We start from the raw sequence: 144,179 nt of genomic DNA, 5'->3' as shown, positions 1-144,179 counted from the left end.
TAATGAACTTACTTGTTTAAGTAAAGTCAAAACCTTTAGCTAAAGTGGAAATACGCCCGTAGTATTGCATAAGTAGAGATGATGATGACAGTGGCAACAAGGAACCAAGATAAAGCTACTATAACATGTTGAGATGCAGCCGAGAGGTAGACTTTGTAGGATTTGTTGGAATTGGTGTCTAAGACCATAACTATAATTAGTATGTACTTGATTTCATTGTAGCATGGTCCTTTTGGGTTGCCTTCACTCATGCAACTTGACAGGATGACTATTGGAGAGAGAGTAGAATTTATTATTTGAAATAATAAATTGGTACTCAAAATGATTTTATTAATATATTACAAGATTAATATATAAATTAGAAATCATAATATTAATTAGTAATTAATCAGAAATTAATCTGGGATTAATTTTGGGATTAAAGGAACTAATTAATAGTGGAGGGTTTGTTTTGACAATCATTCATAGTTGCAAAACTGGGCTAATGGACTTATTAAGTAGGAGTGGAAGAAATCCTATAGGCAGGCCCTATAGATTTCGTCCAAGGCCTACTGGTAAGAGGTCCATAGGCTGCTTAAGCCTTAAGCAGGAATTTAGGGTTTCCTCCAGAAACCCTAGCAGCCCACAGCTATATAAAGAACCACACCATCTTGGAATTTTCGCCCTATGTCTAAGAAACCCTAGTGTAGCCGATTTTCCTTGTCTCTCCTCTCATACTCTTGCATAGAGTGTTTGTGACTCCATTAGAAGTGCAACATTTGAGGCACTAAGCTTTCAAGAGTCAAGGATCTTCAAAGTGTTCTTGTTATTGCTATATAACAAGTGAGGTAATCTTTTAACCCTAATTTATACATGAGTTTCAAAATTGTATGCTAGATCTAGGGTTATTGCTTTGGTATTCAATTTTCATGTACAATTAGTGAAAAATTTAGATCCAAAGCAATTAGCGTTGCATGATCACATAGGATGTTGTTATGCTCATAATCCAACAGTGGTATCAGAGCTTAGGATGTTTTTCAATTGAATTGATGCAATAGTGAACTGTCCAAAGAAGAAAAAATCGTTTTTTAGTTGTCTGATCTTGGAACTCGACGAGTTCATGTATGAACTCGACGAGTTCATTGACCAACTAGACGGGTTGACTCGTCGGTTCCCTAATTTTTCGATTTTCACATCTTATTTATATTAGGATAATTGCCTTATTTCGTTTTTACTGCCTAAAATCGAATTGTTTGAATGGTAATATGATATCCTTATCATAATTAAAGGATTTGGTTAATTTTGGATAATGATAAGATTATTTTGATTTAAAATTTAACCTAGTATTTTGAAAGATTTTAAAATACACTCTTTTTCTTTTATAATTTAAATTTAAAATTAAAAGTTTAATTTTGGAAATTTAAATGTAAAAACCTAGAAGATATCATTGTGGATTTTATTAATAATTTAATTAACAGATTAATTAAAATACAATTAATAAATCCATATATGGTTTAAATTTAACAAAATTAAAAAGTTTAATTTATTAAAGGATTAAACCACTTATAATTTTAAAAGTTTAAAATACACCCTTATACAATATAAAATTAAAAGTTTAATTTATATATATATATATATATATATATATATATATATATATATATATATATATATATATATATATATATATATAAGAAAGTCAGTCTTACCGTTAGTAGGCCTCATTCACGAAGCTGGTCTATAAGGGGTGTTTATGGAAGCGTTATGTAAAATGACCGTCATTGGGTATCCATTCTTACCCACCGCACTCTTGACTAGTGGAGGGTCGTTAGCCGAACGGGTAGGATAGGACATTAATACCTCATTAATAAGTATAATGAAAAAAATATAAAGTAACTAAATGTTTTTTTTATGAATTCCCAATCTTAGTTACTTTAGGAAAATGTGAATTTGATGCTAATCCATGAAATTGCACATTGCACATTGTCAAGTCGTTAATGGAGTGTGTGTGGTTAACCAGCACACTAACTTGGACTAACAAAGGGAGGCAATGGGTAGCTCGTAAATTATAATTGATCAATGCAGCGTGTATGGTTAACCGGCACATTGATTAGGTGGTAAATGACATCGAGAGTACCAAGCTAATTTGCATGGTTATTCACATCTCGTTTGTGATCCTCGACATCCTAGTCACAAAGTGAGAGCATAATTAAGATTAAGCATGCCATTGAATAGTTCAATGAATCTCAAAAGATCTAGGAATTTCATTTACAACCTAATTTATTTTTTTAAATTTTGTTTTCATGGTGGAATTGGTAAATCGTCATTTACCTACCTTCAAATAATTTACAATTGGATTACGGCATCCCTCTTCTGAATTGTGAATTATTGTGTTGGGTCCTAGTCTCAATATTTCATTTGGGTGTTATATTAAGGATCTAAATCAACTAACTTGAATTTTCTCCCTTTATAGATGTCGAGTTTAGACAACAATGGTCTTCCTCATCCTTTTGGAAATGCTTCTAAAGATGATCTTCTACGTGTCGATCAAGGTGAAAGATCATTCCCTTCTTCGTGCATTGGTGGAACTACAAACCATGCTCTTCCTCCACCTCCTCCAGTGATTCTCCCTGACCCACAATTTCGTCAACTTGAAAAGTTCAAGATTACTCAAGCCCTATTGGCATGCAAACACCAAGATGGAAATTCTGTATGTGCACATGTTCTAAACATAAAGTCGCACATTGACAAATTGGGAATGTTGGGTGTCATTTTCCCAGAGGAGCTGGCTGTTGACTTGGTTCTTCGTTTGCTTCCTGAGTCATATAGTCAGTTTGTTAAAGACTACTATATAACTGACAACGGCGTATCCCTTATTGATCTAACATATTTGTTAGTTGCTGCTGAAGCAGAAATGCTAAAGTACAATGGTAAAGAAAATGTGTTTGAAGGATCAATCTCCCAAGTTTCCATGGACGTTGGTAATAGCAACGATGATAGTCCATAAATGGTTTCCCCTCCTAAAGGAGAGAAATCGACCAAGGTCAAAAAGTTTGACCATAAGAGAAAGGCCAGTTTTGAGATAGTTCCATGTGCCGATGCTAAAGAATCCATCTGTTTCTAGTGCCAATTGAAGAGACATTGGAAACGAAGCTGCCCAGACTACCTAAGAGATCTTAGAGATGGTGAATTCAAGTTGTATGAATCTACTTCAGGTACATCCACTATCTAACTCTATTAAGTTCCTATTTATAGATTCTTATTACATGACTTGATAATCACATTTTGATGTTTTGTAGGATCGAAGAGAAAGAATGAAGGTTAAAAGAGGAGTAAGTTGAATCTGATCGTGAGAGACGCATTTCGGTCGCACAGCTCGATGATCAGATTTTTGAGCTGATGCTTAGGAGTTATGATAGATTGATAGATTGCTTAGGAATATCTAGAAACATAGTTTTCATATGTATTTGCATTGTAAGAACAAGTTTTCCGCACATTATCAATAAAATAAATTTTGGTTTTGTCTTATTTGCTTTATGATTACTTACAATGGCATTTATGAAAATGGGTGTTTGTATTTCTATTATTAGCAATGTTAGAAATGGATTTGATTATTAGTTATATCACTTGTGGTAGTGTCATAATTTACCAAGTGAGGAAGGATTCTCATCACCCAAGTTTCAATTGGACAGAAACTTGGAGTCATGCGATTTGAATTGTGTGATGTATGAGAATCTTGATCCTTGATAAATTACGGCTAATTCCTTATTCACATGTATATGTGAGTCAAGTGAAGGACTAAAGGATCTAGTACACATTAATGTAGACTGGTCAGATCCACCAAAAAGGACAATAAAGTTTATTCGTCATGATTTACTGTTGGTTCAGTAAATATGGTTATTCTTACAAGATTAAGTGTAATTCTAATACCTTGAAAAGTTTCAAAGTATAGCAGAACGAATAAGAAGAATCCATTGGGCAGAAAGATAAAAGTTTCTCCAATCTAAAAGGAAAGGAGAGTACTTTAGTATCATGTTTTATGATCATCTTAATGATCATGGAACCATGTCACAATTGATCCTCTAAGAACACCTTAGTACATTTATATGGCTAGGAAGAGGAATCAGGTATTGTTGAAATGGTTAAATCAAGAAGATGAGTCATACTTCATTCCAAAATCGAGTTTTAGAGTCATACTCTAGTTACTCCAAGTCGTACATTGAGTAACATGTTCTAAGTAGGTTTGCAACACCTCGTGAAATATAGAGTATAAATGTTTTCTTGTTCTAGCACATTTGAAATTGGTAGTTGTGATGTTTTGGTTAAAACAAAGACCAACTAAGACCAATTATATGAAGTGTTTTCTTGATAAGAACCCACACTAACTCTTGAATATTTTTTTGTCAAGGAATGTTCCTTGACAGAGAATCTTATATGTCAAGAAGTCAGTGGGAGTCTTGTTAATCTTGAAAACGTTTTAGGAGTCATTCAAGAATGAACCTTTTAGTAATCACTAGCACACGAACTGAGGTTGATAACCTATCGTGTTGATACATTCTTGTTTTTGTGCCCATTCCAATTGAGTTGGAAATGCTTATGAGTTCTATGGTTTTCATTTGATTGCATAGGGCATATCACCTTGATTAGTGAAAGTACATTGATCTATATGGGTGAGCTACTCAATAACTTGGAAGCACTGGTAGACCCTTGTGCTACCTGATGGCAAGAAATTAAGATTAAGCAAGTTCAGTCCATATGAGTTTGAATTTTCCATAAACCTTGTCTTATGATAATGGTTGGAAATGACAAATTAACACGGATAGGAACACATACACCATAAAATCTAAGTGGTAATAAGCTTCTCTCTACTTCATGAAAATGATCGTGAGGAAACGCTTTCACTAGTAGATTTTAAAGAATTGATTAAAATCATTAGAGTTAGCAGTTGTGCTAATTTCGTTCTCAAAATTCGAGTATGATTACGGCATCCCTTTTCATAGTTCGAATTGTGAGAAATGGCAAATAGTTTGAACATTTGGAACTTATTGTTATAAGTTCTGGAAGGGTTTAGACACACACATAAGCTATCTAATGAAAGGTATATGAGCTTGAGAAGTCTAGATAAAGACTTATCAAAGTACCACATATCAGAAATCTGAACTTTGGTAAGAAAGTCAATAGGTATTGTTTTCTACAAGTCCAGCTGATTTCTGGGTACATGTTAAAGCTAGTAGGAGCATAATTGTTATGATAGTAAGAACATAATTGGTATGATAGTGGGAGCATAATTATTATGATGAGTGTTACGAGTTAGCAACACTATTTATAGGAAACAAAGGTTACAAATTTGAAAGTTGAAATGTTTGGAAGTTGTTTCGCTATAGAAAGTTATATGGGAGAGGACACTAATACTTTATTTCAAATCTAAATGGTTTAGATTGAAATGTTAATCAAACTTAGTCATGCAGATATATGAATATCATGTTGAAATGATTCAACATCGGAATTTCGATATATGGAAATATTATAGCAAGAGACTGATAAGATATCAGATCTTTATGTAAGACATTGTGAGTCGAATCCCATATGCTTCGGATATAGGATCGATTCCATATGCTATAATATTCACTTGTTCTGATTTTTCCAAATGCCTGGGGAATTAAGAGGGAAAAGGGACTAGAACCTGATATGGCTAAAATTGTTAAACAACTGTCAAGGACAATCTAAGGTTTGCCAAAGACCGGTTGCTTGTGGACAGTTGGAAGTATAGTATAATCTAGGAAGGACCATATTGACATGGTCTGAGTAGAGGTAACTCTTGTTCAGAATTAATAGTCATATGAGAATATGGAAATGTTTCCATAGTGGGATTTGGTTATTGAGATTTGTATGTGAGATTAGTAACTTTAATGCAAGAAGGATGTTCAAGGAATGCTCTTTGAATGTGAGGCTTCATTTCCATGGAATTGTTTTTGTAACTAACCTCCAATAGAATGCTTTGTAATATCATTGGCAAAGTCTCTATGACTTTGGTGCCTTCACATTACAAAAGGATCATTGCATGTAAGTTTAGACTCTAACAGATTCTAAAAGTGGCAAGAATTTGGTATTCTTAAACTTGTGAAAAGGATTTGGAATTGTGAAATGAGTATCACTGGAAATGTGTTCAATTGATATCTTTCACAAAGGAAGGACCATAGATAAACATAGTGTGCGTGCTTGGAGCATGACATGACTGTTGTGTCAAGTATTAAGTTGATTACTCGAAACATTATACAATGAATAAAGTCTGATTAATATGGTGATTAAATAATAAGTCTTTTATTTATATTCAATAGTTTTTAGACCATATTTAATTAGGTTATTATTGTGTTTCACTTCGCATGTTTTACTTCCCGAATAACTGGGTTATTCAAATACCCACAGTCAATCATACTTTTGGAAGTAAGTAGTGAATTAAGACTGTCATGAATCTGACTGTAGATTGTCTAAGAGATTAGACATGACACAGGTTTTCTGCAGTGTTCATGAGTACTCCTGAAATAGGAATTTGATTATTGGATTAACCCATGCTGAGAGAAATACTTCATGGATTTTATCACGAGTAATTCTGAGACGATAATATCTTATATTCTTCAAATGGAGATATATGATTTGTTGTTTACAAGTCAGTTGTGCATTGATAATACGTAAACGCATCAGTAACTTGATGTTATAAAACGTATTGTTGTGTATGATTTGATGAGTGAATAGTGCAAGCATATGATTCAAACTTTATCCGTTCCTTTTACCCCAAATGGGATAAAAGCGATATATGTGGGCCCCTCGATGATTTAGTGATGACATCTTAAGCGCTTGGCCAAGGCTGGACTAATTTGATTTGTTCTATTCGTCGGTCGTCATAAATCGGAAATCTGGAAACAAACCTTGAACAGAGAGAATTATTATAATCCATGTCTCATGTTCATAAGATATCTTGTAGAATGGAGAAATATTTGATCCATTATCTAAGGACACGTCATTGACTAGGTCAGAGTTCGACAACGGTTTTTGAAAGCTACGATTGCTAGTCAAATTTTGAGGTCATACTTGAAATCATAGTTATTAGACTTATCCAAGTGGGAGACTGTTGGATTTGGTGTCTAAGCCCATAACTATAATTGGTATGTACTTGATTTGATTGTAGCATGGTCCTTTTGGGCTGCCTTCACTCATGCAACTTGACAGGATGACTATTGGAGAGAGAGTAGAATTTATTATTTGAAATAATAAATTGGTACTCAAAATGATTTTATTAATATATTACAAGATTAATATATTAATTAGAAATCATATTATTAATTAGTAATTAATCAGAAATTAATCTGGGAATAATTTTGGGATTAATGGAACTGATTAATAATGGAGGAGTTGTTTTGCAAATCATTGATAGTTTCAAAAATTTGCTAGTGGACTTATTAATTAGGAGTGGACGAAATCCTATATGGAGGCCCTATAGATTTCGTCCAAGGCCTACTAGTAAGAGGTCCATTGGTTGCTTAAGCCTTAAGCAGGAATTTAGGGTTTCCTCCAGAAACCCTAGCAGTCCACAGCTATATAAAGAACCTCACCACCTTGGAATTTCGGCCTTATGCCTAAGAAACCCTAGTGTAGCCGATTTTCCTTGTCTCTCCTCTCATCCTCTTGCATATAGTGTTTGTGACTACATTAGAGGTGCAACATTTGAGGCACTAAGCTTTCAAGAGTCAGTGATCTTCAAAGTGTTCTTGTTATTTCTATATAACAAGTGAGGTAATCTTCCAACCCTAATTTATACATGAATTTCGAAATTGTATGCTAGATCTAGGTTTATTGCTTTGGTATTCAATTTGCATGTTCAATTAGTGAAAAACTTAGATCCAAAGCAATTAGGGTTGCATGATCACATAGGATGTTGTTATGCTTATAACCCAACAGGATTGACTCCTATAAAGTAAATAATGATGAAGTGAAGAGATAGAATGATATTCAATGTGACTTGTAGATATCAAAAAGGTGGTACAAGTAATTAGAGAACGTTTGTCTATATACCACCAGAGTAAATTCAAATAAAGTATACCTTACCGACTAGGGACTATACTATAAAGAATGAAGAGTTTAGAAGTAGAGTTCCTAGAGAACTAAGAAAAAAAGTTAGGAAATGCTAGATCGAGCATATGCGTGAAAAGAATCCTTGAAGAGTATTCTAGTATATTTTAGTACATGATTGATAAAGCACATTGTTGTTATTAGAGTGCCTAATAAAGGCACGAAAATCCTAGTGGCTTCTAGGAATGTTTGTTTCATGTGTTCGTCTGGACACATACATATATGCTAAATTGTTTTGTGGTTTTCATGTGTAGTGACTTAGGAACTACGAGATAATTCTTGGGACGGGTGTGGGTAGAGCTGAAAAGTTGTATATGAATGTACTATCATAAGCACAAGATTCGTACTTTGATCAGGAGGATTCACAAGGTTACTAAGGCACAAGTAGTTAAGTTTGTTTTCTTTGTTTCCGTTATTACATGCATTATGGTAATGACTAGGAAAGTAGTTTTAGTTCAGACCCAGGTAGTCATGAAGGATCGATTCCGATTAATATAAATTTGCGAAGTAAGTTAACTGGTTCAGAGAGTAATGTCTTGTGTAGTGAGCGACTTTAGTCGAGAGATTGAAGAAGGAGGTGGCCGAGGTGATTGACAGAAGTATTACAGCCTATGTTGGGGCTGAGCAGCCACTAGCTAGAGATATTAACTGCAATGATGTGGTTGTAGGTCGTTCTTCCTTAACCAGAGGAGGAAATAGCGGGTTGTTAACACATGATGGAAGGTATCTTCCATGTTAATGTCTTTTTGTACACACAAGAGTTTAGTTTGTTATATATACATAGCATCATGCAATGGAAGGTCATTAGAATGTGGCCATTTAGTCTGTTGCTTTAGCCAAAGTAAAAACCGTATCATGGGTTGAGGCTACGACCCAATGTAGAAAGGAGTAGTAGTCTCTGATGAAATTTAAGTTGTGATTCAATAGTTAGGATTGAAGGTCCATCAGTGGATGAAAGAACAAGTACAGGTTCAAGCACCACCATCAACAGATATGTTCAAACCTATTTGCGTTCAGGAAGCTAGAGGAGTTGCAGTCATTGTAGTTAGTAAATGAGGCGCAAGCAAGTGTATTTTGTACGTTTCTACCCAATTGCTTCAAGAGATGATCGGAAGGATCATTACAAGAAGATCAAATGGAGCGCGACAAGGCTAGTTGTCCCAGAAAAGAGGGAACAATAATTTTGAGTTCATTAACCATCATTGTTACTAATATTTCCATTACATTAGGAAAATCAACACACGCTTATACCTTTTGCATTTGATACTTTGGGCTTCCTTGCCCCAGATATTGTGGTGCTCCTCACTAGAGTCCAACGAGTCATGCATAGTAATGTTATGACCCCAAGATCGATGGATGTTGTTTTTAAAAGAATTAGTTTTGCAGTTCAAAAAGAGTTTGCGGCACATCTTCTTTCTTTTTTACCCGCTACGTGTATGTAAAACTTTTCTTCAATATCTATAATTGATTAGTAAAATCCTCTTATACCATTTTGCATATATGTGCATTGTTAACGACTTTGTGCTTATAATCTTGATCAAACTGTGGTCATGTTATGCGAGAAGAATCACTCATTGTAGACACAAGTAGTGATACTATGTTGGGAATGTTAAGGTCATTAATATGACAATCAGGATTTTCTTCCATTAAGAAAATGAGTTACAAATCACATAAGTCGAGCCAGTTAGGCTTTAATTAGTTTTGAGTAGCAGTAGGTAAGGGTTCAAACCCAAGTAGGGGAGACCAAAACCGTTAAGGAAAAAGTGTGAAAGGCAAATCGACTTCGGATTCGACATCAAGATCCAGGAAAGTTATAGCATAATAAGCTAGGAGAAGCGTTATTAGCTTCGATTGTTGTTATGTAGATGATAGAATAAATGCTTTCGTTGGAAAGTGAGAAAACGACATCAAATATCGTGAGGTAACTTAATACCTTTAACTATGCCTATGGGTAAATGGAATGATCTTATCATCAAGTATCCTAGTAATGTGTAGAATCATGATATGTTATAGATCAGAATTGACTAAGCAATAAAAGTATAGATTCCTAGGTATCACATATGTAGTGAATTGGTCTATAGATAATGTTTTTGTAGATTCGTTATCAACAATAAGTAAATGTTTTTTTTGTCTAAGACCATTCTATAATCTTCTTAAAAATACTTATGTTGGTGATAACGTGAAAACTGTTGTAGTCCGAAAAGTCAAAACCCGAAAGGGGCACAAAACAGTTATGTTCATGAACTTTGTCAATTTTGGATAAGGAAAAATGCAGAGTGATTTAGAGACAACCTGCAATAGTGTTCAGGACCATTAGGTCTTTATGTTGTAAAAATGTTATGTATTGATTATGACATCCTTAGAGTTTTTGTATTTTGAAACAACGTCTTTATTCAAAGATATTTTAATAAAACAAGACAGTTTCCGCAAAATGTTTAATTTTACTGGAATTTTCCGCAAACAAAGATATTGTGATTTTTAAAACGTAAAAAAAGTTTTTTTATGGTTCTGAAAAATGGGGAATGTCACATATTTTATCCAAGATTCATCCTCCAACTTCTAACCTTCATAACTTCTTCGTTATATACTTGTTTTCTATGATCTTTATATCCATGCGAATATGCGAAAATACTCTACAACTTTGTTTAGTCATTTTTCACTGACTTAATACGTGTATTAATCTATTAAGTCACAAACTTGACCCAAAAACCATAAAATTTCTCATTTTACCCTTTTGGCCAAAATACATCTTCTCATGCATTATTTCTATTGAACTTACCCATCTTACCTCATCTAAGCAGCTTAAACTTATCTTGGCCATTTTCATGAAGGAACAACTTCATTATCTCACTAAATTCTCATTAATGACCATTTTTTCTTGTTGGTTTATATTTAACTAAAAGTCAACTTTCTGTAAATTTCGGGTTCTTACATTACACCATCAAGCTAAATCCAAAACTCAAACCCTAATTCTTATATTAACCCAAAACGACCATTAAGACAAGCATGCCACTCAAATGGAGATAAAGTGAAGATCTTAGCACCACAATGGGTCTGGAATACTTAAAGATCCAACCTTTAACCCCAGAGTTGTCTAAACCGCAACTCAAATCCATCGAAAGGGACCAAAACATGCATATAAACCAAGATCTATAAAACTATTAGCATAAAGGTGTAATCTTGAAGACTTACAGAGGTCCAAAATGAAACAAGAAGACTGATGAAGCTTGGATCAGAGCTGAGAACACCAACAACTCTTGAATCTTCACACCAAAGGCTTCTCGTGACATCAAAATCACCAAAGAAGGAAAAAGGGAGTGTGGAGAGGCTAGGGTTTCATGGTTAGGGTTTTATGAAGGTGGAGGTTGGAGGAAATGAGAAAAACTTGAACAAACATTCCTTAAATAGGGCCCAAGGCCCGAGACCTAGGGTTTTGTACTGTGGCGGCCAGTGCGCCGCAGACATCAAGCAATGTGATCTTCATTTAATTGATGTTGTGGCGCTGCGAACACCAAGCAACCATACCACGACTTAAGGTTTTACCCCAAAACCCCATTCTCGAAATCTCAAAGTCTTTAGTTCATCAAACCAGGAAACCGTTGTTACACTCTTTCCATTTTTACATCATTTTCTTTACCTTTTACTTTAACATCTACATCCACCACATCAATGTCATCAGATTCTTCTTCAACTTAAACCTCCTATGATACAAATGCAAGCAAAAATTTAAAAACTTAGAAACATAACAAGAAATCAGAAAAAAAAGTGTGTAACCAGAAGGAAAAGTGTGTAATCAGTAGCCCAATCCTTTACAATCAGAAAGAATAGAAAAAAAAACACATAACTCGATGTGTAGTCAGATTCAGAAGGAAAACTATTTAAAATAGAACAAATAATCAAATTCCAGTCAGAAAATGTGAACCATTCATTTATACAGACGAAGATATATAACTTTAGTTTTACATAGACCAAGTAACTCAAATGTGTAATAGACTAGTTAATTAACTTGTTGATGAATTTCGATTTACTTAACCCGTTTTAAACTTGATGCTATAAAATTATGTTAACTTGTAGAAATTTGGAAAACATTGTTATAAAAGATCAATACATAGTTTTAAAATTCAATAACCGAAGGTAATCAGTAAAGAGCATAACGCATCATCAACAGTAGTAGATTCCTAGAAATGTAATGATGTGAATTAATTAACACTAATAAATCATAGCCAAACAAAGCACGGTTATAGCCTTAAACGGATTCTAAAAATCAACCAAACAACAGAATAAAGCATTATAGCAAATGCACTCATCTGAAATGAGATCACTCATGGAAGTTTGATTAAAATGCAAGAAAGTAGGGACTTATTTACTCAATAGCGACCTTGAATTAGTTCTTTTTTCATTTAATAAAAACACCAGGTATTTCTAAGGAATCGATTTTTAATTTCTCTGATATTTGGCTTCATATTGTTTCAAGAATCGGTTTCTACATGTCTTAATAATCGATTAAGAGCAAAAATTGATAAATATAAGTTCTACACTTGCTAGAACATATTACAGGCTTTGAAAATTGAGAATCGATTAAGAGGAAAAATTGAAGAAGCTATTCTCAATTTAAGAGCATACGAAAAAATACATTGAATAAGCTATTAGCAATTGAACTGTTCAACAATGGCGATGCACATATACATTCAAGCCCTAGTGCTTCACGTCTTCACCTATGTCGATCAATAATGGTGGATTAGCTGTTCCGCTATGGTGATTCATGTGTTATCAAATACAACTGCGAATCTGCGATCGAGTGAGTAAGAACCGAAAAAGGATTGGAAAATTAGGGTTGGTAGTTAAGAAGGGAGAGCATAAATCCTTTAATACAATCGATTTAGCATGCTCTGCAATTAACACGACCATCAATACAAGTATAGGGAAGGAAAAATGTCGATTAGTTTCTGGCGTATGTTCAATTTCCAGAGGAACTGGTTTAAGCGTTTTTTTATTTCAATAGTTCTATTTTTAAAATTTAAAACTTATTACTTAAATTATTGCAAAAACAAATTATCTTGTCAATATCATGGTATTCTCGTTTTAAAATTGTGTCATATTCGTATTTAATTTTGTGTAATGTCATGTTGTTATCGTTTCAAATTACAGACATAAACACAACACAACACGATATTGCGTTTCTTTTAAACGAACACGAACACGAATTTGATTTTTTTATTTAGTCTCAACTTCGTTTCATGTCGTGTATTCCTGTCGTGTCGTGTCGACTTTTGCCACCTCTAAATTTTCTGTTAGAAATTATAGTAGAAACAGAATAGGTAATTAGTGGATTCTTCAAAGATCATGTAGGTTCACTTTCGGAATCGATATTTCTCTCATAAGTCTCGGTTATGAGAAATTCGATATTGAATAATCCTTAAAGGAACAATCAATATTTTAGGCACAGAAAAATTGATCAAAACGAGAGATAATATGATGTGTATTAATTTCGATATGCTTCAAAAGAACCAGAGAGAAAATTTGATCTCTCACAATTCAAATTGTTTTTGGATAAGACAATTAAGGAGTTGATAAACCATATTAAATTACATTGGAACCCCTGAAAACTCATTAATTTCTATAATTGTCCTTCTAACACTGGAAATAATCTAAACTAATACAAATGTGTACTCTCATGGCCGTTCCAAACATATTTTGGAATAGTACGAGAAAGGAAAAAAGTTCCTTACACTACAAGAAATGTTAGCAATAGCGGCGACATCTTTAGCGGCGACGCCAAACAATAGCGGCGACATGTAATTGACGCGTTACATGTCGCCGCTATTGCTTGGCGTCGCCGCTAAAGGTGTCGCCGCTATTGATGACACAGTGGCGATCCGCGTGAAATAATCCCTGGCCGTTCGATTTGTATTCAATCTGACGGTCGTGAATTCCAAAAAAACGCGCTGCCTTTTCCCTCCAGGTGTGTCGCCGCTAAAACCCTCGTGCCGCCGGTATTGCCTGTCGCCGCTATTGAGTTGCGTCAAATAACCCCCCAAGTCGACCCTTCTTTCCTTCTATCGATGTATCTCTCAAAGAACTCCGACTACCTTCACCATCTGCACCCCATTACGATTCCGACCACCGGGAGCCACTTTACCGGCGACGAGCCTTGTTTACCGGCGACCCACCCTCATTACCGGCGGCCATCGAGTTTATTGAGGGCAATTCCGACCACAACAACATTTCAGTGAAATTGAGCAATCTAAGGTCGAATTTCTTTCCCTAATTTCTATTCTTCTTGTGTTTTGATGTTAGTTTTATCATTTAAACCTGATTGTATCATTGATTTCTATGTTTTGTAAGATTTTTTTGGTTAGTGATTTTGATTGTCGACCAAGCCTGTTGCTGGTAATACTCCAATTTTTTGTAGTGTTAAAATACATAAATTTCTTTAACGTTTTTATAACAACCAAATAATTGAAAGAAAATTATTTATAATAGCTTCTAAATATAATATTTTCGATTACAAAAATTCATATATTTAAAGAAAAAAAATACTTCTTTTAGATTTTTGAGATTCAAAATTATTAATGATATCTTCAAGACCGATCTTGTCTAACATTTAATTAATAAAGTCCATAAAAATTTTGAGCCCATTTAAAAGATGGGTCCCGGACGGTTTCCTCTATCACTCACTCTCGGGACCAACACTCTTCATCTCCAACCTTGTATTAAAACTATGATATAATCCCCTTTGAAACATATAAAAATATCATTACATAATATAAACCATAAACACTAAAATCACCAACATTCTATCGATGAAAACCTTATTTCTTAGTAGTGATCGTAATACGTTGGATCGTTGTATGTTAGCTTTGTATTCCTAGCACATAGTTAGGTTTTTTGGTTTAATGGTATCCCTCTCTTAAAAAAAAATCCAGATGATAATTAAGCTATCACTTGTGCATCGTCGATTAGGAAACTAATTGAAGGGGTAGAAGTCGCGTGGACCTTGGCATTTACGAAATTCCACACCCTTCTCAGGAACATGAACAACCGTACGTGTAATATAAGAGAGATATAGAAGATCGTCGACGAAGAGAGTATCTCCAATTCTCCACTTTGATATCCAGCCACCAAAAAAGAGAAGCTGAGAACTCCGCGACGTTTGGACATAAATGAAAATCATGACGCTACCTTAGTTTTTGGTATTATTTAATAAACTATTTCACGCCTTTTGTAACATTTAATTCATTTCTAATATACATCATAACTGGTTAGATATGTCACTAAATTTTATTTGATTTGGAAAATAAAAACTACAAACATTCAAAATAAAACAAAATGAAACTTAAATCTTGAAAAAGGTTTTAATTTTCAAAAACATATCAAATATCATATATATTTAATATATTAATAAAATCTTTGATATGACTCCCCTTCCCCTCTTCCTCTATATAATGTCATTATCCCATCCCTCAACTTCACCAAACCAACTTCCAGTTCCTCTAACTTAAAGCTCGACCCCCATCATTTATTTCCGAATTTAAACTTCGTTCTCCGGCCACCGTAAAACAACCATGCTTCCTTCGCCCACCTCAATCGTATCACTGCCTACCAATACTCACCCTCCACCGCCACAACCTCTTTTTGCACTTCTACCGTTGCTTTTCTTGCTGATAATAGTATATAAGGTCATACGGAGGAGCCACCACCGGACCCAACCGGAGAAACTCCGGCTGCCGCCAGGTTCAATGGGTTGGCCTTATATAGGTGAAACTCTCAAGCTCTTCACTGAAAACCCGAATTCCTTCTTCTCCAACCGTGAAAAAAGGTTTAGTATTTTATTGACTTCTGTTCGTTCAAAATCATTTCTTTCTTTCTAAATCACGGAAAACGTTTATGTATTTTCATGTAAAATATATTTGTCATTTTTATCCGCGTATTATGAAAAAAAAAAAAAAAAGGCCGTCGGTTTTGGTGTCAATTTTGACAGATGACACATGTAACCTGTTCAAACGATGTTGTTTTTAAAGCCATACATATGAGCAAATAAACACATGATATCGATAAGGAATAAAGTTTAGTATAGGTATTTGATAATTTTACATTAATATTTAATCACTTAGCTAGAGAATAAAAACGATTGATATTTAAACTTGTTGCATATATATAGGTATGGGAAAATATTCAAGACGCACATATTGGGATGCCCTTGTGTGATGATATCGAGTCCTAAAGTAGCAAAGATCGTGTTGGTGACTCAGTCTCATATGTTCAAACCCACGTATCCTCCAAGCAAAGAGAAGATGATAGGCCCAGAAGCCATCTTCTTTCACCAAGGTCCATACCATTCGCATCTCAAGAAGTTGATCCAGTCGTCGTTTCTTCCATCTACTATCAAAGGCTCTGTTTCCCAGATCGAAGATATCGTCCTTGGGTTTCTCCCCACTTGGGAACATAATAACACCATCAACACCTTGCATGAGATGAAAAAGGTATATATCTATATATGTTAAATTGGTTTTATGTACACAAGAAAAAAAAAAAGAAAAAAAAAACAATCATTTCGATCGGAAAATTGAAAATGTGACACTTCTGGCGCTGTCAATAATGAGTTTTTATGAAGTTATTTGTTTAATACATTTTCTTGTATTCTAGTTTTACATGCCAAGTAATTAATTAAATATGACCTGTAATCACACTTTTACAAAATTATTTGGTTAAAACATATTGTTGATTTTAGTTTTTGTCAAGTAAATGTTCACACATGTATTCTTGAATTCGACAATACAGGAAGAAAACATAGATAGCGCTAGAAACTAAGAGTCTACGTCGAACGTATCTAACTATATAATTAAGATACACAAATAGTTATTGTTGACATAACAAAGACCATTTGTTTGTTTTGATAGTATGCTTTTGAAGTGGCAATGATATCAGTTTTTGGAAACAAATCTGAGGCAGAGATGGAAGGAATAAAGCCTTTGTATCAATGTCTAGAGAAAGGATACAACTCCATGCCTTTGAATCTCCCTGGAACCCCATTCAACAAAGCAATGAAGGTACCCCACTTTCTAAAAGAATAAATAAATAACAATTTTTCATACTCCTACATTACCCTTGATCCCTAGCTAAAGGATTACTAAAACTTTTACATAAAACCCTAGAAATTAACGATTTCGAATTGAAACCCTAGACATATTATTAATCTTTGCTGTTAACCAAGGATGTCCATGGTTGTTTGAATTTACAGGCAAGAAAGGCGCTGAATGAGAAATTAAAGAGGATGATAGAGAAAAGAAAGGGGAGTGGGGAGAAGGGAGAAGGACTGTTAGGGGCATTATTGTCAAATGAAGAAGATGAAGGGAAGAAGAAGATGACGATGAAGTTGAGTGAATCAGAGATCGCAGATAACATAATAGGGGTGATATTTGCAGCCCATGATACAACTGCAAGTGTTCTAACATGGCTCCTCAAATATTTGCATGATAATCCTCATGTTCTCCACGCTGTCAGGGTATCTCTTTTATTTTTGGACCCTTTTCGCTCTTTTGTAATTGTGTTAAATCAAATTATTAGAAGTTCCATAAAAAAAATTTATAATTTTATTATGTATTGTATATAAACAAATAATGTATACGTATTCAGAGGGAACAAGAAGAAATACGGTGCAAAATACTTGAAGCCAATCGTAGAATTACGTGGGATGATACAAGACGCATGCCTTTCACTACTCGGGTATATTATAAATTTTCCAGTTTGCATCGAAGCTATTAATTTATAAAACACACCTCAATTAAAACACGCTTAAGGATTTAGTTTTTACTGTTAAATGTACGTAAAACACATTTAATCAAGTCAAAAATTCATATTGAACCAAAATTCTGCACTCTTCACCCGATAAATATTTCGACTTAATAGGTACGTAGCTCAATAAAAACTATGTCCAACTATTTATTAAATGTCTAAATTAATAATCCTTTTCAATTAAGATGATTAAAATGCATCCGAAACAACACCATCTATATATATAACAACGACAATAATCTATATATATATATATATATATATATATATATATATATATATATATATATATATATATATATATATATATATATATATATATATATATATATATATATATGGGAAGATAACACGAAACCACCCAAGAGAAATTGCAAATTTAATGAAAGATATATAGATACATATATATAGTTCTTGAATTGATATGTAATTTAGAAATTAACAATGGCGGCAGGTAATACAAGAGACCCTGAGAACAGCCAGTATACTGTCGTTTACATACAGAGAAGCAGTGGAAGACGTAGAGATGGAAGGCTACTTGATACCAAAGGGTTGGAAAGTCCTGCCACTCTTCAGAAGCATCCATTACTCCTCTGAGTTCTTCCCTCAACCTCACAAATTCGACCCTTCAAGATTCGAGGTGATTTTTAAATAATTTCAAAAAATAAAAAACTCCAATTACACTGTATAAACATCCATATATGCCCGTATGTATATCAGTATGTGTAATATGAGGACATACATATGAATGATTGCATAGCAGAAAGATGAAAGAATGAAATCTTTTCCAGTATCATATCACGTGAGCTGGTGTTTTTGTATTGTACGTAGTAGAGTATAGTATGTGTTTGAGCTGCATGCAATTAAGTGCGTGTAAGGTGGTGGTTTCTGCTGGATTTTGGCCTGTTACATGTGTCTCTTCGTACGTAGGATCCACCTTAAGTATTCAAAAAAGGACAAGTTATTTATATATGAATCTGTATCTGGATCGATTTTAAATATAATACTATGTACGATTCTGATATTGGTTATGTGTAGGTTGCACCTCAGCCAAACACGTATATGCCATTCGGGAATGGCGCCCACTCCTGTCCCGGAAGCGATCTCGCTAAGCTCGAGATGCTCATCCTCCTCCACCATCTCACCACCACTCTCAGGCGAGTATATAATTTAGGATATAATTATAAGATAATAAGTTAGTAATTTTATGTTAACTACACAAATTTAAAGAAAATGAAGGTAATTAGTAGCCTTCTAGCTCCATCACTAGTTTTGACATCTGATCCATATAGACGTGGCATCCATGCATGCACACACACATGTCACCTACCTCTTATATATAACTCTGAAACGTGATTTGTTTTTGACCTATTCCCAGTCACATGGGTTCCACGTAGGTAGTAAGTGGTACTCTGCGCATTAATAACAGTTTCTTTCATTATTGTAGATGGGAAGTGATAGGAGAAGATGGAATACAATACGGCCCATTCCCTGTACCCCGAGACGGCTTACCCATCAAAGTCTATGCCATCAACAACATCTAGCTAGCTAATTAATTAACAACGTCGATGATGATGATGATGATGATGATGATGATGATAGTGTTGTTTTCAAGGGTCATGAAGTTGCACCCTGTTACGTTACACTTGTTAATTTATTAAAAGTATTACAGAGATAACTTGTAAAATGTGTAATTAGAACAAAAGAAAATGAGTAAAAAGGGTCACTTTTGTATGGTTCGATGTTAATTTTACTTGTGAATATAATGAGAACAAAGAAAATAAAAGGCCATAAATCGTATTCAAGAACGTACATGTAGCCTTCTCTTTTGGGATTCAATCTCTAACAGTGTATTCTTTCTTGATCAAAATCGTTTGTGCATGTCATATGTACATCCCTTTATGCATGAGGTACTTACATTCAATCCAAAATTGCAATAATAATTACCCTGATTTCATATTTTCGAAGTTATCAGATAAAAAGACCAGTAAATTAAAGTGATATAAATGTATAGGGTAGGAGGGATTGTAATGAGGACGAATGATGGACCATGGGATCCGTACATTTGATCTGGTGTAGAGAATCTGGGTGGGGTGCATTGCAAATTTGTACACTAATAGGTGCAGAGGATGACAGAGTAGTGCCCACAAGGTTGCCACGTTCCTCTCTCTTCTTGCACAATTTTAGTATTTGGTTTTAGGATGATCAGATTAGCTGGCGATGGAGACCAGTTCTATGAACCCTTCACATGTGACAAAACCCTATATGATATTTTCTCCAAATGTTTTAATTAAGGATATACATAACGGTCGTGACATATAATATCAGGTTTATATATATCGGTCCATGATTTGATAATGCAATACATTAAGCCATTAAGGATTAATAATATAATTAAATAAATATGTAGTTTGTAAGTTTTTGTATATGTGGACCATGAAGTAAAAATAGTTAATTCTATGTAGAGACAATGGACTATATATGTAATCTATCTAATTACTTTAATTAAGTCACTAACTTTTTTTTCGGCTATCTAGGTCCTTATATACTCATTTTTTTATGAAACCTTACAAGTTTGGGGGTTTCACAAAGATTCACAAAATTTAAATAACTTGAAATATTTAGACGACGGTTCCAGACGATGAAAGAATTATTACTACGTATAGTTGATGATGTGAAGAATCGATTTCAATATTTTCCACTAAAGTGGGATACGTGAGGCAAACGGGGTTTATATCCAATTAAAAAATATACAACGAGAATTTGTCAACAAGCATTCTGCATGAGAGCGGACTAATATGATGCGTATTTGAGGATGTCAGAACGAACGACACAGAAATGTATTTACTAGTTTGCAAAAGTTGTGATGATCCTCTACCACGAGCGATATTAGCTAACCTACAATTAACAACATCCACTAATTTTATATAACACATGAAAACAAGTATGTGTTCACTGCAATGTTTGGTAGCATTGATTGTACGCACTGAGGGTGGGCAATGTGGGCTAGTGCGTGGCGCGATCATTTCATGCGAGGTGATTAAAAACAATTGACGTTAAATTTAGAAGCAGTGGCTTCAAATGATCTTTGGATATGACATACATTTTTTGATGCATCGGATGCCAACAATGATATCAATGTTCTAGACCAATTAACGATATTCAACATCTACCATGAGAAATTTTATGATGTGCCGTTTCAAGTAAATGGATCGTCATACAAGCATGGGTACTAGTTACCTTAATAACATGATATATCCATAGTTAGCTTCTTCTTTTTGAACGGCAGTGCACAAAAAACAGTACAACAACAAAGAAAGAAACAACAAAAGCACAAACAACTCCAAACCAACAAATAAAACAACTAACAAGAAAACAACACATAAACGCTCACTAAAAGAAGCATTGAAGGCAGAAGATCAAATTCTCAGCAGTAAGAGAGCCAAAAAAGCAATGCACAAAGGGGAAGAAAACACCCAATCAACATAGTCCCAAAACACCAGCAGGCAAAACGAGCTAAACATAGGGGCAAAATGGTCCGGCACCAAAACCACTTAGAACAAGAGACAAATCTATAGTTAACTACATTTGTGAAATAATTCTCGTGTCCAAACGATGAAAAATGATTAAAGTTTAAAGCGGCCCAAGAATTAGCTCGAAAGGATTTCAAACAAGCTTTTGGTGTTCTAAAAAGATGTTGGCAAATACTCAAAGTCCTAGCATGGTCATACTAGCATACAAGAATACATAGTCTATTGTACGCATGGACCTTTTGTATAATATGATTGTAAAAGATGAAAGAAAAGCGATTTGTTGCTGCAATGAAAATGAAAATTTACCACTATTCGAAGGATTAGATATCGATACACTGGAATACATGGCAAACAAAGGGGGATTATGATAGTGTGTTAGACATTACAACCTTCACACTAATTTGGTGGAACATATTTCCAATATTTAAATCCTGTCAGCGATAATTCGTACGACGATTTGTTCAATAATACAGACTAAAATTCGACCATGTTTGAAGGTGATTCACATGACGATTTAGATGATGATATGATGTGGCATACTATTTTAATATGCTTTAGTTTCGTATGAATTTTAATTATGTAATTATATTTCGATTATGTAATTTTATTTGGATTATGTATTTTTATAATGAGTAAATTACACGAATTGTCCGTTGTGTAAGCGTCAAAAAACATGTTTAGTCCATATTTTCAAAAGTTAACTCGGATCGTCCCTCGTTTGTTTAAAACTTGCATTTTTTGTCCTTAATAGACATTGATAACCATATTACCCTTTTCTATTTTTTTCATTTATTTTGTATTTATTAAGTATTTATTTATTATGAAAAATATTTATTTATTACCTTTAAGAAAGAAATAGGATTGTTCATAACTCGTCTCCCCCCCCCCTCTTCTTCTTCTTCTTCTTCTCTAGGATATTTCCTCTCCACCACCACCACCGACATTAGCCACCTATAGCACCGATGTCTCTCGTACTCTGGCAACTCCAAGATACCTTCGACGATGCCATCAAACCCTCAACCTACACCAATTTATCTCTAGTCTCCAACAACCCTTCTTTTCCTTTTTCTCTCTCTCTCTCTCTCTCTCATACTCCTCTCTCTTTCTCAAGACTCTAACTTCTGTAAAACCTAGACGGAAGGAAGAATAGATCAGCGAGCTTGGATGGAGAAGAGGTTCGAGGAGAGGAAGGAAATGGTAAGAAAAGGATATGGGTAGCCCCCAAACCCTAAATCATCGTCGGCATTTGAAGTGTCAAAATCCAAACCCTTGATAGACATTATATCACTTAATCTTTTCTGTAAGACCCCAAAGTTTAGAGAGATTTGACTTTGAGTCAAATATTGTCCAAAAGGGTAATTTGGTCATTTATAAGAATTTTATAAGTTTATGAAGTTGTGAGTTCATGAAATTAGCCAAGATAAGCTTAATTCGCTTAGATGAGATAAGATAAGTGAGTTCATAGAAGAAATGCAAGAGAATATGCATTTAGGGCAAAATGGTAAAATGAGAATTTTTATGCTTTTTGGGCAAAGTTTGTGACTTAATAGATTAACAACCGTTAATTCAGTAAGAAGTGACTAAATGGACTTGTAGAACTCATCCCCAGCTTCAGGTGGATATAAAGATCATAGGAAATGGGTTTAAGATGAAGAAGTTATGCAGATTAGAAGATTAGATGAAAATCGTCCCAACAATGGAATGGAATCAGCCATGAAGGTTACTAATATGCAGCTACCATGACATGGTGAGGCTCTTTCCAGGAAACAATGAGGTGAGATGGTGATTCGGTAGAAAGTCTTGTCATAAGTACAAGGCAACGTACTTTCCTGTGGCGTGGTAATATGGGGTACCGCGGCATGGTGGCAAAAGTAGGTTGCTATTGAGAGAAGGAAACAATGGCTCGGGAAGAGGAAACGGCGGGCTAATAGGATGCACTGCGGCGTGGTAGCCATATGTCCGCGATGCGGTTTCGAGGACAGAGAACAAATTTAATAGATTTAAGAGCTCATCTCCGAACCATTTCTCTTGAAATTGATTGGAGAGCTTGAATATTGCGACTTTGATGCCAAACCAATGCTAAGACAAACTAGAGATGGTGGATTGCTTGAAGATCGACTTTGTTGCTGGAATTTATTCCGTTTGTAGCTATTGTTGCTAAAATCCGTTCCGTTTATGGATTTCAAGGGAGTAAGGAGGATGTATTCATTATATCCATAATGAGAAGTAATGGCAGAGGGTTTTTGGTTTTCTTTCAAATCATTGAAGAACAAATATGGCGTTAATTCGAACCAGGTAACAAACAAATTAATTGATCTGATTTGAATTTGTTTGTTCTTTTCTGTTTTTGAACCTTGCGAGATCAAACATGAGTTTTCATACCACCTTCTACCTCTGACTTTTGAACCTTACGAGATCAAACGTGAGTTTTCGATTTGATTATTATATGTTGCACCAGTAAGTTGATTGATATTTTCTTCCATCATAAGTGAAAAGTTTATATGAAAACATTCTCTTTATGTCAGCTTGATATTCTATATTGTAATATAATAGGGTGTAGCATATCCTAATAGATATGTATACCCTTCCTATATACCGAACCTTCCTATATACCGAACCAGGCATATATACCAAACTTAATATGTCTCAAAGTAAGATTAAAGTACGATTAAAGTACGATACGACGTCACAACAGTAATATAACACATAGGAACTCTAAATATACATCTTGTACAAGGATATGTGACTAATAGGTCCTCGGGCCAACAAAGAACAGCCGGCTAACGGATAACAAGTACCATAGTATGTACCTTCGAGCATACAGTCATAAATTTGACAAGATGGTAAGCATTATCGGTACATGAATAGGTCGACATCCCTCTCCATCTCCACTATAAATAGGTGACCTGATTCACCCACCACCAGGTATGAAAACCATCCTTCATACATTCTAAATCGATTCGATCACTATTATTCGGAGTCTTCACTAACTTTATCATCAGAGCGTTGGCCTTAATATCCTCGCGGTCAATCAGCTTACGAGTTGTTTGTATTTTCCAGGTCAATTGAAGTGCTTGAGCGAACACATCTAAAGTAACCAATGGAAGATGGATCCAGTGGTGCATCAAGTGGCGCCATCCATGGGACCTCGCTAAAAATGGCCGAAATAAATACACTAGTGGCTAACGCGAGTCCTGTCACAAGAATGCAGAACCTCGAAGTACCTGGAGAAAAACCACATGTCACTACTATGGTAAGGAACTAAAACGTAACAATAGAGGGTGTAGTTGAAGATGGAAGGACGAGTCATCAAAATAAAATGGCAGAAGAATGGGATCTAGAGGAGTTCGAAGCGTTAAAAACCTTTACATCTATCAATAACATGAGAAGGTTAGAGAAAGAAAAGCAACTCTACAAAGAAAAAGAGTGGGATCGGATTTCTATTCACATATATCAAACGAAGGACTCAGACAAAGAAGAAGAGGAAGTAAGGGAACATGAGAAAAGGTCAAGCAAAAAGGAGGAAAGCTCTAGCCATACAAAAGTCAGAAAATACACTCAAAAATACCAAAGAAAACTCGTGGAAGTGGTAGAGGCAAAACGATACAATTAGGCTTTTAAGAATTTGAACTTCCGTTCACCCTTTACGGACGACATTAACGAGACACCCATCCCAAAAGGGTTGAAAGGACCAAGAGTAACACCCTATGATGGGACGGGATATCCAGACGACCATATCTCGAACTTCTAGTGGGCCATAAAGATGATCCCAATAGACCCAAAGTTGTGGAGCATGTACTTTGTAGGTACCTTAGACGGATCCACTCGATACTAGCTAGCAAGTCTTCCACCTTGGAGCATAAGAAGCTTCAAAGAGCTATGTCAGAAGTTTTGCAACAGCTTCATCCAGCAAAGGAGGTTCCAAAGCAAGCGCATGCGGTATTCGCTTGCTGCCAACGTGAAGGGGAAATGAATAAATCATACTTTAAACGGTTTAATGAAATTAGCGGAAGGATGTCGATGAGAGACGACCCCATGATCATAGCAGCGTTCACTTATGGTCTCTTGGAAGGAGAGTGGTTTCGGAAACTAGTAGGAAGGAAATGGGTCAATGTCGAAGAGATGATACGCAAAGTCAATCGATTCTTAAGGCAAGAAGCAGAAAGTGTAGAAAAATAAAGGATGGAAGGAAAAGCCATGATGGGAAAAGGATTAAGCCATATTCACTTTCATATAGCAATCAACCTTTTTATAATAATCGAAGGTTTTTCCATAGGGGAAGAGGTGGACAAAAGGACCGCTTCCATCCATATCGACAGGAGGCATACGAGGTGTAAACTTCATGAAGCCCGAACAAGGGGAATACAAATAGAAGTAGAAAATCCCCCCGGGACCCAAACAAATACTGCAACTTTCAAAAGAAGTTGGGTCATGCTACCGAAGACTGTGAGAGCCTCGAGAGGGAGAAGGAGAGAAACCAATCACTTAAAATGGGGGACCGACTCACAAAAAAGGAGAAACACAGACACACGATGTTGAAATTATCATGATACAAGGAGGTGGTGGAAACGACGTGAAGCCAATAAAAAACGGAAGATAGTCAATATCGAGTTCAAATCTCACGATCTGATACCCTTCGATCATCAGGTAACTGAGCCCCTGATCATTAAAGCAGCGGTGGGAAAAACTTTGATTCAAAGAATTTATGTGGATAATGGGAGTTCTGTCAATATCATGTACGAACACTGTCTAAAAGGCTTGCCCACTAATATCCAGAAATACTTCCGACTAGCTACGTCGGCAGTGGTATGCTTCGATGGGCAATCTGTATGGCCAATGGGGAAAATCTCGCTACCTTTCACATTAAGAGATTATAGAGGTAATATTCAAAAAGCTATCCTAGCTGAATTCATCGTCATAAGGGTGCCATCTCCTTATAATATGCTCCTAAGAAGAACCAGCCTATGGAAATTACAAGCAGTCCCTTCCGTGGTCCATGGCTTACTCAAATTTCCCACTGAGGAGGGAATAGCAATAATCCAAAGCACGACGTCTCCCCCCCCCCAAATAAAGTTACGCAGTCCATCCTGATTTAATTGAGCCAATGTCCGAAGAAAGAAGCTCTTTAGTAGATGTCAAAGAAGTGGTTGTATATGAAAAACATAAAGATCAGAAATTCAAAGTCGGTATTGAACTTCCCAAAGCTTTATGAAAAGTTCTGGTTGCAGTATTGAAGGAATATGTAGACACATTCATGTGGAATTTGGAGAACATAAACATGAAATGGATTCCAAGATCATTGATAGAGCACCGCTTGAACATTAACCCATCGCATACTCCCATCAAACAAAAGAAGCGAATCATGGCCAAAGAAAGTAATGAAATATTCAAAAAAGAAGTTAAAGCACTAGTAAAAGTTGGAGTCCTAAGAGCTACATAATTCCCAAAATGGATTGCCAACCTAGTACTAGTAGAAGAAGCAAATAGTACGATACGAATGCGCGTTGCTTTCATGGATCTTAACAAAGCAAGCCCAAAAGACAGTTACCCCCTCCCAGAAATTGAGCAGAAGATCGAGCGTTGGGAGGGTTTAAATCAAAACCTTCTTAGACACATACAAGGGTTACCATGAGCTAAAGATGGTAGTGATTGATGAAGATAAGACAACTTTTCATACTGAGAAGGGTACATTTTGTTATACGAAAATGCCCTTCAAATAGCGAAATGCAGGAGCAACGTACCATAGGTTAGTGGATAGAGTGTTCGAGTAGAAAATAGGAAGAAACGTCGAGGTATACATAGATGATATGGTAATCAAAAGCCAAAATGACAATAATTTTCTGGCAGACGTTGAGGAAACTTTGAAACGGCTTTGGAAAACCAACATGAATCGGGAATAGAGGCAAACCTAGAAAAAATTGAAAATCTACTAAAGATGGAGACACCCCTGATGTGAATATTTAACGCACTAGTTTTTTATTTATAATTCCTAATTTATCGCATCTAAACCACACCTTACAGGCAGTGAACCTGATTGAGTATAGTATAGTTTTGATAAGCAAGGGTGTCGAACACAAGGGGAACGATAGTGAATTAATTTAAAATATTTGATTATAGGTTACAAAGCACACGAAAGGAATAAAGAAATGTATTATTAAATCTCAAACGAATAACTAAATAGCAAATCTCGATAGACTGACAGGAAGACAAATCTCTTTAGGTACTTTGGTTTAGACAAATTACACCTTAAAATCATAGACAATTGCACGCACAGATTTATTTATTCATGTTCACCGATTTCTAAAATGATTAGATTCACGTTCGCTATTACTAATCCTTTAGCAAACAAGTCAATTCAAGCAGTGATCAGTTGATTAAACTAACATGTTTCCTAGTGTTCAGTTCGTATCAAGCAAGACTTGTAATAATAGTTAATTAAATTTGTCAATTCAATCAACTTATATGTGATTAGTCATCACATATACTCACACATTAATTTACTTATTTTCTAGTTAACCCTAGTTTCATGTTCACTATTCCTAGGCATATAATCTTGATGGTTATCAAAATCATAAGAGGCAAGCAATCAAGTAGATGTCCATACAACTCGATATACTTAATAATTAACAGAAAATAATTGTCATTAACACATAAGGATCTTTTAACAAGCTTAACAAGATAAATTAAACATGAATAAAACAATCAAATATAGCAATTAATCCAATAATCAAGGTTTCATCTAATCATAAACTCAAAGCAAATGGTTTTGACACCAAAATCAGAAAGTAAAAACATAATAGTATCACAGTGGAATGCTAAACATGGTCACGATAACAAACCACATGATTACCGACACGAATCCGCTCTCTAATCCTTCAGATCTTCGCTCCTGTCAGCTTAACGGCCTTCCGGCCGCCTTCTAGACCCTCAAAACGGCAGCTATGAAGTTTTCTTGTTGCACAAGTCGAAGTGGAATATCATAGATGATGAAAAATGGTGGAATGATATGGGGGATTTATAGTTGAATGGAGATGGAACTAATATGGAATATTAGAATTGGATTAGAATAAGGAAACTAATGGTGGCTTAGGGATTAAGCAAGTAAAAATAAGGTAAGTGGTGCTTGGGGAATAAGTAACTTGGAGGGAATTTCCATCCAGCTTTTATGCTTAATCTTCAAGGGCGATTTTGGATAAGATAAATGCAGAATTAGCAAAAAGGCCCTCTCTCATAAATCGTAGGAAATTTCGTCTAGTTTTCAGAACATTTTGAATCTCATCAATTGGTGTCTTAATACCTTTATGCAAGACTAATTGTGTGTAACGTACGTGAATTTGGGCTAGACGTTTTAATGATTTTAAATTATAAATATTTGTTTTATCGAATAATTAAATCCTCGAATAGTATAATCGTAAATAAATAAGAATCATCCGTACGCAATACGATTTATATAAATGATATTTATATACTGCGTACATGTTTTATGGACAAATATTATGAGCTTATAATACTTTTATAAAATAGTATTTATAAATTTAACAAATTACGATTAGAGTTGTTCATTATTTGGATAAAACCGAATTGTCAATTGGACAATTTGGTTCGGATATTCGGATTTTTGGATTGGTTTTCAACAAAACCGAATTATTATTTTGGATTTCGGATTGGTTTTGGTTTATAAAATAAGAACCGAATAGTCCAAAAAACCGAATAAAAAATTTATTGTTTATTTTTTTTTAATATATCTATAATTATTTATTAATTCTATAATTTACTTTTTCAAATAAGTTAAAAAAGTTTCACCTAATAAAAAACATTAATATGTATTTTATCTCAAAAGTTTTTTATCTATTAAATATTAAACTACAATATACTTTTTTCGTAGTTTATAAATTTTAAATCACAACTAAATAACTTGTTTTTGCTTTGTCTATAAAAATTGGATAATATTATAATTATATGTCGTTTTAAAATGTTCTGCTTTCTGAAAACCGAATTATAAAAACCGATCCAATCGAATTGTAATTCGATCGGATCAGATCGGGTTTGAATTTAGTTTGGACTATTTGGATCCATATTTTAAAAACCGAAATCAATTTGGATTTACTTAATTTGATCGGATCGAACCGATTCATCCAAACGAACACCCTAATTACGATAAATAAACGTTTAAAAATAAAATATTATTTAGGATAAATGGTCTTGATGAAAGTTGTAGTAGTCGTGATGACGATTCTGTGGGTATAAAGAACGCCCAAATATGACTTTGTATGAAGAAGTTATGATTTTTCAAAGTTTCGCATCCAGCCTTATACGGCAGTGTGTATCATAAAAGATGAATTGGATATAGGTTACTTATTAGCCTAGATAATCTAAATGAAATTCTTAGTAATCAAAATTACAAAAGTTTGCATATAAAGGACGTCTAAATCTAAATCTAACTTCGGAGCGACATAGTACAGTCGTGTGTGACATAGAAATCGAAATTAAAATCGGTTGATTGTTAGCTAAAACAATGTAAATGAGAGTTGAAAGATCTCATAAATATGAATTTGTCGATATAGAGACAGTCGAGAACGGAGTTCGTATGAAGGAGTTATGATTTTCGCACGGATTTTAACAGTATAATATCTATAACAATATGAATTTAAAATAGATTAAGAATTAGCTGTTGAGATCTAAGGAAAGTTGTAATACTCGGAAATGCCTACGCATGGATATAAAAAACGTTAAAATGGAGCACTTGTGCAAAAGGTTTGATTTTTCAAAGATTGAGATAAATACACGCAAAAAAGGTAATGTGGCACCAATAGAGGGCACCACATGGCAGCTCCGGAGACCATGTGTCTTTGACGATGTGTCACCACAGAATAGTGACATGTGGCAAGGTTGGAGTGGCTATCGACAAAGAGGCATGACCCAACAGAATTATAACACATGGCACCAGCCAACAAAGATCGTGAAGGGTGCAGCGCGCCTCCAAACATTCTATAAATACTTGACGATTCAACCTACTTTTCACACAATTTCATCTTTAAATTCTCTCAAATTCTTCCCGAAACCTAAGGCCCAATTTTAGGAGTTTTTAAGTGTTAGTAGCGAAGCTCTGGAGCATCAGAAGGTCCGACAGAAAGAAGTGTTCAGAGTCGAACCGATTTTTTGCTAGAAACTCTGTAAGTTAAGCTGCACTTACTACACTTTAAGTCTAACTTATATTTATATTCATAATCGTTATTACGAACCTATAAATAAGATTTATCAATAATTCCAAGTCATAATATTGATTGATCTACTTATGGGAGTGATGTCTAGGCTAGATCTAGTGAGGTGTTTAAAGTGGAGTTTTCCAAACAGTATATTCTGTATACCAAACGGAACCTACCTTAGATAGGATCTTACATGGTTGTTCCATATTTGATAGAACTTGAAGTATTTCTTGGGATTATTGAAAAATCTAGAAATAAACTATAAGCTTATAAATACGAACAAATACTGAAGTATAGTAATATTCATATTTAGGTTGTTTAAAAGGGATAACCTGAAATATTAGACGATGAGCTAGCTTTCTTGTGGATCTTCCACCTCAATCAGGTGAGTGTATAATTACTTTCATGAACATGAGTTTAATACAAGTATTTATTAAAAGTATTAAATATCTATTGAAAGCTTATATGTGAATTATATGCTTATTGACTGGAATATTTGTTAGATGTATATTTGATGACATACATTGTATAAACCAGATATGGTTCTATATGTGTTAAGATGTATAAATGATATTATTACACAATAATAATAATAATAATAATAATAATAATAATAATAATAATAATAATAATAATAATAATAATAATAATAGAATTATTGTTACTGAGAAGATAAATGTATATCAATACCTAATACTTTTTATTAAATGTATACACTAAAATAGGATAGTGTTGCCTAAACAGAGATGGCATTGGAAGTTGATTATAAGCATTGTATTCTTACCAAGTGATGATATAAGACTTATAAATGATGCTTAGTTCGAGTTGAGTTGAAAGAGTGTTAGTTATACCTTGTATTGTAAAGATATTACATAGGTAGGAAATTAGTTTTGATTACTGATGTGACCTCAGTCTGGGACTCCTAGCGGAAGATGCTCTCTGCTCCGATGTAGTGTAACGTCCCAAAAATCATAGGGTAAATAATTCATTTTTAATATATATTCAAACATTCATTTATCCTTTATTCAAACATTTAAAAAGTTTTTCGGAATAAAACAATTATCAGAGTACAATCCCAAAATCACGAATTGTGGAAAACACGGGTGTGTGCACTGCGATCAAGTCGGGCCTTCCCTTTCGAACCGGAAGTACCTGAAACCATAAACCACAAACTGTAAGCACGAAGCTTAGTGAGTTCCCTAAAATACCACATACCATACATAACATACGATCCATACATATCAATCATATAATAGTAGGTGCTATGTGCCAACCATAGTCTTTCCATTATGCCACGAGCCGTATCATGGTCTTTCCTTGCCAGGCCGGGGGCCAAAACCTTGGGTCTTACAGACAAGTTCCAGGAGCCACCTCCTGGTCTTTCATACAAAATGCCAAGGGCTACCCGTGGTCTTCCTATAATACATAAACCAAATGGGCCAGCATTGGTGCCTTCGACCCATAGTACAATGAGGAGACTCACCTCGACGGCTGAACCCACGAATAAATTTCTGACCGCTGATCCGCTAGAATCCCCGAGCTATCAAACGAATAACACCCAATTAACAATTGGGTTCCAAACCAAATCCAATAATCCACATATATGGGGTAAAAAGACCATTTTACCCTTCGCCTAGTTTGGTCCAAGACTATGGCCCAAACTCAAAATCAAAGGCCCACACCCCAAATAATCATCCAAGGTCCATTTATGGCCTAATTTTCCAAATTGGGCCCAAACCCTTACATGGGCCTTACCCTAAAGCCCATTAACTCTTCCCCAATCCAAAACACTTGTTCTCAGATGGCCCAACAATGCCCCAAGCAACCAAGCCCAAAAGATAGCCCAAACCCAAAATGGCACCACAAGCCCAACATACCCAATGGTCAGCCCTGGTCAACTTCTGGTCAAAGGCAAAAGTCAAAGTCAATGCCAACAATCCATGTTAACCCAACACAATGTTGTCCCTTGGCCACGTTGTATTTCTCTTTTATCCTCCTAAGTGGGAAAACCCCATCCAACACGCCGTGTTGCCCCGCAAACACGTCGTGTTTTCCCGAGTTCCAACAGCTTAACACATTAAGTGGTCTTCTTCGATTCCAAGAGCTCCCAAGCTCAGATCTAGACCAAAATGAGACTTAGGAGGGTAAAGTTTCCAACTTTACCCATTGGGACCACCAAAAGGTCCCAAAACCCAAACCACAAGGCTTGATTATGCAAGGGTTTAACCAATAAGCACTTAATCCTTGAAGACATAGCCCCAAAACATAGATCTGACTTTCTTGAGCTAGAAACCACGCAAAGTTGTTAACTTTATGTTAATGCATGTCTAAATGAAGCTCTTAAGCTTAAAAGGAACTTAATATTTGACTAAATGCATGCATGACACCAAGAATCTCATAAAGCTTGCACTTTTACGCTCAAAGGGACCAAAACAAACTTAGATTTGGAATAATAAGCCCTTAAAACGATTTCAATCTCTCATCAACCCAAAAAGGGACCAAAAACATAACAAAGCACAATATGAGGAGATCTAAGCATCTATAAGTCAAGGTTCAAACTTGATACCTTAGAAAGATTTCCTAAAAGGAGATGATTCTGGATCCAAAGCCAGTCCACCAAGCAAGACAACTTCAAGATATCCTCTTCCTTCACAAAGGCCAAAAAGGAGAACCAAGAACTTCTTACTAGCTCACGAACACCACCAAGAGACTTAGGGATCGATTTTAGGGTTTTAATGGAAATGGAGGCTAGTAAGGAGACCAGCCCTTGGGGCTTAAGGAGATTATATAGGGTGCAATTTAGGGTTTCCTTCCCAGCTGCCAACACATCGTGTTTAGACACCAACACGTTGTGTTGGTCTTAATGAAAATTGCGTTGTCCTTAACTAGGCACGCCATGTTGGTTCCTCCAACACGCCGTGTTCCAACCCCAAAATGGGATTCATTCCTTACAATTGCTCCTCAAGATTCTGGATGTTACATGTAGTCTACGAGATCACAACTGGAAACAAGGTCGTCAACCGTTCTCCGGGAGGTGATCCCGGGAAGACGCTCTGACGGTCAAGTCAGTTTCTTATCTGAGAGCGAGTGTAAGAATCTGAGAGAGATAACTTACTTTCTTGGGCAGTAGAGGAGACCTTTTATACTGAGGCCTTCTGCTAGTCCGTACATGAGAAAAGGGTGTCAGACCCGATAGGATTGGGCGCACTGATTGGCTAATCGTGCTCCTCTTTCTGTCGAAGCTAACGATTGGTTCAGGTGATAATGCTCTGAGCTTACTCCTTTTCACCTGAAGTTGTATTGTCGTGGAGCGAAGAGTATTAGGGACTCGACTCCTTTGCGGACGTTCTGCCGGATAGACGCCTACGGGCACGAGACTTTGTTGGGGCGGCTGGCTGGGAAGGTCCCGGTCATGCGACCCACCTGGTGATGTCTCTGTCGTGACTCATGGTTCGTGCCGGGGGCACGTTATCAATTACAGAGATGGAAATCTTGTTATACCTAAAGTGGATGCTTAGTTAAATTAAGTTTGGATATTGGGTAGTATCATATTAAGGGTATGTATGAAACAGGGACAGAGAGTAGAACACTATTTGATGTCATTGATGACTGGTGGGGTATGTTTTACCTATAGGAGTACTATATTAGTATTCCCCTTCCTTTTCCTTTTGGATGAGCTTCGTGAGTTATCGTTTCTATTTACGAAGTGATCAGATGAGCTTCATGAGTCATCTTTTGGACTGCTAGATAGGGTCTGTTTGTATCAGACCACTGCTAGGTATGTTTGTATCATCTTCTGGACAGCCAAATAGGATGCGTCTGAGGGTAGAACTTAGTTTGATCATACTTATGATCAAACCACTGCTAGGTATGTCTAAGTCATCTAGCGGGTTATAGATTACCATCCCCGATTAAACAGTCTTGCAATGTTAATGAATTATATTGATCTAGAGAAAAGGATTGTATGCTCATTCGAGTAATCCATTCCCCTCATTTGTTGTCTTTATTGATCATCGTCTGCTGCCAAGGAACCCCCGAAGCAGTATAGTCAACTCGTTGCTTACAGTGGTCCATTAGGATAGTTCTCATCAAGATCATTGTATAATATCATTATGTGAGGATCGACGGGATGTGGTAGATTGTATTATAGATATGATATATATGTGTTGTTGATAATAGTTAATTTTGCAATATTGAGATATATGATTTATTATTATTAAAACATTGTGGGATTGAAAACCCTATGTATCTCACCACGTTTCCCAACCTAACCCACTCATTTTATATGCATCATAGGTAGCAGTGTTAAGACTGTTGAAGATTTGAATAGGATGCTGAGTGACTGAAGAGAAGACATGCAATAGTATTCAAGACCATTAGTTCTTTACGTTGTAACATATATACTATATTGATTATGACATCCTTTAGTTTAAGACAATCATTTGTACTCAAAATGTTTTAATATACTAGGATTGTTCGCAAACCAAGATATTATTATTTTTATGGCGTAAAGAAATTTTCTTGTTTGGTTCTGGAAAATAAGAGATGTCACATTGTGTGCAATATTGTTTTTTTTAAGTCCTTGTCTTAATCCTTGAAGCATATGGTGATGTTTTTCATTATTAGAAATCTAGATAGATTCGCTGACCTGTCTTGCAAGGGTTGTAGATGTCATTTTGTTCCAAATTAGACAAAATCATCACAAGAACAAAGTTGTAGTAAATCGAATCTAGTTTTCAGAAACTCCGATATCAACCCATTTGGAGTTGTAGATTATGTTCTATGATCAAAACACTAAGCATGGGTCAAGTTGGGAAATTCTAAAACTTTAATAAAAATAAGCATACATCTAGTTATAATACTAACTTTATATGTGTGAAGATAGTGAACATGAAAACACATACTAGTATGATTGTTTGTATTGTATTGTGGGTGGTTGTTATAATCTCAAGTGTTCACGAGACTTGAAGTGGGAAAAATCATTTTCCTAAAACAGGTAAGTCAATCCTTATTGCAATTCTAGTACGTTGTTGGGGAACTCTTATATCCCAAGATAAGTTAATTGATTCTAGGATGATATGTGAAGAGTATGCTCTTATTTGTGTATGATGTGTGTGCTAGAAATGTTCATACTCTATTGTGGAAGGAGTGTTTAGGATGTATTGCATGCTAGATTCTTTGTATGATGATTTGGTGTGAATTGTGTTAATAGGTTCATGCTAGTGTGTGGCATATGAAAGGAATGTGATGTGTGATGTTATATATGCTATATTTTCTGAAATACTGAATTGTCTATGATGATAGGAGAATGCATGTTAGTGGTGTGATATGCTTAAATAGTATAATGATGTATTAAGTATGTTTATATAGTGATGTATTATGTAATATTTAAACGAGGAAAATTATAAATAATAAAAATGAATGGAAATGACCCTTAGTATATAATTAGATTAAGACAAAACTTCAAAAATGGTCCCTGTGGTTTCCGAAAATCTGAAGTTTGCTCCCTAATTTACAAAAACCTCACAGATAGTCTCTGTGGTTTCAAAACTTTTAATGTTTAGTCCTTCCGCCTAACTTCGTCAGCTTTCTACCGTTAAGTGAGGGGCATTTTCGTCATTTCAATACCCAGGGACCATTTATGAGGTTTTCTCTTATTTTAAATAAAAATAAAAAATGAAATTTAATATGTAAATGGTCTCTCTCTCTCTCTCTCTCTCTCTCTCTCTCTCTGTTAAGAAGCATCACCCCAGACACCCTCTATTGTTGTTTTGCTCGACCCCTTCTTTCCCTCGAAGCCACAACTCCGGTGAGATAAGCTAACAGTCGAGGAAAATAGCCCACCGGAAAAGTCAGTTGTCAACCTCTCAACCTCCCCTCGGTTGCTGAGCAAACCCACGAACCCCCACCTGCTGTGTTGTTTTCGATCTGCTCTTTCCCTCCCTTTCTTCTCTGTTTTTCTACCAACCTCTCCACCTCCCTTTCATGGCTTCTTGTGTGATGTTGTAGAGCATCGATATGTACATTTGGGTTTACAATCTGTACAACAAATCCAATCAATGAATCAGTTCGATTCATAGTTATGCAGACAAAATTCATCATCGTTAATGCATTTGAAAACTGTTGGGTATGCTAGATCGCCGGAAAACGAAGCTAATTCGACCGGGTTTATACATAATGGAAGTTACCTGAGCAAAATCGACGAATGCGATCAAGAGAATCAACGATAGGACCAAAAGCAAAGCGGTGTACGGACCTCCTCCTCCTGCTATTTATCTCTCTTTCACTCACTCACTGTAAAAAAATGGAAATCTGATGATATGTGAGTGAGAAAGAACAGATATAATGCTATGGAATGTAGATTGTGAAGAAGAATCGAAATGGGATTTGGAATTGAAGCTCCCTACCTGATGTAGATTGTGAAGAAATGGGATTTGGAATATGTCGATCAGAGAAGAAGAAATGAATGAGGGCATAAAATGGTTCAGGGGTAATTGGGGTGATGCTTCTTATCGAGAGAGAGAGAGAGAGAGAGAGAGAGAGAGAGAGAGAGAGATTAACTTTCTTTCATTTGTTCTTTTTTTTAATAAAAAGATTAAGATAATAAGAGAAAATCTCATAAATGGTCCCTGGGTATTGAAATGATGAAAATGCCCCTCACTTAACGGTAGAAAACTAACGGAGTTAGGCGGAAGGACTAAATATTAAAAGTTTTGAAACCACAGGGACCATCCGTGAGGTTTTTGTAAATTAGGGACCAAACTTCAGATTTTCGGAAACCACAGGGACCATTTTTGAAGTTTTGTCTTAGATTAATTAATAATGTGGGGGAATATACATGTATAGGCAAGGGTAGTGTTGGCTCTACGAGGAAATCCAAGTAGTGTTGGCTCTACGAGGAAAGCCACGTAATGTCGGATCATTGAGGATAGTCAGTTAGTGTTGACTCTATGAGAAAAATTAGTTAATGTTGGATCTGCAAGGAAATCCAGTCGAATGGTTTTTCTAGACGACCAATTCGACACATGGTTCACCACGGATTAGTGAACTGGGGTGATGTTACGAGAAAAGTCGGCGCAAACATATGTTTGAGTGGGAGGTATAATGATGGAAATATTATTGTTACCACTCTCAAACAACAATGTATCGTACTTGTACATGCATTGTCTAAGAAGCGAACGCAGAAAATATATCAAAATGTTTCTAAGTCTATATCGAATTTGTCAATATCATACATTTTTAATTTTGTGTAATTCAGGGACACACTTCTGATGTCTTTTATAAAAATGTCATACTTTTAGCGTGGTTCAAAGATATAAGTATTTATCTTTGATCATATTAGTTTGACAATTTTAGTATATTAAACTCTTTTTTATTATAGTTTTAATGCTAACATTTCAATTTTCACCCTAATATACTTAATTTTTTTATTTAAATTATGTTGCTGGATGTATTAGTGTTATAGCTTTTGAATTATTAAGGTAATATATATAGTTTGCCAATTTACTTTGGTGTTAAATTTATCCATAAAATATATTTTATAATTATGAATGAAAAATTAACTAAAATTGTTCAAAAATTATATTTCATAATCATGAAATTTTTTTAATGATATAGTTTTTAAAAATGATTAACTTTTATAATAGATAAACTTTATAATAAATTAAAAAGTATATTACATTACAATGAAAATAACTTTTGATATATAAATAATTATCGAAATTTTCAAAAAAAAAATCCAAATATTTTATTTTGAAATTACTTAATTATCACAATAGTTAAAGAGTATATATGAATTAAATAATTATAATAATAGTTAAAACTAACAATAAATCAAAAATTTTATATAATTTTTTTCTATATGCAACTCACAGGTAGACGTTATTAAGATGATGTGGTTTTAATGTATGTCTACCATATAATATATTTAAAATATTTCTAATGTTTTATACCAACTGTAACAATTTTATAGTTGATAACGATATACGTTTTTTAAGAGCATGTATTCGTCGATATTCATATTTATATTATGCACAACTTGAACCCATTTGCCTAATAATTAATAAAAAAGGGCATAGATAAGAATATTATATGAACATTTAACACCTCCCATTTGACAACAAACCCTAGCTAGGATGGACCTTTGCACTAACTATTTAAGTACAAGTCTATGTCAATCGTCAAACACAACATCATTCTTTCATGTTAAGAAACGTGTGGATAATTACACATTATCTACTTTCATGACCATAATAACAAACAAGAAAATGATAACTTGATGGCAACATTGGCAACATTGTTGGTTGCTAAAGCTGGCAAATTTAGCTGTGCAAACACATTGAATAATATGTAAAAATAAATCGGGTGAGGATTCCATTGGACCATTTAGACCAACAAAAAGTCCGGTTCTGGTCTGGTGACCAGAACCGGTCCCTTTTGAGATCAAGCAAGACATGCCATGATTCATGAGGCGGGAAGTTAAGCCACCAAAGGACAAAGTTTATGCAAAGATATCAATATCAAATAGGATGCGGGGTCCAGTGAAGATATTTCAATTGTGTGAGGTGGAAAAATCTAATTGATGAGTGGACAACGGAACTCACTTTCCTCCTATTTGGGTGCACATTATTAACTCTTGACAAAGGTTAGCTACTTTGCTATGGTCATGACACATGCCCTAAGTACAATTAATCTATGAACAGATAAATACATCTTATCCAAACACCACAAAAACTAAGATGTGAACTAGAAAGGGAGACTTGGGACTCGTGTCGACATATAAATCATGTTGATGAGGTTTTATTTCCTCTCATAAATATAGTCAATGATTAAAAAAGACTACGACATACGTCGTCTTCTGAGACTTCTAAAACTTAAATGTGTGGACTTGTTGTTACAGTGAATCAGATCTACTCGTTGTATATGAATTCTTACAAATGACAGTCGAGCATGTCCCTACAAAGAGAATTGGTTTAAGTAAGAGTTTTGACTAGTGAGCTATATATGAGTCAAGACAAGATCATCAGAGCCTAAAGATCTTATATGTGTGTGTGTGTAATTAGGCAAGCCAGTTAATAATTATGGACAACACGAAAATAGACCAACAAATATTGTCACGTCTAAAAAATAATGAAGGAAAACAAGCATCTATTCAACCTATGTATTGAAAAATGAATGGTTGCCACAAGAAGCATATCTCAAGTTATCTACAATGTACCATGGACATGCTCTGATATGTAATATGTTCTGTTTCCCAAAAGGGTATTTTGGGTTGCCTTAAGTTTGTGAACCATAGGAATAGTATCATGGGTAAAGCTGTACATTAACTCATTATATTTATGGATGCAGTGCATGTCTATGGGAGATGGATAAAAGGCCCAAACTGATTAGGCCCAAACATGTGCAAGGATTATGTATTATTTAAAATTAAAATAGATTATTCTAGTATTTCTAATCTACAATATCTTTTTATATGATTAATTTTGAACTAGAAAGGTTACCCCCGCTACGCGGGGGCCAGAAGCTTTCAATGTTGTTTCCGAATTGATAAATATCACAGACATAGAAAGTGCAAGGATGAAAAGTCTGGGCTTTGCCCCGGACAAAAAATGTAAAAGTTTTGACTGCAAGGACCAGAAGTGTGAAAATGGCTAAAGAATTAAAGGAATAGGAATTAGCAACTTTTTAGAAAAAGGATCAAAGTTGTCAAACCGTTAAAGTTTTGTGGTCAAACTTTAAATATTAAAAGGTTCCAAAAAAGTATAAAAATATTGATTGCAATGACCAAAAGTGTCAAAATGGGTAAAGAATAATGACCAAAGTTGCCAAAAAACATCCAAATTTAGTATTCCTAACTTCCAACAATAATACAGGGACCAATTCTGCCAAAAAAATGGGAAGTTGAATGGAACACAAACAAAAGGACATGAATAAATTAATTAAAGAATTACAGGGACCGGATATGTAAGTCAAGGGACCAAACTTGGACAAAGTATCCCAAGTTTACTATTCCTTTCTTCCACAACTTTAATATATATATATAATAATTAGACAAATTAATAACCAAAATCAATAATTCTGTTTATTAATATTATTACATTTTAATGTGTTATTTTGATTTTTATAAAGTTGATTATCATTATAATAATCTTTTTAAGCATATTTAACATAATAAGTATCAATACAAAAATCCAAAACCAATTAAAAATTTCAGTGTTTTGACCGCCCTATATTGCCATATCTAGAATGTGACCGTTTTTGATAAATGTGTTATTACTTACTCCTCCCGTTTCATATTTATTATTCACTTTTGATTTTTACAGTTTTTATTCTTTAACTTTGACATTAAATATTTTTATTTGTGTTATAAATTAGTTGATGAAACTTATAACAATGAAAAGACATTTAAAACACAATTCATTCATATATTTTGCATCAAGTATTATCAAGGTTCTAAAAAGCTCGTCACGGCTCCGCCATGGCCCGCCATGACTCCAAGGCTTGTGTCTGCCGCCAAGCGTTGCCAAAACGCCGCTTTAACTCATATATGTGTATAAAATAGAATAATAGTTGAAAATACATATAAAAATATTAAATATATCCAAATATGCCGCATTAAGTCACGCCTTACAAACGACATGGCTCGCCAAGGCTCGGAAAAGCTTGAGGCTTGACATTGCCGCCAAGTCACGCTTTACGTTATTTAGAACCATGAGTATTATATATCAAAATCAAAATATTTAAGATTAGAGTTGAAGAATAAATACTTCAAAAGTTAAAAATGAACAATAAATATGGGACAACGGTAATATTAATTAGTTGACTTTGGAGTTTTTTCTTTTAATCTTCAAACAGTCAAACTTCAATAAAAAGGAAGAAATTGTCAAAAGTATATTCTAGAAGAGAAATTAAATTTTTTCTATCTCTTCTTCTTATTTATCTTTCTATCCATATAAAATGGTGACAAGTATTACATTTTGATAAAAATAATAATAGTTTAAGACATTTGTTATTATTTCATATAAAAAGAAAAATAGGAGGATATTTAATTTCTCATTTTAAAATTACTTTATGTAAATAATTAGATTATTATAGGAGTGATGCTGTTTTTATGCCATTTTAAATTATATGTTTTGTTCATCGTGAATTGTCACGAGTATACTTTTAGGAAGGTTAATTTTTATTAAATAAATTACATAATTTTAATTTGAAATCACCATATACCATTGTTTGACAAAAGAGAAATTGCGAGTGTCTAAACTCTAAACGTTTCCGATTAGTATAACTTATACATACATTTATCTTAATTATCCTTGACATTGTATCTCTTTATTTAATTTCTAGTGTGTGCACTTATATTACCCTATATATTTATTTGTGTTGATGTGCATGGTAATTCGTTTTCTCCTTCTATTCTCATGTGTATGATGTGTTCTTTTTTGCTTTCTCTCAAAATGTGTGTAGAAGTATGATTGTATGGACCAAAACAAAATTATTGTATTTTTCAAGTGTAGGGACTGTTATGCCTAACAAAATTATTGTTTTTGATTCGGATTGGTTTTGGTTAAGGTCCAACTGATTGTATCTATTTATTTTTAATGTTTATTTTTATACATATATTTAATCAATTATTAATTTATTATAATTATACTTGGTTTTTTTCAATTATATTAGAAGGTATGACCCAAATAAGTAAATAAAAAGGCTTTAATCAAAAATTATATTTATAAAAAAATGAATAGATTTTGGAATATCTCAACTTTTAAGACCAGACTGATTCAAATTTCTTTGGTTCAGATCAAATTTCAATTTCGTTTAAACTGAAATCAATTCAAATTCACTAAATTGGATCCAAACGAACCAATTTATTCAAACAAACACTCCTAATTATAACCATTCCGCCTTTGTAAATTGACTAAATTGGATCCAAACGAACCGCCTATAATGTTGCAAGGTTGTAAGTAAGGCATACACGGTGTACTTTGTTAGTAATGAAATTTCTAATAGAATACATCCAAATTAATTTTAAATCATGTTTGATATTAAAATAAAATGTATAGGAAAAAAAAAGTCAAGGGCCAATTAGGATCGACGACAATACATCAATCAATCATGCCTAACTTTAAGGTGAGGTTAAGGATGAGTTGACTGTTGAGTAATAAGTCCAGGTGTATAAGGCCCGGTGTTATTTGTATCTACTAATACTACCTCCCCTTCATCCCTTCCTCTGTCTTTGTGTGGTCCTTCAACTTCCTTTAATATCTTTTTCCTATCTACTAACAATACAAATGCTATATTTCTCAAATCAATATAACTTTACATTAATTAATTAATGAAATAGTTTTCTATAATTATCTATATTCATTTTTTTTATTTTATATATATTCAATAAAATAGATTAACTAATCGTAGAAAATAGAACCTTAAATTTGACCTTAATGCTTATAATGCTTTATGTGAAATTTCAACAACCCTTTCTAACAGCTTTTTATGTGCACATATATATTTCTCTCCACATTTGAACTAAATGGAATTTATGTAGATATTGTATATTAAGTTTGGGTCCATCTGTTACAATAAAATCGAAGTTGAATTTCATTGAGTTGAAAAGTGAGATTTTGGACAAAGAAATATACGGGGAGGAAGAATGTGTCAGTGAGCAAGTCCTTTATATTATGTAGAATTTATATTAAGTGGAATTTCTATATTATGGTATTAATACTATATAGAATAAATATCATAAAAAATCATATAAAAACATAACATAAAGCATATGTAACATTCTAACATGGTAATATGGAAATTAGAAAGTGTCAAAGTGTACAGCTCAATCACCATCAGTGAACAACAGAACCAGTGTTATCGATAGCGATAGCGAGGTTATAGTGATAACCTACCTATATGCTACGTAGCGATAGCGATGGAATAGCGATGGCTATTTCATTTTAGCGATTGCCTAATAAAAAATTAATACTATTTATATATTCACCTATTTAACAATTATAACTAATAAATAAGCTAAAAACCAATACTAGTGGCTCAGATAAGTTCTAAAACATGAATATTAAATAACTGATTCACAATAAGCATTCAAATTATAACTAAGAAGAACAGAAATTGTAAGTACATAGGTGTACAACAAAGAAAGAAACGAAGTGTAAAAGAACCTAGAACAAAAACCTTTGAAGCTGATATGGAGAGAAGGAGCAGTGCAGGAAAACTTTCCATTATCACACTACTTGGCATCATAAATCTCAGAAAACTTTGCTCCTATTTGTTTTAATAACATTTAACATAAAAACAAAAATTCAAGTTTCCTTAGAAATAGAACTTCTAACACTTCAAACCAAATTTCCAGCAACTAATACTTCAAACAACTTCAAACAGGAAGCAGAACTGGAACAAAAGTAGTAACACTGGAATTGTGGTATAGGCAGTTAAAGGAATTGTAGAATAGGAGTACAGAAATATGGAATATATATAATCAATTGAATGTAATAGAAGCATTAATCATAAGAATTCAGAAACTTAATCGAAGAGGTGAAGCACAACTTTTTTTTTTCGATCGATGGTTTACCTGTCAATCTCCAAATCGGTGATCCAAACACCAAATTGGCGATCCCAAATGCAAAATTGGCAATTCCAATCAATAATTAGACCAATTCCGATCAATAAAAACATGTTCCAGCAATCAATTTTGCCATTTTATAAAAAAAAATCAATTTAATTAAAAAAAACATTATATCGCTACGTCGCTATTACCTCGCTATAAGCCCCATAGCGACACACCAACGCCTCGCCTTGCTAAACGCAATAGCGATCGCTATGATCGCTATTGACAACACTGAACAGAACATAATTCAGAATGCATGAATCATAAAAAGCTTTATAAAGGCTTTTATTGCTTAATCAATCAGTGAGCAATATTCAGAATATTGTTTAGAAAATAAAAAGAGAGAAGGAAAAGAGATGTGAGGTTGTGACCTACCAATGGGTAGACCTGGCAAACGTGTCGTGTCGTGTCGGGTTCGTGTCGTGTCAAGGACTTGACCCTAACCCGACCCGTTTAATTACCGTGTCGTGTCGTGTCGTGCCAACCCGTTTATTTTCGTGTCGGTTTCGGGTTAAGGTTTAGACCTTCTAAATATGTTGTGTCATGTCGGGTTGAAATATTTTAAAGGTTGGAAAGTAGGAGTTGTGGAGGCAAAAAGGAAAAAGTGAAACACTGGAGTTATGAGATGGAATGAAAAAATTTATAGTAAGTTTAGAAGGAAAAATAAAAAGAGTTAAAGTTGGGGAGCAAAGGGGATAGGTGGTGAGGATGACTAAAATTAAGTAACTTTGAAATTTTGAATATTACTTCTAATTTTTGAGTTTGGCCCACTACAAGTCTATAACATATAATATATTTATAAAAATATGAAATTTATTATAAATAATATATAATTAAACGGGTCATATTCAATTCATCTTCGAGTTAAAAATCTTGACCCTAACCCTACCCGTTAGATTATCGTGTCGTGTCGTGTCAACCCGTTTACATAAACGTGACGAAATCTCTGACCCTAACCCGCTAATTTCGTGTCGGGTTTTCGTGTCGTATCATGATTTGTCAGGTCTACCAATGGGAAGTCTTCAGTCTTCACAAATATGATAGGCATTTGGGCTTAAAATAAATCCAATTTATTTGGGTTGGGCCCAATCGATGCTAAGGAAGTCTTTTTTCATTAAACTGAAATATCCCAATTTGAGGGGGCAAGAAAGTTTGCATTTATGGAAGATTGTAGCGATTTGGTGTAATGAGTTGGTTATTGCATGTTAAGTACGCTTTATTCATTTAAAGTCTTAGTTGATTTTAGGGTTTTAGTTTTGGACTTTTGGTATATTTACCCAAGAAATCAAATGTTTATGTTTCTTGGGTTTTATTTAGAGCTGGCAAAAATCGACCCAACCCGCCAACCCAACCCAAAATTAGCGGGTTGGGTTGAGATTTCCAACCCATTTAAGTTAAATGGGTCAACCCGTCTAGCCCATTTAATTAAATAGGTTGGGTTGGGTAAAAATTATCAACCCGTTTTCAACCCACCAACCCATTTAACTTTAATATATGCTTAATTTAATATTTATTTGAATATTATCATGTATTAATCGAAGTATTGATTTATAAATTAAAATGTTGTATTATAATTTGTGCTTTAAAAAAATGTAATCTTAATTCCCATTTTTTTTCTTATCCCCAAAAATACTAGCCCCTTTCCAAAATCTCTATGAAATTAAATATTTTTTATGTTATTTGATTAATTTATTCAAAATTCTAAATTGTGATTGTGTTTTTGTTGTACTTTGAAATTTTATTTATGTTTGAAACTGATTTATATAATATAATCTTTAGTTAATGTATTTATTTTTTTGATTTTAAATAAGTAAACCTAAGTTTAACTCATTTATTTAATAGGCTGGATCGAGAACTACATAAATGGGTCAACCCGGTGGCAACCCATTTATCTATAAGGTTGGGTTGGGTTGGAAATATCAATCCATTTAAATAAACAGGTTGGGTTGGGTTGGATTGATATTTTCAACCCAATTAATAAATGAGTCCACCCCGAACCCAACCCAGATCGACCCATTGTCAGCTCTAGTTTTATTGTGTAAATAGCCCTTAGAGCATACTTTAGAGAAATATATTAAAATGTGTTGGTGAAATATTAAACCTAACTTTATACGAAATTTTTGTTGTGATATATTCTATAGTTGCTTTTGCAAGTGTAACTTCTACTATGAATATGAATACATAGACATGTGGGAACACTAAAAGCATCTCCAAAATCCAAACTTCCTAATTCAAATATCACTCAACAAAATCCAATAAAGTCCAGTCTTTCTACTTTATCATATTCCCAGTTTACACAACTAACAGTGTCTAAAGATTTAATGTACATAAAGAACATTTTAATACACAAAAGGGATAAACTTGTACCTAACCTTATTCATGTATTCCGTGTACTCATCTCCAAAAGCCTCCAACATCAAACCCTCTTCTAGTTTCGCCTTCTGCTCATAGTACATCAAGCAAACAGCAACGACAAAAAGTGAGCTCAATGGAGCACGAAGTGCAATGAAGTAACTCAAAAACAGAAGCCCAGTAGATGCATATATCGGGTGTCTGATCCACCTGTAAGGTCCAAACTGCACAACAGCAGTAGGCACCACTACTTTTTCTGAATACTTTGCAAGATACAGTGAAGAATCATACTGTAAAAACACAGTCAACATTATCAATCCCCAAATCCCAAGATTGCTCCAACCTCCAGGAATTAAGTGAAGTTGTGGCGCTTCAAATGCTGCAAACCAGTGCGCAACCATGACTCCGACACAAAATAGAACACGGTGATTAACAGGAGTCTGGATGTCCCATTTAGGATCGTGTTCCCGAGGATAGAAATCGCCATACAGGCGTTTACGGATACTGGTGTTGAGGAAGAAGAAATAATGGTACACGAGAAAGAAGACAAAAGGCCAACCTTCTAGGAAACCATTTGTGAAACCAGGTGGAACTAATGTAAGCCATGTGAAAGATGAAGTTACTATAGCGAGTTGCTCGAGGACACTAGATTCGCCCTTTAGGTGCTTGCTGAAACTGTAAATACCGTATATAGCGAGACCAATTGCAATGTACCATGGCCAGAACAACCAAGTCCAGCTAAAATACATCCAGAAGAAAGGACTAAGTAAAGTACTAACCCCCCATTTTACTGACGCAACTGCAAGATACCCTAGAACCACCCATTTGCAGACCCTAATTGGGTTTAACTCGGAAATGGCCTTTTTCAGTCCGTCGAGAGAGAAATTTTCGAAATTGCTCATTGCGGAGTTACCAAAGCTGGTGGTGTCTGAATATGAGCTCTTGATTGGTTGAACGAAATGGGTTCTGTTCCTTGAAGCGTAAATATTCGTAGCAGTTAACAGTGGGCATTGCAGAGTCGTTTTGAAGGTGTTATCAGTAGTAGATAACCGACCCACCAAGTGTTTGTTGAAATGTCTCAACGAAATTCTGTTGATTGTAGGAGAAAACAAACGACAAGGGTTTGCATTTAAGGAGACTACAACAGGCGATCCCATGGCTACGATATGCAGAATTTGGGAGACCACCGTACTAGTTGAATTCGATCATCGGATAACCTTTTGGGGGTAAACAAAGGAGAAAACTACAAGAAGATTGAGAGACTCTTTATATGCCCTAAGAATCGGGACAAGTTTAACCATTAAGGTTTCGGGCTTCGGACCCAACTTACCAAACGGCCCAAACTTTGGTTATTAAACTTTAGACAAAATTGCAAGAATGGTCCAGTGGTGTTTCAAAACTAACATATTTAGGCCAAAAAAAGTTTGGACTCGCATCAATGATTCAATAGTTTGATTTTGTTGCGAGTTTGATCGTTTTATACTTTTTTATAATGAGGGAGTTGCCCTTGGTATTTTCTTTTTTTTTCATTTTTTTTATTACAGAAATAAAAAATGAAAAATAAAAAAAGAAAATACATCTCTCTCTCTTCATCATAATGTTTCTCCATACCGAACCCAACAACCACCGACGGAGGTGACGATTGAGGAACTCCACCTCTGATTTGATTCCCACACCACCATCTGTTATGAATCTAATTGACAGTAATGGAGTCAAATAAATTTTATTGAATGATTGAGAGAATTTGATGATGGGAAGAACAGAACTGTAAGAATTAAGATGGGAAAATGATCATAGATCTAACAAAATGCTTGCCTATCCAGCTCACACAATACATTATTTAAATATATACGAATAACAAAATCCGTTAGGGTATTGCTGATGTGGCTCCCATGATGTGGTCCTCATACTTTTTGGGTATCTTTCTGTTTCTTTCACTCCTTCTAATTTGCTCTGGTTGCACAATGGCCCCCTGTTGTTGCCTTGGGCTATTTGAACATCTTGAGTCATGACAATACCGCCTCCATTAAAATTAACCTTGTCCGCAAGGTTGAAATTAGGAAATTGATGTTGCAGTTGCTGATCATCTTCCCAAGTAGAAGCATCTGATGGTAAACCTTCCCATTGAATTAAACTTTGAGGAACAAGCTTGTTGCCTTTGTAAACAGAACGTTGTTAGAGAATCTGTTGGGGTTGAAGGATTAAGGTATTTGTAGAATCGACCAAGTGTAATGGAGTGATTTGGTGGTCCAGTTTCCCTACACACCGACGAAGTAAGGAAACATGAAAAACCGGATGAATGTTAGCGGTAACCGGTAGATCCAACTTGTAAGAAACTTCCCCAATGCGAGCCATAATACGGTAATGACCAAAATAACGATGGCCAAGCTTGTGGTGGCGTTGTAAACGGGCTGAATTTTGGCGGTAAGGATGCAATTTCACATAGACCCAGTCATCAACCTGAAATTGCACATCCTGACGGTGTTTATTAGCAGCCAATTGCATCCTGTTTTGAGCTTTGAGCAAGTTGACTTTAAGTTGAGAGAGCACAACATCACGTTCCAAGAATTGTTCCTCCAAATTCCGATTGGTGGTCGAATCTCAGAGATATCGAGCAATAGTAGGTGGTTTGCGACCATATAAGATTTCGAAGGGGGTCAATTGTGATGAAGTTTGGTAGGATGTATTATACCAAAACTCAGCCCAAGGCAAAAATTGAATCCATTTCTTTGGAAAGTCGGCAACAAAACAACGAAGATACATTTCGACACAGCGATTGAGAGCTTCAGATTGCCCATCCGTTTGTGGGTGGTAGGCGGTACTAAACTTAAGAACAGTACCGTGTAAGCGGTGTAATTCCTTCCAGAAATCCGTCATAAACCACGCGTCTCGGTCGGTCACAATCGACAATGGAACCCCATGAAGATGAACTATTTCATTGATAAAAACTGTAGCCACCGACACACTGTTAAATGAAGACGGTAAAGCAACAAAATGGCCATATTTGGACAGCTGGTCCACTACCACCATAATGACAGTTTTTCCCTGTGACAGCGGAAGACAGGTGATAAAATCCATTGCGATATCTTCGAAAACGGATTAGGGAATTAGTAATGGTTGAAGAAGACCCCCCAGTGAAAAAAAGGATGGTTTAGTTTGTTGACAAATTTGACAATTTGCAACAAATTGTTGAACATCAGCTTTCATATATTTCAAGTAAAAATTGGCCGCCAACCGTTGATATGTGCGGGTAATACCGGAGTGACCCCCGATGACCGAAGAATGAAATTCGGTAAGAAGCTGTGTACAAAGGGTTGCATTGTTAGGAACCAATAAACGACCACGGTATAAGATCATGCCATCTTTAACCCTGTAGTCTGGAAAACTCATCGGGTTAGAAGTTATCTGTTGGAATAGTGTGGACCAATCCAAAACTGTTTTGGCTGCCTTCAAAAAATCATGCAAGAAGGTAGGAATTGGTGTTGAGATGGCCATTAAATGCCCTGAAGGAACCCGGGACAGAGCGTCGGCTACATTATTCTAGTGACCGGGCCGGTAGAATATTTCAAAGTCAAACCCCAAAAGTTTACCCAACCATTTTTGTTGCTCAGGAGTCTGAATCACTTGATCTTGAAGACGTTTAAGGGATTGTTGGTCAGTTAAAATGGTGAACTTATGACCGAGTAAATATTGCCGCCACTTAGCAATAGCTTGTGTGATCGCATACATCTCACGGTGATACGTAGAAGCCTGTTGCATGCGTGGACATGGTTTTTTGCTAAAATATGCCAATGAATGCTTATCTTGGGATAAGATAGCACCAATACCTTGACCATAAGCATCAGTTTCAATGGTGAATGGTTTGGTAAAATCCGGTAATTTAAGTACTGGTGTGGAACTTAGGAGTTCTTTGAGTTGAGTAAAAGCTTGCAACGTGGTCGAGTTCCAGGAAAAGGCGTCCTTCCTTAGTAAATCAGTGAGGGGGCCGGCAATGGAGGCATAATGTTTAATGAAGCGGCGATAGTATCCGGTCAGCCCTAGGAAACCCCTAACCGCCTTTACTGTGGTAGGTACCGGCCAGTTTTGAATAGCAAGAATCTTATCCGGGTCCACCGATACTCCTTGTACTGAAATAATATGACCCAAATAAGTGACTTTAGGCTGTCCAAAAGTGCACTTAGACAACTTTGCCACCAATTTGTGATCCTTCAACCGCTGTAAAGTAGTCTGAATATGTTGTAAATGATCAGCCCATGTTTTGCTATAGATCAAAATATCATCAAAAAAAACTAAAATGAAACGACGCAAAAATGGTCGGAAAACATCGTTCATTAGTCTTTGAAAGGTGGAGGGTGCATTAGTTAGCCCAAAGGGCATAACCATAAATTCATAGTGACCATCATGAGTATGAAATGCAGTTTTCATAATATCACCTTGAGCTAGCCGGATTTGATGATACCCAGCCAATAAATCCAATTTAGAAAAGTAGTGAGCATCATGTAATTCATCGAATAACTCATCGATGGAAGGAATAGGAAAGCGATCGCGTATGGTGATAGCATTAAGCGCCTGATAGTCAACACAAAAACGTCATGTGCCGTCTTTTTTGCGGACCAACAAAAACGGTGAAGAAAAAGGGCTAGTGCTTGGCCAAATGAGACCTTGTTGCAACATTTCCTGGACTAAGCGTTCGATTTCCTGCTTTTGGAAGTGCGGGTAGCGATAAGGTCGAACCGAAACGGGTTTACTATTAGGCACAAGCTCAATATGGTGATCCTGGGAGCGACTAGGAGGTAGCCCTCGAGGAGCAGTGAAAACATCAGCAAAACTATCGAGTAAAGCTTGTAAGTCTGGTGTGTATGTAGGCTGGTGTTGTTCTGGTGGTAGTAGAGATAAGTGAAATAATTGAGCTATACCTTCTGAGTGCAACAATTGTCGAAATCCGTGAAACTGAATCGGTTGAGCTACCGGAGTAAGATCACCTTGCCATTTGATTGATTTGCCATTGCATGAAAATTCAAATGTGGAAGAAGAATAATCTGTAATCACCGGACCCAGAGTCGCAAGCCACGAGACACCCAAGACCATATCCCAACCTTGTAACGGAATCACATAAAAATCGACCACAATTGTCTCACCCTGAATAAGTAATTCAACTTGTTTGGCGATGCCCGTACACGGTAGGCGTTCGCCACTGCCGACAAGTACAGAAAATGGGTCAATCGCTTCGATTGTAAGATTGAGGAACTGAGCAATGCGGGTCTGAACAAAACAATGAGTACTTCCCCCGTCTAAGAGTACCTGGACTGACGTGCCATGAACGGAGCCGGTGAAACGTAGAGTTGTAGCTGAAAACCCACCAGATAAGGCGTTATACGATATCACAGAGATGGATTTATCGTCCACAAGTTGTAATTTGTCGGCTAAGGAAGCATCAGTACTCGCTAACGATGGCGAATCAGGGAAACCACCTGGATCTGGAAGATCTTCATCAAAGAACAAGAGTTGTGGGGTGGACTTGCACTTATGATCCCAGGTGTATTTCTCGTCACACTGATAACACAGTCCTTGGGACTTTTTCTGAGCGAGTTCGGTGGGAGAAAGGCGACGGAAAGCCACCTTCGTATTAGCTGTCGGTGTGAAAGAAGGTTTAGTTGTGAACGGTAGCACTGGTGTAGGTGACTTAGGTGTGGGAAGTAAGGGTTTAGAGGAGCCTAACGTAACTCGGCCCAATCCTTTCTCAAATTGAACTCTCTGCTCATGTAATTGGGCCTTATCCATCGCATCCTCCAGTGTAGTGGGCTGATGTATAATGACCGACTGTTTAATGTCGGCACGGAGCCCGGAGATAAAGCAACTGATCAGAAACGGCACCGTCAATGGAATTGTGCGATTGGAGATGGCTTCAAATCGAGCACGGTAATCGGCGACGGTCGATGTTTGTTGGAGTTTGGCCAACAGCCCTTCCGGTTCTTCTAATTCTTTGTATCTGAATCGTTTGCTGAGAGCATCAGTAAACGACGACCATGAATCGATTTGATGATTGCGTTGGAGCCAATCAAACCAGTCGGCAACAGACTCATCCAAATAGAATGAAGAAATTGTCAATCGATCTTTCTCAGGAATGGAGTAAAATTCAAAATACCGAGAAGCTTGGGCAATCCACCTCTCCGGGTTGTCGCCATTGAAACGAGCCAGATAAACCGGTGCCGGCTTATGGCGTCCCAGAATACTGGAGCCTGTGTTAGAAGACTCACCTGTACGTTTAGTCTCCATGGATTTTGGCGAATAAGATGAATCAGTGCGTTTGATGAGTTTGTTAATGGAGTGTTGAAGAGCAGCAATGGCATTTCTCATCTCTGATTGCTCAGCCTGAATGCTTTTAACAGATTCTTCAAGGACTCGAGCCCGTGTACCCTCTGCCATCTGTGCGGGGTAGAATGAAAGCACCAATTTGTTATGAATCTAATTGACAGTAATGGAGTCAAATAAATTTTATTGAATGATTGAGAGAATTTGATGATGGGAAGAACAGAACTGTAACAACTAAGATGGGAAAATGATCATAGATCTAACAAAATGCCTGCCTATCCAGCTCACACAATACATTATTTAAATAGATACGAATAACAAAATCCGTTAGGGTATTGCTGATGTGGCTCCCATGATGTGGTCCTCATACTTTTTAGGTATCTTTCTGTTTCTTTCACTCCTTCTAATTTGCTCTGGTTGCACAATGGCCCCCCTGCTGTTGCCTTGGGCTATTTGAAAATCTTGAGTCATGACATCATCCTTTATCTCTTGCTTTACACATCACCATCTCATATCTGTTTCAAAACCCTAGCGTCGCCACCCTTCTCATTGGTATATTTTCTGAAGGTCAATGGCGACGAAGGGTTATGAAGGCAACGCTAGGATTTGATTTTGGTGAAGAAAGACAATTATGGATCTAGAAACGCAAAGAACTGAAGTTATGTGTTCGTTATAGGTCTAGAAAGATGATTCAAACGTTCGGAGAAGACGAATCGAGAATAGCGGAGCGCGATTCCGACGTCTGTCAGCGATAAGGGTGACGGCGACTCTAGGGTTTTTGTAGATCTTAAACAATTCAAGCGGTTGTGTGTGTATTCGTTTTCAGGTTCATCAGTGTGGTTTACAACTCCATATTTGTGTCAATTTCTGGATTTTATATTATGATAAGGCTAGGGTTTTACAAATATGGTAATTAGTTCTTGTGATTTTACAAATCTTGTAATCAGGTGTTCTTGTAGGTTTACAAATCTGATTGTTATTCTTGCTTTATAAATCTGATTGTCAAAGTGTTCTGGATTGTTTGTGTGTCAGGTTTGATCTTCATATGTTTAAGAAAAACTGAGATTGGTTGTTGTATGTGTGTGTTTGTGTTGAAGTTGGTTCAAATCTTCACTTAGTTCCCAGATCTTCATCTTGAGTTTGAGTTGTAGATCTGGAAAATTTTGTTTGAGTACATCAGATGGTAGTTATCGGTGGTGACTAGTTAAGGTGGTGACCGGTGGTGCGAATTTTCATTGACTGGTGATGGTGGTGATGGTCTTTTAAAGTAATCATTTTGATATATGTATATATATATATATATATATATATATATATATATATATATATATATATATATATATATATATTCATTTTTCTTTTCTGATTTCTATAATAAAATAATTGAAAAAGGAAAAATACCAAGGGCAAATCCATCATTATAAAAAAAGTATAAAACACTTTGGACCAAACTCGCAACAAAATCAAACTATTTGAGCACTGATGCGAGTCCAAACTTTTTTGGCCCAAACATACTAGTTTTGACATACCACGGAGACCATTCTTGCAATTTTGTCTTTAACTTTAACTTTTTTTTGTATTATATCATATATAATTATAAATGACCTTTGTTATGAAAAAAATCATAAAAAATATTTCTTACATGTTAGTAATTATTATTTATTACATAGTAATTCCCCACTTAATTATTAGATATTTATTGCTATCAATGCAACTAATAATTAGGGGTGTTCGTTTGAATGGATCGGTTTGATCCGATCTGATCGAGTAAATACAAATAGATTTCGGTTTTCAAAACATTGATCCGAATAGTCAAAACTAAATTCAAATTCGATCCGATCCAACCAAATTACTATTCGGTTGGATCGGTTTTACAATTCGGTTTTTAAGAGAAAATATATTTTAAAAATATATATATAACTTAAATATTAGACAACTCTATAAAAGTAACTAAAAAAGTTTTTATTTATAAATAATAATTTATAGATAAGTATTAAGAAAAATTGATTAGTTTAATCTTTCATTGACAAAAAAAAATTTGATAAGAAGTAAATAGTAAGACATGATATTGGATGAAAGTTCTTACAATTAAAAAAATAATTTAGTAAATTTATAAATTATGAAAGATATATATTAAAACTAAATAATAAGTTGTTATTCGGTTTTTTGGACTATTCGGTTCTTATTTTATAAACCAATCCAAAATCCAAAATAATAATTTGGTTTGGCTTAAAATCAATCCAAAAATCCGATTATCCGAACCAAATAGTCAAATCCAAATTGTTCAATTGGAAAATTCGGTTTTAACCAAAGGGTTTTGACATAAAAGCCCCCAATTTTACAAAAAAAAAAAAATTCAGTTATGCCCGTAGTCCATTTTTTGTTCGTTAATGCCCAAGCATGCCGGAAAATTTGTTCACTTTTACCCCTTAGCCAGATTTTACCTTATGGGGCCAGTCACCATTGTTATAGAAGCCCTCGTATTTACATATCACCTCCACCACCACACTTTGCCACCTCCACCACCACACTTTGCCACCACCACCGCCTTTTGCCACTAGCATCACCATCTGCCACACACAAACCACCACCACCAATATCCATCACCCAACACCACCCTTATCCCTCCATTACAAAAACCATTCATCACCTCTGTAATCAACCATCGTCTTCTTCACCCCCACAACCCCACCATTATCCCACCATAACAACCCAACCTTAAACCACCGCCAACCCTTAGCTCCTTTCGCAACATTGGCCAAACACCACCCTAAAACCTCCATCACCCACCTTCTACTATCATTAGCCACCATTAACCACCCTTATATCTACATATCAGCCACCAAAACCACCAACCTTCATCTCCATTATCACTACTGTGACCACTGTGACAACGTTCATGGACCTCATGAACCGGGTGTGCAGGCCTATGTTGGATCGATCGGTGATCGTGTTCATCGACGATATCCTGGTGTATTCGAGATCCAGATAGCAACATGAGGAGCATCTTAGAGAGATTCTTGGAGTGTTGAGGACAGAGAGGCTTTATGCCAAATTCTCCAAGTGTGATTTTTGGTTACGAGAGGTCCAGTTCTTCAGGCACTTCGTAAACCAGAATGGGATATTGGTTGATTCAACAAAGATTGAGGCTGTTATGAGATGGGAGGTGCTGAGATCCCCGACTGAGATCAGGAGTTTTCTGGGTTTGGCCGGCTACTATCGGAGATTTATCAGGGATTTCTCCAAGACTTTCGTCCCACTTACCAGATTGACCCGGAAGGGTGTTACTTTTACTTGGGGGCCCGAGCAGCATGCCTCGTTTGAGACACTTCACCAGAAATTATGCGAAGCCCCGGTGTTAGCCCTTCCCGAGGGAGTGGAGGACTTTGTAGTTTATTGTGACGCATCTATATCAGGGTTGGGTGTGGTGTTGATGCAGAGGGGGCACGTGATAGCATATGCATCGAGGCAGCTAAAGCCTCATGAGACGAGGTATCCCACCCATGATTTGGAACTGGGGGCGGTGGTGTTCGCCCTCAAGATCTGGCGTCACTATCTGTATGGGGTCCGATGTACCATATACACTGACCACAAGATCCTGAATTACCTTATGGACCAGCCCAACCTGAATATGAGGTATAGGAGGTGGTTGGATGTAGTGAAAGATTATGACTGCGAGATCTTATATCATCCGGGCAAGGCTAATGTGGTAGCCGACGCCCTGAGCCATAGAGCAGCGAGTGCTTTGATCCGAGATGTGTGCATGAGGATGAAAGTGATGACTCCAGTCTTGGATACCATTCGAGAGGCCTAGGTGGAGGCTGTGAGACCGGAGAACCACAAGAGAGAGCGGGTGATTGGGCAGGTTTCCGAGTTTGTGATGGACAGTCATGGGCTTATGACTTTCCGAGGGCGGATTTGGGTACCCTATACCGGTGGAGCTCGCCGTATTCTGATGGAGGCGGCGCATAGATCGAGGTTCTCGATCCATCCGGGAGCCACTAAGATGTATTTGGATCTGAAGAGGGATTACTGGTGGCCCTGTATGAAAAGAGATGTGGCATGAGTAGTTGAGAGGTGCTTGATCTGTCGTCGGGTTAAGGTCGAGCACCAACATCCTCATGGCAAGTTGCAGCCATTAGAGGTTCCCCAGTGGAAGTGGGAACAGATTTCCATGGATTTTATTACCAAATTACTGAGGACCGCGCGAGGTGTCGACGCGATATGGGTGATTGTGGACCGGCTGACGAAGAGTGCTCACTTCCTTGCTATCAGTGAGAGCTCTTCCGCAGAGAAGTTGGCCGAGATTTATGTGAGAGAGGTGGTGTCACGGCATGGAGTGCCAACATAGATAGTGTCAGATCGGGATGTGCGTTTCACTTCTAGGTTTTGGAAGAAGTTTCATGAGGAGTTGGGTACACGGTTGCACTTCAGTACAGCCTATCACCTACAGACAGACGGGCAGAGTGAACGGACAATTCAGACACTCGAGGACATGATGTGTGCATGTGACAACCCGGAACTTCTTCCTTGTACATCTAGTCGATTCAATCAATGTTAAACTTGTTCTGTTAACTTCTAGCACGGTTTAAGGGTTCATTTAAGCGTTCTAAGCTTGAGTATAGCCGAGATTGAGGTTAGGAATGAGGCAACAAGTTGTATAGTGACAAAACCGGGCCATACACACCTCTAGGAGGAGTGTACGGCCGTACACATGGGTGTGCGGCCGCACACCCCCCTTATGGCATCACACCCACCCTTGTATAAAGGGTATACCCCTTTCCTTTCATTCCTTTCACTCCTTGGCAGCACACCACACCATTTCTCTCAAGCTTCTTCAACCGCGAACCCTCCAAAGCTTCAAGAACGTGAGTAATCCATCCTTTAGCTTGTTGTGCTTGAAGAACCTCTTGAAGTAAGCCTTAAATCATAATGTCCCTTCATGTTCTTCACCCCTTTGAAGGAGTGTGGCCGCACATCCCCATAAGGTGGCCACACACTCCTAAAAGACCCTCCAAAGTGAGAGTTTGACTTCTATCTTCGAGTTGGACATGACCCTAGCCTTGTTGCACCTTAAAGTCGGCATTTTGGACACAAACATGAAGGGTGTACGACCGCACACCCCTGTGTACGGCCGCACACACCTTTGTGCGGCAACACACTCCTTTGTGCGGCAGCACACTCCTTTGTGCGACCATACACACGCACCTTAGGACCGCAAACCCACTTCTATGACCCTTAACTTGCACTACAACTAAGTAAGGACCTAGAACACTTCATGGATGCAAGTATGAAACTTGAAAACACCTCAAAGACACCTTCCCACATGAGTGTATGGCCGCACACACCATGGGCCGCACACTCATGGCCGCACACACCTTTAAGGTGGCCATACACCCTCCTTACTCAATCCTATAAGGTTCCAACACTTAGTGCAAGTGGTTCCAAGTCCCTAGAGTGGTTTCGTATCATATCTAGTAGTGAAATACCTTCATTTGACTCCTATATGTGTTATTACATGTTGAATAGGATCTAGTTGTGTTCGAGGTTTCATTAGATACTTAGCATCTCATACCGACCTTTCATTCAAGCCATCCACTCGAGGTGAGTTCATACCCCTACGTTTTTCCGAGTTTTTCATGTTTTCAGGGGGGGATACAAGCAAAAGCACAAGTAATCTTGGGCTCAAAATATATTATTTTGTTTAAGATAATTATATTTTCAATATACTTTGAACATGGAAAACAGTTTTACCAAATGGGTTAAGAAATCAACTCGCAGAAATAGTTTTCAAAACCAAGGAAATGAACTTATGAATCATAAAATAAAAGATATTATTTTATAAGGATTCATGTTAATAACAAAAAGGGTTTTCCTGTATTATTATTCGTAAAGTCGTTAATCTAATTAGAGACACGTCCTTGGGCGCTTACAAACTTAACTAAGTTGAGGACTACCCCTTATGAACCAGAATCTCCTAGAGGGAGAGCTTGATTTTTGTGTATAGATCTATATGGGATTGACTATCCCGCACCTTGCTGCTAGCTACAGTAGGACCGACAGGTCTATGGGTGACAAAGTCATAAAAGATACTGGTGCCCGATTCGCGCCATGTCAAGTCAAAGTATGGTCATGACACTCGCAATGTAGATAACTACGACATATTTACGAAATAATAGATCGAACGAACGAACTATAAATTTAATAACTAAGTGATCACAGGGGAGTATTAACAATACTTTCAGGATTCAGATCACCATGTTTTCCAGTAGTTTTATTTATGTAATAAGACTAATCTACATCATTGGAAGTAGCCAGGGTTTTTCAAAAGGAACAATGCTTTAACGATATAAGTATGGTAGATACTTGTACTCTCCAATCTAGAACGGATAATCAATAACCTACTTTTAGGGAAAATATAGGATTTTCCCGGGATAACACCGGTATTTTTTTTATAAACAGATGGTTTATTCATCAACTAACGAACATTCATATTTCCTCTATAACTCCTCGGTTTATGCGTGACTAGTATGAACCAAGAGGACATAGAAGAAATGGGTTTAATCACGCTTTTCATAAGAAAATATGGGATTTTATTGGATATCAAGGAATCATTTTACTTAAGGTTTACACGTTTGTTACTCCGGATAGTATGAGGTTTTCTGGTAAAGATATCGCACTTTTCAAAAGAATCGAGAATCGTCTTTCAAAATAACAAAATGCTTATGAACTCACCAGCTTTATGCTTATACTCTTTCAAAACTGCTTGTATCCTCAGGAAATTAGTAGACAGGTACTCCTGGAGTCTGAGAAGTCGGAGCAACAAAGTCATGTCTTCATATTTACTTACACTTATGATGTATTTAAACAAGACTTAAACATATGTAAACCTTTTTCATATATGTATTCAATGTTTGGTTGTGTTTACTATGATTGTTATGATACAATTGTTGTGATACTACGCATGACGTCCTCCACCCCAGAACGTTTCCGTCGTTCCGGTTTTGGGGTGTGACAGTGCATGTGTTATGGACTTCGGTGGAAGTCGGGACACTTATCTGCCCTTGGCTGAGTTTTCATACAACAACAACCACCATTCCAGTATTGGTATGCCTCCATTCGAGCTTCTATACGGTAGGAGGTGTCGGACTCCCATTTGTTGGGGAGAGGTGGGGCAGAGAGTGATGGGTAGCACTGAGATAGTGCTCAAGACGACTGAGCAGATTCAACAGGTCAGACAGAGGTTACTGACAGCCCAGAGTCGCCAGAAGAGTTACGCAGATCGGCGACGATCCGAGCTTGAGTTTCAGGTTGGAGATTTTGTCCTCCTGAAGGTATCCCCATGGAAAGGGGTGATTCGATTCAGGAAACGGGGCAAGCTGGGGCCCCGAGACATTGGTCCTTTCATGGTGACCGCCAGAGTGGGTAAGGTAGCATACCGATTGGAGCTACCCGCAGAGTTGAGCCAGATACATAACACCTTCCATGTGTCTCAGTTGAGGAATTGTGTAGCCGATGAGACGACAGTGGTACCACTAGAGTACATTCAGGTGGATGCGAGCATGAATTACATTGAGAGGCTGATAGCGATTTTAGATCGGAAGGTGAAGCATCTGAGGAACAAGGAGGTGCCCTTGGTTCAGGTCCAATGGCAACATCGGAGGGGATCCGAGTGGACGTGGGAGTTGGAGTTCGAGATGCGCGAGCAATACCCAGAGTTATTTCCAGAGCATGACTTCGAGGGCGAAGTCTGATTCTAGTGGGGGAGAATTGTAACATCCAGACTCCCAGGTATATTATTTATATATTTATTTTTGGGTTTTATTGAGTAACTCGGCGAGTTGATGCCTCAACTCGTTGAGTAGAGTCGTGATTGGCCGCGGGGGTTAAGTGACCAACTTGACGATTCAGAGAGCCGACTCGCCGATTTGGCCGTGGGGGCTAAAAGAGACCGGAGGGTCCAGCTGAGTTGTAGTACCAGAGGGTCCCACTGAGACACATTGACCGGAGGGTCTTATCTGAGTATAGCCATGAGAGGCTAATGAGATATGTGTGGTATTTTGGGGAACTCACTAAGCTTCGTGCTTACCGTGTTATGTGTTATGTGTTATATGTTTCAGGTACTTCTCAGGATCACGGGAGGGCGCCGGCTTGATAGTACACACTGGAGCGAGAGTATTTTATGATTCTGGGATAGTGATTTTATTTTGTGGATTTTGATGACACTTGAGATAATTGTGGTTTTTGAGAAATTGTGATATGAGTTTTATTGTGTTTAAAATGAAAATTTTGGTTTGAAAATTTACGGTGTTACAACATATGTAGCAAAAAAAACGACTTTGGGCATAACCGTTTTTTTTTGTGTAAAATTGGGGGCTTTTATGTCAAAAACCCTTAACAAAATAATGAACAACCCTAGCAATTATGGAGTATGGACTATGGAATAAGTAGACACTAGTATGATGCATTCAAAAATGTCTTATCTCAATACCTTCAGACCCAATAGTATATGTGGGTCATTTGCCCTTATTACTTCTAGCCTTTTCACATCATACATACAACAACATTGGTGTTAGTTTGATAAATTTTAGCATTTTTATTATGCACATGAATCATTATATACATTTGAAAGCTTGCTTTAATTTTATCAAACAATAAAGATCGTACTTCTAAGAAGAAATGTGTGTGTAAACTTACTTTTAAGGTCGTATGGGAGAGAACCTAAAATTGTAAGTTTAGTAGTGGTATAGAATAGGGGTTAGCATTCGGATCGGACCGGTCCGGATTTTGGGTCAGATCGGTTTCGGAGAATATTATGAACCATGGACTGGACCAGATAAGACTTACCGGGTTTAGGTCCAATTTTTCCAGTTCTTGGACACGGTTAGACCAATACAATTTTACATGCATATAGTACAAGTTGTTAAAAACGCGTTTTTGGATTTGATACAACTCGTTAAAACGAATATGTTGTTGGATTTGGTACGTTACAACTCGTTAAAATGAATACGTTTTGGGTTTGATACGATACAACTCGTAAAAATGAATACGTTTTCGTTTCTTGTACCCATTGGACCGGTCAAACTTTGATTGTTTATACCATTTGTTTGAACTTTGAATCAAATAAGTTAATGAATTTATCAATGCACAGGTGGGTCAATGACGGTTCCATGTAGTCTAAAATAGTTGAAATATTTCAACTTTGATATCCCAGATTTGAAGGATTGTAACTCATTGAGTATAACACCAAAAACAACAAAATTATAGTCTAAATTGATCTACAAACTCTAAATTACACGTTGAAAAAAACTGTATGTCAATCCGACTTAAAACGAATGAGATATGCTTGTTTAAAGAATTTCACTGAATACAAAATTTAAATTTCTTGCAGAAAAGTTGAAATATTTCAGTTTTGATATCACAACTTTGAAGGATTGTAACTCATTGAGTATAAGACCAAAAACAACAAAATTATCGTCTAAGTTCATCTACAAAATCTAAATTACATGTTGGAAAACCCCGCATGCCAATCCGACTTAAAACGAATGATATATGTTTGTTTAAAGAATTTCACAGAATACAAAATTATATTTTTTTGCTAAAAAACTGAAATATTTCAGCTTTGATATCCCAAATTTGAAGGATTGTAACTCATTGAATATATTACCAAAAACACCAAAATTATAGTCTAAATTCATCTACAAACTCTAAATTATACGTTGGAAAAAATTGCATGTCAATCTGAATTAAAACGAATGAGATATGTTTGTTTAAAGAATTTCACATAATACAAAAGTTTTTTAAAAAAATCAGGTCCAAAATCGGTTTTTACCAGGAACCGGCCGGGCCGGACCGGTTTTGATCAAATCCTAAAACCGAGAACCGGCACGGGGGTCCAAAAGAAGGTTCAGGTCTACTCCGGTCCACGAGTCCAAATGCTCACCCATAGTATAGAAACCCAGACAATGAGGAACCCAAATCTTAAAGTTTTGAACCAATTAGGATCATTTTCGTTCTCATTATTTTTGAACCGGTACCCATTAGGTACCTGTAAGTTACTAAAAACTAAGTTTTACCACATTTAAAATTTTAAATATACTATCTTGATTATCTTCCATGGGGATTGAAAAAACATTTTAATAACACTTGGTACTCATGAGTAGACACATAATTTGTGATTAAGGGTGTTCGTGGATGGTTAACCAAATCGAAATCATATTTTGGAAGGTTAACCAAAACGTTCGGTTCGTTAATTTCTTAAACCTAAACATAAACCGAAAAACCCGGTTACCCGGCTTTCGAGTAACCTGTTTTTCCGGTTAGGTTATTCGGTTAACCTATTAACCGTCTATGAATTAATAAATATTTTTTGAAACAAAAAAACTCAACCGTTAATATTCAAAACAAGGACAATAATTCGCTACAATCTTTAAGAAAAAACCTAAAACAATGAATATAACTTTAAAGTATATTCAAAGATCATCAAACTTGTTTATTTGTTATGATAATTTTTATAATTTTAGATGGACATTGCAATTTCAGATAAACATGGTTGCTTAAATTGAATCGTAGCATTAGTAACTAAAAATTTGATATGATATTGGTCTAATAGATTGATAATGTCATTTTTTATTTTGAATTTAAATTTTTTTGCAATTATGCTATAATGAACAACAATATGTTATTCTACTGCAAATTGCACATCTTATTTTGAATAAATTATTAAGACAAGAAAATTTCGGTTTTTTGGTTAACCGTCCATGACAAAAAACATAAACTGCAACTAAACCAAAAACCGAAGATTTTAGCGGTTCGGTTAACCAAACAGAAAATGTCAAAATATTTAGTTTGTTTAATCTAAATATCGGCATGGATTTTTGGTTTTCCGACTCGGTTTTTTGGTTTTCGGATATTTTGAACACCCCTATTTGTGATTACAATTCATTATCTTATACGGTATATAGTAACTAAGAGTAAAGAAGACGCTTTTGTTTGTTTTTTTGTGATTGCAAACCATTTCATTATAGAGTTGATTTCAAACTAAGACTCAAGAATCACTTCAATTTTCTTATGTACTAAGGCAATAATTTATGATAAAAGACAAAGAACATTAAGATAAGGGCAATGGCACAAAAGTCACTAAGTTTACACTTTTCTGCGATTTTGACACCGCGTTATTTTTTGTTACATTTAAGTTACTGTGTTTTTAATTTGTTGTAATTACGACTAATTAACTGGGTGGCTTCAGGTTAGACGGTTTCTCTGTTGGTGACTAGGCAAAATGTTTATGTGTCTTCCACTTGTAATACACATTGGCTTGCAATTGTCTATAAGTTAACCCTAACGTAAACATTGCCTCATGGTCGTCTTCTTCTTCTTTCATGCTTGAATGAGTTCCCAACGGACAAATGGTTCATTGTCGCATAGTGTTGTAAGGAAATGAAGGATGATTTCGTTCAGGCGGCGTTACTGTGGACTAGGAGTTCCATTCGAGGTCGCATGGAGTGACAAAAATCCGAGCAGAAGGTATTTTGGGTGCAAATACTTTCCAGATTAGGATGAAGACTATAGTTACTTTGAATGGTATGATGATGAACCTACTTCCTAGTACACGCAAGTTCGAAATGAGTTGAAGGCAAAGAAGAAAAAAACCTAACTCTGATCGTACTGCTTATGGTGATATTGGAAACCCTAATCTATTTGTTAAAGATGAGTGCTCTAATCTGCTGTTTCTTGTTAAGGTTGTGATTCGGTTGCTTGTATGTTTCATTTTCATTGTATGGATTATGTTGTGTTTGTTATTGAATGATTGAGTATGCAAAAGTTGATTAGTTGTTCTTGTTGAAGGGGTAAGTATGTAAGATGTAAGGATGAAGAATGTGGTTATTATTGTATGTATAAAGTAATGTAGAATTGTGTGTATGTGGTAATGTGGTATGTAAAAGGTCCAATGTTGACCAATTTTCAATTATATGACAAGTGTTTATTATATGGGTATATTTGGTTGGATTGTGTGGTTTGTAAGGTCCAAAATTGTAAAAATAATACCAAATGTTCAGGAATTTTAGTTATTAAATATATATTGCCAAGTTGTAACCAATTGTTTAACTTATGTCTAACATGAGTGGAAATGAGTTCAAATGGACCAAAACATACCAAATGTACATTATGTGTAGGTATTCAACAAAGTATGATGGTATTATATATACATAAACATAATTCAACAAAGTATGATGCTATAACATGTACTTAAACATGATTTAACAAAGTATGATGCTATAATATTTACTTAAACATGATTCAACAAAGTATGATGTTATAATATGTACTTAAACATGATTCAACAAAGTATGATGCTATCCATATACCAAATTAGTTAGGGGTCATGAAAATAAATTAAGTGAAGACATAAATACCACAATTTTGAAATCGGTCAAGTGATAATATGCATACCTTCCATCCATGGAGTTTTAATCTGTTTTGGTATTAATTCCTGCATCAGGTTTTCACCCAACGGTTTCCTTTATACATTACCAGCAACTAATGAATGCAATAAACAAACCCCTAACCTTTATCGTTTCCACCTCGATGTATGTAGAGAAGGGTTTCGTATGTGGGGAGAGGGTTTTGTATGTGGATAAGGGAAGTGTATGTGGCGAAGGTGTTAATGACAGTCGATAACATGGCTTGCACTTATAGAGGGTTATCGGGAGGTAACCGGACCATCCAGTTAATTATTCATAATCGCAGCAAATTAAAAACACAGTGATTTATTTGTAACAAAAAATAATGAGCTGTCAAAATCGCATAAAATGTAAAGTTAGTGACTTTTGTTCCATTTTCCTTAAAATTTAATAGGCTGGAATTCATGTTGTGATTTATGCAGAAATTTGCTTCAGTTTGCTTATCACCCACATACACCATTAAGACAATAAAACTAAAATTAAACAAAAATATCATTAAAGGAATAATGTTGTATATTATTAAATAATAATAAAACATTATAATTCTTCAAAATGCTTTTTTAAACTAAAAAATGCTATGGGTTGGTTATCAAAAAAACATTAATACCTTAGTATAAGTAAAAAGTTAAAAATTTCAGTAACCCGGCTCCAATGTAAGAATTGATTATGGGACATGTTCCAACATTTCAAGAAACGTTGGTTCCAATTCCATAAGTTTATGGCGATACATGTATGGCCGTTTATGCTCACCCTATAGACATAGAGTTTTTACACATATCAATATACTTGCAGTTGTGTACCCATAATAACAATGAGGTTACATTTACTAGCAAGTAATAGCAATATGTAAAAAACTAACGACATTGCTTATACTTGTAGAGAAATATATTTCTATTATTTGTGAAGAAATGTAAATAGGTTGTTATTATGTATAAGAAAACAATGCTATTGTGGGTAAAAAAATACATTGAGCATATTGGTAGTGAGACTAAAGTATGTTGTTTTTTTTCCTCTCTCCCGTACCCTTGGCCCAAACCATAAACCATAACTATGAATTTATTTAAAGAAAATATTTAGATAAGTTCTTATATTTAGCCTCATTAATGATTTAATTCATGAATTTATTTTTTTAATTAAAGGACAAAATACTAGCAATTATTATAATAAAAAAACGGTAATCATTTAAACATTTGAGATTTTAATCAGTAATGTTGAATTCTAGCCGGTAATTACAAAAAAAGAGTCTTATATTTTGGGCTCATTAACGATAATACATTGACATTTTTTTAACAGGAAAATACATAAGGTAATAGATTACTACAATTTTATTATATTATCTTTGTCTCACATGATGTGTTATTTTAATGTTATGTTATTGTATTCCTTTTGTCCGTCAGTGAAATTTACTATAAGATTAAAATTTCAATCTAAAAATGACAAAAAAAAACAATTATATGCAAGACTGATATCTTCTTTCATACATATAGAATATCGTAAGATTAGGATAAAATAATATATTCTATTAGACATAGAATATACAATAACATTATAATAATATAATATTATATATTAGGGAAAAAAATACAATATAATTTTAGTAAATCAGTACATATTATAGACAAAGAGAATACATTAAAAGTATATTACGATGTTATCCTCAACCAGAATATACTCAATATAGTAAAATAATATACTTTGTCAGATAAAAATAATAAATTATTATTACAGTAAGATAATATCATGTCTATAGATTACAATATTGTTAGCATAATAAGTTATTTGGGATCTTCTTATATTAAAGCTTATGAATAGCCCATTAGCTAGGTTAACCCTAGATAATTTTTCTATTTATAGTCTTATTTACTTTCTTTTTGTAATACATAGTGTTCTATCAACAATGTAACCTTAGCCGTTTTCTCTCTATATTATTATTAGTTCTCTATAGATTGTTATTAGTTTACATGGTAACAGATCCGTGTTTGATCCGTCTTTTATGATTATTTTATATGTTTTACTGATTCGTTTCTATCACATCCACTCTATACTAGCATTTGCTACGTTTTTCCAAGATCAGTAGAAATCACCCTCACTCTCCTACTATACATCACATGGAGTCTCCACCAATACCAACGTATTGTCTCATGAATGCACAGTCGTATACAATGTAAAACTAGATAGTGATTATGCACCAGAACGGTTGGACTCAAACGAGAGTAGTGCACCAGGCTAAATCATACATTCTGAGTCTATTTAGTTCATATTGTATACAACCTAAAACATTCACTATAGAACCTATCAGTACTAGTACCAATTCCAAATAGCACACATAACATGCATACAACATATCATATGAAAAATCAGGCTATCTAACATAATATAACAATCTTATATCCAAAAATAATAAATAAGATTTGAACACTTTCCCTTTTTCCTCTGACATCGACTAACTGTACACACTGCGCTTGCGAACCTTTTCCAAACCATTTCATTTAGTTTCATAAAGTTTTATTTTAAAAATAACTCTTGAGCCGCGAACTTGAGTTCAGAACTCACCAAAGTGAGGTTGATTCTCTCAGGTTGTGCTCTATTACCAACTTGTAACATCCCAAAATTTGCAATAAATTTGAACTTTTTAAATCAACATCAGTATAATCAAAACCATATATTTTATTCAAAAGAAGTTTCAAAGCAAACACTCAAGATCAAGTAATTTCAAAAATCATTAAATAGTTATAATTTCAAAAATCAGAGAAGACATAATCCAATGTAATATAAAAACTCCAACAAACGATTCGAGCCAGTGTGTACTGTCATGCCCTGCCATCCTGAGTACCATCTGATCCTGAAACAATATTTTTAAGGGGAAAAGGGGGTAAGCACAAAGCTTATTGAATTTCACACATACACATTATCATATCATACAAGCTCTACCCTAATACACATATAGCAACAATATCAACTACATAACACATATGCATGTTGTTGGGTATTTTATGTTGCGTCATGGGATTAGTTTTGTATATCCGGATTGAGCCTGTCCATCCGTGATTATTAATTAGGGTTAAGCTATAAATAGTGCATGCATGTATGCCTTAGATACGGTCGTGATTATTATCATTATTGCTTTGTAACCCTAAACACCTCTACAGTCGAAGTTCTTAATCGAGCTCTTCTGAGGTGTTAAAGTTTAATCATTCGACATCAGTTAAACCATTCATGTGTTCTTTATTACGTAGTTTATTGCTTTTCTGCTAAGAATCAATCGATCCTACAAGAACTTTGTTCTAACAATTGGTATCAGAGCAGGAGACTGTGTGATCAATACACATTCCTTTTGTTTGAAGAATTCTTTAGGGTTTCCGCTTTTATCGAATATAAAGAAGCCGTCTTCATCTTGTTGACGATAACTCTTGTGTTTGATAAAACCCTAATCTCAAGTTTACAGGTCTGATTCTAGCAGCTTTAAGGAAAGGCTCATCATGTCTCATGACGATTCTCAAACTAATCCCATCAACATCTCCAAGAGCATTGGATCCACTACAAGGGTTCCCATTCTTTACACTCAAGACTATGAAGTATGGGCGCATCACTTTGAAGATTACGTAGTTGGATCTGAAGATAATGGTTATTTCATATGGGAAGCTATCACGCTTGGGCCGTTTGTCCACTCTGGAACGAACAAGACAGTGAAGACTCAAAAAGAATATAATCAGCTTGTGGCGGACAAAGATAAGATGCCACAGGATGAAAAGGACAAGGTGCTATGTAATGTGAAAGCCATGAGAATGATCAGATTCGCATTGTAATCTGACACTTTTCGATTAGTCGGTTCATGCACGACGGCTAAAGAAATATGGGATAGGTTAAAAGAACTGTACTCAACCGATGAGGATCTAGAACACTCGATCCAAACCTTGTTGCTCTCAGAATTTGGAGTTTTCGAACAGAAATCTGAAGAGAAACTGATACAAACCTTCGATCGCTTCAATCATCTCCTTAGCAAGATGATCAAGCATGGTATTGAAAGAAAATTGATTGAGCAAAAGGTAACCTTCATGAATGGATTAAGACCAGAATGGATGGCAGTGGTTTCAACAGTAAAAGCTCATGAACAATTTAAATCATACTCGCTAGCGAAACTGGTGGGTATTATTAAATCCCATGAAAGTGTGGTAATCAAGGAGGCAAAGATAGTTTCGGGTGTGGGATCGCTGGCCCTTGGCTCAAAATGCAAAAGTGTTGCAGAAGAAGAAGAGGATTCAGATATGTCTGAATGTGACCTTACAGGCGAAGAATATGCAATGATGGTCTCCAACCCAAAGAAGTTTGCACGAAAGAAGTTCCCTGTCAATAAGAACAGAAACTGGCAAAGAAGTTATAGCTCTGAGAAGGTGAAAGAAGAAACGAAGAACTCCTCTCAAAAGGATGACGACAAGAAAGAAAGCAAGCTTGCAGGAGACTCTGGATTCTACTGCAATTACTATCATGGCAAGAACCACTTTGCCAAAGATTGCATGTTGAGGAAGATGGCTGAGAAAAGGGACGGTGAAGATGATGAGGCGTATTACATGCGAAAGTTGGAAGAAATAAAGAAAAAGAAGGCAACTAATAGTTCAATGAATGCCTTGATTGTGCAGGAAAATGTGGATGAAGATGAGTTCGATGGCGTTGAAGTCTGGTCAACCGATTCTGAGGATGAAGAAGTGAGAAAACCCACACATGGAAGAGCTTACGTGGCGAGAGATACTGATTCGGCTGGAAGATGTTTGATGGTCACTGCTGGAAGACCAACCGAAGGTGAGCTTAAGGAACTGAACCTGACAGAGGACAAGTGCTTTGCAGCCAAGCCCGTGAGTGAGAAGATCAACGACTGTGATCGGCTGATCAAAAAGGTACAATCCATCCTTGAATCACTTAAAGTTCCTGTAACAAATTATGAAGAAGAATTAAATGAACTAAAATTTAAATTTTCTAACTTAAGTGGTAGTCTCATGGAAACTCGCTTAGCGAACTCTAACCTAACTGACCAACTCAGCAGGGTGTCTTCGAAGAGTGAGGAGAGAAGGATGTGGATTGAGCTGAAGGAGACGGAGTTAAATAGGGCTAGGGATGAGATTATTTATTTGCAACGAGACAATTTAAAGTTTTTGAAACAACAGAATGTTTTTTGCTTGATTGCTAAACGCTTATATACGAATATTACTCAGTTGCACTTAAATTGTGAAATAGGGAAAAAGATTCATAAGATGATCTTACCCTTCCTTGAATTTAAGAAGGATGAGGTCATCGCTGAGTGTGAATCCATAATGTCCTCCGAAGAGACTTCCATCACTTATAAAATCGGACTAGATAAGATAGAGACCTTAATTGACTCTAAGGAACATAAATGTATGCTCAAAAATCTTTTAGATGAAAATGATAGGTTGAAAATTAAGTCCGAGACCATTCAAACATTTGAATCATCTAACGCCAAATTAGTTTCAGAACATAAAATGAATACAGATAACACGTCTGAATTTGATGAGGAAAGTGAGATGAGCGAAATCTCGGTGGAAGATGTGGTTGATTGCTCTGAATTTATGAAGAGCGAAACTGAGAATGAAAAACCACTCATATCTGAGAACTCGGTTGAGTATGCTCGCCTGTCAAAGGACAAGCCGCAGAAACTCAAAGAAAAAGCAATGGTCTATCAGAAAGTTCAAACCGTGCCAAATCAGGTATATGCTGTTACAGGGGTCACTGAAAAACAAACAGCAAAATTGAAAATCTTGGTCGACACAGACAATGCTAAAGGATGCGACGATTATTTCTGGTCCGCCCCTATTGATAATGCAGACGAAACCATCGGCTTATCAGAGCGAACCTCGTGGAGGGTAAGAGGTCGATACATTGCTGAACCCATCAACAAACCCTCAAGTTTTGATAAACCAAGCACAAGTGGAACGAAAGAGATACCAGAAGAACCAAAGAAAGCATCAAATGTATCTTCCAAGACAACCGAAACTCCAAAGGAGAAGCCAAAATCAAGCTTCAATATTTATAAATCTCAAAAGCAGTTGGCTGAACAGAAACGCCAAAGAAATCAGAGGTACATGAAGAATCTGAATGAGCGAAAACGGTATTGGCAGTCTCAAAACCCTAACTACGTTCCTTCCAAGAAAGAGTTAAACGTCAAGAAAAATGACAAGCCAAGCCGAAAGGAAAGTTTTAGTCCAAACTCCTATTATTCCAAAGCTCAGAACCGAAAATACAGTTTCGGTTCCAACACCAGAGCTCAGAACCGAACATCCAGTTTCGGTCACAACATCAAAGCTAACAACCGAAAGTCAAGCTTCGGTCCTTCTTGCTGCCAACAAAAGCAGAATTCAGTGAAGGACATCAAAGTAAAGGGAAAGCTTGATTCGGATTCTGATATCAATAATAAGAAAAAGTTAGCTAACACTAGGATTCAAAAGTATATTCCAAAACCATCTAACAACACACCATCAGACACACCACAATTTAAACAGGATAAAAACAAAATCAAGGTGTATACCTTCAAAAGAAAAGACAAAACCACTCTAATAAAAAGAACTTATTTGGTTGATATTTCTGATGCTATTCCTTTTTCTGTAAAAGACTCACTAGGGCCCAAGAGACTTTGGGTTCCTAAATCTGCTTGAATTTGCAGGTTATAAGTGACGAGCAGTTCGATGACGAATGGTACATAGACAGTGGCTGCTCGCGTTACATAACAGGAAGGAGGGAAGAGCTGAGGGAGTTTCGGTCCCTTAATGATGGTGGATGTGTGAAGTATGGAAATAATTCTTTTGGCACAATCAAAGGATATGGAATGATAACCAACGGAAAATTCACGATTCGAAAAGTGGCTTACGTGGAAGGATTGAAGCACAACCTCATCAGTGTATCTCAATTGGTTGTGGGAACCGGGTTGAAAGTTTCATTCAATGATGAGGGATAAGAAATAATTGAGAAGCAATCCAAAAGAGTTATGTTGAAGTATGAACGCAAGGGAGAGATGTATCCTTTAAATCTCAACCCAATTCGAGGAAAACCAGCAATATGCCTGCTATCAAAGGCGAACTCTGATGAAAGCTGGTTATGGCATCGACGCCTATCGCACCTGAACTTCAAAGACATAAATAAGTTGGTGCTTGGTGATCATGTTCGAGGCCTTCCTCTTCTCAAGTTTGATAAGGAACACCTATGTGCAGCGTGTGAGATGGGCAAACAAACCAGAAAGAGCCATCCTACACGTATCAATACAAAGATTGTTGAAGCTCTTGAACTTTTTCATATTGACTTATGTGGACCTTCGGCTATCGAAAGCTTCGGTGGTAGTAAGTTCATACTTGTAATAGTAGATGATTTTTCACGCTTCACCTGGGTTTTCTTTCTTAAACAGAAATCGGACGCGACTCCCAAGTTGAAGGCGTTTGTCAAGCAAGTGGAACTGCAGCTGCGAAAGCTGGTGAGGAATATTAGAAGCGACAATGGGCTTGAATTCAAGAATAAAGATTTTGAGGATTTTCTGGCTGAAAAGGGGATATCTCACAACTTCTCGCCCCCTATACACCACAACAGAATGGAATTGTTGAAAGACGAAACTGTTCCTTGTGTGAGGCAGCCCGGACCATGCTAAGCTTCGCTTCTCTTCCGCTATACTTCTGGGCCGATGCAGTTGCAACAGCGTGCTATACTCAGAACCGATCCTTACTTAACAAACGATTCTCTATCACTCCGTATGAGATTCCGAACAGTAGGAAGCCCAACGTTAAGTTTTTCCACGTGTTCGGTTCAAGATGCTTCATTTTCAACTCCAAAGAGAACCGAAACAAGTTCGATGTTAAAGTCGATGAAGGAATTTTTCTTGGTTATTCACTTACTTCAAAGGCATATAGGGTTTTGAATAAATGTTCCAAACGTATTGAAGAAACCTACTATGTAACCTTTGATGACAACTATATGAAGAAAGTTCAAAGAAGTGAAAGTACATTAGAGGAAATATTTCCTGAATCAGGACAAGTCTCTGTTCCCATTTCCAACTTGTTTGAAGAGTACATAAGGCTATTTGATGAACCAGAAAAGGCTGTACACTCAGAAGCGAAAGCAGCATACAACAAAATTGATAATCTGAAAAATATCATTGATGAAGCTACAAAAGAAATGGAAAATGAACCTCTTAAACCGACTGGTGGTCAACCCTCAACTGACCCTCCAAACAACAGTTCAACGTTCAAGGGGGAGGGTTCATCTGCAACAAAAACAACCCATGATAGTCCAACCAAGGGGGAGAATCCTACTCCAACCGAGGGGGAGCATCCTGAACCTGACATGGAATACGCTTCGCCATTTGAAGGGGAGAATGAGAATACAAATGACGAAGGTGATCAATCAGAATTTGAAGAAGAGGTAAATGCAGAGTTGGATCCTGCCTATGACCCTAATTACCCTCCTCTAGCGAAATGGACTAAGGATCATCCCAAAGCACACATTATTGGTGAATCATCTGAGCGAGTTCTCACACGTTCTCAATTGAAAGCGAAACAAATTGCATTATTTTCTCATGTAGAATTCTATATGTTTAATTCGTTTGTCTCCAAAATCGAACCGAAGATGGTTAATGCTGCACTTGACCACGCTGATTGGGTACAAGCTATGCAAGATGAACTCCATGAGTTTGAACGTACTCGAGTTTGGAGGCTGATTCCCATTCCAAAGGATGCTTCAGTGGTCGGCTTAAAATGGGTCTTTAGGAATATGTTGGATAAAGAGGGCAACGTCATACGCAATAAGGATCGGTTGGTGGTGAAAGGATACTGCCAAGAAGAAGGGATAGACTATGAGGAAACCTTCGCTCATGTAGCAAGGTTGGAATCAGTTAGAATCTTTCTACCATATGCTGCACATAAAAACTTCAAAGTTTTCCAAATGGATGTGAAATGTGCTTTCTTAAATGGAGAACTAGAAGAAACGGTGTATGTTGAACAACCACCTGGGTTCGTGAATGAGAAATACCTTGATTACTGCTATGTGTTGGATAAAGTTGTATATGGTCTGAAGCAAGCACCGAGGGCCTGATATGAAACATTAACTCGCTTTCTTAAAATGTCGAAATTCAAGCAAGGTTCGGTTGACCCAACCTTCTTCCGAAAGAAAGAAGGCGAACATCTAATGATAGTTCAGATTTATGTCGATGACATCATCTTTGGCTCCACGAATCCTAGCTTAACGGTTGAATTCAGGAAGTTGATGGAGAGTAAATTTGAAATGAGCGCAATGGGTCCTATTAACTTTTTCCTTGGATTGAATATAAGACAGGGACCAGAAGGCATTTTTATCAACCAGGAGGCTTACACGAAGAACTTGCTGGCGAAGTTCGGTATGACGGGAGATTCGAAGGTGAAGGTTCCCATGGCGTTTGGCACAAAGTTAACACCATCTCTGGAAAAACCTGCTGTTGACATAACACTCTATCGTCAAATGATAGGGTCTCTTATGTATCTAACTGCTAGTAGACCGGACATTATGTTCTCTGTTTGTTATTGTGCCAGGTTTCAAGCAAATCCAAGAGAACCTCACATGGTGGCAGTGAAAAATATTTTCCGTTATCTAAAGCGAACCTCTTCTCTCGGTCTTTGGTACCCTGCTAGATCTGTTTTTTTTGTTCAAGCTTTTTCTAACGCCGATCTTGGAGGATGCGGTCTGGACTGAAAGAGCACAACTGGAGGATGCCAATTCCTTGACGGTAAACTTGTTAGCTGGCAGTCCAAGAAGCAAACATGCGTGTCTCTTTCAACAGCCGAAGCTGAGTACATAGCTGCAGCATCCCGTACCTCACAAGTGATATGGATACAAAGCCAACTAAGAGACTACGGACTAAGTATGAAGAAAATACTCTATTGTGACTCTGAAAGCGCGATAAGAATATGCACAATCCAGTGCAACACTCAAAGACAAAGCATATTGCACTGAGATACCACTTCATCAAGGACCATGTTGAAGATGGAAATGTGGAAGTACATTTCGTTCGGTCCTCTGATCAGCTAGCTGACATCTTCACTAAAGCCTTACCAGAAGCAAGCTTCAATAAGATTCTACAAGGTTTGGGAATGATGGAAGCAGAGTCGGTACCGAACCCTCAAATCTCTCTCTAAAAATTAAACAAGCGAAATAGAGCGAACGCTCGGTCTATTTCGGTTCCGGATTTTTCGGGAACCGAAATGAACCGAACGCTCGGTCTATTTCGGCTCCATAATTTTCGGGAACCGAAATGAACTGAACGCTCGGTCTATTTCGGCTCCGAAATTTTAGGGAACCGAAATGAACCGAACGCTCGGCTTATTTCGCTTCATTCTTTTAAGGTTTGGTTTCGGCTGTATACTTTGTATACTCTCTTTTAAATCTTTTTTTTGCTCTATTTTCTCTTTTATTTTTATTCCAAGAGTGTTTAGTATTAATTTCATTTTGTTTATTTTTTTTATTATTTTTCAGCAACTTCAAAATATATATATATATATATATATATATATATATATATATATATATATATATATATATATATATTTTCTGTTTTTATTATTTTTCAGAAACTTCAAAAATCCAAAAATATTTTTTTTATTTTGTTATTTTTATTTATTTTTTTGAATATTCAAAATTCCAAAAGATTTTATCTTTTATTTTTCTTTTAATTATTTTTTTGTTTTGTTTGTTCTGCTTGTGTGGTTTGTTTGTTTGCTTATTCTCTTTTCTAGGTACCAAATACATTGCTGCTCAATTCACTCCAGTCATGAGCTACCTTACTCTTCTCACATGAGTTAAGAGTTTTCTGCTTTGTCACTTTTATCTAGCAGGGGTACTTTCGGTTCCTTAACAATCACCTTTACATTCTCCATCAACTTTCGTTTCAACAAGGTAACCCTTGAGACTCTCAGATATTACCATTGAGGTTTATGGTTACACAAAATCTGTGTCTATGATCTTAGATGCGTACACCACGTGCTAAGTGAGACCCAAAATCCAACACCAATAATGAATTGACGGTGAATATTTATATTCAAGATCTCACTTGTTACCTAACGAAATCTCATTTTATTTTTTGAGTGGTCTTTTATGAAATTGTCTAACACCAAGGCATTTCTTCCCAAAAAGATCCAGTATGTTTTTTTGTTTTTGAGATTTTCATAACATCATAAGTCACAACAAATTCTATCCAACCTACTTGTTCAACAGACCACATCGGTCTCACAAGTACTTCATCCAACGTTCGGTCTTATGTTAAGAATCGATGTTCGGTTGAAGATAAGCCACCCTTTAGATTATTATTTAAAAGAAGCCTTTTGGTGTTTCTTTACAAACATTTGATCGTATTTTCTCGGGTAACCACGCAAGCACTTCAAGTCTCTTTTGAATTTGAAGGAAGAGATTCTTTCCCGGAATCATCTGATTTATGTCTTGTTAAAGACATCACTCACATCCTATACACATTTTGCTTTATTTCTATCTTTTTCGCACACTCTTACACGAAAATTCTTTGTGATTTTCCACAATTCTGGTTGATGTTCCTTATGGCTCGTTTAAAGTTTATTTTTGGCGCGAAAATGGTCAGTTTAACATATGAAGCGAAAGTGAATTTGAAACAACGATATGTGGATAAGATTTTGGGCGCGTGAATTTGAACGGTTCCTAAACCCACGCTTGATGACGTCTATCTGGGGTAACCAACCTGTCACATCGCGCTTTTTCAGGCGACGTTTAAGTGACTGTATCATCATCATGAAGATTCTTTCTCTCTCCTGGCAACGGTATAAAAAGGGTTTCTCACACCAATTGTCCCTTCTTACCTTCTTCAACCTCTCTCAAATACACAAGGCAATCTGCAACTATTCATCTTCTTCCTTACATCAACAATGGCGGAATCATCATTTGTTCAAGATCAGACTGATTCATCGTCATTGCTAGTGATCAAACCTAATCTGAACATGATCATTCAGCTGAACCCCTTTTTGTATGATTCGTACATGCTCCAAGTTGTCGAATGTCTCAAATACTCTCCTCTGGTTATCGCCCTCACACAGGTGGAATCTGTTCCAATGTCTTTGCTATCACAGGTGTATTCTACTGCGTCTTATGACAAGAACAAGGAGAGGATCTATTTTCAAATCTTCACTCACAAGGCATCAATTTCGAAAGGGCGATTATGTTCCCTGTTGAGGCTTGCCGTCGATGGTTCTGTTATCTCTCCTGATTTCATCACCACAACCCAGCTGTTTACAATGCTTTATGAGATGGGGTATACTGATGTTCTTACCACAGTGACGAAGGTTAAGAAATCGGGTTTTCCGCCGCAATGGAATGGGTTACATACTCTTATCAACAAGGGTTTGGCGGAAAGGGTTGCTGGGTCAGATGGTACGAGTAAGGGTTTTCTGACCATTCTCTATGGTCTCTACAATGGCATTAACCTCGATTATGGCTCGATTATTTGGTCACAACTGGTGCAAAGTCTCAACACCTCGACGAGACACTCAGAGATTTCTTGTGGTCGTTTCTGGACCATTGTCACCCGAAGGGCCATTGACACTTTACAGATTCCAGTTATGAACGATGCATTGGTCTCCTCTGTGGCTACTTTTCATATGAAGAAGATTATTTTCTCAGATGCCACCAAGTTCTCTCACAGTGGTTCGATACCTGAAACAATGTACATGTGTGTGTCAAGCGCAAGTAAAGTGATGGCTGACTACCGCAAGCTTACTCCCACGAGACCAAGAGAACTGACTCCTGAACAGCAAGCTGCCTTAGATGCTGTGGAGAAGCCAGCCAAGCGAGGGAAGAGGGCAGATACCAAGAAGGTGGCAACCGAAGGTCCTTCGTCTAAGCCTGTCACGTCCAAAAAGCGAAAGGCTGAAAAGGCTGATTCTTCGGCTCCAAAGAAAGTTAAGAAGATGGCAAGGAAATCAAAAAGTCCTTCTCCTTCAAGCTCAGAACATGATGAGGAGCGATCGATAGATGAGGAAGAAGAAGTTCAACATCATGGTTCACCAAGAGGTCATACACCTCCTCGTTCTCCAACTCCTACTGAACAACTTCATGACAAGATTCCAACTCCTCCTCCATCTCCACCGAAAACTACGGTTCCAGTTTCGGTTGCTCCAATTCCACCACCTCCTACATCTCAAACCACCACTTCTGTGCCACCTCCACCACCAGTTAGTATCGTCAAATATCTACACCTCCTTTATCACCTCCTATCTTTTCACAAGTAACTACCACAACTACTCCTATCTTCACCAGTACAACCGAACCTCCAGTAAGCGTCAACGTATCTGATACGGGGGCTAATACTGAAACCGAACCTCCTGTTACATCCAAACCTCTTTCACCCTCACCCTCACCCTCCACTGATTCTGGTGATACTCTCGTGTTGGGTTTTGAGCATTCTAACACTCCTATGGTGTACATGCAACCCTATAAACCTTGGATCTATGTTTTCTCTATTATACATGCAAATATTAACTATTCCAAGGTTTCATCCTAACTAGCATATTATGAAGCACCTATACTACAAAGTTCTAGTTAGATGACATACCTTTTGATATAGCTTGATGTCTTCAAGCTTTAAGAGCTTAGCCCCAATAGTGTGGAAGCCTCAAATGGAATCACAAATCACCAAAACACCTTGGAAGAACTTGAGAGAATATGTATGCACACTAAAATCGGCCCACTCTTATTTTCACACACTTGTGCCAATTTTGTGAGCCAAGGACCCCTTTATATATTATGGAGGATTAGGGTTACATCCATGTAAACCCTAATACCCATGACCTTTCATTTACATAGGATCCATGGGTTAAAAGCTCCATGGACCATCCATGAAAGCTTAACCCAACCTAAATGAACTTGGCCCATTCCATATATATAAGAGTCCATATTTAATTAGTTCTTTTTGATCACTTAATTAATTCTAAATTAATTCTTGATCAATACTAATTAAATAATATGATTCCATATTAATATATTAGAACTTATAATATATTAATATAAATCATAAATATACTATTCTCAAAAGACTATCCATATAAATTGTGTCGGTGAAGTGCAACCCAAATGGACCATGCCGGGTCGGGTCAAGTACATACCAAATATAGTTATGGACTTAGACATTAATCCAACAGTCTCCCACTTGGATAAGTCTAAAACTATTATTGAGTATGACTTCAAAACCTAACTGGCAATCGTAGCTCTTAAAGCCGCTGTCGAACTCTGACCTTGTCAATGACTTGTCCATTAGATAAGGGATCATATATTCCTCCATTCTAGATATCATATGGACTGAGACATGGATTATAATCATTCTCTCTGTCCATTTGTTGTTTCCCGATTTTCGATTTATGATGATTGACTGATTGAACAAATCAAATCAGTCCTGGCTTGGCCAAGCACTCACATGTGTCATCGCTAAATCATCGAGGGGCCCACAGATATCGCTTTTATCCCAAAGGTAAAAGGAATGGATAAACTTCGACTCATATGGCTTGTTCTACTACTTGTTGAATCATACACAAAGGCACGTTTTATAACATCGAGTTACCAATGCGTTTTCGTGCAATCAATGTATAACCAACTCATAGTAACAACTCATATCTCTAGGTTTGAAGAATATAAGATATTATCGTCTCATGATCACTCGTGATAAAATCCATGAAGTGATTCAAATGAGCGCGGGTTGAATCCAATACTCAGAACTTATGAGCACTCATGAGTGTTGTAGCACCACTTTGTCCACCAACTTAGACCTCTACAAACCAACCCATGACAGTCTTGATTCATATCTACTTCCAACATATGACCGACTGTGGATGGTTTGAATAACCTAATCATTCAGGAAGAGCGACTTAGTTATTGTGGAAGTCAAAACATGCAAAGTGAAACACAAGAATAAATGAATCAAATATGGTATCAAACCCTATGAATATAAATAAACACTTTTATTTATCACCATACTGATTACTCATTATTCATTGTTTCGGTTTTATCAACTTTATACTTGAATTAAAAACACTAGTTGTCCCATGCTCCAAGCATGTACACTATGTTTTTCTTAAACAATAGCTTTGCCATACACCAAGTATGCACTCTATGTTTGTCTATGATCCTTACTTTGTGAAATAAACCAATTGAACATAATTTCAATGATTCTAATTTCACACTCCCAAATCCTTATCGAAAAATGTGAGAATTTCAAATTCCTATCATTTATCGAAATCTGTTTAGATTTTAAACTTATATGCACTGACCCTCCTGTAATGAATATGTACAAAGTCACAAAGACTTGTCAACAGTCATTATAAGGTAGTCCAGTGGAGATCAACTCCATGGAAACTAAGTCTCATATTCAAAGTACATTGCTTTGGACATGCTTCTTGCATTAAGTTTTCTAATCTTACACAGATAACTTCCACCTATGGAGACAACTCCATATTCTCATTTTGACTATCACTTCTGAATAAGAGATGCCTCTTTTCAGAATATGTCAATATGGTCCTTCCAAAATTAGCACTATACTTTCAAATGTCCCTGAGCAACCAATCTTTGGTAAACCTCAGATTGTCCTCGATAATTGCTTAATCATTTTAGTCATATCCAATTCTAGACCTTTTCCCTTCTTAATGCCTCTAGGCATTTGGAAAAATTTAGAAATGACAAATATTATAGCACATGCAATCGATCCTGTACCCAAAGCAAATGGTACACGATTCATGATGTCTCACATAAAGACATGATTCTAGACCAGTCTTTTGCTACAATATTTTTATTTGCCATGTTTTCAAAATTTGACTATGAAGAGGGATGCCGTAATCATAATCGAATTTTGAGAACGCAATATAGAATTTCCTTAAGTTGAACCAATCCAACATGAAATTCATATATATATTCTTGACTAAAGATGATTAAGGTCTCAATCTAAGCCTTTAGAACTGAAATGAAGTATATCCTCTCCCTTAATTATAGCAAAACAACTTTTTCAATCCCTGCAGCCTCACGAATTGAAACTTTTGTTTTCTATAATTAACATTGCTAACTTGTAACACTAACAATAATTATCATGCTCCCACTAACATGATGATTATTAGCATAACACTTATGCTCCCACTAGCTTTGACATGTACTCAGAAATCAGCTGGACTTCTAGAAATCAATACTTTATTGACTTTCTTACCAAAGTTCATATTTCTGATACGAGATGCTTTGATAAAACTTTATCAAAATCATACACATTTCCTTAGGTAGCATGCATGTGTGTCTAAACAATTTCAGAACTATGAAAAGGGATGCCGTAATCATAGTCTCAATTGTTTAGACCTTTTGCCATCTGCTTCAAATCTACTTGGTGGAAGTGTTTCCTCACCATCATTTTCATGAATCGGAGAGAAACCTTATGACCCTTAGATTTTATGGTGTATGTGTTCTTATCCATGTGAATCGTCAAAACCATAGTCACAAGACAAGGATAATGACAAATCCAAACTCATATGGACTGAACTTATGTAATCTTAACTTCTTGCCACCTGGCAGTACAGGGCCTGCCATTGCTTCCAAGTTGTTATGCAACCAATTGAGAACTTTTAGAACTCCTATGCAAAGCCAACTTTAACTGGAATGGGCACAGAATATGTCAACACGATAGGTTATAAACCTCAAGTCGTGTGCTAGTGAAGAACCTCAGGTTTTATTCTTGATTAGTTCTTGAAATTCTTTTTAGGATCTTTAAGACTCCCACTGTCCTCTTGACATATAAGACTATCTTGCCAAATATTCAAGAGATAGTGCGGATTCTTTATCAAGACAAACACTTCACACAATTGGCCTTAGTTGGTCTTTGTTTTATCCAAAACATCACAACTTACCAATTTCAAATGTACAAGAGTAGGACACTTTTACTCTTACATTTGACAAGTGTTTTAAACCTTTCTTTAAGATATGTCACTCAAGTTACAATCTTGGAGTATGACTCTAAGAATTGTTTTGGAACGAAGTATGACTCATCTTTCTGATCCAACCATTTCAACAATTCATGACTCCTCTTCTTAGTCATAAGAATGCACTAAGAAGACCTTTAGAGGACTAATTGTGATATGATTTCTAAATCATTAAGATGATCACAAACATGATACTAAAGTACTCTCCCATCTTTTCAGATTTGAGAAACTTTTATCTTTCTGCCTAATTTGATTCTTCCCATTCGTTCTGCCATACATTGAGACTTTTCCAGTGTTTCAGAATTATACTTAAACTTGTAAGTATAACCATATTTACTAAACTTTAGTAAATCAAATAGTCTTAACGAGCTTTGTGGTGGACATGACCAGTGCACAAGAATGTGTACTCGATCCCTTTAGTCCTTCACTTGACTCACACATCCATGTGAGCAAGTAATTAGTCTTGATTTTCCAATGCTTGAAAGTTCTCATTCATCATACTATTCAACTTGCATGATTCCAAGTTTCGGTCCAATTGAAACTTGGGTGATGAGGAACTTTCCTGATTTGGTAAATTTAGACACTACCACAAATGAAAGAATCAAATCCATTTTCCAATTTTGCTATCAGTGGAATCATATAAGCAACAATTTTCCACAAATGCCATTGTAAGGATACTTCAAATAAACAAAATTAAACAATTTTCTTTTATTTTAAAACTTTGCGGAAAAACTTATCCTTACAATCCACATGGAAAATTGTTGTTATCTATTCCTTAGCAATATATCATAACTTCTTAAGCAACTGCTCAAAATTCTGATGCGATCGAAATCCACCTTCGCGATCAGAATCAGCATATACTTCCTTTAAGATTTCTCTCTATTCTTTGATTCTTAAAACATCAACATGTGACCCAGTCACATCATGTAATGAGGATCTCAGAATAGAACTTAACAGAGTTAGATAATGGGATCTACCTGATGTAGAGTCAAACTTATTGACTTTAACATCCTTAGGTAAATTTGGCAGCTTTGCAATCAACGCCCCTTCCTTTGGCAAAATAAACATATGGACCCTTTGGTAATGAGACTATCTCAGACTTAGCCTTTCTCTTTACCCTTTGGTCAACCGGGTTAACTATGGCCAATCCCTTTCCATTGGGAAGAGAATGTTTTTTCTGGATTTCCAGTGTCACCATTGTCACTGTCCATAAAGTTTTTGGGAAGTTGATCTTCTAATCAAATTTGCTTCACTATCGTTCCAAATCATTGTTGATTCAGCAGCACCAAGCAAATAGATATGATCATTAAGGTTCATGTCATAGTCTGTATCATAGTAGTCCCAAAGGAACTCACTATGTGACTTAGAAAGTGATTGAACATCCAACTTTCTCAAGACTTTGAAACCCAACTCTCCCGGCTTGTTAATATGTGACTTCATCTCTAAGATGTGATCACACATATACCTTGCTTGCCATTAGGGCTTGAGTGACCTTGAACTTGTGGGTTAGGAGAATAATTGGAGGAGGTGGAGGAAGTAAAGTTCCAAGAGATTTGGGAAGATCATAGATGTCTGAACTCGACATCTTTTGGGAGATATTCAAGATAGTTGATTTAAAGTCCTTAATATAACACCCAATATGAAATATTAAGGCTAGGATCCAACAACCTATTTATAACTGGAAGACGGATGCCGTAATCCGAGTTATAAAATAGTTGAAGGTAGGTAAATGACGATTTACCAATTTCCACCATGAAAAACGAAATAATTTAATTAGGTTTTTTACTTGGATTTGAAACTCCTAGATCTTTTGAGATTCATTGAACTTTTCAATGGCATGTTTCAATCTCGAGTGTGCCCTTCAGGTTTTGTGACTGGGATGCCGAGGATCACAAAACAAGGTGTGAAGTAACCATGCAAATATACTTGGTACCCTTAATATTTACCCCTCAATCGATGTGCCGGTTAACCACACGAGCTCCACCGATACTATGATAAATATTAAGTTACCCTTTGCCTACTTTGTTAAATCCAGGTTAGTGTGCCGGTTAACCAAACACGCTCCACTAACGGTTTAAACAAAGTGCAAAGTGTAATTTCATGGATTAGCACCTTATTCACATTTTCCTAAGTAACTAAGATTGTGAATTAATAAAAGGTTTAGTTACTTAGTATTTATCATTAATACTTTTAATGAAGGGAGAACTATAGTCCTTGTCCTACTTGTTCGGCTAACGACCCTCCATCGGTCAAGGAAGCGGTGAGTGAGAGTGGACACCCATTAAACTGTCATTTTATAGGCAGTAACCTTATACCCCCTTATAGACCGGCTTCGTGAATGAGGCCTACTAATGGTAAGACGACTTGCTCTTATACATATAATATATTAAACTTTTAATATTATAATAGTATAAGGGTGTATTTTAGACATTTAAAATACTTGGTGGTTTAATCTATTAATTAAACTAGACTTTTAATTTAATTAAACTCAAACCATATATTTATGGATTAATAATACTCTTTTAATTAAACGCTTTAATTAACTATTAATAAAGTCCATAGGAGTTAATTTGAACTATTCAACAAAACATCATAATTCCAATTATTAAACTCAAAATTAAAACCATTTAATTAATTGTTTAAGTTATGAACCCAAGAGTTTTAGAATTCAATTCTTTTTTTCATAAAAAACTTTTCTCAAATTCCAAAACTTGAGGGCAAGTTTTGTAATTCTTGAAAACCTTTGGATTCCATAACTTATGGAATTAATGGTGTTTTATGATGAAACTTTCCATGTTCCATAACTTAAGAACAAGTTATGGAATTCTTTAAAACATTAACACCAAATTTTGTAACTCCATAAAAACTTTGAATCAATTTTTTTTTTAAAAAAAAACTTTCATATCCATAACTTATGGAAGTTTCAAAAACCCTTAAGATTACAACTTTAAAAAAAAACTTTTGAGCTCCAAAATTTTATGACAAAATATGTAACTCCTTAAAACATTTAGATCAAACTTTTAAAACTAATAAAATAATCATATCATTTTATCTTTTACTAAATTTGACCTAATTCAACTCATATAACAAATGATTCAAATTTTACAAATAATTCGTTTTTCATAAAACAAGTAATTATCTTAAAATTTGACAAACGTCATGTTTTTTTTCCTTTTTTTCCAACTTGAAAATAAAACATTTGCATCAATATAACAGAAAACAACCCATGTCTCTGATACCACTGTTGGGTTTTGAGCATTCTAACACTCCTATGGTGTACATGCAACCCTATAAACCTTGGATCTATGTTTTCTCTATTATACATGCAAATATTAACTATTCCAAGGTTTCATCCTAACTAGCATATTATGAAGCACCTATACTACAAAGTTCTAGTTAGATGACATACCTTTTGATATAGCTTGATGTCTTCAAGCTTTAAGAGCTTAGCCCCAATAGTGTGGAAGCCTCAAATGGAATCACAAATCACCAAAACACCTTGGAAGAACATGAGAGAATATGTATGCACACTAAAATCGGCCCACTCTTATTTTCACACACTTGTGCCAATTTTGTGAGCCAAGGACCCCTTTATATATTATGGAGGATTAGGGTTACATCCATGTAAACCCTAATACCCATGACCTTTCATTTACATAGGATCCATGGGTTAAAAGCTCCATGGACCATCCATGAAAGCTTAGCCCAACCTAAATGAACTTGGCCCATTCCATATATATAAGAGTCCATATTTAATTAGTTCTTTTTGATCACTTAATTAATTCTAAATTAATTATTGATCAATACTAATTAAATAATATGATTCCATATTAATATATTAGAACTTATAATATATTAATATAAATCATAAATATACTATTCTCAAAAGACTATCCATATAAATTGTGCTGGTGAAGTGCAACCCAAATGGACCATGCCGGGTCGGGTCAAGTACATACCAAATATAGTTATGGACTTAGACATTAATCCAACATCTCGGTGGTGACAATCTTGAGTTTGACTCAAACTATTGTTGGGTTATGAGCATTCTAACACTCCTAAGTGTACATGCAACCCTAAATACCTTGGATCTATGTTTTCTCTATTATACATACAATTATGAACATCCAAGGTATTATCCTAATCTAGCATACAAAATAATAAATATAACAAGATAGAATACATACCTCTTTGATGTAGAATGTCTTCATGAAGCTTGAGTGCCTAGTGCCCCAAGTGTGACACCTCAAATGGTTCACACAACACCAAATGCACTTGGAATAACTTGAGAGAAACTTGAACACTCCTTGAAATCGTCTAGCCCTCACACTCACACATTAGTGCACGATTTCTGAGCCATGGGATTCTTTTATATGGTGGCTATTAGGGTTACACCATGTAACTCATAACTTTACCCATTCCTTATTCTCCATGGATTTTAACCTCCATGGAGTATCCATGGGTCACCCCATGGACTTAGTCCAACATAAGGAATCTTGGATTACAAGCCCACATATATAAGAATGAATGATTTACACAATCAACCCATATATTTAATTATTCTCCTTTTGATCACTTAATTAATTCCAAATTAATTCTTGATCAATACTAATTAAATAACCTTATTAATATATTAGAACTTATAATATATTAACCAACCTTAAGTGTTATTTCTCTCATTATAGTCTATCCAAATGCATGATGCCATGCAACCCAAATGGACCATGCCGGGTCGGGTCAAGTCTTACCAATTATAGTTATGGACTTAGACATTAATCCAACAGTCTCCCACTTGGATAAGTCTAAAACTATTATTGTGTATGACTTCAGGAACCGATCAGCAATCGTAGCTCTCAAAAGCTTCTGTCGAACTCTGACCTTGTCGATGAACTCTGACCTTTATCAATGACTTGTCCATTAGATAAGGGATCATATATTCCTCCATTCTAGATATCATATGGACTGAGACATGGATTATCAATCATTCTCTCTGTCCATTTGTTGTTTCCCGATTTCCGATTCATGATGACTGACTGATTGAACAAATCAAATCAGTCCTGGCTTGGCCAAGCACTCACATGTATCATCTTTAAATCATCGAGGGGCCCACAGATATCGCTTTTATCCCGAAGGTAAAAGGAATGGATAAACTTCGACTCATATGGCTTGTTCTACTACTTGTTGAATCATACACAAAGGCACGTTTTATAACATCGAGTTACCAATGAGTTTTCGTGCAATCAATGTATAACCAACTCATAGTAACAACTCATATCTCTAGGTTTGAAGAATATAAGATATTATCGTCTCATGATCACTCGTGATAAAATCCATGAAGTGATTCAAATGAGCGCGAGTTGAATCCAATACTCAGAACTTATGAGCACTCATGAGTGTTGTAGCACCACTTTGTCCACCAACTTTGACCTCTACAAACCAACCCATGACAGTCTTGATTCATATCTACTTCCAACATATGACCGACTGTGGATTGTTTGAATAACTTAATCATTCAGGAAGAGCGACTTAGTTATTCTGGAAGTCAAAACATGCAAAGTGAAACACAAGAATAAATGAATCAAATATGGTATCAAACCCTATGAATATAAATAAACACTTTTATTTATCACCATACTGATTACTCATTATTCATTGTTTCGGTTTTATCAACTTTATACTTGAATTTAAAACAATAGTTGTCCCATGCTCCAAGCATGTACACTATGTTTTCTAAACACTAGTCATGCCATACACCAAGTATGCATACTATGTTTGTCTATGATCTTTACTTTGTAAAATAGATCAATTGAACATCACTCCAATGATCCTCTTTTCACAGTCCCAAATCCTTACTGCAAATGCAAGAATTCCAAATTCATGCCATTTACTGAAATCTGTTAGATTCTAAACTTATATGTATTAATCCTCTTAATGATTATGCACGAAGTCAGAAAGACTTGACAACAATCATTACAGAGCATTCCAAAGGAGATCAGCTCCTTGGAAACATCCTTCTTTCATTAAGTTTCCTAATCTTACACAGATTGAATAATTTCTAACTTTGAAACATTTCCATATTCCATTTTGACTATCACTTCTGAACAAGAGTTGCCTCCTTACAGATTATGTCAATATGGTCCTTCCAGAATTAACATTATGCTTCCAACTGTCCTTGAGCAACCAATCTTTGGTAAACCTTAGATTGTCCTCGACAATTGCTTAATCATTTTAGTCATATCCAATTATAGACCTTTTCCCTTCATAATGCCCCAGGCATTTGGAAAATTTTAGAAAGGATGAATATAGCACATGTAATCGATCCTATATCCGAAGCATATGGGACACGATTCATGATGTCTCATATAAAGACTAAACCAGTCTTTTGCTATAATATTTCCATTTCAATTTGCCAAGTTCTCAAGATTCAGATTATGAAAAGGGATGCCGTAATCATAATCGAATTTTAGAACGCAAATAATGGACCCATATATAGAATTTCCTTATGTTGAGCTATTCCAACATGAAATTCATATATATATCCTTGATTAAATACGATTAAAATCTCAATCTAAGCTTTTAGAATTGAAATGAAGTATAATTTCCTCTCCCTTAATTATAGCAAAACAACTTTTTCAACCCCTGCAACCTCACGAATTGAAACTTTTGTTTTCTATAATTAACATTGCTAACTTGCAACCTTTGTCATAATTATCATGCTCCCACTAACATGATGATTATTAGCATAACACTTATGCTCCCACTAGCTTTGACATGTACTCAGAAATCAGCTGACTTTCTTACCAAAGTTCAGATTTCTGATACTAGATTGTTTTGATAAAACTTTATCAAAATCATACACCTCTCTTAGATAGATCACATGTGTGTCTAAACAATTTTAGAACTATGAAAAGGGATGCTATAATCATAGTCTCAATTGTTTAGACCTTTGCCACTTCTCACAAGTCCATGTTAGTGTGCCGGTAAACCACACACGCTCCACTAACGACTTTGAGAATGCAAATATCACAATTGCTATCTAGCTAAAATCTACTTAGTGAAAGTGTTTCCTCACCATCATTTTCATGAATCGGAGAGAAACCTTATGACACTTAGATTTAATAGTGTATGTGTTCTTATCCATGTGATTTTGTCAAAACCATAATCACAAGACAAGGTTAGTGACAAATCCAAACTCATATTGATTAAACTTCTGCAATCTTAAATTCTTGCCATTTGGCAGCTCAGGTGCCTGCCATTGCTTCCAAGTAGTTGTGCAACCAATTGAGAACTCTTAGAACTCCTATGCAAAGCCAACTTGAATAGGCACAAAAATTTCAACACGATAGGTTATAAACCTCAAGTCGTGTGCTAGTGAAGGACTTTAGGTTTTATTCTTGATTAAGTCTTGAAACTTTCAAGAGCTTTAAGACTCCCACTGTCCTCTTGACATATAAGACTCCTTTGTCAAATATTCAAGAGATAGTGCGGATTCTTTCTCAAGACTAACACTTTACACAATTGGCCTAAGTTGGTCTCTGTTTTATCCAAAACATCATAACTTACCAATTTCAAATGTACAAGAGTAGATAACCTTTTACTCTTACATTTGACTAGTGTTAACAAACCCTCTTTAAGATATGTCACTCAAGTTACAATCTTGGAGTATGACTCTAAGAATTGTTTTGGAATGAAGTATGACTCATCTTTTTGATTTAACCATTTCAACAATTCATGACTCCTCTTCTTAGTCATAAGAATGCACTAAGATGACTTTAGAGGAACAATTGTGATATGGTATCTTAATCATTAAGATGATCATAAACATGATACTAAAGTACTCTCCCATCTTTTCAGATTTGAGAAACTTTTATCTTTCTGCCATACTTTGATTCTTCTTATTCGTTCTGTCTCACATTGAAACTTCTCCAATGCTACAGACTTATACTTAAACTTATAAGTATAACCATATTTACTGAACTTAAGTAAATCATGATGAATAGTCTTCTTGATCTTTTGTGGTGGACTTGACCAGTGCACAAGAATGTGTACTCGATCCCTTAGTCCTTTCCTTATTCACATAAGGAATTAGTCTTAATTTTCCAAGCTGAAAGTTCTCATTCATCATACTATACAACTTGCATGATTCCAAGTTTCGGTCCAATTGAACCTTGGGTGATGAGAATCTTTCCTTATTTGGTAATATTAGACACTACCACAACCGAAAGAATCAAATCCATTTTTCCAATATTGCTATCAATGGAATCTTATAAGCAACAACTTTTCACAAATGCCATTGTAAGGATACTTAAAATAAATAAAATCAAAACCTTTTTCTTTTATTTTAAAACTTTGCGGAAAAACTTATCCTTACAATCCATATGAAAACCTTGTTGTTATCTATTCCTAAGCAATATAAATATCATAACTCTTAAGTAATAGCCCAAAATTCTGATCACCGAACCATGCGATTGAAATCCATCTTCGCGATCAGAATCAGCATGTACTTAATAGAGTTAGACAATGGACTTTACCTGAAGTAGAGCCAAACTTATTGAGTTTAACATCCTTAGGTAAATTTGGCAGCTTCGTAACCAATGCCCCTTCCTTTGGCAATAGTTACCTATGGACCCTTGATAATGGGACTATCTCAGACTTCGCCTCTCTCTTTACCATTGGGTCAACTGAGTTGACTATGGTCGATCCCTTTCCATTGGGAAGAGAGAGCTTTACTGGATATCCAATGTCATCATTGTCAATGTCCATAGCGTTTTAGGAAGTTGATCTTAGCAAATAGATAAGATCATTAAGGGTCTTGTCTTAGTCTGTTTCATAGGATTCCCAAAAGAACTCACTATGTGACTTAGAAAGTAGTTGAGCCACCAACTTTCTCAAGACTTTGACACCCAACTCTCCCGGCTTGTCAATATGTGACTACATCTCCAAGATGTGATCACACCTAGACCTTGCCTTGCCAATAGGGCTTGAGTGACCTTAAACTTTTTAGGAACTTGTGGGTTTGGGAGAATAATTGGAGGAGGTGAAAGAAGTATGATATACATGGGACATCATCTTCATTTAGGAAAGCTTGTTTCAAGAGATTTGGGAAGATCATAAATGTCTAGACCAGACATCTTTTTGGGAGATATTCAAGATAGTTGATTTAAAGTCCTTAATATGACACCCAATATGAAATATTAAGGCTAGGACCCAACAAACTATTTTATAACTTAGAAGAGGGATGCCGTAATCCAAGCTATAAAATATTTGAAGGTAGGTGAATGACGATTCACCAATTTCCACCATGAAAAATGAAATAATTTATTAGGTTTTAATTGGATTTGAAAGTCCTAGATCTTTGAGATTCATTGAACTGTTCAAAGGCATGTTTCAATCTCGAGTGTGCCCTTCAGGTTTTGTGACTGGGATGCCGAGGATCACAAGACAAGGTGTGAATAACCATGCAAATATACTTGGTACCCTTAATATTTACCCCTTAATCAGTGTGCCGGTTAACCACACACGCTCCACCGATACTATGATAAATATTAAGTTACCCTTTGCCTACCTTGTTAAGTCCAGGTTAGTGTGCCGGTTAACCACACACGCTCCACTAACGACTTAAGCAAAGTGCAAAGTGTAATTTCATGGGTTAGCACCAAATTCACATTTTCCTAAGTAACTAAGATTGGGTATTAATAAGAGTTTAGTTACTTATTATTTATCATTAATACTTTTAATGAAAGGAGAATTATAGTCCTTGTCCTACCCGTTCGGCTAACGACCCTCCACCAGTCAAGGAAGCGGTGGGTGAGAGTGGACACCCATTAAACTGCCATTTTATAGGCAGTAACCTTATACCCTCCTTATAGACCGGCTTCGTGAATGAGGCCTACTAACGGTAAGACTGACTTTACTCTTATACATATATATAAATATTATTAACTTATAATATTATAAAGTATAAGGGTTGAATTTTAACTTTTAAAATTCTAAGGGCTAACTTGGAATTAAAGTATTCATAAGTGAAAACTTTTCAAATTCCAAAACTTGAGGGCAAGTTTTGAAACTATTCAAAACTAATTAATTCCATAACTTATGAGTTTAAAGTAGTTTTAATTAAAAAAAAAACTCTTCAAGTTCCATAACTTGAGGACAAGTTATGGAAGATTTTAAACTAATTAATAAAAAAAAAACTTTTTTTTATTGTAACTTATGGAACTAATTAAGGTTACATTTTTTTTTAATTTAATGAAGAGACTCTTGAACCTCCATAACTTGAGGACAAGTTATGGAGTCATAAAACCATTTAATTAGAACTAGACTCTTCATTTTGTAACCTTTGCCAACTTTTATGAGTTTTATGATTCTTAAATGTGACTTTTCATATAACTTGAGGACAAGTTACAAAAACACACTTTGGAATCAACTCTTAGATTAAAATGGATTGAAAACAACTATTTCACACAACTTTTCTATTAATCTAAGAACCTCATAAGAACAAGATAATTCAAATCATCAATCTTCAAGAAATTAGCATGAACATACAAACTAATACAAATCTTGAAATTATGACAATTATCTTAGAAATTGGATTAGCATGAACATTACCACATCAAAAACAAGTTTATAAGTCCAAAAACATCTGAGGGTAATGTTCCTAGTCCAATTCCAGTCAAAACAATCGAATATATGCATCCAACTCGATTTTTCAGCTACTTTTGCAAGTATAACAAGAAAACAAGCCTAGGCTCTGATACCACTGTTGGGTTATGAGCATTCTAACACTCCTAAGTGTACATGCAACACTAAATACCTTGGATCTATGTTTTCTCTATTATACATACAATTATGAACATCCAATGTATTATCCTAATCTAGCATACAAAATAATAAATATAATGTAACGCCCGGGTTTCGGGGCTAAGCATTTTTAGAGGATGTAATAGTCTAGGTCAACTATTGTAACTCTTTTGATGTAATAAAAATGAAATATTTGAGTATTTTGTGAATTATGTGAATTTATGTGCTTATTATTTAATTATAAATGTATAATTAATAAAGAATAAAAATAAGCGTCAAAATGAAATGTTAGATAAACCCGATATCTATGAAGGATGTGGTAGTGGTCGTGACGAGGTTTCCGAATATATAAAGAATGCCAAAATCCGAGTTATAACGAAGAAGTTATGACCCGACGAAGTTTCACGACGGAACCGACACGATACCGGGAAGCGTAAATAGTGAATTTACGATAAAGCGAGTTTTAGCCTTAGCGATCTAAACGAAAGTCGTAGAGTTCGTTAAACCGAAAGCGTGCATAAAAAGAATGCCCAAATCTGACTTCATATGAGGAAGTTATGATTTTTCTAAGTTTCAGCTTAGCGGTATACAGCCCAAATACTCGATTTGAGATCGAGCGGTTTTTAGCCGACACAACCTAAACGAGAATTGAAGATCTCGTTAATAGTAATGCAACGGTAAAAAGACAGACGAAAACGGACGTCGGATGAAGAAGTTATGAATTTTTAACGGACTAATCCTGTCCCGGCCTGTTAAAAATATAACTGTTAAAATAAATTCAAAATTAGCCGACGGAGTCTAAACGAAAGTTGTAGATTACGTTCCCGCCTACGCGTGGATATAAAGAACGTCGAAAACAGAGTTCATATGAAGAAGATATGAATTTCCAAAGTTTTTAAAATAATTAATATTTATTTTTAATTATCTACTTATTTATTATTCGTTCGATCGGACGAATCTCCTTTACACCGGAGAAAAGGAAAAGGAGCTGACAAGTAATCGAGTACTGTTAGGTGACGTATGCAGTGACGCCGTGTACGCCCAGCGTACTTTGAGATTACGCCCAGCGTACTGAGTACGCCCAGCGTACTTGAAGTTACGCCCAGCGTAATCGGGGTTTCCAGCGACTATAAATAGAAACCGAAGTTCAGCCATTTTCCTTACCAATATTCATTCCTTCTCTCTAAATTTTGCCTTGGTTTGCGTGCCAATAATATCCCGAAGCCCCGATATTATTCCCGATCCCCGAAGCAAGTTTTGAAGCCCCGAGGATCCCGAGAAGTGCAACTCTCGAGCCGAAGCTCTGCTCGCGAGAAGCTCGTTTTTTTGAAGATCTTCCAGGACTACCGAGGAATACTACTTCTACAAGTCGTAGTGCTGTCCGGTTATCTTCTGAACAAGTGAGTGTGTAGTTACTTTCTTCTAACGCATATTATGAAGTATTTATTATAAAATATGTGTGATGTGTATATTTGGTTGTTATATGTGTGAATGTATATTCACTTTCTTCTATCTCATATATATGATATATTATCTATGAAATATGTGTTATATGTGTGTGCCTTATCTGTTATGTGGAATATATATTAAATGAACATGCTTTACAGGTTTTAAAACTATGCATAAAAATATATATTTTTATCTACTAATATGTTGGGTAGAACATGGGTAGATAGTTGATGTGTGATAAACAGATGAGAGGCCTCGATGTTGTTGTTGATCTAGTCATCTAGCGGAGTATGGATGACGACCACGGACTCTTCTAGGCAGTCCAGTGGAACACTAGCAGGCTCATAACCTGTAGGTGTTGTGAACGACGTGTTCACCGGTGTACTCTAATCCCCCACATGGTTGCCTTTAGGACATCTATTGTTGAGGAAACCCCTTAGCAGTAATGTCCGTCCCGATGAACTTTCCTAGATTAGGTCCCTTTAGATAGATGTTATTTTAGGGACGTAAAGTGAGGATAACGGGAATGGGTAATCGGGTTATTGTTGGTCGGTAAAAATTAAATATAATTATTTATTGTGGGTTGAAAACCCTATATGCTCACCAGGCTCCCAAGCCTGACCCACTCAGTTTATTTGTATTACAGGAAGTGGCGCAAGGGCATAAGATGGATGAATCATCAAGTTGTTTTGTTTATGAGCCTTTATATGAATTCAACTGTTGTATTGCTTGTAATATTTGTTTATGCTTTTGGTCTGTTTATCGGAACATGACATCCCGAATATTGTTATAAAATGATTATGCATCTTTGATAAAATGCTTTGATAAACTTTATTTTATCATATTTTGTTTTGGGACAAATTCCGCAACTCTTTTGAATAAAAGAAAAAGATTTACTCTGAAAATATTTTTAAAAGCATAAATAAAACCGGTCTTTTCTGGCCGAGATTTTGGGGATGTCACAGTTGGTATCAGAGCATTAGTTTAAGCGAACTAGGAATTTGTAGGATTTCTAGACTTAAACATAGAATGCTAAGCGATGATTGTGAGGTGTGAGCACTAGCTTATTTTAGGAATTGTGCCTAAAATGCTTTTATGTGCTAAATGATTTATGCCTTATATGCTGTTATTTGTTCGGATCTATGGTCTGTTGCCGACCGGATCTGGAAACCTTATGTGTTTAGGATTCTAAACGTACGACTACGATATTAGAACTAACATGTAAACGTTTCGGAGAGATAAGGATGATTTAAACGTCTATCCTGAATAAAGATCTAAATTCACCTTATTCGGGGTATAGATCAAAATGGCAAGAACCCGCAGTGGAGCTGGAAACGCAAACGAAAACAGGAATCGACCACCTGTAATTGAGCAAATACCTGTTGTAGCTGCAGCACCTAAGCCAGTAACGATGGCTGGTGTACAATTGATGATTCAGGCGATGTTGGATAATCAGATGGAAGAAACTAGACGTCTGCTTCGACAAAATCGTGAAGAACTTTCAATCCAAGTTGAAGAGCCCGAAGTGAATGGAGGGCCATCGGAAGGTGGAAACTTCAGTGGTACTGTTGGTCAAGCCAACCCACTAATAGTTAGGCAAAACCACCAGGATGGAGGAAATGACGGACGTGGATGCAAATACAAAGATTTCATGGCATCCAAGCCACCGAGTCTATCTGGAAGCCCGACGCCGGTGCAAATTATGGATTGGATCTCCGAAATGGAGACAATGTTTGAAAGTTGCGAATGCAGCAACAGGCAGAAGACCGCTCTTGCTATCCCGTTATTGAAATCTGGCGTGTTGAGTTGGTGGAAGCTGTTAGCTGACTCTATGCCCAAGGGAGAAGCGAGTAAAATGTCTTGGGAAGATTTTGTGGAACAACTGAAACTGCAATACTGCTCAGAGCAGGACCTACTGGAAATCAATAACGAGTTTCAGAATTTGAAGAAGGGAAAGATGAGCGTTGCTGAATACGCTGCAAGTTTCACGGAGAAAATGAAGCTTATCCCATACCTAGTTCCAACAGAACTCTCAAAGGTCAATAAGTTTGCCTTTGGACTACCAGCGGACTATGGTCCAATGGTTAAGCAAGCAACCACGTTGAAAACCGCCATCTGGGCTGCCAGAAATGTTGAGACCCAGATCAGGGAGAAAGGTCTGGAAAGGTCAGAGGTTGGTGAGAAGAGGAAGTTTGACGGACCCTCAGGGTCCAGCAAAAAGGGTAAATTCTCAAAGTCTAGTTCGAAAGGAGGTGGAGGAGGCGAAGTGAAGTGGTGTGACAAGTGCAAGAAGAAGCACTCTGGGAAGTGCGACGGAGGGGTCACTTGTTTCAAATGTGGGAAGCCTGGGCACTATGCCAATAAATGCACATTCACTAAGAAGGTCTGTTATGAGTGCAGCGTGGAGGGGCACATTTCGAGGGACTGCCCAAAGAAGAAGGAAGCAGGAAGACCCAACATTCCACCAAAGACGAAGGCTAGAGCCTTCCAGATGACACTGGAAGCTGCTAAAGAAGAAGCTGATGTCGCTTCAGGTACCTTTCTCGTAAACAAATTGCCTGCCCAAATTTTATTTGATTCTGGAGCCAACTACTCCTTTATTTCGCATGAATTTGGTAGAAAGCTAGCTTTGCCTGTCGATAGACTAGATAATGCCTTATTAGTCGAAGTTGCTAGTGGCAAGTTTGTACCTGTTAACCATCGTATGAAAAACATCTTAATCGATTTGAACGGGAATAAGTTTCACGAGGAATTATTGCCTATCGAACTTAACGGTTTCGACATCGTGTTGGGAATGGATTGGCTTAGCACCAATGATGCGGAAATACTGTGCAAAAAGAAGATTGTAAAAGTAAACCCGCCTGGGAAAGAGTCGTTTATGGTGTATGGGGACAAACGCAGGGTAAATTCTGGAATCATTTCTCTAATGAAAGCCAGAAAATGTTTGACCAAGGGATGTACATCATATTTAGCATTCGTGATCGATGCTAAGAAGGAAAAGAAGGTGATACAGAGCATTCCTATCGTGTGTGATTATCCGGAAGTATTTCCCGAAGATCTTCCCGGATTACCGCCTGACCGACAAGTAGAATTCCGTATTGACTTGTTACCAGGAACGACACCAATAGCAAAAGCACCTTACCGATTAGCACCGACGGAGATGAAGGAGCTGATGATGCAACTTCAGGAGTTATTGGACAAAGGTTTCATTAGACCTAGTTCATCACCCTGGGGAGCTCCGGTGTTATTCGTGAAAAAGAAAGATGGAAGTATGAGAATGTGTATTGATTACAGAGAGCTGAACAAGGCAACAATAAAGAATAGATATCCGTTGCCAAGGATTGATGACCTGTTCGATCAACTGCAAGGTTCAAGTTATTTCTCAAAGATCGATCTTAGGTCAGGATATCATCAACTGAAGGTGAGAGATCAGGATATTGAGAAGACTGCGTTCAGAACGAGATATGGACACTACGAGTTCTTGGTTATGTCGTTTGGACTAACTAATGCTCCAGCAGCATTCATGGATCTGATGAACAGGGTTTGTAAATCATTCCTCGATAAATCCGTGATAGTGTTCATAGATGACATTCTCATCTACTCGAAAAGCCAAGAAGAGCATGGTAGACACTTGCGGGAAGTGTTAGAAGTCTTGAAGAAGGAGAAGCTGTATGCTAAATTCTCCAAATGTGATTTTTGGATTCGAGAAGTCCAATTCTTGGGTCACGTGGTCAACCAAGAAGGGATAATGGTCGATCCAGCAAAGATTGAAGCGGTAATGAAGTGGGAACAACCAAAAAGTCCCACGGAGATCCGAAGCTTTTTGGGATTAGCCGGATATTACCGAAGGTTTATCCAAGGATTTTCTTCAATCGCTAGTCCATTAACAGCGTTAACCCACAAAGGAGCTACCTATGCTTGGAGTGATAAGCATAAAGAAGCATTCGAGAAGCTAAAGAAGAAACTATGTGAGGCACCGATACTTTCTCTACCCAATGGAGTTGAAGACTTCGTTGTTTATAGTGATGCGTCTGGTGTTGGGTTGGGTTGTGTTTTGACCCAAAGAGAAAAGGTGATCGCATATGCGTCTCGGCAGTTGAAGGAACATGAAAAGAACTACCCGACTCATGACTTGGAGTTGGCGGCGGTAGTTTTCGCTCTAAAAATATGGAGGCATTACCTCTATGGCACGAAGTGCAAACTTTTCACCGATCATAAGAGTCTCCAATATCTCTTTAATCAGAAAGAATTGAACATGAGGCAACGACGCTGGCTAGAATTACTCAAGGACTATGACTGTGAGATACTTTACCACCCCGGTAAAGCAAACGTTGTCGCTGATGCTCTCAGTCGAAAAGTCAACCTTGAAAGAAAAAGGCCAAGAGCGTTGAGAATAGAAGTTGTCTCGACCATTGTGGAAAGTATCAGGGAAGCTCAAGAAGAAGCTTCAGAGAAGAGTGACCGAAAAGAAGAACGTTTGGGAAAAACATTACTGTTTGGTACAAACAGTCAAGGACTAAAGGTATTCCAAGATCGGATTTGGGTACCTAAGACTGGAGGAATAAGAGATCTTCTGATGGAAGAAGCTCACAAGACCATGTACTCGATTCATCCCGGTAGCACTAAAATGTATAGGGACCTAAAACCCTACTACTGGTGGCCGACGATGAAGCTCGACGTTGCGAAATATGTGGCCGAGTGTGTAACTTGTGCAAGAGTTAAGGCACAACATCAGAAACCATATGGGAGTTTAGAACCCTTACCTGTACCCATGGGTAAATGGGAAGACATCACCATGGATTTTGTGACTAAACTACCCAGGACGAAGAACGGTCACGACATGATTTGGGTGGTCGTGGATCGTTTCACAAAGAGTGCACACTTCATAGCTGCCAATGAAAGGTGGTCTATGGATAAGCTTGCAAATGCTTACGTGAAGGAAATTGTGAGACTTCACGGTGTTCCTCTAACAATTGTATCGGATCGTGATAGTCGTTTCACGTCAAGGTTTTGGAGAAGTCTACAAGAGGAATTAGGTACGAAGTTATGTCTGAGTACAGCTTACCATCCGCAGACTGATGGTCAGAGTGAAAGAATGATTCAAACGCTTGAAGATATGTTGAGAGCATGTGCCCTCGAGTTCCAAGGTAACTGGGATGAGCACTTACCTTTGGTAGAATTTTCCTACAACAACAGTTTCCACTCGAGCATCAAGATGGCATCTTATCAAGCTTTGTATGGACAAAAGTGCCGTACGCCTTCTTGTTGGCTTGAGGCTGGCGAAAAGCAGTTTATGGGCCCCGAGATAGTCCATGAGACTGCTGAGAAGCTGAAGGTGATCAGGGAAAGGATGTTAGCAGCTCAGGATCGTCAGAAGAGCTATGCTGACAAGAAAAGACGACCGATGACCTTCGAAGTTGGGGATTCCATTTTGCTTAAAGTCTCACCGTGGAAAGGACTTATACGATTCGGGAAACGAGGAAAGCTGAGTCCAAGGTTTATTGGACCGTTCAAAGTTCTTCAGAAGATTGGGAACCAAGCTTACAAGCTGGAATTGCCCGAAGAACTCGATGGTATTCATAACACCTTCCATGTATGTTATCTGAGGAAATTCACGGGAGAAGTTCCCGACATAATTCCGATCTCGGAGTTAAGAATGGATGAGAATAAGAGGCTAATCGAAGAGCCCGAGGCAATTGTTGACCGTAAGATTAAGAAGTTACGACGCAAGATGGTCGACTTAGTGCTAGTCCGATGGAAACATTCGAATGGGCCGAATCTCACTTGGGAGACAGAGGATGACATGATGACTCGCTATCCACATCTGTTTGCTGACGCATGATTCCGGGACGGAATCATCCTAAGGGGGAGAGAATTGTAACGCCCGGGTTTCGGGGCTAAGCATTTTTAGAGGATGTAATAGTCTAGGTCAACTATTGTAACTCTTTTGATGTAATAAAAATGAAATATTTGAGTATTTTGTGAATTATGTGAATTTATGTGCTTATTATTTAATTATAAATGTATAATTAATAAAGAATAAAAATAAGCGTCAAAATGAAATGTTAGATAAACCCGATATCTATGAAGGATGTGGTAGTGGTCGTGACGAGGTTTCCGAATATATAAAGAATGCCAAAATCCGAGTTATAACGAAGAAGTTATGACCCGACGAAGTTTCACGACGGAACCGACACGATACCGGGAAGCGTAAATAGTGAATTTACGATAAAGCGAGTTTTAGCCTTAGCGATCTAAACGAAAGTCGTAGAGTTCGTTAAACCGAAAGCGTGCATAAAAAGAATGCCCAAATCTGACTTCATATGAGGAAGTTATGATTTTTCTAAGTTTCAGCTTAGCGGTATACAGCCCAAATACTCGATTTGAGATCGAGCGGTTTTTAGCCGACACAACCTAAACGAGAATTGAAGATCTCGTTAATAGTAATGCAACGGTAAAAAGACGGACGAAAACGGACGTCGGATGAAGAAGTTATGAATTTTTAACGGACTAATCATGTCCCGGCCTGTTAAAAATATAACTGTTAAAATAAATTCAAAATTAGCCGACGGAGTCTAAACGAAAGTTGTAGATTACGTTCCCGCCTACGCGTGGATATAAAGAACGTCGAAAACGGAGTTCATATGAAGAAGATATGAATTTCCAAAGTTTTTAAAATAATTAATATTTATTTTTAATTATCTACTTATTTATTATTCGTTCGACCGGACGAATCTCCTTTACACCGGAGAAAAGGAAAAGGAGCTGACAAGTAATCGAGTACTGTTAGGTGACGTATGCAGTGACGCCGTGTACGCCCAGCGTACTTTGAGATTACGCCCAGCGTACTGAGTACGCCCAGCGTACTTGAAGTTACGCCCAGCGTAATCGGGGTTTCCAGCGACTATAAATAGAAACCGAAGTTCAGCCATTTTCCTTACCAATATTCATTCCTTCTCTCTAAATTTTGCCTTGGTTTGCGTGCCAATAATATCCCGAAGCCCCGATATTATTCCCGATCCCCGAAGCAAGTTTTGAAGCCCCGAGGATCCCAAGAAGTGCAACTCTCGAGCCGAAGCTCTGCTCGCGAGAAGCTCGTTTTTTTGAAGATCTTCCAGGACTACCGAGGAATACTACTTCTACAAGTCGTAGTGCTGTCCGGTTATCTTCTGAACAAGTGAGTGTGTAGTTACTTTCTTCTAACGCATATTATGAAGTATTTATTATAAAATATGTGTGATGTGTATATTTGGTTGTTATATGTGTGAATGTATATTCACTTTCTTCTATCTCATATATATGATATATTATCTATGAAATATGTGTTATATGTGTGTGCCTTATCTGTTATGTGGAATATATATTAAATGAACATGCTTTACAGGTTTTAAAACTATGCATAAAAATATATATTTTTATCTACTAATATGTTGGGTAGAACATGGGTAGATAGTTGATGTGTGATAAACAGATGAGAGGCCTCGATGTTGTTGTTGATCTAGTCATCTAGCGGAGTATGGATGACGACCACGGACTCTTCTAGGCAGTCCAGTGGAACACTAGCAGGCTCATAACCTGTAGGTGTTGTGAACGACGTGTTCACCGGTGTACTCTAATCCCCCACATGTTTGCCTTTAGGACATCTATTGTTGAGGAAACCCCTTAGCAGTAATGTCCGTCCCGATGAACTTTCCTAGATTAGGTCCCTTTAGATAGATGTTATTTTAGGGACGTAAAGTGAGGATAACGGGAATGGGTAATCGGGTTATTGTTGGTCGGTAAAAATTAAATATAATTATTTATTGTGGGTTGAAAACCCTATATGCTCACCAGGCTCCCAAGCCTGACCCACTCAGTTTATTTGTATTACAGGAAGTGGCGCAAGGGCATAAGATGGATGAATCATCAAGTTGTTTTGTTTATGAGCCTTTATATGAATTCAACTGTTGTATTGCTTGTAATATTTATTTATGCTTTTGGTCTGTTTATCGGAACATGACATCCCGAATATTGTTATAAAATGATTATGCATCTTTGATAAAATGCTTTGATAAACTTTATTTTATCATATTTTGTTTTGGGACAAATTCCGCAACTCTTTTGAATAAAAGAAAAAGATTTACTCTGAAAATATTTTTAAAAGCATAAATAAAACCGGTCTTTTCTGGCCGAGATTTTGGGGATGTCACAGTTGGTATCAGAGCATTAGTTTAAGCGAACTAGGAATTTGTAGGATTTCTAGACTTAAACATAGAATGCTAAGCGATGATTGTGAGGTGTGAGCACTAGCTTATTTTAGGAATTGTGCCTAAAATGCTTTTATGTGCTAAATGATTTATGCCTTATATGCTGTTATTTGTTCGGATCTATGGTCTGTTGCCGACCGGATCTGGAAACCTTATGTGTTTAGGATTCTAAACGTACGACTACGATATTAGAACTAACATGTAAACGTTTCGGAGAGATAAGGATGATTTAAACGTCTATCCTGAATAAAGATCTAAATTCACCTTATTCGGGGTATAGATCAAAATGGCAAGAACCCGCAGTGGAGCTGGAAACGCAAACGAAAACAGGAATCGACCACCTGTAATTGAGCAAATACCTGTTGTAGCTGCAGCACCTAAGCCAGTAACGATGGCTGGTGTACAATTGATGATTCAGGCGATGTTGGATAATCAGATGGAAGAAACTAGACGTCTGCTTCGACAAAATCGTGAAGAACTTTCAATCCAAGTTGAAGAGCCCGAAGTGAATGGAGGGCCATCGGAAGGTGGAAACTTCAGTGGTACTGTTTGTCAAGCCAACCCACTAATAGTTAGGCAAAACCACCAGGATGGAGGAAATGACGGATGTGGATGCAAATACAAAGATTTCATGGCATCCAAGCCACCAAGTCTATCTGGAAGCCCGACGCCGGTGCAAATTATGGATTGGATCTCCGAAATGGAGACAATGTTTGAAAGTTGCGAATGCAGCAACAGGCAGAAGACCGCTCTTGCTATCCCGTTATTGAAATCTGGCGTGTTGAGTTGGTGGAAGCTGTTAGCTGACTCTATGCCCAAGGGAGAAGCGAGTAAAATGTCTTGGGAAGATTTTGTGGAACAACTGAAACTGCAATACTGCTCAGAGCAGGACCTACTGGAAATCAATAACGAGTTTCAGAATTTGAAGAAGGGAAAGATGAGCGTTGCTGAATACGCTGCAAGTTTCACAGAGAAAATGAAGCTTATCCCATACCTAGTTCCAACAGAACTCTCAAAGGTCAATAAGTTTGCCTTTGGACTACCAGCGGACTATGGTCCAATGGTTAAGCAAGCAACCACGTTGAAAACCGCCATCTGGGCTGCCAGAAATGTTGAGACCCAGATCAGGGAGAAAGGTCTGGAAAGGTCAGAGGTTGGTGAGAAGAGGAAGTTTGACGGACCCTCAGGGTCCAGCAAAAAGGGTAAATTCTCAAAGTCTAGTTCGAAAGGAGGTGGAGGAGGCGAAGTGAAGTGGTGTGACAAGTGCAAGAAGAAGCACTCTGGGAAGTGCGACGGAGGGGTCACTTGTTTCAAATGTGGGAAGCCTGGGCACTATGCCAATAAATGCACATTCACTAAGAAGGTCTGTTATGAGTGCAGCGTGGAGGGGCACATTTCGAGGGACTGCCCAAAGAAGAAGGAAGCAGGAAGACCCAACATTCCACCAAAGACGAAGGCTAGAGCCTTCCAGATGACACTGGAAGCTGCTAAAGAAGAAGCTGATGTCGCTTCAGGTACCTTTCTCGTAAACAAATTGCCTGCCCAAATTTTATTTGATTTTGGAGCCAACTACTCCTTTATTTCGCATGAATTTGGTAGAAAGCTAGCTTTGCCTGTCGATAGACTAGATAATGCCTTATTAGTCGAAGTTGCTAGTGGCAAGTTTGTACCTGTTAACCATCGTATGAAAAACATCTTAATCGATTTGAACGGGAATAAGTTTCACGAGGAATTATTGCCTATCGAACTTAACGGTTTCGACATCGTGTTGGGAATGGATTGGCTTAGCACCAATGATGCGGAAATACTGTGCAAAAAGAAGATTGTAAAAGTAAACCCGCCTGGGAAAGAGTCGTTTATGGTGTATGGGGACAAACGCAGGGTAAATTCTGGAATCATTTCTCTAATGAAAGCCAGAAAATGTTTGACCAAGGGATGTACATCATATTTAGCATTCGTGATCGATGCTAAGAAGGAAAAGAAGGTGATACAGAGCATTCCTGTCGTGTGTGATTATCCGGAAGTATTTCCCGAAGATCTTCCCGGATTACCGCCTGACCGACAAGTAGAATTCCGTATTGACTTGTTACCAGGAACGACACCAATAGCAAAAGCACCTTACCGATTAGCACCGACGGAGATGAAGGAGCTGATGATGCAACTTCAGGAGTTATTGGACAAAGGTTTCATTAGACCTAGTTCATCACCCTGGGGAGCTCCGGTGTTATTCGTGAAAAAGAAAGATAGAAGTATGAGAATGTGTATTGATTACAGAGAGCTGAACAAGGCAACAATAAAGAATAGATATCCGTTGCCAAGGATTGATGACCTGTTCGATCAACTGCAAGGTTCAAGTTATTTCTCAAAGATCGATCTTAGGTCAGGATATCATCAACTGAAGGTGAGAGATCAGGATATTGAGAAGACTGCGTTCAGAACGAGATATGGACACTACGAGTTCTTGGTTATGTCGTTTGGACTAACTAATGCTCCAGCAGCATTCATGGATCTGATGAACAGGGTTTGTAAATCATTCCTCGATAAATCCGTGATAGTGTTCATAGATGACATTCTCATCTACTCGAAAAGCCAAGAAGAGCATGGTAGACACTTGCGGGAAGTGTTAGAAGTCTTGAAGAAGGAGAAGCTGTATGCTAAATTCTCCAAATGTGATTTTTGGATTCGAGAAGTCCAATTCTTGGGTCACGTGGTCAACCAAGAAGGGATAATGGTCGATCCAGCAAAGATTGAAGCGGTAATGAAGTGGGAACAACCAAAAAGTCCCACGGAGATCCGAAGCTTTTTGGGATTAGCCGGATATTACCGAAGGTTTATCCAAGGATTTTCTTCAATCGCTAGTCCATTAACAACGTTAACCCACAAAGGAGCTACCTATGCTTGGAGTGATAAGCATAAAGAAGCATTCGAGAAGCTAAAGAAGAAACTATGCGAGGCACCGATACTTTCTCTACCCAATGGAGTTGAAGACTTCGCTGTTTATAGTGATGCGTCTGGTGTTGGGTTGGGTTGTGTTTTGACCCAAAGAGAAAAGGTGATCGCATATGCGTCTCGGCAGTTGAAGGAACATGAAAAGAACTACCCGACTCATGACTTGGAGTTGGCGGCGGTAGTTTTCGCTCTAAAAATATGGAGGCATTACCTCTATGGCACGAAGTGCAAACTTTTCACCGATCATAAGAGTCTCCAATATCTCTTTAATCAGAAAGAATTGAACATGAGGCAACGACGCTGGCTAGAATTACTCAAGGACTATGACTGTGAGATACTTTACCACCCCGGTAAAGCAAACGTTGTCGCTGATGCTCTCAGTCGAAAAGTCAACCTTGAAAGAAAAAGGCCAAGAGCGTTGAGAGTAGAAGTTGTCTCGACCATTGTGGAAAGTATCAGGGAAGCTCAAGAAGAAGCTTCAGAGAAGAGTGACCGAAAAGAAGAACGTTTGGGAAAAACATTACTGTTTGGTACAAACAGTCAAGGACTAAAGGTATTCCAAGATCGGATTTGGGTACCTAAGACTGGAGGAATAAGAGATCTTCTGATGGAAGAAGCTCACAAGACCATGTACTCGATTCATCCCGGTAGCACTAAAATGTATAGGGACCTAAAACCCTACTACTGGTGGCCGACGATGAAGCTCGACGTTGCGAAATATGTGGCCGAGTGTGTAACTTGTGCAAGAGTTAAGGCACAACATCAGAAACCATATGGGAGTTTAGAACCCTTACCTGTACCCATGGGTAAATGGGAAGACATCACCATGGATTTTGTGACTAAACTACCCAGGACGAAGAACGGTCACGACATGATTTGGGTGGTCGTGGATCGTTTCACAAAGAGTGCACACTTCATAGCTGCCAATGAAAGGTGGTCTATGGATAAGCTTGCAAATGCTTACGTGAAGGAAATTGTGAGACTTCACGGTGTTCCTCTAACAATTGTATCGGATCGTGATAGTCGTTTCACGTCAAGGTTTTGGAGAAGTCTACAAGAGGAATTAGGTACGAAGCTATGTCTGAGTACAGCTTACCATCCGCAGACTGATGGTCAGAGTGAAAGAATGATTCAAACGCTTGAAGATATGTTGAGAGCATGTGCCCTCGAGTTCCAAGGTAACTGGGATGAGCACTTACCTTTGGTAGAATTTTCCTACAACAACAGTTTCCACTCGAGCATCAAGATGGCACCTTATCAAGCTTTGTATGGACAAAAGTGTCGTACGCCTTCTTGTTGGCTTGAGGCTGGCGAAAAGCAGTTTATGGGCCCCGAGATAGTCCATGAGACTGCTGAGAAGCTGAAGGTGATCAGGGAAAGGATGTTAGCAGCTCAGGATCGTCAGAAGAGCTATGCTGACAAGAAAAGACGACCGATGACCTTCGAAGTTGGGGATTCCGTTTTGCTTAAAGTCTCACCGTGGAAAGGACTTATACGATTCGGGAAACGAGGAAAGCTGAGTCCAAGGTTTATTGGACCGTTCAAAGTTCTTCAGAAGATTGGGAACCAAGCTTACAAGCTGGAATTGCCCGAAGAACTCGATGGTATTCATAACACCTTCCATGTATGTTATCTGAGGAAATTCACGGGAGAAGTTCCCGACATAATTCCGATCTCGGAGTTAAGAATGGATGAGAATAAGAGGCTAATCAAAGAGCCCGAGGCAATTGTTGACCGTAAGATTAAGAAGTTACGACGCAAGATGGTCGACTTAGTGCTAGTCCGATGGAAACATTCGAATGGGCCGAATCTCACTTGGGAGACAGAGGATGACATGATGACTCGCTATCCACATCTGTTTGCTGACGCATGATTCCGGGACGGAATCATCCTAAGGGGGAGAGAATTGTAACGCCCGGGTTTCGGGGCTAAGCATTTTTAGAGGATGTAATAGTCTAGGTCAACTATTGTAACTCTTTTGATGTAATAAAAATGAAATATTTGAGTATTTTGTGAATTATGTGAATTTATGTGCTTATTATTTAATTATAAATGTATAATTAATAAAGAATAAAAATAAGCGTCAAAATGAAATGTTAGATAAACCCGATATCTATGAAGGATGTGGTAGTGGTCGTGACGAGGTTTCCGAATATATAAAGAATGCCAAAATCCGAGTTATAACGAAGAAGTTATGACCCGACGAAGTTTCACGACGGAACCGACACGATACCGGGAAGCGTAAATAGTGAATTTACGATAAAGCGAGTTTTAGCCTTAGCGATCTAAACGAAAGTCGTAGAGTTCGTTAAACCGAAAGCGTGCATAAAAAGAATGCCCAAATCTGACTTCATATGAGGAAGTTATGATTTTTCTAAGTTTCAGCTTAGCGGTATACAGCCCAAATACTCGATTTGAGATCGAGCGGTTTTTAGCCGACACAACCTAAACGAGAATTGAAGATCTCGTTAATAGTAATGCAACGGTAAAAAGACAGACGAAAACGGACGTCGGATGAAGAAGTTATGAATTTTTAACGGACTAATCCTGTCCCGGCCTGTTAAAAATATAACTGTTAAAATAAATTCAAAATTAGCCGACGGAGTCTAAACGAAAGTTGTAGATTACGTTCCCGCCTATGCGTGGATATAAAGAACGTCGAAAACGGAGTTCATATGAAGAAGATATGAATTTCCAAAGTTTTTAAAATAATTAATATTTATTTTTAATTATCTACTTATTTATTATTCGTTCGACCGGACGAATCTCCTTTACACCGGAGAAAAGGAAAAGGAGCTGACAAGTAATCGAGTACTGTTAGGTGACGTATGCAGTGACGCCGTGTACGCCCAGCGTACTTTGAGATTACGCCCAGCGTACTGAGTACGCCCAGCGTACTTGAAGTTACGCCCAGCGTAATCGGGGTTTCCAGCGACTATAAATAGAAACCGAAGTTCAGCCATTTTCCTTACCAATATTCATTCCTTCTCTCTAAATTTTGCCTTGGTTTGCGTGCCAATAATATCCCGAAGCCCCGATATTATTCCCGATCCCCGAAGCAAGTTTTGAAGCCCCGAGGATCCCGAGAAGTGCAACTCTCGAGCCGAAGCTCTGCTCGCGAGAAGCTCGTTTTTTTGAAGATCTTCCAGGACTACCGAGGAATACTACTTCTACAAGTCGTAGTGCTGTCCGGTTATCTTCTGAACAAGTGAGTGTGTAGTTACTTTCTTCTAACGCATATTATGAAGTATTTATTATAAAATATGTGTGATGTGTATATTTGGTTGTTATATGTGTGAATGTATATTCACTTTCTTCTATCTCATATATATGATATATTATCTATGAAATATGTGTTATATGTGTGTGCCTTATCTGTTATGTGGAATATATATTAAATGAACATGCTTTACAGGTTTTAAAACTATGCATAAAAATATATATTTTTATCTACTAATATGTTGGGTAGAACATGGGTAGATAGTTGATGTGTGATAAACAGATGAGAGGCCTCGATGTTGTTGTTGATCTAGTCATCTAGCGGAGTATGGATGACGACCACGGACTCTTCTAGGCAGTCCAGTGGAACACTAGCAGGCTCATAACCTGTAGGTGTTGTGAACGACGTGTTCACCGGTGTACTCTAATCCCCCACATGGTTGCCTTTAGGACATCTATTGTTGAGGAAACCCCTTAGCAGTAATGTCCGTCCCGATGAACTTTCCTAGATTAGGTCCCTTTAGATAGATGTTATTTTAGGGACGTAAAGTGAGGATAACGGGAATGGGTAATCGGGTTATTGTTGGTCGGTAAAAATTAAATATAATTATTTATTGTGGGTTGAAAACCCTATATGCTCACCAGGCTCCCAAGCCTGACCCACTCAGTTTATTTGTATTACAGGAAGTGGCGCAAGGGCATAAGATGGATGAATCATCAAGTTGTTTTGTTTATGAGCCTTTATATGAATTCAACTGTTGTATTGCTTGTAATATTTGTTTATGCTTTTGGTCTGTTTATCGGAACATGACATCCCGAATATTGTTATAAAATGATTATGCATCTTTGATAAAATGCTTTGATAAACTTTATTTTATCATATTTTGTTTTGGGACAAATTCCGCAACTCTTTTGAATAAAAGAAAAAGATTTACTCTGAAAATATTTTTAAAAGCATAAATAAAACCGGTCTTTTCTGGCCGAGATTTTGGGGATGTCACATATAACAAGATAGAATACATACCTCTTTGATGTAGAATGTCTTCATGAAGCTTGAGTGCCTAGTTCCCCAAGTGTGACACCTCAAATGGTTCACACAACACCAAATACACTTGGAATAACTTGAGAGAAACTTGAACACTCCTTGAAATCGTCTAGCCCTCACAATCACACATTAGTGCACGATTTCTTGAGCCATGGGATTCTTTTATATGGTGGCTATTAGGGTTACACCATGTAACTCATAACTTTACCCATTCCTTATGCTCCATGGATTTTAACCTCCATGGAGTATCCATGGGTCACCCCATGGACTTAGTCCAACATAAGGAATCTTGGATCACAAGCCCATATATATAAGAATGAATGATTTACACAATCAACCCATATATTTAATTAGTCTCCTTTTGATCACTTAATTAATTCCAAATTAATTCTTGATCAATACTAATTAAATAACCTTATTAATATATTAGAACTTATAATATATTAACCAACCTTAAGTGTTATTTCTCTCATTATAGTCTATCCAAATGCATGATGCCATGCAACCCAAATGGACCATGCCGGGTCGGGTCAAGTCTTACCAATTATAGTTATGGACTTAGACATTAATCCAACAACTATTACAGTCCTTATAGACTTCCCATTGATGATGATGAAGAGGCTCCGGTAACCAAAAAACAAGTACAAAGTCTAGATGAAAAACTTGATCAATTGCTCGCCTCTACTAAGAAGTATAACGATGTCGTGCTCAAGGCTTTTCTGGACACTGCTTTTGAGCAGTATACAGGGGCAATTGACTAATCAACGAAGGCGGTTGAAGAATCAACATCTTCTTGCAAGAAGGCTACAACCGAAGTTGTAGAACTCCTTCATAGTTCCAAGATCTTTCTTGAATCCCTTAAGGGTCATGCTGATGCGAATGCAGCTAAGGTAAATGCTTCGGTTGACTCTCTCTCCAAGTCACTTCAAGAGGAGCAAGCCAAATTCGAGAATGTTCGTTCTGAAATTCAAGCTGAGAACACTTCTCTTCTTAGCTTAGTGAATTCTCGTCTTGAAACACTCCATGCTGATTTAGCAAAGGAGAGCACATTACGGGAGGATCTTGCTCGTCACACCTCTACCATTGAAGTCCAGAAGGTTCAACTGGCTCAAGCTGAGCGGGACATTTCATTGTTGAAAACTGAGCGTGCTATTTTCCGAAGTTGTGCTGGTGATGTTCAGAATATGCTACACAATGTTCTTAATGCTCATGATCCGATTCTTACACTGACCATCCGGAATCACCTGAACTCCAAGCTTCTTCCTGCCCTTGACCTTCTACATGAAATGAAGGGTGTTTCGGAGCGATTCGTACTTCCAAAACAAGGGGGAGAAGGTGCTAAGCAAACTCAACCGAAGGTCACTATCAAAACCAAACCGGAGGGTAATGAAGCTTCGGGTTTTGGGAATCAAGAAAAGAAGAAAGGACTTGCTGATGATAGTGATGAAGATGAAACTATTGCTGATGGCCTGAAACGAAAGAAAAGGGATAAGGAGTTAGATGAAAACCTTCGGGTTGCAAAGGAAGCAGAAGAGAGGGAGCGAAAGAATAAGGAAGAGCAAGATGCCTTAAATTGCAAAAGGCTTTGTTTCCTCCTTGGACTAGGGAAACGCTCATCAAAGAAGCGATAGGGTTTCCAAGCGTGTACTGGCTGGAACCTGTAGCTTCGTTTGATTATGAGAATTCGAGGGACTCACAGTTTGATATGCCTATAACACGAAAGGCATTTACTTTTCACTGCTTTGATTCAACAGTTCAATTTCCCTCACCTCACCCTCAAGTTGATCGTGAACTTATCGATTTTTATCTCAAGTTCGGTCAGCCTCAGTATCTGACTTGGAGTGCACAGAAGATTACAACAGTCAAGGTGCTGAAACCTTCGGTTGCAGGGAAGTTTGTTAATGTTAATTTCAAAATAACCCGAGGTTCAGACAACTCGGTTTTTGTGATTTCCCTGGCAGATCTTCCTAACTTGAATCCTCATGATTGGATCCTGTTGTTCAACATTTTGCTCACTAATGCGAAGGAGTATGAGCCGATTCTAGATCATCTGAAGAGGATGTTGGCTTCCTATGTCCATGAAGTTGCTACAATGGATCAGGAGATTGCTAAAGTTTTGAAGAAGAAACCAACTGTGAAGCCAACTGGAAAGCCTGGAGATGTAAACAAGATACAGATGGGTCGAATTGATTCTACACATCTCACAGTGATGTTCACAAAAGGCGAAGCTAACAGATTTCTTTTCGCTCTTGTTGATAAGCATCTGTTCTTAACGGACTGCTTGGAGCATATAATCAATATTATCCATCGATGCAAGCATAACACTGAGTCAGACAAGAAGAACTTCACTGACATGCTTCGGTGGTATATCACTTTTCGTCATACTCTACTGGCCATTATACCGAAGGTGTTCAAGACCGTCAAGAAGTCTTCTTTAGTTCAACCGAACTGAGCTCTCGGCTCCATTGACGCAAATGGGGAGATTATTGGGTATTTTATGTTGCGTCATGGGCTTAGTTTTGTATATCCGGATTGGGCCTGTCCATCCGTGATTATTAATTAGGGTTAAGCTATAAATAGTGCATGCATGTATGCCTTAGATACGGTCGTGATTATTATCATTATTGCTTTGTAACCCTAAACACCTCTACAGTCGAAGTTCTTAATCGAGCTCTTCTGAGGTGTTAAAGTTTAATCATTCGACATCAGTTAAACCATTCCTGTGTTCTTTATTACGTAGTTTATTGCTTTTCTGCTAAGAATCAATCGATCCTACAAGAACTTTGTTCTAACACATGTCAAAAAACGAATCAGTAACAACATACACCTAGTGGAACACATTGCCAATGTCTGATCTCCCTTGCTCATTACATCGAGACCTTAGGACATAATGCTAAGCCCGATGCCCCGAACCTATTGGGACACATTAACTACGCCCGATCCCCCTTTCTCAATTCGGCGAGCCCTTCGGACATATTGGCTACGCCCGATCCCCCGCTCGGATACATCGATCCCTCCTATATGTATTCCTTAGTACACGAGATAATACCATACTCCCACTAAACACTAACCCAACCTGGTGCTACCCACATAAATATCTTGTAGCACACACGAGCTAAAGCAAAGAATGCACAACATCACATAGTATAGTGAGAACCTCACCTCAAGTAGCAAAGTAAAACTCCAACTACAGCCCGGAACCCACTCACACCAAGTCACCCTTCAACACTCCTAAGAATATCAATCAAGATTAAAAATGGCTACCATTCACCCTAAACATATAATTAAACTACTAGGTTAAATTTCTAGATTCAACCAGAAACAACAGCCTGTTCAAGTCCTATTCCCCCTCCCCCCCCCCCCCCCATTAAACCCATCTAAACTAGATTAAGAAGCCATATTCATGAAGTTCATGTTAATACCTTTGTAGGGACTGCTTGCACAATTCAATACAATTTTTATACAATATATAATGGATTTTACAAAACTGCATATCAATGCAGCTCATTCCGGACCAATCTGTGAAAATGACCATTTTCACCTTAGTTAGAGCCAACATCAGGTCAAGGAAAAAATCATGGATATACTAGACTCCAAATCCGAACTTTGAGCATTTGTAGATCCTAAAGCCAACTTCCGATGATTTTTCTAGAAATTTTACAAAACATGGGCAGAATAAGTGTTTTTGCATAAAATCACAACATCGTTCTTTTAGGTTAAACTCATGTCTTAATCCATTAAGTCATACCACAATGACCCTCAAAGATGGAAACAATGTCTTAATAGTGGCTAAAAGTCATTGGGTCGGAAATACCAATTTGGGATAACAATTCACCACACAAAGTACATTGCTTAATGGAAAAAACAAAGTACGATGCCATGAGGAGGATTAACACAATTAGGGTTTTTAGGCTCCACGATATTTCAACTAACACAAATAGTTGCTATGAGGTGCACCATGCACTACCACCCCTTCAAGGTGTCCAGTGGTAGTTGAAACTGATGGGTTAGGGCTGACACCCATGGTTGTCGGGGGCATTAGCGGTGGTGGTGGCTTGATGTTGCAAAAAAAAAAAGAGAAAAGGAGGCATGGACTTACCAAGAAATCGAGCAACACACTAGCCTCCCCCAACTCTCCTCTTCCTCTGGCAGCCCCTCCTACCTACGTTCTCGATCACTCTCTTCTCTCTAGGTTCTTCTTTCACGGCCCTATCTCTTTTGCACCGTAAGGATACAAAGACACACCCCCCAACTTTGGGCTTCTAAGGGTCTAATATGGGTTAATAAATATGTTGGATGAATAAGATGTAAAGGGTCAATATCCACATCAATTCCCATTAATTCCAAAAGCTTTAACACCAAATTTATTATTTCTACCCCAAAATTTCCCATAATGACACTTTCTACCCCATAAACAATATTCTTAGCATCAAGAAGATTCTAAATTTACAATTTCAGTCCCCTTTCTGGAAAACAATTACAAGACCTTCAAATACTAGATTATTTTAGTTAAAATCATTATTTAGTTTATTTAGTTACCCCTTCCCTTTTTAAAATAAAAATAGTAGAATTAAATAATACATTACGAAGTTATTAGGATACCAAAAAATAGGATGTTATGCATATATATATATATATATATATATATATATATATATATATATATATATATATATATATACACACAGACACACACACTAGGTTATAGCCCGTGGGAATCACGCTTACGAAAATAATTAAATTTTTATAGTAAAAATCATAATTATTAATCAATTATTTTCAATAAATTATTAATTAAACATGATTGTGTAGGATTTTCAATATAGAAATAGAATTACTTAGGGCTGTAAACGAACTGAACATTCGGCGAACAATTTGTGAACCGTTCGGCGGGAAGTTTGTTTATGTTCGTTTATTTAATAAATGAACGAACATGAACACAAATTCCCGTTCGTTTAACTAAACGAACGAACATGAATAATGGTCTCGTTCGTTCAATTATGTTTGTGAACGTTCGTTTATGTTCGTTTATTTAAGCTCATTTTATGTTCATATATGTTCAATTATGTCTGATTACATTACTATTTTATATGTTTGTTTATGTTCATATATGTTCAACTGTGTTTATTTATCTACGTTCGTTTATGTTCGTTCGTTTATGTTCATTTAGCATGTTCGCGAACATGAACAGTGTAAGTTTTTAAACGAACGAACATGAACAAGAAAACTTGTTCGTTTATTTGTTCGTGTGCGTTCATTTGTTCGGCTAACTTAAATGAACGAACATGAACAAGCCCTTGTTCGTGTTCGTTCGGTTCGTATACAGCCCTACAATTACTTATCAACAATCATAACCAAAACTTATTCAAGACGAATTCAAATTTCTCCTAAAAATCAAGGATCAAATAAATAATTGTCTAACTTATTATCAACATAAATACTATTAAAAAATGATGAGAAAATGACAAGTGCCATTTTTATAGAGCATTTGAAAAGAAAACGTAAATTATGAAAAATGACAAGTGTCACTAATAACTATTCTTTTATTAGTATAGGAATACATATATATATATATATATATATATATATATATATATATATATATATATATATATATATATATGTGTGTGTGTATGTGTGTGTGTGTAACACCCATAAAATTTAAGCCAATTTAAAACTTTTTAAATAATCCAAAAACCATTAGTTATTACAAAACTTGTTTTCAAAAGGTATAATATCAGAGTATCTCAGAAACATAAACACACGTATGAGGAGCTGTACGATCACGCATTCGCCTTGCCGCGATCCCCTGATGTACCTGAAACAATAAACTGAAACTGTAAGCCCGAGGCTTAGTGAGTTCCCCCAAAATACCCATACCCACAACAATACACACATAATCATAAACAACATACTATGGGTCCAATCAACCATCGGGTTGGAATACCCCAGGCCCTCAACCAACAGGTTGGAATGCCAACACACTATGGGTCCAATCAACCATCAGGTTGGAATACCCCAGGTCCACAACCAACAGGTTGGAATGCCCACATACTATGAGTCCAATCATCCTGGGGATGGAATACTCATGGCCCACAACCAACAGGTTGGAATGCCCAGGTCTATTGGCTTTCGCACAAAGCAGATAAGCCTCAACCGCCAAACAAACATGTGCACATATAACAGATAATCACATAACAGTCTATAGACAACAAACTGATCTACCAGACCATACCCCATAACATATAATATTATCCTACCTTCTAGGATATCTAACCAACAGGTCATACCGCATATCATATATTATCATCCTACCCACTAGGATACCGATCTAACAGATCATACTAGCATAACATAACCAATAACAATTCAAAGGGCCGGCCTTGGTGCCTTAGACCCTTGAGTATAGTGAGGATAACTCACCTGGCACTGTTGACGTCCCGCGAATAAAACTCCAGCTGCTGGTTGACAAATTCCTGAACTGTCAACATTAAACAATACCCAATTAATAATTGGGTCCCAAGCCCAAAGTCCAACTCACACTCCAAAGCCCAAAAGTCAAGTAATGGGCCAAAGCCCAACATATGGCCCAATTTTCCAAATTAGGCCCAATCCTATCTAATAGGCCTTATCCTCAAGCCCAATAATTTTTCCTTAGTCCATAACCCTATTTCCAATTGGCCCACGAAGGCCCACATCATCCTAATCCAAGTCGTGGCCCAAACTGAGGCCCACGAATGCGAAGTCCATTTCTATATTGGGCCACAAGGCCCAATAAACCCAACTATTCCAATATTGGCCCAAAGATACATTCAGGCCCAACATTCAACAAATCCAGGCCCAAAGTCCTCTAAGGCCCAAGTCTTCCTGAGAGTGTACGCCCAGCGTACCTCTTCTATACGCTTAGCGTAAAGGGCGAAGGGTTGTACGCGCCGCGTACAACATAGTACGCCCAGCGTACAAACAACTTATGCACAAAATCCATTAAGTGCTTAATACATGAAGACTTTACGTCCCAAACTCATATCTAAGTCGTTTGATGAGTCCTAAGGCATAAAGTTGACAACTTTATGCCTTTGCATGCTCCAAAAAGAGAAAATAACATTCTATTTTCATGGGAATGACTCAAACTCCCACATAGATGGTCTTAAGCTCTAAAGGTACCAACTTTATGGACCTTGGACCTCAGAAACACTAAGAGGGGCAACTCAAAGCTCTTGGAATGAAATCAATACCACTAGATCTCATACTTGGGAACAAAATGAACAAAAACCCACAAATGGTAGATCTAAGATACCAATGATCAAGTTCAAAGCTTTATACCTTCATTAAGCTGAAAGTGAGTCACAAAAGCCAGATCCATAAGCTTCTCCTTGATCCCCCATCTTTGCATCAACTCCACCTTCTTGGAAATGGACCAAATACTCCAAAAATGGACTTTATGAGCTCCAAAATGTCACCATGGATGATTGAGGACGATTTCTAGGGTTTAGAGGGATGGAGGCTGAAGATATTAGGGTTAGGTTATGAGATAATGTGTTTAAATAGGGTCTAAGACCCTAAAATAGGGTTATGATCTGATTGGCGTACGCCCAACGTACATTTGGTACGCCGAGCGTACTCCGAAGAACATTCGCGACCATCCTAGTCAGTACGCCCAGCGTACTCCAAGGTACGCCCAGCGTACTGCCTTCTTCACTAGTACGCCCCGCGTACTCGGCTAAGCCTGAAAACCACGAAACTTCCGAATGCTATAACTTCGTCGTTATAAATCCGATTTCGACGATCCTTATATCCACGAAAAGGTAACGAGAAGCCCCACACTTCTATAAACTTTATTTACCTTGAAACCCAACCGAACTAAAATCCAAAATTCATAAAAGAGGTCTGAAATATTACATTCCCATTTTACCCTTGATCCCAAAGTGCAAACCGAGCTATTGGGTCACATACCTACATTACCCACATCCAAATGGGCCTAAATCTTACCTTTATTAATGCCCTAATCCTTATGATGTCCGCTCTTCGGGCCACAACCTCAACTTAGGACTTTATTCGAAACATGGCGTTACTATATATATATATATATATATATATATATATATATATATATATATATATATATATATATATATATATATGGCCGATCTTGTTGGTCACTCTATTTTGTGTTTTTGTTTTTGATTTGTTTTTTTTATATTGTCATAAAAGCTCTTACGTTTTCAAGAAAATATTCGGTTTTACCCGAAGGGGTCTTTTAGTTTTAGTAAAGCCGGAAATTTGCGTATTTTTTGCGATTTTACCCTTTTGGCAGGTTACACAGTCGGGTAACTCGTTGTTGCACATGTGGCATGCCACGTCAACAATGATTGGGCCCATTTAGATGACATGGCGCTGACTGTTAATTAATATCCTTTGCTTATTTAAAAAAGGAGAAAAGAGGAGGAGAATATGAGAAGAACATGTTTCGAACACGGAACACCACATATCAAATACAATTGCCTTACCACTAGGCTGAAGCTTCTTTTATATAATTACTCCTGAATCTTTAAATATATTATATAATACTGATATTACAATTATTATTATTACTTTAATTATTTTTATTATTTTTATCATTATTATCATCATTATTATTATTATTATTATTATTATTATATTTTTAATGATATATACATACATTTTTAAATATATAAAGTATGTTTTTATATATAAAATACATTTTTAATATATAAATACGTTTTTAAATGTATAAAATACGTTTTTTTGATGTATAAATATATTTTTAAATATATAAATACTTAAGTACGCATTTATACATTTTAAAGCACACATATATATCTTTAAAATAAATTTATGCATTAAAAAGTTGTATTTATATGTATAAATATGTATGTATTTTGTATAAAAACATATTTATACATGTTAAATGTATAAAACAAATTTAAAGATAAAAAATATGTTTTTAAAAGAATAAATATATTTTAAAGGTATTTATACGGTTTATACATGTTAAATGTATAAAACAAATAGATACTTTTATATTTATATGTATATTATATTTTTTACGTTAATAAGTATAAATTTAAACATGTAAAATACAAATAAATATGATTTTTTAATGCATTAATACATTTTGTAAATGTGTAGATACAATTTTAAAAAGATACATATGCTTTCAAATATATAAATACATATTTAAAAGTATAACTATGTTTTTAAACCTATAAATACCTTTATAATATATTTATATATTTAAAAACGTATTTTTTTAGCTTTAAAAAGGTATTTCCATATTTAAAAATATAAATCTATATTTAAAAACATACTTTTATATATATATATATATATATATATATATATATATATATATATATATATATATATATATATATATATATATATACACATTAATAAAAAAGATATGATAAGAATAAATAATTATAATTATAATAATCAAAATAATCTTAATTAAGTAATAATAACATTAATTAGTGTTAGTTGTTATATTCAAAATATCAGCATGGAATATACAAAAAACGTAGCAGCCTAATTGTTAAAGCGTTGGTTAGCTATACGGAAGATGAGGGTTTGAATCCTACCCACCCCGTTTATTCCCAACAATCCTCATTTTTAAGCAAATCATTCTCAACGCCACGTCAACCATAAATGCACAATCAATGCCAACGTGGCACGACACATGTGCGGGTAACCGGCTAGAAGGGCATAAGAGCAAAAATTAAACAAAACCTCCGGCTTTAATGAACATAAAAGTAGTCAAAGGGTAAAACCAAACATTTCTTGAAAACCTGAGGGCTTTTATGTCATTAGCCTTTTTTTCTAGTGTTCTTGTTTCGGTTCGAGTCATTTGTTCGTTTTCCAGTTGTAGCTTCTATTTCCATTTTTTGGTTACAAAAGTATTTGATTCGGGTTTGTATTCGTTTGGTCATATTTTCTTATGTTCTAATTTTGCTCCGCATCTTTATTTTCTTTTATTTTTATTTTTATTTTTCTATTGGGTTTTGCTTCAGTTTAGGTGTTGCTGTTGTTTGGCAAACTCTCAATGCTTATTGCTTAAACATTGTGAGTTTGAGGGAGGGAAAGAGAATAAGGAGGAATGAGTACATTAGTTTAGTACGATGTAGTTTTGCATATTGGGTTTTCTTTATTGTGATGCTTCCGCTAGTATATTTGGGGTTCTTTTATGTGTTGCAGAAATGAAAATTGTTTTGTTTTGGCTGCTTTCATGCATATTGTTTTGTTTTGACTGCTTTCATACGGATTGTTTAGTTTTTGGTTGCTTCCTACGAATTGTTTGTTTTTTGCTGCTTTCATGCATATTGTTTGGTTATGGCTGCTTTCGTGTATATTGTTTGGTTTTGACTGTTTTCGTACAAATTGTTTGGTTTTGGCTGCTTTCGTGCAGGTTGTTTGGTTTTGGATGTTTTCGTGCATGTAGTTTTATTTTGCTGCTTCTCTTGAAGATTGTTCGGTATTGCTGCTTCGATGAAGATTGTTCGCCACTACAGGAATGCAGATTGTTTGGTTGCTTGCGGATATGAATGTTTGCTAAAGAACGCCCAACTTCTCGTTTTTCGTTTCTTTGAAGACAAACTAGCATTGCTTGTTTCCATCGCGTTCTGAGTTTGAGGGGACATGTTAGCATAATAAGTTATTTGAGCTCTTCTTGTATTGAGCCTTATGTTTAGCTCATTAGCTATGTTAACCTAGATAGCTTTCCTATTTATAGTCTTATTTATATTTCTTTGTAATACACAGTATTCCATGAACAATATAATTTTGGCCGTTTTCTCTCTATATTATTATTAGTTTATTATTAGTTATTTATAGATTTTTATTAGTTTAGAAATATGATTATAGATTTTGTTAAAAATGACTTTATCATTAATGAACGAAGAATATAAGGATTTTTTTTAAATTATCAGTTAAAATACCAAATCTTTAAACCTTTATTGGTTTCTTGTCGTTTTTTGTAACAATTTCCGGTATTTAGTTATTTTATGTCCAAAAAATTAAAACCATACATTTATCGTTAATAAACTCAAAATATAAAGAATTTGACGAATATTTCTCATTATTTAAAACGTAATGTACTCTTTGAATGACACCCATATGAAATTATTATGACCGGAAATTTTGAAAAAAAAAAGAAGAAAAAAAAGGCCATTTCTAGGTTCTTAATTTTACTGTAAGTCATGCCTATTGTACGTACATAAGATTATCGCAATTCGCAGTATCATGCGGAATCCAACCTTATGTTAATAATTGCGAATGTTCTAATCCATTAGTCTGATAACTAACTATTATTCGAAACAAATTATTGGTCACTTGTGGGACTTTAAGATATCATATGCCTATTATAAAATATGAAAAACAAATTACTAAAAACTACTTAAAATATTTAACAATAATGTCATTTTGTAGCTATTAGCAATACTATTTTAGCACATCCAGTTAAGTTTTAATACATAACTTAATTGTCGTATAATATATGTTTTACGTATTCTTAAATAAAAAATATCCAAACCCACGTGGTTATGTTTCGTCTGAAGTAACGGATTATCCATATTCACATTTGTTGTGTTAAATATAAAATTAGTTGATTACATTGATGATGCCAACCTCCAAGCATTCAGACACGAATATTTCTTCATCAACAAAAGTTACAAAACAAATATAATACAATTACATATTCTCTTTACATAAAAAATACATCATGATAGACAAGTAACGAACATTAATAATAAAATCAATAATAATCACATGTCATAGATGATAATAAATCAATATTATCATATTTTAATAATGATTTATTTGCAATACATAATATTTTACATATTTAATCATTCAGTATGCGATGTCTTTCTGGATATTTATATTACACAATTTATTTGTATATTATCATCATACTAATGATATTATGTAATGTCAATAATCTCATTCGTTATATTTTAAAGTATGATTGTCTTACCATTACTTAAATACTATTAAATAAAAAATTGAAAAAAAAAATGTCATCGCTATGAGAATTATTAAATTTTAGAGAAGATTATAGGTTATGCAATCGTAGTTTCTCGAAAGTATTACCTTTAGCCTACAAAATTTGTTTCTTGCCATTTTTGTCCTTGAATCCTTTGTAACACTTCTGACCCGTTGCCTATCGTCCATCACTCCCCACTCATTAAACCCCTCACGTCTCTTGCATATGAGGGAATTTTTGCCATTTCATCCCTCTTTTCTCTCATTTGTTCATGTTTCTTGAACTCCAACTCATTGATGTACCGCTTGCCCCAACTTTCTCACTTTTCCTTCTCTTTGTTGTTGTCGGTATCATTGCTGCAAATTAACTTACCTTTCGTTTTGGCATATAGTTGGTCAATTGATATGCACTTACGAGGTTCTACTATTGATCCATGTTATTATAGTTTGACGTTGAGAACCATAGTCGTTCTTTTCCCGTTACTCGGATCAAGCATATTCTAGCCGCCTGAGCATTGTTTTCAAATTTGTGCAAGATGTTAGAATCAGCTCTAAGCTTAAGAATTAGGAAATTTCTCAATAAAATGCATTGTTGTTATTAGTTATAGCCAATAAGAATGACAAAGATTCTCTTGTAATAGTCGTACTTGAATCTAAAAAAGATAAGAGCAATTTGTAACTACATCTAGAATCAATTTCATATCTGTGTAGAAAAGAGTCATCAAACCATTTGATATGTGTATATTTAGTCATATATTTCGTACTTATTTCTAATACTTTTAGCTACAATTATGCTTATTTTGGGACATAAGGTACTTATTATGTTTGAAATTTGTAGCAAAGACATGCCGTAATGAAATAGAAGCAAACGAGGAGCTAGAAGCAGGAAAGAGTGGGCCAAGACATTTGAAGGCAAAAGAAGACCAAATTCTTAAAGCGCACGGCGTGGCTAATCTACACCACACCATGGTGGTTGGAAGATCAGCGGCCAATGAGCTGACTTGGGAAATACGTGATTTAAAAGAAGACCACAACGTGGTGCCTATTCACCACGTTGAAACTATATACTCAGACATTAGGTCGAACTGTAAGACTTATGGCTGATTTTCTGAAAGGGATTGCGACTAAAACCCTCTGGAAACCTAGGGAAGATCATAAATCAATTGGAGCTCAAGTGTTGAATAGATTTATAAGAATTCTACATAGATCTATTCGGTTTGCTAAGAATTACTCATGTCTAGTCTAAATTGCATTGATTTGATGTGTTTTTCTATTATTATGAGAGACTAAAAACCTTATACTTCTGTTTGGTGAAGATAAACATGATCCTTATGTGTTGATTTCGACTTATGGATGATTTATGTTGATTTTACTTGTGTTTGATAACTAAAATCCTAGTATGTTGAATTTCTAGTTTATATTGCTTATTAATCAAGTTTTGTGTGATAAATGATCATTATAGTTGCATGAATTTGTTACCTAATTGTTTATGATCATTAAATAATTAAAGTTAAGACTAATCAAATCTTGGATTAGGTAATTAAAACTAGTAACTTTAACTGTGTTAGAGAGCATAATTAATATTAATTTGTGTTTGGTTGCTTAACTTGATCATATGAATGTAACTATTAGATTTATCATTCATAGTCCAATTTGTGCTTATATCGATTTTGTGTTTAACCTGTAATTGATCATTGCATGATAATTCATAAATGGTACAACTAGATATTTGATCAAAATAACTAGTAAACTAATGAATCTCTAATCTCTAATATATATTAAAAGAGAAACCTTATGACAAACAACCAGAGCCATTGATTGTGTTTCCTTTATAGGTTTCTACCATTGGATCAATTTGATGATGTCATCCTGACAAAAAAGAATTAAAATATTCCAATCCGACAGTTATGATTAAAATGTTAATTAAGGACCTAATATCTTTAAATCCTTTCAAAATCGTTGATCCTTATACAGTTCAAAACCATCACTTAATCAAATCTCATTAAATATGCATCTAATACATCTATTTTTGACAATTATTTGAATTTAATATAAAATCACGCCTCTGTAAAAACTTTGGGTTTGTGAAATTTTAAACAAGAATTTTTTTAAATAAAGTAATTTAAATTTCGAAAAATAAATAACCTTTTCCAGCTAATAATTCGTAATTAACTTAAATTCATAACCTACCAGCTAATAATTCGTATCTTCTACACCTTTTAGATGATCTGCATATGATTTACTCTACAAATACTACATATATACATGCATATGATAACCCACCATTTACACTTTCGTGATTCATCTTCTTTCTGTTCTTCTTTTTGATTCTATTCCATCTCCTTCATACAAATTCAACACAAGAGGTAGCTTTTTTTTATTTTTTATTTTTATTTCTTCCTCTTTCTATTCCATATGTTTCTACATCTTTGTATTGTCCCAATTCGACAAAAAAATCATTGTGTTTTATGTGATTAACAGTTTCTTATTATAATAATAATAACTTTTTCAACTTAGCTACATCAAGAACACATGGTAGATGAATCAAATATAAATAATAGATTTACATTTAATCAGTTTCTAATGAAACCACAAAGTTACTTTTAATTATAAAATGTTTATTAAAATGGCATATATAATAGATATATGCATATGTGTAACATCAAAAATTATGAAAGCAACTTTTCTAAATTGTTAATTTTTTTGCATGGACCGGTTCTGTTAATCACAAGATTGGATTTTTCTTGGAGTTATTGTTTTCAATATTGGAGTTTTATTTGTATTTACAACATAATCTCTACTAAAATTTTGATTTGGATTTGGAATTGGATGTCAATTCTTCATCATCATATTTTCCTATCAACTTCTTGTTGTCTAGTGAAATACCAACAAGGATACTTTTGATTAAATAGTATCATACTACTATAATAATATACCAACTATAACATTGTACTTATGAAAAAATATACCAAGTATTGCTTTAATTTTTTTTTGTTTCAGCAAATTACTTAAAAAATCTACCAACTATAGCAATTTAATTTACACAAGGACCACTTATGTCACTTCAGTTTTATACAGGGATCATTTATGGAAAAAAATTCAAGGAAACATTTTATAGTTTTGTGTGTTGTCTATGTTGATGTATGTGTTTTGTATTAATTCAAATGGCTTCAGTTTGATTATATTTGGCCCTAACTTCAAATTAATTACCTATAATGAATAAAAAAACAAACCTTTGAACAACTGATGTTTCAAGAGCCAACAGGACACTTATACATGATAAGTAGTAGCAAAAGTCAAAATGCGAATTATTTTTTCTGCACATTGATAATCTTCTTATTTTTTTTACGTTTGGAACAACAAATTACTTAATTTATATCCATAACTAAATTATAAAAGAAAATTAAATTCCATTTTACTTTTTTTATTATATAATTTAAACTTACACCAATATTTTTCAGAAAAAAACATTGAATATTGTCGGTACAATTAAGCATGTGTGTACTGATGTGGAATGGTACCTCGACATCATAAATACATCTCATCGCAGCAATCGGATCCTGAGTCCCATCAAACTCGGATGTCTTCGTGTTGTTGAACTCACGGTACCACAACGAATCACCCCCTGTGGTCTTGCAACAGCAACAATTGTGGTGGCTGCGACAGCAGCAGGCTCAGTGACGGCAACATGGTGCTCTTCAAAAGTCTCAATTAGCATGGTCTTAATAGACCCAAACATATCTGGAATAACCCCTCTAATTGTTGCAGCCACCTCGGCGGCAACAATCCTACGGATCTCATCATCACTGGCACTCGACCTCTCGGGGTCGCTGGAGTCTGAACCTCGGGTAACCACCATACTGAAACACACAAGAAAACCATCATAATCAGGCTAAAGCGCATACAAAAACATCCACACACTCCTGCAAGCTCTTTAGTTCCTTAAGATTCCTTCTTGAGTCGTATACGGATCTGGTGCTTTCACTAGTACGAGACATTACTACCTTCCACACCAATCCGTATTTGTCTCAAGTCGTCCTCTCAAGACCCTAAATCACAAGGACTCTATTTCTCAAGATCAGCTATACACTTGCCCTGTTGGTTCCTCGGAACCACTTCTAAGCATCTAGGCACTCATTCTAGATTGCTCCCCAACACTGCTTTGCCTCACAAGATCTCTGATGTCCTTGCCATTTGCTTTGCACATGCCAATCGTACATAATTCGAGACTCGATAGATATTTGAATAAATGATTCTACCTTAAATCCACAACCAAACATCGAACAGGAAGAAAGGCTAAATCATGCATTCTAAGGCTATACAATCCTAACTATGTACAATTATACAACATACACCAAGCAAATAGCAATGACATATTCAATCTCATAAGAACCAACTCCTAGGCTAAAGGCATCACAATTCAGGCAACCCTATCACACCATTCCTGCATGATCCTTAGCCTACCACTAATTAGTATGCAGTTCTATCATCTCATAAAATATCAGCTTTACATTACTCATAATATAAATTGAGATATTTTGGGAAACTACCGCTCAAGTTCTAGTTGATTGTACACACTGCTTCACTAGGTTTTCTCTTGTAAAATCTTCATTTCTTTGAAAAGTTTTTATGAAAATCTTCAGATCCTTAGTTTGAGTTTGGAATTACCCTAAAGTTCATCCAAATTCCTCATGCCAGGGCTCTGATACCAAATTGTAACACCTCAAATTTCAAACCAAAATTTTCATTTTTAAATTACCCAAAATAGTGTTCATAAACCAAGTCATTGGAAAAACACAAGTGTCAAATACAAATCATCATCACAAAATATCAGAGTGCCACAAAATGCCCAGTAACAAATCTCCCAACGAGTGTGTACAATCAGACATTTGCCTTCCCGCGATCCTCAGAAGTACCTAAAACACATATAATCAACAACTATAAGCACGAAGCTTAGTGAGTTCCCCAAAATACCACATACAATACAACATAAATAAAAAACTGGGTTATCAGCAACCGTGGGGACTATCAGCAGTCCCAGTGGGCAAACAACACGCCCTGTGGGTTATCAGCAACCATTTTTTTATGAATCTAAGCACTCTAATACATCTAAAAGGACAACCAAAATACTATAGAGTAACCCATAATCACAAAGGTCCAAGCTTTGGGACAAAAATCTCATAAAAACCCATCTAAAGATATCTAAGAAGAACATTAGCAATGTATGGACTTTATACCTTCAAAAGATGCACACGATGAAGGAGTTTCTGGATCCACAAGCTTGCATGCAACACCACCTTCCTCAAGGACCTTCTTTCTCAACAAGAATGCACAAAATCACCAAAAAGACTCCACGATCTTCACTCTCAAAGTTAGGGTTCGATATTAAGGCTAAAATAGAGTGGAGGCTGATTATGGGAGGTCCAAGGGTGAGTTAATGTTTTTAAATAGGGATGAAACCCTTTAATTTAGGGTTTAGAGGTTGAGCTAGTACGTCCCGCGTACCACATGTACGCCCAACATACTAGCATGGCTTCTGTGTTCCAGGTCTCTCACAAGTACGATGCACGTACCTCACGTACGCCCAACGTACGGACTGAAGTGCAAGTCTTTTAACAAAAAAGGGACCAACAATGTAAACTTTAATTAGGCCAAGGGATAGAATGGAAATACCTGAAAATCGGATGTTACACATTCATTGTTCCAAAAGACGATCATAGTCAAAGTATTCTCAAAACATCAGAGTAAAATCATAAACAATCAATGCATAATTAATCTACACATTTTAAACATAAACCGTAAACTAGAAGTACTTGAGAACATTTAAACATAAACGGTAAGCACAAAACTTAGTGAATTTCCCCAAAATACCCCACACAACAATACACATACCATACATGCACACATGAGCCTTCTGTCTGACTGGACCGCCTCGCAAGGCCTATAGGATACCTGGACCGCTCTACTGAGCCTACAGTTGATTGGACCTCCTCGAAAGGCCTACAATTGCTGGACCACTCCCTTGGGACTACAGTCTAACTAGACCGCCTCGCAAAGGCCTCAATACACTAGACCGCCCGGGTATCTTGGCCTACAACACCAAGCAGGACCGCCTCAACCCAACCAAAACATGTCGACATGTGCACATAAAAAACAAAAATATAATAGCCAACAATACATGTAATCATAACAGATCTATCAATCTAACATACCACTAGCAACATCTTATATACAATGATACATAACATAATCTAGTGGACTAACATTGGTACCTTCGAACCACGAGTATAGTGAGAAACTCACTGACCCCCGAGATCAGCTAAACCACAGCTCAATGCCCCGTTATAGATGCTACAACCCTCATATCAAAACATACTAGGTATAACCTTATTCTACATACTAGATCCAACAATCTTGACTAAAGTCAACCTAGGTCAATAAGTCAACGATCCAAGGTTAACCATCAAAGTCAATAGCCTAAAATCACCTCAGCGAATCGCCATGTTGTGGCTTTCCATTGGCCATGTCGTGGCAGCGCAAAGACAAAACAGTCGAGTAGCCTCCCAGTCGCCATGGCGTGGTAGCTATGTCTTAACAACTTAACCAATTAAGTTGTTTTCTTTGTCTTTAAGAGCTCCAAATCTCATATATGATACACCCCAAGGTCTTAATGGATAAAGTTTCCAACTTTATCCCTTAATCATCCCAATAAGCCAAAACTTCTAACCCTAAGTCCTTAATGACATCTTAAGACCCGAGTTAATCCATTAAGCCCTTAATCAACCAAGTCACCCACCCAAACTTTCCAGAAGACTTTCATACTACACCATAAAAATCTATGCTTTATGGACATGCATGTCCAATGCATGTCTCACCCAAAATAGGTCCAAACCAAGGAAGAAAAGGGCTCAACTTAAGCATGAGGCCAAATACACCAAGGAAAACTAGATCTGGAACATATAACTTCAAATGGACATCTAGGATTCATAAAGTTGCCAATTTTATGGAATCTATTCCTTCAAACTCTCACAATATGAAAAAAGGAAAAGAACCCTAGATCTAGAAACACATACTAGAAAGATTAGAACTTTAATACTCAAAATGGTCCAGAATATGCTCAAGGTGATGATGATGAAGTTGGCTTGCTGGATCAATGCACCAAAACACCCTCTTCTTCTTCTTCTTCTTCAAGGCACCAAGAATACCAAAATGAACTAAAACTCACCAAGGAAGGCTAAGGTTTTGAGGTAGAGGGTTGGACGTTGAAGAGGACGTCATAATCCTCTGGAAATATTGCTTAAATATGGGAGGAAACCCTAAATTTACGGGCTTGGGCCAGAATAGCTGTCACATCGTGGCCAACCCATTGCCACGTCGTGGTCAACCCATTACCACGTCGTGACACTCATTAAAACACGCGTTCCATTTATTCCAAGCCACATCGTGGCCATCCTTGCACCACGTCGTGACACATAGTTTTTCCCAAAACTCCAGCTTTGGTCCCTGATAAATATTAAGCTAAACCAATCTGGGACACGGGTGTTACAAATTTGATTTTCATTATTAACTTTTGTTCGTTAACCTAAAAAAACTATTTTTACGTGTTTATTTTTATATATTTGTCGGTATAATTCAAGGTAATCAACGTTTCGACTTTAATTTAGAATGTTATTTCGTTATTTTTTTTTAAATTAAATGTTTTTTTCCATAAACTTTTCGGTTTACATTCGAGTTTGTCTACGTTTCGACGTAGTTTTTGTTTTGTTTTGTTTTTTTTAAACGTTTTTGTGTTTAACTTTATGTATGTTTCCTACGTATGAGACGGGTCACATATAATAACTTTCTTTTGTTAATTTTAAAAAACGCATTACATTCGAGTTTCGTCTACATTTTGACATACCTTTTTTATGATTTCGTGCTTACTTTTATGTATGTGTTTTTTTACGTCGAAACGTAACTTTTATCAATATAATTGTCAAAATTCAATTTACAAAATTCGGTGCATATTATTACGTTTTTATCTATTATATGTGAACAAACCCATATGTAGGAACATAAAAATAAGCACCAAAACATACTAAAATTTTTTACATCGAACCATAAAAAAAAACTCAAATTTATATCGACACGTGCATAAAAATACGTAAGATTGTTTTAAGTTAATGAACGAAAGCTTAAATAATTAAAAACATATTATATGTGACCCGAGTCATACGTATGAAACTTACATAAAATCAAGTACGAGAACGTTAAAAAAAATTCGGTTTGCGTAGACGAATTTGAATCTATACTGATACGTGAAAAAACATAAAAAAAAGTTACGTCGAAACATAGACAAACTCGAAGATAATACATTTTTTAAAGTTATTGAACGGAAGTTATTATATGTGACCCGAATGATACGTATGAATATAAATAAAATTAAACAAAATAAAAAAAATTACGTCGAAACGTAAACAAACTCGAATATAATATGTTTTTTAAAATTAACAAACGAAAGTTATTATATATGATCCGTCTCATACGTAAGAAACGTAAATAAAGTTAAATACAAAAGCGTAAAAAAAAACTACGTCGAAACATAGACAAAATCAAATTTAAACCGACAAGTTTATAAAAAATCATGTAATTTTTTTAATAAAAAATTAATGAAATAAAGTTTTAAATTAAAGTCGAAACATTGACCACCTTGAATTATAACGACAAATTTCTAAAAATAAACACGTAAAAATAGTTTTTTTAGATTAACGAACGAAAGTTATTAATGAAAATCAAATTATATATAATACTGAGTTAAACACATAAATTTAGAAAATAGAGGAGTGAAAGTAACATTTTTCAAAGTTCAAAGTGATATTTTTAAAAAATAAAGGAGTGGAAAAACCACAAACTGATAAACATCAAAATATAGAAAAAAATTACATAAATGGTCAATATGGTTTACCCATAGTCACAAACTCAGTCTTTGCTAATTGAAAAAACTAAAATACTCTCATACTAACAGATGAACAGTAACGACTTCAGCAAAAATGATCATTCACGCAAGTTTTGGAAATCACAAAGACGATGTTCGTAAAAAAAATTAAAAGAGACTGAGTTTGTGACTTTAATTAACAATACAAACCATTTTTATAGTTTTGTCTTATTTTAATTGAAAAAATATAATAAATTTAAAAACTTACAAAGCAATTGTAATAGTATGTTAGACATGCAACATTGGAGAAAAATATCACGCGTTCATATAAAATAAAGAATATATATGTGAAAGATATTTTGACTAAAAGTACTTTTGAAGTTCAACAAACTTGAGCTGCTTTAAAACATTATGAACGAGTTTTAGAAAACTAATTAAAAATATATCAATATTTAAATGTTGTTTCTTTATAAAAAAGTAATTATATTGAAGATATTTTGTATTAAAAATCTAGAAAATGGCTTTATATTTTAAAATAATTATTTAATTGATTATATGATTTGCCCTTATAAACCGTCCTAAAAAATTCATTACCTTTTATTTAATAAAAGTTTTACCAACATGTGATAAAGGTCTATGATTGTATATTTATGTTTAATATAAGTTGAAAATTGATAAAGCATATGCAACAGTACTAAGTTTATTAGTAATTTATAATTTATAATATAATTTTAAAAGAAGTTATTTAAAATAAATAATGAAAACCTAAGTTGTAGTAAAATTATTTGTGAATTTATATAGTAAAATAGCAAACTTAAAATATATTTAGAAAAAAAATGCTATTCTCGTCGACGTTAACTTTTTTATTTTTACATGAGATGGCATTATTGGCAGGCTTCCAGAGATTTGGGCACGTTGCAGATAAAGATACTTCCCATCATTTTCCTGTAATTTAGTTTCAAAATGTTCAACCAATCAACCCTATAAATTCAATCTCCAATCGCACTCTCAATTCATCTCTTGATTCAAACACCGCATTGTAACGGATTACGCTCTCACATTTCTTTAATCCTGTAAGTATCAATGTTAATTTCGTTTCTTTTCATGATTCCATCTTTGAATATTATATGTATGCTTTCTGATTCTTCGAAATATTTTGAACACATTCATTTCGCTCCTTCTAAATCGTAAATGCTATTGAAACTTTAACGATTTTGGTTTTATACCTTTTGGTTCTGATCTTGTGTGTGTTGAATGTTCTTGATGGTTAATGGATCGTATTTACCCTTCGCGTAAATTTAACGCTTGGAAATTGCATTTTGTTATATCATTGCAATCTCTATTTAACCATCGACGCCATTTTTTTTTTCTTCTTACCATGATTATTTAGTTTGGCAAAGGTAAACGGATAATCAAATCCAAACACATGGAACTATAATATGAGTTTCGTTTCCTCTATCCAATTTAAAATTTGAAATGCTATTTCTTTTCCTTTACTATTTTGATGGACTTGTCCATTTTGGAACATTAATACTTGTCGAGTTTTCTTCATTCAGATGGAATTCTTTTTGATTTTGTTTATTGATGCCAAGTTTCCTTGTTTTGGGGGATTACATCAAATGAACTTCTTTTAGATTATTAATTGAGATGGATTAGTTTGTGTAAAGTTTTGTATTCCTTATATCCATGTTTGTTTGCTTGATCTGCTTTAAAACATGAAAAAAATTGAATATTTCTTTAGTCAAAAGGATATTTTAGGGTTGTTAATTAATGCAAGGTGTTCCTTGTGGGGGTTTGATAATCGAGATAAATGAGTTTTGTTTTAGTTTTGTATTATTAATTGGTATGAATTTAAACCCTTTATAGACCACATACCTTTTACAGGATCAGCTTTTATTTTCATTGTAGTTCTACATAATTGTTTAAACTCCACTACTGTAAATTTTAGTATATCTTACTTTCTGGTTTTGGGGTGCTCCCTAAAATTTTCAACAATTATATTTGTATAGATTTTACACAATCATTCAATATGGAATACGAAAACGGATACCAACAACAGATTCCAACATCAAAATATGAATGCCTTCTCTTTGGTAAGCCTCTAATTTCTTTATCTTACATGTTTCATCTTTTGCAATTTTTACTAACATACAATATCAACTTATAAAACCTTCTTTTCTTCACCTTTAGATGTTGATGATACCCTTTATCCTCTAAGCTCTGGGTTATCAGCACAGTGCACCAAAAACATCAGAGGTATTGCATAATGCATACATTCATGAACTTTCTTGATCATTACATTTTGTTAAATATATAGTAAACAAAGTTAACTCATGATCTTTGTTACATGAACACATTATTTAGAGTATATGGTGAATGAGCTTCACATAGAGGAAACCAAAGTTCCAGAAATGTGTGCTACACTCTACAGAGATTATGGAACAACAATGGCTGGTCTTCGGGTATAATCTCAACTGTTAACCATGAATCATGATCTTTATAAAATCTTTAAAAAAAAAAGACTCTGACTAATCTTTTTTACAGGCACTTGGGTATGAATTCGATTATGATGAATACCATAGGTACCAAATCATTACATTTCCACTTTTTTTTATCTCTAAAAAACCTTCAGAATCATAATTTATATAATCTTGAATTTTTTACAGTTTTGTACATGGAAGATTGCCCTATGAATATTTAAAACCCGACCCGGTTCTCAGAACTCTTTTACACAGTTTACCCTATAGGAAAGTGGTAAGCTTTTTCTTTCCTTTTTTTAATGAAACACAAACACTTTATACTTTCTATGAAAACTCATATATCAAAATTTCACCACAGATTTTTTCAAATGCAAATGAAGCCCACGTGGCAGAAGTTCTTCACAGACTTGGATTGGAAGATTGCTTTGAAGATGTCATATGTTTCGAGTCTCTAAACCCTAAAAACCAAATCATCAATTCTGATTCTCCTAAAAGCTCTGTTACTGGAAATGATGATGTCAGCAAACGTGATGTTGTACTACCAGAAAGTCCCATTGTCTGTAAACCCTTTGAAAATGCATTCCAACAAGCTTTCAAAATGGCAAAAATTACCCCTCATAAAACCGTAAGTTATCTTAAATCTCCATTTATCTTATTTTCCTACATTAATAAGTTTTCTTGATGAATCTTGAAAATTTTAATTTTTTTGGGTTTCAGTTGTTCTTTGATGACAGTATACGCAATATACAGACTGCAAAACTTACAGGACTTAGTACTGTGTTGGTAAGTTGATTTTTGGATTGAGTATAAAAAAAAAAGTTGATGTTTTTTGTTTTGTTGAATATTTTATAATGATTTTTTTTTTTTTGGGAAAAAGGTTGGGTGTTCACAGAGGAAGAAAGGGGTGGATTATGCTTTGGAGAGTATTCATAATATAAGGGAAGCATTGCCAGAGTTGTGGGAGTTGGTTGATCAGAAGTTGAAAGATGGTTGCTATTCTCAAGAGATTGGAATCGAGACTCGTGTGCAAGCTTAGATCCACATTTGTGTTTTTCTTTATCTTGCTTCATGTAATTGTCCATTTCAATTGTTAATGTAAATGGTTGTTTTAACTTTAGAATGTCAAATATGTAAATTATGTACTTTAAATTTGTTAATAAATGTGTTAGGTTTGTGGTTCTGAGCCTAAGACTACTTCGGTACTTCCATTGGCATGATTTGGGCGAGCCACTCGCCAATTATGAATTATAAGAAAATGAAAATTAAATGAATTTTGGTGAGAACTAGGCCACCACCACAACACAGCTCACACATTTTTTGCTGCTCTCGAAGATTGAAACACGTTTCATTGTTACAGATGTCAACAAGTCGTACTAAAAATTCAGTCATTTCGGGTACAAACTCTAGGATAACTACGTTGTCCGGATTATAAATTCAAATCGCTCTACCTTCATTTTCTGTAATCATATTATGCATTATAATACATGCATGTATCATTCATTTTATTCTATCCATATCCCAGAGTCGTATAACGTATTTCACTACTTGTCATGTCTGCTTGACGACTCCAAATGTCCTCTCGATATCTTTTCTAGCTGATTGTTGTTTTTTTGTGAACAACTTTGCATTTTCAGTTCGAGGTACCGAGTATGTCTTCATAAATGTAGAATAATCAGGGTATATCTCATCACAAAGGTAATAACCATATTTGTAGGAATGCTCGTTCACCATGAACAATATATCAGGTACTTTGTCGGTCCAAATATCGTTGAAAATAGGGGACTAGCCAAGAACATTAATGTCGTTGTTAGACTCTGCAACTCCAAAGAACGAATGTCATATCCACAAATCCTGAGATGCAACAGCTTCTAGTATTATACTTGCCTCACCTATATCACCTTGAGTAAATTGACCGCGTCACGCATTTGGACATTTTTTCCCTGCCACATGCTTACAGTCAAGGCTACCAATCATTCCCGAAAATCTATTCTTCTTTTCATGAGTCAAATATAATCTCTTAATATCACGTGCAATAGGTTTACACAAATATTCTTTATGATAAACCTCATACACATGCACAAAACCAATCTACACAATTAATTGCGAACCTCTCGGATACTTTCAAGTACTCATCGGATGCATCAAAGGTTATATCGTATCCCAAATATCTAAGCGCAACCGTACATTTTTGTATACTACTACAACTCATTCTTCCTCTAGCATCGGGTTTTTGTTTAAAATAACCATAACGGACATCTAAAACATTACTAATAGGTAAAAATATAGACTTATTTAGACGGAAACGACATTCGAATGACTCATCATTATAAAGACAATTAACGGCAAAATAATCATGTATCAATAAGTCATGTGCGGCTTGACGGTCTCGATTGACAACCACTCTTGTATTTGTAACATCCGTACATTCTTCATCGTGTATATGTTGCACAACATTGAAGAACGTCGAGATAAATTCTTCGTCGTCATCCGAATCAAAATTCATGAAGAAATCTATAATATGATTTTTTAGAATGTAAAATAGATGAATGGTTTGTAAAGGTTCATGTAAATGTTGTGTTTATATAGGTAATGTTTATATATTTAAAAAAAATCAGTCGTTCAACAGCTAGTCAACAAGTTAAAGGGAGGAATTACACTCATTGGTTGTTGTTGCTCGTTGAACGGACCACCATGGACCACGAAGATCTGGGGTGGTGTGCATGGACAATGATCGCAGCCATGTAGACCACGACCCTTCTCGTTGTGGATATTGCAGAAGGCCTAATTTTGTCACTGCCCTGAAAAAGATGAAAGAATACGACCCTGAAGGTTGGTGTCCAGTGTCAGAGCTTTGTAACAAGGATCAACGAAAAGTCACCTTAAAAGAAGGCGTTGAATTTATTTTGAAGCAACTTAAAACAAAGAAACAAAATCGAGGTTGAAGATGACTGCACCTAGGGTAAAATTTGATCAATATCTATAGTTTGGGGACTGTGAATAGTGGAAAAGCGTTTTGACCTCATTGTACACTGCTCAATTTACAAACACAAAAAGCATCGAGTCTACAGGGGTGGTTCTAAGGGGTTCCCGGTATGGCACCGGCAACACCTACTTTTTCTGTCCGCAGTGGAAAAAATTTTGATTTTTCGATTTTTTTACCTATTTTTCATGTATCGGCAACACCTACTATGTATTCATGCGTCCGCCCGTATGTGTCTAGTCCTCTTATGGTTTGAAAAAGAAAACCGTTAATTGTATACACAAGAGTTCATTGGTTTTGTTTCAATGATCTTATTTCAACCAATTGAAAAAGGGAGGTAAGCATCATCAAATATAATGTCTAATCTCTTTAAGTGTAAACTCGGGATCTCCATTTAGGCACCGTCTCGTTATCCAACACAATATCTCTCAAAACTTCACATAAACCCAAGAATTGCAAGGCCCTCTCATCCCCTAGCCAATTCCAACACCTCCCATTATTCCATCTCACCTAAACATTACACTGAGGATCTCTATATCCAAGTAGTATAGCCGAGGAAATCGGTTCTTCAACATCTCATCACCAATCCAAACCTTCTGCAAAAACTTTGTAGTATCACCCCTTCCCTTTTTTGAAACCGAGGAATGGGTAATAATATTTTTTTCATGCATATTTTTTAGCCAAAAAGAAGATGGAAAGAAATTACGTAGCTTTGATGATGATGATGAACAATTCAATGATGTCTAACACTTCAACGCCGACGATTCAATATTTTGAAAACCAATTCAACGACTTTGACTTAGAGGAATCTATATTTCTGATTACATGATTGCGATTTAGATAGTTGGTTTTCAATATTTGTTAAACCGGGCAAACTAAATCAAGAAAAGTGACTTACGGTTTTAACCCGGTAATAAACATGTAACTTGGTGTCTTCCATCACTTATACATATAAATAACCGAAAAAGAGAAATGGTAAATTGGTATTTATGTCGATGGTCATGAAAAAAAAGAAAGTCAAAAAAAGTAGCAAACCGACAAATTGGTTTCCACGTCTAATCGCTACTATAAAGTATAAAGTATTCTTTTTTGTCATTTCAACAGGAATGCAATAAGTTGAATTATAATAACTTAAAATTACTTAATCTAGTTCATTAATATTACAATTCTTAACACATTCAAATACATAATAATAATATACACCATCGTTTACACAATAAGTGTATCAAATACGTAAATATCAGACTCCCATCATTAAAATGCACAATTACAAATGAAGATTTAATTAGAACCATGATGTTAGATCTAGAACACAATTGTAAATCTAAGCTTTCACATGAGTCTCAATTCCAATCTTTCGAGAATAGCGACCACCTTTTGACTTTTTGACCGATTCCCATAACTCCGGCAGTGCTTCTTTGATGTTATGAATGCTCTCTAAAGCATAATCCACCCCTTTCTTCTTCTGTGAAAATCCAACCTGTTTCCAAAAATAAAAATCATATAAAATAAAATATTCAACAACAAAAATATCAACTTTTTATACTCAAACCAAAAATCAACTTACCAACACAGTATTAAGTCCTGTAAGTTTTGCAGTCTGTATATTACGTATACTGTCATCGAAGAACAACTGAAACCCAGAAAAAAAAATCAAGATTCATCAAGAAAACTTATTTATGGAGGAAAATGAGATAAATGAAGATATAAGATAACTTACGGTTTTCAGAGGGGCAATTTTGGCCATTTTGAAAGCTTGTTGGAAAGCGTTTTCAAAGGGTTTACAGATAATGGGACTTTCTGGAAGTACAACAGCATGTTTGCTGACATCATCATATCCAGTAACAGAGCTTTTAGGGGATTTAGAATTGGTGATTTGGGTTTTAGGGTTTAGAGACTCGAAACATATGACATCATCAAAGCAATCTTCCAATCCAAGTCGGTGAAGAACTTCTGCCACGTGGGCTTCATTTGCATTTGAGAAAATCTGTGGTGAAAATTTGATTCAAATGTTCATCGAGTTTTTGAGAAAGTAGAACAAAAAAAAGTATTAAAAAAGCTTACCACTTTTCTAATGGGCAAGCTGTGTAAAAGAGCTTTTAGAACCGGGTCGGGTTTCAGATATTCATAGGGCAATCTCCCATGGACAAAACTGTAAAACACCAATATTTATATATTATATGATCAGATTTTGAGGATTATTTAGAGATAAAAAAAAAAGGAAAATACCGTCAATAGTAAAAAAATAGGGGGTAATTTTAAAATTTAGACATGAAAATGGACATTTCCAGGTATAGACATACATTCCGCGGAGGTAGCTCCGCGGAATGGATCTACAAATTTTTTTTTTTGTCACATCATTTCTTCGGGGTTTATATTAATTCCACAACTAATTATTTTCAAGAAAAAGATTATGATAGTATGATAATTTTTGCTTGAAAATAATTAATTGGGGAATGAATATAAACCTCGAAGAATCGATGTGAAAAAAAAAAAAAAAAAAAAAACTGAAGATCCATTCCTCGGAGCTACCTCCGCGGAATGAGTTCATTCGGAGGTAGCTCCGTGGAATGGATCTTGAGGTTTTTTTTTTTTTTTAATACACTCATTTATTTACGATTTTGCCATTCCGGGGAGCTACCTCCGCGGAATCCATGTCTATATCCGGAAATCCAATTTTTTATGTCTATTTTTTGAAAATACCTCCCATTTTTTTTACTATTGCAGGTATTTTCCAAAAAAAAAAAAAAAAAAAAAAAAGGTGAAATGAGATGATTTAGTACCTATGGTAGTCATCATGGTCAAAATCATACCCAAGAGCCTGTAATTAAAAAGAAAAAAGTTGACTTTAATTTTATATTTCGATTTCAAGATTTAATAAAGAAGATGGTTTAAAATTGAGATTATACCCGAAGACCAGCCATTGTTGTCCCATAATCCTTATAGAGTTGAGCACACATTTCTGGAACTTTGGTTTCCTCTATGTCAAGTTTTTTCACCATATACTCTAGAAAATATATTCATAAAACAAATATTATAAGTTAACTTTGTTACAGTTTTAAAAATATAAGATGATTAAGAAAGGGGGTGAATGTATGTAATACCTCTGATGTTTTTGGTGCACTCTGCTGATAATCCAGAGCTTAGAGGATAAAGAGTATCATCAACATCTGAAGAGCGAACACAGAAAGATTTCAAAATGCCATAAAAAGTGCAATAGTCAGAAAATGCACAAAATACATTGAGAAATTAGAGACTTACCGAAGAGAAGACATTCATATTTCGATTGTGGGATTTGTTGTTGGTATTCATTTTTGAATTCCATTTTAAAAACGAAAGTGATTAATCTGCAAAATCATATAAAAATTTAGATCAATTGACAACCCAAAAGAATCCTTTCAACTGAAGGAATAGTCGGATATATTCATGTTAGAAATGGATCAAGCAACCGAACTTCATGGATAAGGAACAGAAAAACACACGCAAACTTATTCATCTTAATTAGCAATCTAGAAGAAGTGCATTTGATTGAAAATGAAGTAAAAAGTCATCAATTGTCAATCCCCCAAACAAGAAAACTCTGCATCGATAAATTCTTCCATTTGACTGAATAAATTCATCATCAAAATTCAAATATAGACATCTCCATCGATGAGTGAAGAATACAATAACCAAAAAACATTCAACCATCTAAATACAAGTTGCAATGACCACTCCTCAAAGGATTTTTGAACGGAAAAACGCACAAACTACTTTAAGTTTAAAATCCATCGATCAAAGTTAAGTCAAAATCATAGTCGTATGTGGTTGAATTCTTCCCCTGTCCTACAGTTGTAGGATCCATTGCAAAACAAATAAAATCACAATCGGAAATTTTAATCGGGACTTGTGTAAACAGTGATTCCAAATTGTATAAAAAACATTAACAAAATTTACGCAAAGCGGAATCCATGCTTCATAACAAGAACTTTTCAAGACACAAAAAGGCAGATCCAAAAGGTGTATGAACAAATTTTGTAAAGTTGCAGGTAGCATTTACGATTTGAATAAGTAATCGAAATAATGTGTGAAAATATATAAAAGAATCGGTAGGCATATAGATATGTATAGATGAAATCATTAGAAACGAACGAGATTAACATCAGACACTTACAGGAGAGGAGATGATAGGATAAGTGGGAATGTAAAAGTTATGATGGTGGGTTACGAATGAAGAGATAGGCAATGAATGTTGTATTTATAGGGTTTAGAAAAAAGCGTAAGTGGGCGGTTGAAGACTGAAGTTTTTGAAACCAAATAGAGGAGGAAACCGATGAGAAGAAGGTTCGACGTGGCGAAATCTCGCTGCAATATTTTAGGATATTTTATGATTGTTAATTCGGTGGCTATTCATATATGAACACGTGGATGAATTTGTATAAAGTGAAACTTTTATTCATATTTTTAACTTTTTACATTATAGGAGACTCAAATAATAAGTTCGTGTAAAATCTTATAGAAAATCTTTATATATATATTTTTTATAATTGATTTAGTTTTTATATTTTTTATTCCTAAAAAGTATAATTATTTGTATTTTGATATTTTTAATCGGTAACCGTTTGCAAATAAAATAAGATGATTTTTTTGAAAATATGATATAAATATAAGGATTTTATTAAATATATTGTTTTTAGTCTTTTTAATATTATCTTATTATCTTAGTATAATGTTAATGTTTCTGTATGACACCTGGTAAAATTTTACTATTATCTTATATTATTTCTTTACTATTATCATATAATATTCTTTTTAAAATAAACATAAGAATCTGAAAATTATAAAGAAGTTTATCTTTAGAAAAAAAACATTTGTTAAACTAATGATATCAAAGTTGTTAAAATAACGATCTTGATCCTATGATCGTATGATCACCTAGGTAAGTTGGGAAAAATGACTTAATAAACCACTTGGGTTGTGGTGACTTGGTAAGGCATGTGGAAGATATGGTGGATAACCTATTGACTCATGTTCAAATCCTGACACCACTCAGCCCTTGTGGCCATGGAGGTTCGTCTGCAGTGACTCCAGGGCATGAGGCAAAGCCTCATGTTTGCAGCGGGGGATTAGTCGGTGCACGAAAGCTGGCCCGGAAACCCTCGTTAGGGAAGTTCCCTTTCCAAAAAAAATGACTTAATAGAGTAATATATTTGTTACACATTTGTTACCCCTTTAGTCCTTTAACTTGTTAAACTATACACATTCAGTCTGTAACACTTGAATCTTGGAATGTTTAATTATTGCCCCTTTGTTATTTAAAAGTTGCACTTTTGGTCTTTGGGTAGTACGCGGGGCGTACCACATGGTACACTTAGTGTACTAGCTGAGAAGCCGGTACGCAAGGCGTACCACATGTTACACTTAGCGTACTGATGCGAGGCTTGATCGGGACTCCGGACACGTATGCGGGACGTACACTTATGTAAGCACCTTAAGTCTTTAGGGTGATGCACCCTATATAAGCACCTTAAGTCTTTAGGGTTGACCTCTTTACCAACCTCTAAGCCTCCAAAACCCTAGAAATCGTCCCTTAGCCTCCATTGTTGTGCTTTTGAGTCCTTAAGAAGTATTTGGTGGTTGTTTTGCTCCTTGTGAAGGAAGTATAGAAGATTGAAGGTGTTTTGCTTGGTGAGAAGGTTATAGATCCATAATCATCACCCTTATTGTAAGCATAATGAGGTATCAAATTCAAACCTTGTCTTCTCCATGATTAGATCTCTTCATTTCTTAGTTTTTATGCTCGTGATCCATTTTTGAGTTGGTTTGAGGAGTTGGGTCGTTTTAAGGACTTATTCTTTTAGATCTGAGCTTATTATGGACTCCTTAGGCATAAAGGTGCAAGCTTGATGGGATTTTTGGTCACATGCATGCATTAAGTCACTTATTAAGTCCTCTTGAGCTTTAAGAGCTTCATTTAGCCATGCATAAACGTAAAGTTAGCAATTTTACGTGATGATCCAACTCAAGGAAGTCACATCTACGTTTTGGAGCAATGTCTTAAGGGATTAAGGGCTAAATGTGAAAGGTTGTTGAATAGGAGGAGTACGATGGGCGTACAAGCTAGTACACGCAACGTACAAGCCCTAAAGCGTGTACTCTTAGCGTACAGCTGGGTACGCCCCACGTACTCAGTCTGATGGGTTTTGCATTTTGGGCTTCGAGTTTGGGCTATTCTATTGGGATTAGGTGCTTGGGGGTCTTGTTGGGCCATCTGAATGCAAGTGTCTGGACTAGGAAAAATTGGTGGGCCTTAGGGTAAGGCCCATATAAGGGTTTAGGCCCAATTTGGAAAATTCGGCCATGTTTGGGCCTTGGATGGTTAGTTGATTTTTGGGCCTTTTAGATTGTGAGTTTGGGCCTTAGTTTTGGACCAAACTTGGTAAGGGGTAAAATGGTATTTTTACCCTAAGTATGGATTGATGGTTATAGATTGGAATCCAATTATTAATTGGATGTTATTTGGTATTAATAGTTCGGGGATTCGTCGGATAGCAGCCAGAGATTCAGTCGTGTGATTCAGCAGTTGAAGTGAGTTTCCTTACTGGGTTTAGCGGGTCTAAGGCACAAATGATGACCCTTGTTATTTATGTTAGGATGCTAGGAGTGTGCGTGACCCTTGCATGTGATATGCGCTGCTATGTATACCGGGAAGGGCTCGATGTCGGGCGAGGCCCGATGACTGTATCGTATGCTATTGTTTTATGATCATTGTATGTGTTAGTATGATTATGTGATATATGTTCATGTGTATAGTAGGTGGGGCCCGATGTCAGGCGGGGCCTAAGAATAACGGGGCTCGATGTCAGGCGGGGGCCCGGTATGTGATTTATTTGTTGGAACCTGAAAGTGAACCTCTAGCAATCCTAAGTACATATTCCGAAGTATGATTGATTCCGAAGGAAGATGTGATCCGGAACCTGTCCGGAGCTGGAGAAAAGAAGAGTGAAGTATTTTGAAGAGGAACACATTTCGGAGCTGATCCTGAAGTCCGGAATGTATGCTGATCCGGACCAAACCTTCATCTCCGGAACATTACTTGTCCGGAATGAAGTCTTTATGTCTTTAGTGCATTTATTACTTTTGTCTTGTATGTGATGTAACGTTTCATAGGACTTAGTCTAAAGTTGATTTAGGACAATCAGAATGTCAGACTTGTGTCTTTTGTCCGGTCCTATGTAAACACTTGGGTTAATTCACTGTAACATTCTCTCCTATATATAGGAACATTCAATACAAGTCAACTACGGATCTTTCACTCACTTTTGGCATTTACTCTTATCACATTGAAAACATTCTTCTTGTTATTCATTTATCAAACTTTACCTTGATCATTATCTACTTGTTCTCAACTAATGTCTTGATCATTTGTTGAACTGATTATCTAAGACTTGACTGGTCTTTCCAGTCTTGACTTGAACATCCATTATCAAGCAAACATTGATCTTAAGCATTCACTCAAGGTTTGAGTTCTCAAACCTTGTCCCTGCGCATAGATCTTGTTCTCACAATTGGTATCAGAGCTCGAGTGGTTGTCCTTTGAATCCATAAGATCAGATTATAGTTGGTTTGAATTTACCTTGGTATTTCAACCATTTCTGTGTTAAGGATAAAAGTTCTTCTATATACCACTTAAGCTTAAAGATATCTTGACTTCAATGGCTGCTTCAAATCCTCAGCAAATGATTTCAATGCAAAT

At 36.1% G+C, this 144,179-nt stretch overlaps 5 protein-coding genes across 5 annotated transcripts; 3 read left to right on the top strand and 2 right to left on the bottom strand.

The window, feature by feature from the left end:
• The first annotated feature begins 15,563 nt into the window (after positions 1-15,563).
• Positions 15,564-19,635, top strand: LOC145129374 (abscisic acid 8'-hydroxylase 2-like). Its single transcript, XM_079064068.1, has 8 exons — positions 15,564-15,925; positions 16,268-16,589; positions 17,007-17,156; positions 17,348-17,611; positions 17,743-17,832; positions 18,356-18,541; positions 18,940-19,058; positions 19,349-19,635. Exons 1-8 carry the CDS (start codon positions 15,672-15,674, stop codon positions 19,443-19,445), a joined length of 1,482 nt encoding a protein of 493 aa, XP_078920194.1. The 5' UTR covers positions 15,564-15,671; the 3' UTR covers positions 19,446-19,635.
• A 26,868-nt stretch (positions 19,636-46,503) lies between these two features.
• On the bottom strand, positions 46,504-47,863 carry LOC145134450 (protein C-terminal S-isoprenylcysteine carboxyl O-methyltransferase). The gene has a single exon (XM_079069295.1). The coding sequence runs from the start codon at positions 47,759-47,761 to the stop codon at positions 46,592-46,594; it is 1,170 nt and encodes a 389-aa protein (XP_078925421.1). The 5' UTR covers positions 47,762-47,863; the 3' UTR covers positions 46,504-46,591.
• Positions 47,864-77,289: 29,426 nt separating this feature from the next.
• LOC145130853 (uncharacterized) lies at positions 77,290-123,174 on the top strand. Its single transcript, XM_079065612.1, has 8 exons — positions 77,290-77,703; positions 77,971-78,247; positions 97,725-98,930; positions 104,951-106,097; positions 120,102-120,255; positions 120,361-120,434; positions 120,555-120,634; positions 122,909-123,174. Exons 1-8 carry the CDS (start codon positions 77,290-77,292, stop codon positions 123,172-123,174), a joined length of 3,618 nt encoding a protein of 1,205 aa, XP_078921738.1.
• An 8,713-nt stretch (positions 123,175-131,887) lies between these two features.
• LOC145132189 (uncharacterized protein C24B11.05-like) lies at positions 131,888-134,666 on the top strand. The gene is made up of 9 exons (XM_079066890.1): positions 131,888-132,057; positions 132,994-133,077; positions 133,175-133,240; positions 133,349-133,446; positions 133,529-133,566; positions 133,651-133,738; positions 133,823-134,089; positions 134,182-134,247; positions 134,342-134,666. The coding sequence occupies exons 2-9, from the start codon at positions 133,014-133,016 to the stop codon at positions 134,498-134,500; spliced, it is 846 nt and encodes a 281-aa protein (XP_078923016.1). The 5' UTR covers positions 131,888-132,057; positions 132,994-133,013; the 3' UTR covers positions 134,501-134,666.
• Positions 134,667-137,604: 2,938 nt separating this feature from the next.
• Positions 137,605-140,733, bottom strand: LOC145132239 (uncharacterized protein C24B11.05-like). The gene is made up of 9 exons (XM_079066946.1): positions 140,598-140,733; positions 139,706-139,791; positions 139,549-139,614; positions 139,354-139,451; positions 139,228-139,265; positions 138,509-138,596; positions 138,165-138,431; positions 138,012-138,077; positions 137,605-137,924 (listed from the first exon to the last, which is right to left on the bottom strand). The coding sequence occupies exons 2-9, from the start codon at positions 139,767-139,769 to the stop codon at positions 137,769-137,771; spliced, it is 843 nt and encodes a 280-aa protein (XP_078923072.1). The 5' UTR covers positions 139,770-139,791; positions 140,598-140,733; the 3' UTR covers positions 137,605-137,768.
• Positions 140,734-144,179: the final 3,446 nt, after the last annotated feature.

Source organism: Lactuca virosa, chromosome 8, assembly GCF_052849685.1.
Source record: "Lactuca virosa cultivar CGN04683 chromosome 8, Lactuca_virosa_CGN04683_v6, whole genome shotgun sequence".
NCBI classification, from domain to species: domain Eukaryota; kingdom Viridiplantae; phylum Streptophyta; class Magnoliopsida; order Asterales; family Asteraceae; genus Lactuca; species Lactuca virosa.
This window is presented reverse-complemented; position numbering and strand designations above follow the sequence as displayed.

Coding starts and splice junctions, on each gene's coding strand:
- LOC145134450 (XM_079069295.1), bottom strand. CDS start 47,761: ATGGGATCGCCTGTTGTAGTCTCCTTAAATGCAAACCCTTGTCGTTTG.
- LOC145132189 (XM_079066890.1), top strand. CDS start 133,014: ATGGAATACGAAAACGGATACCAACAACAGATTCCAACATCAAAATAT. Junction 133,241..133,348: donor GTGCACCAAAAACATCAGAG/GTATTGCATAAT, acceptor CACATTATTTAG/AGTATATGGTGAATGAGCTT. Junction 133,447..133,528: donor CAACAATGGCTGGTCTTCGG/GTATAATCTCAA, acceptor TCTTTTTTACAG/GCACTTGGGTATGAATTCGA.
- LOC145130853 (XM_079065612.1), top strand. CDS start 77,290: ATGGCGGAATCATCATTTGTTCAAGATCAGACTGATTCATCGTCATTG. Junction 120,256..120,360: donor TTATTGTGATGCTTCCGCTA/GTATATTTGGGG, acceptor CGGATTGTTTAG/TTTTTGGTTGCTTCCTACGA. Junction 120,435..120,554: donor TTGGTTATGGCTGCTTTCGT/GTATATTGTTTG, acceptor CTTCTCTTGAAG/ATTGTTCGGTATTGCTGCTT.
- LOC145129374 (XM_079064068.1), top strand. CDS start 15,672: ATGCTTCCTTCGCCCACCTCAATCGTATCACTGCCTACCAATACTCAC. Junction 15,926..16,267: donor TTCTCCAACCGTGAAAAAAG/GTTTAGTATTTT, acceptor GCATATATATAG/GTATGGGAAAATATTCAAGA. Junction 17,612..17,742: donor ATGTTCTCCACGCTGTCAGG/GTATCTCTTTTA, acceptor ATACGTATTCAG/AGGGAACAAGAAGAAATACG.
- LOC145132239 (XM_079066946.1), bottom strand. CDS start 139,769: ATGGAATTCAAAAATGAATACCAACAACAAATCCCACAATCGAAATAT. Junction 139,615..139,705: donor ATATGAATGTCTTCTCTTCG/GTAAGTCTCTAA, acceptor TTCGCTCTTCAG/ATGTTGATGATACTCTTTAT. Junction 139,266..139,353: donor CAACAATGGCTGGTCTTCGG/GTATAATCTCAA, acceptor TTTTAATTACAG/GCTCTTGGGTATGATTTTGA.